The sequence below is a fragment of the Staurois parvus genome, unplaced genomic scaffold, assembly GCF_062004578.1.
Source record: "Staurois parvus isolate SC_StPar_1 unplaced genomic scaffold, SC_StPar_1.0 ptg001642l, whole genome shotgun sequence".
NCBI classification, from domain to species: Eukaryota; Metazoa; Chordata; class Amphibia; order Anura; family Ranidae; genus Staurois; species Staurois parvus.
The window spans coordinates 473,621-617,799 of NW_028319438.1; the positions used below are offsets into that span (position 1 = coordinate 473,621).

The 144,179-nt window shown below is 42.3% G+C and overlaps 1 protein-coding gene across 2 annotated transcripts; it reads left to right on the top strand.

Moving 5' to 3' along the window:
* The first annotated feature begins 416 nt into the window (after positions 1-416).
* Positions 417-110,062, top strand: LOC149434891 (NXPE family member 3-like). Of its 2 annotated transcripts, XM_089663229.1 has the most exons (7): positions 417-509; positions 32,583-32,723; positions 74,141-74,650; positions 80,396-80,616; positions 101,108-101,178; positions 105,962-106,177; positions 106,645-110,062. In XM_089663229.1, exons 2-7 carry the CDS (start codon positions 32,664-32,666, stop codon positions 107,175-107,177), a joined length of 1,611 nt encoding a protein of 536 aa, XP_089519355.1. In that variant the 5' UTR covers positions 417-509; positions 32,583-32,663; the 3' UTR covers positions 107,178-110,062. The 2 variants fall into 2 exon arrangements, with proteins under 2 accessions (XP_089519355.1, XP_089519356.1); XM_089663230.1 differs by lacking the exon at positions 32,583-32,723 and having other exon boundaries at positions 423-509.
* Positions 110,063-144,179: the final 34,117 nt, after the last annotated feature.

The following is a 144,179-nucleotide window of genomic DNA, read 5'->3' on the forward strand; positions in this document are numbered from 1 at the left end:
AATGAATGACGTTAAAAAAGAAAAGAAAAAAGAATACATTTAAATGAATGACGTTAAAACGAATGTAGCCAATCTTCCAAAATAACAAAAGAATAGCAGAACTTTCGAAAATATGAATCGATTCAGAAAAACGAATATATACTCTCCTTCCCGAAATAACAATTTGTTCCAAAAATGAATCGTTCTACGATAACAATGAAACGTAATGTTACTTAACAAACAAAGCTGAGAGGAACAAATGTTTCCGTTGGGCACATCTCTGATGGATTGCAACATAGCACCGGTCTCTGAACAACTGTCACTGACCCAGGTGGTGCTTAGAGGGGCACTCCATCTGTCAGTGTCGTGCAGCTACCAGCACTGTGCTGTGCAGGAAGAAGAGAAGGTGAACTCCCATCACTTCCACAAGTAAGTGACACAGTCAGCCCGCAGTGCACTGTTATCTGAGGGCCATGAGGTCTGACAAGTTCTCCTGCCTCTTGCTGTGTTGTCTGGCTTCTCTTGGAGGGGTGAGTACAGGACCATAACATTGTACAGCTGCTCTATGAGGATTACAAGTAAAACATTTTAGAACAGTTTGTTTTCTCCAACTAACTGGAACGTTGCCAGGTCCCTCGTAGGAACCCTTGCAGGCAAAACTGTTGCGTACGTTGCTAAAACTTCTAAAAAAAAAAAAAATAGAAGGATTTCCATGGCGGTTCCCACAGAGAAGAAAAATATATTTGAAATATATTTTAAAAATATTCTTCCCAACTATATTGACATATATTTGAAATGCTACAATTTTGGCCGTATTCCATCTATTTAAAAATGTATTTCATATATGTTAAAATTAATAATTTTTTTTAAAAAACACATTTCGACATGCAGTGTGTGTATGTGTATATATATGTATATATATATATATATATATATATATACACACACTGCATGTTGGAATGCGTTTTTATTACAAAATACATGAAACATATTTTTAAAAATTAATTTCAAATATACTGTATGTCTTTAAAAATACTAATCTACATTTTTGGAATGCATTTACAAATAAATATAAAAAAATATATGTTAAAATTACTTTTTTATATGTTAAAAAAAATCTGAAGCATATATTTAAAAAAAACATATTTTTAAAAATATTTTCATATATTTTGTAATATATGAAAAACACATTTAAAACATGCAGTATATATATATATATATATATATATATATATATATATATATATATAACATGTTGGAATGTGTTTTTATTACAAAATGTATGAAAAATATTTTTAAAAATACATTTCAAATATACTGTATGTCTTTAAAAATACTAATGTACATTTGTGAAATGCATTTACAAATATATTTTTATAAAAATTTTCAGATATCTTGTAATATATAAAAAACACATTTCAACATGCAGTGTATATATATATATATATATATATATATTATATATGTATATGTATATATATTATATATGTATATGTATATATATATATATATATATTTCATGCTGGAATGCGTTTTTATTACAAAATATATGAAAAATATTTCTAAAAATACATTTCAAATATACTGTATGTCTTTAAAAATACTAATGTACATTTGTGGAATGCATTTACAAATATATGTAAAAATATATGTTAAAATTACTTTTTTATATGTTAAAAAAATCTGAAGCATATATTTAAAAAATATATATTTTTAAAAATATTTTCATATATTTTGTAATATACAAAAAACACATTTCAGCATGCAGTGTGTGTGTGTGTGTATATATATATATATATATATATATATATATATATATATATATATATATATATATACACACACACACACAGGTGAAACTCGAAAAATTAGAATATCGTGCAAAAGTTCATTTATTTCAGTAATGCAACTTAAAAGGTGAAACTAATATATGAGATAGACTCATTACATGCAAAGCAAGATAGTTCAAGCCGTGATTTGTCATCATTGTGATGATTATGGCTTACAGCTCATGAAAACCCCAAATCCACAATCTCAGAAAATGATAATATTGTGAAAAGGTGCAATATTCTCGGCTCAAAGTGTCCCACTCTAATCAGATAATTAAGCCATAACACCTGCAAAGGGTTCCTGAGCCTTTAAATGGTCTCTCAGTCTGGTTCAGTAGGAATCACAATCATGGGAAAGACTGCTGACCTGACACCATCATTGACACCCTCCATAAGGAGGGAAAGACTCAAAAGGTAATTGCAAAAGAAGTTGGATGTTCCCAAAGTGCTGTATCAAAGCACATTAATAGAAAGTTATGTGGAAGGGAAAAGTGTGGAAGAAAAAGGTGCACAAGCAGCAGGGATGACCGCAGCCTGGGGAGGATTGTCAGGAAAAGGCCATTCAAAATTGTTGGGGACTTTCACAAGGAGTGGACTGAGGCTGGAGTCAGTGCATCAAGAGCCACCACACACAGATGGATCCTGGACATGGGCTTCAAATGTCGTATTCCTCTTGTCAAGCCGCTCCTGAACAACAAACAACGTCAGAAGTGTCTTACCTGGGCTAAAGAAAAACAGACTTGGTCTGTTGCTCAGTGCTCCAAAGTCCTCTTTTCTGATGAGAGCAACTTTTGCATCTCATTTGGAAACCAAGGACCCCAAGTATGGAGGAAGAATGGAGAGGCCCAAGGACCCCGAGTTTGCAGGAAGAATGGAGAGGCCCAAGGACCCGGAGTATGGAGGAAGAATGGAGAGGCACAAGGACCCCGAGTATGGAGGAAGAATGGAGAGGCCCAAGGACCCCGAGTATGGAGGAAGAATGGAGAGGCCCAAGGACCCCGAGTATGGAGGAAGAATGGAGAGGCACACACTGCAAGATGCTTGAAGTCCAGTGTGAAGTTTCCACAGTCTGTGTTGATTTGGGGAGCCATGTCATCTGCTGGTGTTGGTCCACTGTGCTTCATTAAGTCCAGGGTCAACGCAGCCATCTACCAGGAGATTTTGGAGCACTTCATGCTTCCTTCCGCAGACGAGCTTTATGGGGATGCTGACTTCATTTTCCAGCAGGACTTGGCACCTGCCCACACTGCCAAAAGCACCAAAACCTGGTTCAATGACCGTGGAATTACTGTGCTTGATTGGCCAGCAAACTCGCCTGACCTGAACCCCATAGAGAATCTATGGGGCATTGCCAAGAGAAAGATGAGAGACATGAGACCGAACAATGCAGAAGAGCTGAAGGCCGCTATTGAAGCATCCTGGTCTTCCATAACACCTCAGCAGTGCCACAGGCTGATAGCTTCCATGCCACTCCGCATTGAGGCAGTATTATTATTATACAGTATTTATATAGCACCAACAGTTTGCTCAGCGCTGTACATTATAATGGGAGACAGTGCACGAGATAGTACAGTAACAATACGATTCAATACATGAGGGGTTCGAGGGCCCTGCTCCTTGGAGCTTACAATCTAGGAGGGAGGGGATAGTGGTACAGGAGGAAATAGCTGTGGGGGATGGAGTGGTAGGAAGAGTGGAGGAGTTCAGTAATTAGCTGAGGGCGGGATAGGCTTCCCTGAAGAGATAGGTTTTCAGAGTGCGCCTAAAGGTGAGAAGAGTAGGTGATAGTCTGATGGGTTGGGGTAGGGAGTTCCAGAGGAAGTGGGAAGCCCTGGAGAAGTCCTGGAGATGGGCATGGGAGGAGGAGACCAGGGAACTAGAGAGTAGGAGGTCTTGTGAGGAGCGGAGAGTATGTTTTGGGTGGTATTTGGATACCAGATCGGTGATGTAGTTTGGGGCAGTGTTATGAACAGCTTTATAAGTCAATGTTAGCATTTTGAATTTTATCCGTTGGGCAATCGGGAGCCAGTAGAGGGATTGGCAGAGGGGGGTGGCGGATACAGAGCGGTTAGTAAGGTGGATGAGTCTGGCCTCAGTATTTCATGATAGACTGAAGCAGGGATATTCTGCGGTGGGGTAAGCCAATGAGGAGGGAGTTACAGTAGTCGAGGCGTGATATAATGAGGGAGTGAATGAGTTGCTTAGTGGTTTCCGAGGTTAGGAACGGTCGTATCTTGGAGATGTTGCAGAGGTGAAGTCTACATGAGTTTGTCAGCGAATGCTGCACAAAGGGCCCAAACCAAGTACTGAGTACATATGCATGCTTCTACTTTTCAGAGGTCCGATATTGTTCTATGTACAATCCTTGTTTTATTGATTGCATGGAATATTCTCATTTTCTGAGATTGTGGATTTGGGGTTTTCATGAGCTGTAAGCCATAATCATCACAATGATGACAAATCACGGCTTGAACTATCTTGCTTTGCATGTAATGAGTCTCATATATTAGTTTCACCTTTTAAGTTGCTGCACTGAAATAAATGAACTTTTGCACCATATTCTAATTTTTAGAGTTTCACCTGCATACTGCATTTTGAAATGCGTTTTTTATATATTTCAAAAAATATATGAAAAATATTTTTTTAAATATATTCTTCTGATTTTTTTTAACATATAAAAAGGTAATTTTAACAAATATTTTTACATATATTTGTAAATGCATTCCAAAAATGTAGATTTGTGTTTTTAAAGACATACAGTATATTTCAAATGTATTTTTTAAAAATATTTTTCATATACTTTGCAATAAAAATGCAATTCAACATGCAGTGTGTATGTGTTGCAAAATATATGAAAAATATAAAAAAAAAATACAAAATACAATATATATATATATATATATATTTTCCCCTCCCTCCTAGATTGTAAGCTCGAAAGAGCAGGGCCCTCGAGCCCCTCGTGTATTGTATTGTTACTGTCTTGTCTCATGTTTTGTCCCCCTCGCTATTGTACAGCGCTGAGCAAACCCTTTGGCGCTATATAAATACTGTATAATAATAATAATATATATATATATAATTTTTTTTTTTTTAAATATAATTATTTAAATATATTTTGAAATATATGGAATATGGCCAAAATTGTAGCATTTCAAATGTATGTCAATATATTTGGAAAGAATATTTTTAAAATTTGTTTCAAATATATTTTTTTACCATACCATAGATACATAATACAGCGTTCATTTGAATCTGCTGAAACCTTCAATAACATTTAGCTGAAAATGAAACCACCTGGATGATGAATTCAAAGAATCTAATAATAATTCTCAGATGTGAACAGTTCAACCTAAAATGCTACATTGCCTGGCTGCCGTGCTGAGCTTCTGTCATCACTACTCTCTTGGTACATGTGTGGTTTATTAGTTTTTTGGGGCATATTTTCTTGTGCCTTTTTTTATGTTTGTTTTTAAAGCATTTTGTGCTTTTGTTTTGACCAGTGGCATGTGTTGATTCTGCTAGGAGGAGGTGCTGTTGTCATACAGGAAAATGCAGGAAAAACGCATAAAAAATGCAGGTATATGTGTTTTTGGTGCAACTCCATTGAAGTCTATGGCCCCTTTCACACAGGCACTCCATATGTCCATTTTTCATCTGTCTGTTTAACCCCTCACCCTCCAGAGGATTTACCTGCCTTCCTGACCAGGCCATTTTTATTTGCGATACGGTGCTGCGTTACTTTAACTGACAATTGCGCGGTCATGCAACGTTGCACCCAAATGAAATTTACATCCTTTTTTTTCCCCACAAATTGAGCTTTCTTTCAGTGGTATTTGATCACCTGTGCGCTTTTTATTTTTTGCGCTATGTGCAAAAAAGGCTGACAATTTTGAGAAAGAAAACAATATTTTGGACTCTTTTTGTTATTAAACATGTCCAATAAAAAAAATGTGTGTCTCCGTGTCTTTGCTGAAAAAAAATAGCAATACGTGTAAATTAATTGGTTTACATGAAAGTTATAGCATCTACAAATGGCGGTATAGATACTGGGATTTTTTTTTCTACTAGTAATGGTGGTGATCAGCGACTTTTAATGGGACTGCGGCAGACATTCTGACACTGGGGGGGAACTGACTTGGTGTCACTGACATCCCCAGTGGCACCAATACAGTGATCAGTGCTAAAAAAACAGCACTGACGCTGTACTAATGGCACTGGGCAGGAAGGGGTTAATGTGAGGGGTGATCAAAGGGTTAACTGTGTGCTGGGAGTGTTTTACTAGGGATCAGGGGATGTGTGCTTCACTGTAAGCACACTAATCGGGATGGCTGTGCTGTGCAGTGTGCTCGAGCTGACAGGGAGGAAGACTGTTTGTAAACAAAACAGTCTACTTCCTCATCAGCGATTGTCGGTAATCACCAGGCGGGACCCAGTGATTGACATCTGCTGCCGGGAATGGCGGCGCGGGTAGGGCGCATGCGCGGCTTGCGTACGCCCCCTACCCAGAAATGCAAAATCACGTATATATAAATGATTTTGCACACCCGTGCCGCCGTGTAGCAATATATTTGCTATACTGCGGCGGGGAAGTGGTTAAGGATGAAAAACAGACACCTCTGTATTTCTATGGACTAGCGGATGTAAATGGATGATCATCTGTTTACATCCATTAATGTCCGCGTCTGTTAACATCCTTTTTTTTGGAACAGACTAAAAACGGATGTAAACAGACAAAAACGGATGTAAACTGATGAAAAATGGTTCTAAACGAACAAAAACGAATGTAAGCTGATGAAAAACGGATGTAAACTGATGAAAAATGGATCTAAACGGACAAAAATGGATGTAAACTGATGAAAAATGGATGTAAACGGATATTAATGGATGTAAACTGATGAAAAACGGATGTAAACTGATGAAAAATTGATGTAAACGGACAAAAACGGATGTAAACTGATGAAAAACAGATGTAAACTGATGAAAAACATATCTAAATGGATGTAAACTGATGAAAAACAGATGTAAACTGACATAAACTGATGTAAACTGATGAAAAATGGATCTAAACGGACAAAAACGGATGTAAACTGACGAAAACGGATGTAAACTGACGAAAAACAGATGTAAACTGATGAAAAACATATCTAAACAGATGTAAACTGATGAAAAACAGATGTAAACTGACATAAACTGATGTAAACTGATGAAAAATGGATCTAAACGGACAAAAACGGATGTAAACTGACGAAAACGGATGTAAACTTACGAAAAACAGATGTAAACTGATGAAAAACGTATCTAAACAGATGTAAACTGATGAAAAACAGATGTAAACTGACATAAACTGATGTAAACTGATGAAAAATGGATCTGAACGAACAAAAACGGATGTAAACTGATGAAAAACAGCTGTAAACAGACATAAATGGATGTAAACTGATGAAAAACGGATGTAAACTGACAAACGGATATAAACTGATGAAAAACAGATCTAAACGGACAAAAACAAATGTAAACTGATGAAAAACGGATGTAAACGGACAAACAGATGTAAAAAGATGAAAAATGGATGTAAACTGATGAAAAGAGGATGTAAACAGACATAAATGGATGTAAACTGATGAAAAATGGATGTAAACTGATGAAAAATTGATCTAAATAGATAAAAACGGATGTAAACTGACGAAAAACGGATGTACACTGATGAAAAACGGATCTAAACGGACAAAAACGAATGTAAACTGATGAAAAACGGATGTAAACGGACATAAACGGATGTAAACTGATAAAAAAATGGATGTAAACTGATGAAAAACAGATGTAAACAGACATAAACAGATGTAAATTGATTAAAAACAGATGTAAACTGATGAAAAATTGATCTAAATGGACAAAAATGGCCATAGAGGCCTTGTGTATATATATTGTATATAGTTTTTTTTTGTTTCCCCCCCCCCCCCCCAGGTTATGGACTTTATGTTGGGCCGTAGAGGCCATTATATTTATACGTGTTTGGTTTCTCTTCCAGGAGCTGGACTTTGAGTTTATGGGCATCAGGCTGTTTATTTTCTTTGTTTATTATTTCTCCCACAGGGGTTGTTGGTACTTTTTCAGTTTCTTCGTTTAGTTTTGTATTTATTTATTATATTTTTGTACTTTTATATATAAGTTAAGGATGGATATGTATGCTCATAATACATTTAAATAAAAATCTCCATCCTGCCTCGTATCAATGGTTCAGGCTGGTGGTGTCATGGTGTGGTGGATCCATCCTGCCTTGTGTCAATGGTTCAGACTGGTGGTGGTGGTGTCATGGTGTGGTGGAGCCGTCCTGCCTTGTATCAATGGTTCAGGCTGGTGGTGGTGGTGTCATGGTGTGGTGGATCCGTCCTGCCTCATATCAACGCTTCAGACTGGTGGTGGTGGTGTCATGGTGTGGTGAATCCGTTCTGCCTCGTATCAACGCTTCAGACTGGTGGTGGTGGTGTCATGGTGTGGTGGATCCGTCCTGCCTCGTATCAACGGTTCAGACTGGTGGTGGGGGTGTCATGGTGTGGTGGATCCGTCCTGCCTCGTATCAACGGTTCAGACTGGTGGTGGTGTCATGGTGTGGTGGATCTGTCCTGCCTTGTATCAACAATTCAGACTGGTGGTGGTGTCATGGTGTGGTGGATCCGTCCTGCCTCGTATCAACGGTTCAGACTGGTGGTGGGGGTGTCATGGTGCGGTGGATCGTCCTGCCTCGTATCAACGGTTCAGACTGGTGGTGGGGGTGTCTTGGTGTGGTGGATCTGTCCTGCCTTGTATCAACGGTTCAGACTGGTGGTGGTGTCATGGTGTGGTGGATCCGTCCTGCCTCGTATCAACGGTTCAGACTGGTGGTGGGGGTGTCATGGTGTGGTGGATCCGTCCTGCCTCGTATCAACGGTTCAGACTGGTGGTGGGGGTGTCATGGTGTGGTGGATCCGTCCTGCCTCGTATCAACGGTTCAGACTGGTGGTGGTGTCATGGTGTGGTGGATCTGTCCTGCCTTGTATCAACAATTCAGACTGGTGGTGGTGTCATGGTGTGGTGGATCCGTCCTGCCTCGTATCAACGGTTCAGACTGGTGGTGGGGGTGTCATGGTGCGGTGGATCGTCCTGCCTCGTATCAACGGTTCAGACTGGTGGTGGGGGTGTCTTGGTGTGGTGGATCTGTCCTGCCTTGTATCAACGGTTCAGACTGGTGGTGGTGTCATGGTGTGGTGGATCCGTCCTGCCTCGTATCAACGGTTCAGACTGGTGGTGGGGGTGTCATGGTGTGGTGGATCCGTCCTGCCTCGTATCAACGGTTCAGACTGGTGGTGGTGTCATGGTGTGGTGGATCTGTCCTGCCTTGTATCAACGGTTCAGACTGGTGGTGGTGTCATGGTGTGGTGGATCCATCCTGCCTCGTATCAACGGTTCAGACTGGTGGTGGGGGTGTCATGGTGCGGTGGATCGTCCTGCCTTGTATCAACGGTTCAGACTGGTGGTGGGGGTGTCTTGGTGTGGTGGATCCGTCCTGCCTCGTATCAACGGTTCAGACTGGTGGTGTCATGGTGCGGTGGATCCGTCCTGCCTTGTATCAACGGTTCAGACTGGTGGTGGTGGTGTCATGGTGTGGTGGATCTGTCCTGCCTTGTATCCATGGTTCAGGCTGGTAGTGGTGTCATGGTTTGGGGTATTTTCTTGGCACTAGCAAGGTGGACCTAATAAAGCGGACCTTGAGTATATATATACAGTGGGGATCGAAAGTTTGGGCACCCCCAGCTAAAAATTTGTATTAATGTGCATAAAGAAGCCAAGGAAAGATGGAAAAATCTCCAAAAGGCATCAAATTACAGATTAGACATTCTTATAATATGTCAACAAAAGTTAGATTTTATTTCCATCATTTACACTTTCAAAATAACAGAAAACAAAAAAATGGCGTCTGCAAAAGTTTGGGCACCCTGCAGAATTTATAGCATGCACTGCCCCCTTTGCCAAGCTGAGACCTGCCAGTGTCATGGATTGTTCTCAATCATCATCTGGGAAGACCAGGTGATGTCAATCTCAAAGGTTTTAAATGCCCAGACTCATCTGACCTTGCCCCAACAATCAGCACCATGGGTTCTTCTAAGCAGTTGTCTAGAAAACTGAAACTGAAAATAGTTGACGCTCACAAAGCTGGAGAAGGCTATAAGAAGATAGCAAAGCGTTTTCAGATGTCAATATCCTCTGTTTGGAATGTAATTAAGAAATGGCAGTCATCAGGAACAGTGGAAGTTAAAGCAAGATCTGGAAGACCAAGAAAAATATCAGACAGAACAGCTCGCAGGATTGTGAGAAAAACAATTCAAAACCCACGTTTGACTGCACGATCCCTCCAGAAAGATCTGGCAGACACTGGAGTTGTGGTACACTATTCCACTATAAAGAGATACTTGTACAAATATGGTCTTCATGGAAGAGTCATCAGAAGAAAACCTCTTCTACGTCCTCACCACAAAAATCATCGTTTGAACTTTGCAAATGAACATATAGACAAGCCTGATGCATTTTGGAAACAAGTTCTGTGGACCGATGAGGTTAAAATTGAACTTTTTGGCCGGAATGAGCAAACGTACGTTTGGAGAAGAAGGGGCACAGAATTTAATGAAAAGAACTGTGTCCAACTGTTAAGCATGGGGTTGGATCAATCATGCTTTGGGGTTGTGTTGCAGCCAGTGGCACAGGGAACATCTCACGAGTAGAAGGAAAAATGGATTCAATAAAATTTCAGCAAATTTTGGATGGTAACTTGATGCCATCTGTGAAAAAGCTGAAGTTAAAGAGAGGATGGCTTCTACAACTGGATAATGATCCTAAACACACCTCGAAATCCACGGGGGATTACATCAAGAGGCGTAAACTGAAGGTTTTGCCATGGTCTTCACAATCTCCTGACCTCAACATAATTGAAAATCTATGGATAGACTTTAAAAGAGCAGTGCGTGACAGACAGCCCAGAAATCTCAAAGAACTGGAAGACTTTTGTAAGGAAGAATGGGCAAAGATACCTCAAACAAGAATTGAAAGACTCTTGGCTGGCTCCAAAAAGCGTTTACAAGCTGTGATACTTGCCAAAGGGGGCAGTACAAGATATTAACTCTGCAGGGTGCCCAAACTTTTGCAGACGCCATTTTTTGGTTTTCTGTTATTTTGAAAGTGTAAATGATGGAAATAAAATCTAACTTTTGTTGACATATTATAAGAATGTCTAATCTGTAATTTGATGCCTTTTGGAGATTTTTCCATCTTTCCTTGGCTTCTTTATGCACATTAATACAAATTTTTAGCTGGGGTGCCCAAACTTTCGATCCCCACTGTATATATATATATATATATATATGGCAGTAGGGTGAGCTACAGGTTCCATTCTTCTTTTCATATACAAATCTGAGAAAGCCAAGGAATAGGACTTGTTCACACCACCAGTGGTAGCTCGTGAACATTTGCGAAATTGCACATTTTCCCAATCCACACAAAAATGAGCCGCCTTCTGCTGGTGTGCGCAGGTGCCATTAATTCTTCATGACACCCCCACGCATCTGTAAATGTACATGTGTTCATGGGTACCAAAATGCATGGTGCCGCAGTACCATATAGTTTGGTGTAGCACAATATTAACCCCTTGATGCCGAGCGCACGCAAATATGTGGCTTCTCTGCGTCTGGGCCTTGACGCCATATTTGCGTGCTGTTAGAACATACATATGTGCTGAGAGCGCACACCCTGCGCGCTCCCAGCACATATGTCCGTGACTCACTGAAAGGTCCCGATCTCCCCTTGTGATTGGGACCTTTTCTGATCATGTGAATCACGGCGGTCACATGACCCTAAAACCCCGCCCGCCATCTGGCGTCTGAATCTCTTAAAGGGCTGGGAGGCGCCGGAGCGAAGAGGTTAAAAATTGCACCTGCAGTACTTTTTGCGCGCTCCTGCACCTTTGGCACCATATTGGGATTGGCGGGAATGTCATAAATGCACCGTGCATGGGAATGCGCAAAAAAATACACAATCAGACGCACCTTTATCATGTGAACAAGCCTTAAAGTGTGAAAAAGGACAGGGATACCTGAAACTTGTTCCTGTACTAAGCTTTGCACCATTACCCTTTGGTACACAGCGGAACACCAATCATCGTACGGGACCTCTGTGTGAGGTCCTGATCATGTGATCCCTAATTGGCCAACCAGTGATCACATGAATTCAGTGCCCGCTGTGTCCTCCGGACACAGAGGAACACCAATCATTGTACGGGACCTCTATACAAGGTCCCGATCATGTGATCACTGATTGGCCAATCAGTGATCACGTGAAGACTAGTAAGCAAGATGTCACTTCTGACATCATTGCTTACTATGTGTGAAATCTGTGAATGATCACAGAGGTCACATGGTACAGGGCTATTCACAACAGCCTTGTACCATGTGACAAGCTGTGACCAATCACAGCTCACACAGTATTTCTCAATGGCTGCAGGAATGCAGCCAGAGAGAAGGAGAAATGATTGCTTTTACAGCCTTTATGGGTGTAAAAGCAATCAGTGTAAAAAAAAAAACATTTTCATCACCCCCCACAAGTAGTACAGTGTCACCATGGTGACACTGTACTGCTAGGGTGACAGTATGTTAAAAAAAACAAAAAAAAACATAAATAATAATATAAGAAAAAAAAATTTTTGGTTATAATCTAATTAGGGTTATATTTTTTTTTACTAAAAAGATAGCTGAATAAATTTTGGCCAAGATTTATGAAGAAAGATTATTTATTTGCAAAATTTTAAAAGAAAAACACTTTTTTTTCAAAATTTGTGGACTTTTTCATTTATATAGCAAAAAAAAAATTTTTTAATCCCACTGGTGAATAAATACCACCAAAATAAAGTTTTATCTGTCTCAAAAAAATGCTAAAACATTCATGTGGGTACAGTGTTGCATGACCGCGCAATTCTCATTCAAAGTGTGATAGCACTGAAAGCTGAAAACAAGAATGCAGCCAGAGAGAAGGAGAAATGATTGCTTTTACAGCCTTTATGGGTGTAAAGCAATCAGTGTAAAAAAAAAAAATCTTCATCACCCCCCACAAGTAGTACAGTGTTACCATGGTGTCACTGTACTGCTAGGGTGACAGTATGTTAAAAAAAAAAAAAAACATAAATAATAATGTAATGTAAAATGTTTTTTGAAAAATTATAATTTTTGGTTATAATCTAATTTGGGTTATATTTTGTTTTACTAAAAAGATAGCTGAATAAATTTTGGCCAAGATTTATGAAGAAAGATTATTTATTTGCAAAATTTTAAAAGAAAAACACTTTTTTTTCAAAATTTGTGGACTTTTTCATTTATATAGCAAAAAAAAAATTTTTTAATCCCACTGGTGAATAAATACCACCAAAATAAAGTTTTATCTGTCTCAAAAAAATGCTAAAACATTCATGTGGGTACAGTGTTGCATGACCGCGCAATTCTCATTCAAAGTGTGATAGCACTGAAAGCTGAAAACAAGAATGCAGCCAGAGAGAAGGAGAAATGATTGCTTTTACAGCCTTTATGGGTGTAAAGCAATCAGTGTAAAAAAAAAAAATCTTCATCACCCCCCACAAGTAGTACAGTGTTACCATGGTGTCACTGTACTGCTAGGGTGACAGTATGTTAAAAAAAAAAAAAAACATAAATAATAATGTAATGTAAAATGTTTTTTGAAAAATTATAATTTTTGGTTATAATCTAATTTGGGTTATATTTTGTTTTACTAAAAAGATAGCTGAATAAATTTTGGCCAAGATTTATGAAGAAAGATTATGTATTTGAAAAATGTTATAAGAAAAACCCTTGAAAATATTTGGACTTTTTCATTTATATAGCAAAAAAATAAAAATCCCAGCGTTGAATAAATACCACCAAAATAAAGTTGTATCTGTCTAAAAAAAATGTAAAAAATTCATATGGGTACAGTGTTGCATGACCGCGCAATTGTCATTCAAAGTGTGAGAACGCTGAAAGCTGAAAATTGGCCTGGGCAGGAAGGGGGTGAAAGTGTCCGGACTTGAAGCGGTTAAAAAACACCAAAAATCCAATAAAAATGATTGAAAGGAAATAACAGGAGAATTATTTGCATACATACATAAATTGAGGGCAGACATGCCTGGAGGTAGCACATTCTTCCTTAATGGCACACCTGAAGCCCACTGGGAAGTTGGGGAACCCGTGAAACTGCCTCCCCCTGTGAAAGCAAGAGTAACTTGGGGAACAAACTCGGGATCCCTCCTGTAATGACCCCGGAGGGATGCAGCTACTGAAACACAATCAGTGTTTGAATAGTTTCATTGAAGGGCAAAGGAGACTTTGAGAGTCTAATAGACCCCCAATGTTTCCATAAAGAGGACCTGTCACCTGCCCATGCTATCAAATAGGGAGCATGTTAGCCCCCCTGTGATAGCAATAAAGTAAAAATAAAGAAAATAAAAAGTGTTAAAAAAAAGAATTTTTAAAAATACATTTATAATAACTAAAAAGAAGTATAAAGCACCCCGTCACCCCCGCACCCATCCCCTATAAAAAGCGCAGCGGAGGGCGAGCACAAGTATGTAAACATCAACTGTGCCACACATGTAGGGTATCACCGAGAGGCAGCAATTATTCCAGGGCCAACTCTAAACTGATGACCTGTACAGGCTTCTAAGGTCAGGTTTACACCTATGCAGGTTGCGGTTGATTTGTTTTTCCGGTGCATTTTGCATTTGTGAACCCTCTTTTTTTATGCATTTTGCATTATTTTTTATGCTAATAGGAAAGTATGAGAGTTCTGTAAATGAAACGTGACTTTGATGCAACTTTGCACTCTCTGGGATTCAAGTAGCATCAAAGTCACATGGAAGTAGTGCAGGAACAAAGTCGCATGTTAAGGTTAGCGGTAATCGTTAGGGTTTGCATTCTAACCCTAACAATGACATCTAACTTTAACCCTTAACCCTAACCCTAACCCTATCTCTTAACCCTAACATTTAACCCCAACCCTTAACCCTAACCCTAACATTTAACCCTAACCCTAACCCCAACCCTTAACCCTAGCCCTTAACCCTATCCCTTAACCCTAGCATTTAACCCTAACATTTAACCCCAACCCTTAACCCTAGCCCTTAACCCTAACATTTAACCCCAATCCTTAACCCTAACCCCAACCCTTAACCCTAGCCCTTAACCCTAACCCTTAACCCTAGCCTATAAGCCTAACATTTAAATCTAGCCCTTAACCCTAACCCTAACATTTGACCCTAACCCTAGCTTTTAACCCTACCCCTAGCCCTTAACCCTAAGCCTTAACCCTAGCTCTTAACCCTAACCCTAGCCCTTGACCCTAACCCTTAGCCCTAACTCTAACATTTACCCTAGCCCTTAACCCTAACCCTTAACCCTAACTCTAACATTTAACCCTAACTCTTAACCCTAACATTTGACCCTAACCATAGCTTTTAACCCTAGCCCTTGACCCTAACCCTTAGCCCTAACTCTAACATTTACCCTAGCCCTTAACCCTAACCCTTAACCCTAACTCTAACATTTAACCCTAACTCTTAACCCTAACATTTAACCCTAGTCGTTACCCTAACCCTAGCACTTAACCCTAACCCTAGCCCTTAATCCTAACATTTAACCCTAACCCTTAACCCTAACACTAACATTTGACCCTAACCCTAGCTTTTAACCCTACCCCTAGCCCTTAACCCTAAGCCTTAACCCTAGCGCTTAACCCTAACCCTAGCCCTTGACCCTAACCCTTAGCCCTAACTCCAACATTTACCCTAGCCCTTAACCCTAACCCTAACCCTTAACCCTAACTCTAACATTTAACCCTAACTCTTAACCCTAACATTTGACCCTAACCCTAGCTTTTAACCCTAGCCCTTGACCCTAACCCTTAGCCCTAACTCTAACATTTACCCTAGCCCTTAACCCTAACCCTTAACCCTAGCCCTTAATCCTAACATTTAACCCTAACCCTTAACCCTAACACTAACATTTGACCCTAACCCTAGCTTTTAACCCTAGTCCTTAACCCTAACATTTAACCCTAACCCTAACATTTGACCCTAACCCCAACCCTTAACCCTAACCCTAGTCCTTAACCCTAACCCTAGCCTTTAACCCTATTCCCAACATGCTACTTTAAGCACATAAAGGTTCCTGCATGACTTTGATGCTACTTGAGTGCCAGAGAGTGTAAAGTCGCATCATAGTTGCACTACATGAACAGAATTGTCATACTTTCCTATTAGCCAAAAAATGCAACTTTGGACACATAAAGGATCTTGCACTACTTTGATGCGAATGTGATGCTACTTGACTGCCAGAGAGTGTAAAGTTGCATCAAAGTCGCACTACATGAACAGGACTGTCATACTTTCCTATTAGGAAAAAAAAATGCGACTTGGGACACATAAAGGCTCCTGCACTACTTTGATGCTACTTAAGTGCCAGAGAGTGTAAAGTTGCATCAAAGTCACATCAAAGTCGCACTATATGAACAGAATGCTTTCCTATTAGCAAAAAAATTAAATTGCATCAAAGATACATAAAAATCGACACTTGCATTTTTGGTGCAGGTCCATTGAAGTCTATTTCACGCAAAATACGTTAAAAAAAGTCCCTGGCCCCTTACAAAAAACGCACTGGCTGAAAACGCACAGATGTGAACTAGAAACCTTGTTAAATGGACGGTAGTGCATTTCTGCAAAACGCATAACCCTGAGGCTAGAGGTTCACCTATGGCCAATTATGGGCATATAACATAGAAAATAAAAGAATAAAATAAAAATAAAGGAACAGTATAGTATAGAAGAGTAAAACAGAATAGAATAGAAAAAAAACAATAATAAAATAGAAAAGAAAATAAAGGAAGATAATAGAAAAGAATAGAATAGAAAAAACAATAAAATAGAATAGAAAATAAAGTAACAGAATAGAAAAGAATACAATAAAAAAAACAATAAAAAAGATTAGAAAATAAAGTAACAGAATAGAAAAGAATAGAATAGAAAAAAAACAATAAAATAGAAAATAAAGTAACAGAATAGAAAAAAATAGAATAGAAAAAACAATAAATAGAATAGAAAATAAAGTAACAGAATAGAAAAGAATAGAATAGAAAAAACAATAAAATAGAATAGAAAATAAAGTAACAGAATAGAAAAGAATAGAATAGAAAAAAACAATAAAATAGAAAATAAATTAACAGAATAGAAAATAATAGAATAGAAAAAACAATAAAATAGAAAATAAATTAACAGAATAGAAAATAATAGAATAGAAAAAACAATAAAATAGAAAATAAAGTAACAGAATAGAAAAAAATAGAATAGAAAAAACAATAAAATAGAAAATAAAGTAACAGAATAGAAAAGAATAGAATAGAAAAAACAATAAAATAGAATAGAAAATAAAGTAACAGAATAGAAAAGAATAGAACAGAAAAAACAATAAATAGAATAGAAAATAAAGTAACAGAATAGAAAAGAATAGAATAGAAAAAACAATAAAGTAGAACAGAAAATAAAGTAACAGAATAGAAAAGAATAGAATAGAAAAAAACAATACAATAGAAAATAAATTAACAGAATAGAAAAGAATAGAATAGAAAAAACAATAAAATAGAAAATAAATTAACAGAATAGAAAATAATAGAATAGAAAAAACAATAAAATAGAAAATAAAGTAACAGAATAGAAAAAAATAGAATACAAAAAACAATAAAATAGAAAATAAAGTAAAAGAATAGAAAAAATAGAATAGAAAAAACAATAAAATAGAATAGAAAATAAAGTAAGAGAATAGAAAAGAATAGAATAGAAAAAACAATAAAATAGAATAGAAAATAAAGTAAGAGAATAGAAAAGAATAGAATAGAAAAAACAATAAAATAGAAAATAAAGTAAAAGAATAGAAAAAATAGAATAGAAAAAACAATAAAATAGAATAGAAAATAAAGTAAGAGAATAGAAAAGAATAGAATAGAAAAAACAATAAAATAGAACAGAAAATAAAGTAAGAGAATAGAAAAGAATAGAATAGAAAAAACAATAAAATAGAATAGAAAATAAAGTAAGAGAATAGAAAAGAATAGAATAGAAAAAACAATAAAATAGAATAGAAAATAAAGTAATAGAATAGAAAAAACAATAAAATAGAAAATAAACAAATAGAAAAAATAGAATAGAAAAAACAATAAAATAGAAAATAAACGAATAGAAAAGAATAGAATAGAAAAAACAATAAAATAGAATAGAAAATAAAGTAACAGAATAGAAAAGAATAGAATAGAAAAAAAATAAAATAGAATAGAAAATAAAGTAACAGAATAGAAAAGAATAGAATAGAAAAAACAATAAAATAGAAAATAAAGTAACAGAATAGAAAAAAATAGAATAGAAAAAACAATAAAATAGAATAGAAAATAAAGTAACAGAATAGAAAAGAATAGAATAGAAAAAAAAAATAAAATAGAATAGAAAATAAAGTAACAGAATAGAAAAGAATAGAATAGAAAAAACAATAAAATAGAAAATAAAGTAACAGAATAGAAAAAAATAGAATAGAAAAAACAATAAAATAGAGTAGAAAATAAAGTAACAGAATAGAAAAGAATAGAATAGAAAAAACAATAAAATAGAATAGAAAAAAAATAGAATACTGTATAACATAGTTACATAGTTGGTCTGGCTGAAAAAAGACAAAAGTCCATCTAGTTCAACCATAATAAATAAATAAATAAATAAAAAATGCCATTCCATGGGCATTCGCAATTTTAAGACTTGACATATTTGGTATTTACACAACCAAATTTTTTATATTTTACCTAAAAAATAAATTGGGTATAGTATTGTGTCTGTTTGCACTAAAATCCAGTGTAATTTTTCCGGAAATTACGCATTTGGTAAATAACTTGCCATTTTATTCTGCGGGATCTCTGCTTTCAGGAAATATATACTTTTCCGAGGGTTTACAGTCATTTCTAGCAAAAAAAAATGCATATTTTAAAATGTGTGCAAAAAACCCCCCAAACAAATAAAGAAAGAACCTTTCCGCGGTAGGCAAGTGGTTAAAGAGGTTAAAGATCGAAACTGCTGATAAAATATATTCCGAAGATTTGCTTCTGTCTGATCTGCTGATCGCGAGGCCATTTGTGACAACTCATCACTCTCTCTCTCTGATATATACTGTATTCAGTAGGCTGAGACATGGTTTTGGGAATCAGTTCATAAAAAGTACAAAAGGACGAAAAGATTTCTGAAGAAAGATTATTTATTTGAAACATTTTCTAAGAAAAACACTTTTTTCTAAATTTTTGGACTTTTTCATTTATATAGCAAAAAAAAAAAAAAAAAATCTCAGTGGTGAATAAATACCATCAAAATACAGTTTTATCTGTCTCAAAAAAATAAATAAACAAATAAATAAATAAAAAAAGTTACGGAACTGTAAAGAGCGCAGAGAAGGGCAATAAATCGGATTTGTGTAAAAATTGACTGAATTCAAATCATTCTCTGTTACGAAGTGGCATTTAAATCTGAACTCCGGGGAGATGCAACCAGGGGCGGACTGACCATTCGGAAACTCTGGCACTGCCCAAGGGCCCGGGGTGAGTAGGGGGCCCCATGAGATGCCCCTGGTACCTTTTTCTTAGGCTTTTTTGAGTTTGGGCAAGGACACAGGGGCCCCATGATCCCCTATTGCCCGGGGGCCCATGAGTTGTCAGTCCGCCCCTGGATGCAACTATAAAAATGAAAGCAGCTCTGCAGTCATTAACCCATCATTAGTGTCAAGTTTTTTTTAGGCGCTGCTGATGGTCGATTCCCAAGAAAGTTTATTTGATTTCTAATTTTAATTTACACGTGTTGGTTTTTTGGAGTCATTTAAAAAAAATTTTTTTGGACTTTCATTTGCACTTGAGACTTTAGTTTGATTATATTGATTTTATTTTTTGGGAAATTTTTTTCCTATTTTTGCACTTTTGTTTGCACTTTATAGTCTTTTTTGCACATTATTGGGTATTTTACACTTATATAAATTTTTTATATATATTTTTATTGTTATCAGTAATTCTGAATGTATAGCGCTGCACATTTTTGTTTATTAACCCATAATTAAATTTTTTTTTCTTAACTGTTTGCCCTCCAGCGGTCCCCCCCCCCCTTTCCTGACCAGGCCATTTTTTGCGATGCGGTGCTGCGTTACTTTACCTGACAATTACGCTGCACCCAAATTAAAGTTACGTCCTTTTTTCCCCACAAATGGAGATTTCTTTTGGTGGTATTTGATCTCCTCTGCGTTTTTATTTTTTGCGCTATAAACAAAAAAATACCGACAATATTGAAAAAAACCCAATACTTTTGACTTTTTGCTATAAATCACGTCCAGTAAAAAAATTTTAAATATCAAATTCCGTCTTAAATTTAGGCCAAAATGTATTCTGCTCCATGTCTTTGTTAATAAAAAATCCCAATATGTGTAAATTCATTGGTTTATGTGAAAGTTATAGCGTTTACAAATGGCGGTATAGATACTGGGATTTTTTATTTTTTTCTACTAGTAATGGCAGCGATCAGCGACATTCAGTGGGACTGTGGAGGATATTCTGACACTGGGGGGGAACTACCTTGGTGTCGCTGACATCCCCAGTGATACCAATGCAGTGATCAGTGCTAAAAAACAGCACTGACACTGTACTAATGGCAATGGGCAGGAAGGGGTTCATGTGAGGGGTGATCAAAGGGTTAACTGTGTGCTGGAAGTGTTTTACTAGGGGGTGGGGAGTGTGTGCTTCACTGTAAGCACACTGATCGGGATGGCTGAGCTGAGCAGTGTGCCCGAGTTGACAGGGAGGAACATTGTTTGTAAACAAAACAGTCGTCCTCCCCGTTGGTGATTGTCTATAGTCACTGGGCGCCAGCGGATAATCACTGGCCAATACATGTAAATGAATTGGTTTGAAAGTTATAGCGACTACAAATGGCGGTATATATACTGAGAATTCAAATTTTTTTTAATACTAGTAATGGTGGCAATCAGCGACTTATAGCAGGCATTCTGACACTGGAGGGAACTGAGTGACACCAATACAGTGATCAGTGCTAATAAAAAGCACTGACAGTGTTCTAATGGCACAGGGCAGGAAGGGGTTAACATCTGGGGAGATCAAAGGGTTACCTGTGTGCTGTGTGTGTTTTACTAGGGAGACATGCTGCTGTATAGAGAGATACAAAGCAGCATGTCCTTGCTGACAGGAGAGAGACCTGTGTTGTTTACACTCAGGTCTCTCCCATGTCAGCTTTACCCAACGATCAGCGAGTGCAGGCTGAGGACAATTGACATCCCTAGCCGCCAACAGCGGTGCGGGTAGGATGGTGCATGCGCGCGCGCAGACCTTACCCGGAAATGAAAATCATAGTTACATAGTTAGTCTGGCTTTAAAAACACAAAAGTCCATCCAGTTCAACCATAGAAAAAAAAAAAGTTATAATCCTACACCCACAGCTGATCCAGAGGAAGGCAAAAAAAAAAACCCAGCAAAGCATGATCCAATTTGCTCCTGCAGGGAAACAATTCCTTCCTGATCCCCCGAGAGGCAATTGGATATTCCCTGGATCAACTTTACCTATAAATGTTATATCCAGTTATATTCTGTGTATCTAAGAAGGAATCCAGGACTTTCCTACAGCAATCCACTGAGCTGGCCACAACCAACTCTTGAGGGAGTCTATTCCACATTTACAGCTCTCACTGTGAAGAAACCTTTCTGTGTTTGGAGATTAAATCTCTTTTCCTCCAGACGTAAAGCGTGCCCCCTTGTCCTCTGTGATGACCTCAGGGGGAATAACTACACCGAGTTCACTATATGAACCACTGATGTATTTATACATGGAGATCATATCCCCCCTTATGTATTATACATGGAGATCATATCCCCCCTTATGTATTATACATGGAGATCATATCCCCCCTTATGTATTATACATGGAGATCATATCCCCCCTTATGTATTATACATGGTGATCATATCCCCCTTATGTATTATACATGGAGGTCATATCCCCCCCTTATGTATTATACATGGAGATCATATCCCCCTTATGTATTATACATGGAGATCATATCCCCCCCTTATGTATTATACATGGAGATCATATCCCCCCTTATGTATTATACATGGAGATCATATCCCCCCCTATGTATTATACATGGAGATCATATCCCCCTTATGTATTATACATGGAGGTCATATCCCCCTTATGTATTATACATGGAGATCATATCCCCCTCCTTATGTATTATACATGGAGATCATATCCCCCCTTATGTATTATACATGGAGATCATATCCCCCCCTATGTATTATACATGGAGATCATATCCCCCCTTATGTATTATACATGGAGATCATATCCCCTCTTATGTATTATACATGGAGATCATATCCCCCCTTATGTATTATACATGGTGATCATATCCCCCCTTATGTATTATACATGGAGATCATATCCCCCTTAGGTATTATACATGGAGATCATATCCCCCCTTATGTATTATACATGGAGATCATATCCCCCCTTATGTATTATACATGGAGATCATATCCCCCCTTATGTATTATACATGGAGATCATATCCCCCCTTATGTATTATACATGGTGATCATATCCCCCTTATGTATTATACATGGAGATTATATCCCCCCTTATGTATTATACATGGAGATCATATCCCACCTTATGTATTATACATGGAGATCATATCCCCCCTTATGTATTATACATGGTGATCATATCCCCCTTATGTATTATACATGGAGATCATATCCCCCCTTATGTATTATACATGGTGATCATATCCCCCCTTATGTATTATACATGGTGATCATATCCCCCTTATGTATTATACATGGAGATCATATCCCCCCTTATGTATTATACATGGAGATCATATCCCCCCTTATGTATTATACATGGTGATCATATCCCCCCCTTATGTATTATACATGGAGATCATATCCCCCCTTATGTATTATACATGGTGATCATATCCCCCCTTATGTATTATACATGGAGATCATATCCCCCCTTATGTATTATACATGGAGATCATATCCCCCCCTTATGTATTATACATGGAGATCATATCCCCCCTTATGTATTATACATGGAGATCATATCCCCCTTATGTATTATACATGGTGATCATATCCCCCTTATGTATTATACATGGAGATCATATCCCCCCTTATGTATTATACATGGAGATCATATCCCCCCTTATGTATTATACATGGAGATCATATCCCCCCTTATGTATTATACATGGAGATCATATCCCCTCTTATGTATTATACATGGAGATCATATCCCCCCTTATGTATTATACATGGAGATCATATCCCCCCCTTATGTATTATACATGGAGATCATATCCCCCCTTATGTATTATACATGGAGATCATATCCCCCTTATGTATTATACATGGAGATCATATCCCCCCTTATGTATTATACATGGAGATCATATCCCCCCTTAATCTCCTCTTCTCAGGAGAGAATAAATTCAGTTCCTCTAATCTTTCCTCATAGCTGAGCTCCTCCATGCCTCTTATCAGTTTGGTTGCCCTTCTCTGTACTTTCTCCAGTTCCCCAATGTTCTTTTGTGAATTGGTGCCCAAAACTGAACTGCATATTCCAGATGAGGTCTTACTAATGATTTGTACCGAGGGGGGGGGGGAAGGGTGGGATGATATCTCTCTCTGGAGTCTATACCTCTTTTAATACAAGAGAGGATTTTGCTCGCTTTAGAACCTGCAGCTTGGCATTGCATGCCATTATTAAGCTTGTGATCTACCAGAACCGCCAGATCCTTCTCCACCATTGATTCCCCCAGATGTACCCCCCCTAGTATGTCTGATGCATGCATATATATATATATACATGATTTTGCGCAGCCCTGCTCTGCCTTGTAGCATTAGTTCTACTATAGGGTGGCAGGAAAGCGGTTAATGGAAGTCGTGTACGTACCTGAATTAGGCTTGGTATTACGTAGGCTCTGTGCAGCAGAACTCAGGCTGGGAGCAGCACAAGAAGCCAATCAGCCTGCAGTGTATAGCGGCGGGGGCGTGTACGCACCATGTTGCATTTAATAAGCCACCAACCCAATGCTCCTCCCTTGGGCAGTATTGGCAGGAGGTTCACCACTTACTTTGACATGTACTTGGCATGAATTTTCCCTTTCTTCCTAAAGTATTTTTGCTTGGCTTACTTCCACCCACTCCATCTAACACCTCCAAAAACGTAGCACGTCACGTTTGGACTGCGGCGTCGTGTTTAGTGGCCCTTCACTGGAAAAAAAAGAGAATCTCCCACCTCTATTGAGCTTTATGCCAGAATGAAGGATGTTGAACCTATGGAGTCCCTTACGGCACGCCTCACTGATGACCAGGACAGACACAGTGAGATCCCGGAGCTCAGACATTCCACATGACTTCCTTTTCATTTCCTTTTCCCCTTTTTTTTAGGAGGGTTTCTGGTTTCTCCCAGCTGGTGAAACATAACATCTGGGGAGTGGAAAATCCTATATCTCTTCCTCTGCTTTCTCTCTCTATCCTTCTCTTCTTCTTTTTCTTCTTCTTTTTGTTTATTATTGTCCATAGGACATGCATCTGGAGGGGGGGGGGGGGGGGGGCGCTCATATTGTCCAAATTACTGATGACCTGTAGAAAAGAGCTATTTGATCAAGACCCCTTTCACATGGACCTTCCATTTCTTCCATCAGTTCAGTCAAGAAAAAACGGATCAGTTCACGTCAGTCATTCATCAGTTCACGTCAGTCATTCATCAGTTCACGTCAGTCATTCATCAGTTCACGTCAGTCATTCATCAGTTCACGTCAGTCATTCATCAGTTCACATCGGTCATTCATCAGTTCACGTCGGTCATTCATCAGTTCACATCAGTCATTCATCAGTTCACGTCGGTCATTCATCAGTTCACATCAGTCATTCATCAGTTCACTTCGGTCATTCATCAGTTCACGTCAGTTTTCATCAGTTCATGTCAGTTATTCATCAGTTCACATTAGTCATTCATCAGTTCACATCAGTCATTCATCAGTTCATGTCAGTCATTCATCAGTTCCCATTAGTCATTCATCAGTTCATGTCAGTTATTCATCAGTTCACATTAGTCATTCATCAGTTCACGTCAGTCATTCATCAGTTCCCATTAGTCATTCATCAGTTCCCATTAGTCATTCATCAGTTCACGTCAGTCATTCATCAGTTCACGTCAGTCATTCATCAATTCACGTCGGTCATTCATCAATTCACGTCGGTCATTCATCAGTTCACGTCAGTTTTCATCAGTTTACGTAAGTCTTTCATCAGTTCACGTCAGTTTTCATCAGTTCACGTCAGTCATTCATCAGTTCACATTAGTCATTCATCAGTTCACGTCAGTCATTTATCAGTTCATGTCAGTCATTCATCAGTTCACATCAGTCATTCATCAGTTCACGTCAGTCATTCATCAGTTCATGTCAGTTATTCATCAGTTCACATTAGTCATTCATCAGTTCACATCAGTCATTCATCAGTTCATGTCAGTCATTCATCAGTTCCCATTAGTCATTCATCAGTTCATGTCAGTTATTCATCAGTTCACATTAGTCATTCATCAGTTCACGACAGTCATTCATCAGTTCCCATTAGTCATTCATCAGTTCCCATTAGTCATTCATCAGTTCACGTCAGTCATTCATCAGTTCACGTCAGTCATTCATCAATTCACGTCGGTCATTCATCAATTCACGTCGGTCATTCATCAGTTCACGTCAGTTTTCATCAGTTTACGTAAGTCTTTCATCAGTTCACGTCAGTTTTCATCAGCTCACATCAGTCTTTCATCAGTTCACGTCAGTCATTCATCAGTTCACATTAGTCATTCATCAGTTCACGTCAGTCATTTATCAGTTCATGTCAGTCATTCATCAGTTCACATCAGTCATTCATCAGTTCACGTCAGTCATTTATCAGTTCATGTCAGTCATTCATCAGTTCACATCAGTCATTTATCAGTTCACGTCAGTCATTTATCAGTTCATGTCAGTCATTCATCAGTTCACATCAGTCATTTATCAGTTCACGTCAGTCATTTATCAATTCACGTCAGTCATTCATTAGTTAACATCAGTTTTCATCAGTTTACGTCAGTCTTTCATCAGTTCACATCGGTCATTCATCAGTTCACGACAGTCATTTATCAGTTCACATCAGTCATTCATCAGTTCACGTCAGTCATTCATCAGTTCACATCAGCCATTCATCAGTTCACGACAGTCATTTATCAGTTCACGTCAGTCATTTATCAGTTCACGTCAGTCTTTCATCAGTTGATGTCAATATTTCATCAGTTCACATCACTTTTTCATCAGTTTACATCAGTTTTCATCCGTTTTTTTCATCCGTTTACATCTGTTTTCATCCGTTTTTATCTGTTTACATCCGTTTTTCAGCCGTTTTTGTCCATTTACATCTGTTTACATCCATTTTTGTCTGTTTGCATCCATTTGTCACCCATTCCATTTTTTTAACGGAAGAAAAATAGGGTTCTCTTCCATTAAAATAATGGATGTTAACGGATGCGGACATTAACGGAAATAAACAGATGATCATCCGTTTACATCCGCTATTGCATAGATATACATGGGTGTCCATTTTTCATCCGTAAACAGACAGATGACAAACAGACATATGGAAAACCTGTGTGAAAGGAGCCTAATTGTAACATCTCTGACCCAGGGTTGCCTCTTCTGTGCTAAATTTTCTCTATGTATGTTATTGATATCAGTTATTCATCAGTTTACATCTGTTTTTCATTAGTTTTCATGCATTTTTTCATCCGTTTTTTGTCCGTTTACATCCATTTTTTTCCATTTACATCGTTTTTTGTCAATTTACATCTGTTTTTGTCCATATACATAGTTTTTTGTCCATTTACATCTGTTTTTGTCCATTTACATCCGTTTTTTTGTCCATTTACATTCATTTTTGTCTATTTACCGCAGTTTTTGTGTCCATTTACATCCGTTTTTGTCCGTTTACATCCGTTTTTGTGTCCATTTACATCTGTTTTTGTCCATTTACATCCTTTTTTTGTCCGTTTACATTCATTTTTGTCTATTTACCGCAGTTTTTGTGTCCGTTTACATCCGTTTTTCATCCGTACCGTTTTTTCACCAGAAGAAAATAGGGATTTCTTCATTCAAAAAAAACGGATGTTAACGGATGCGGACGTTAACGGATGTAAACAGATGAACATCCTTTTACATTCGCTAGTCCATAGAAATACATGGGTGTCCATTTTTCATCCGTAAACAGACAGATGACAAACGGACATATGGAAAACCTGTGTGAAAGGAGCCTAATTGTAACATCTCTGACCCAGGGTTGCCTCTCCTGTGCTACATTTTCTCTATATATGTTATTGATGTGACTACTGTCCGTCAGACACGGTTTTATTTTTGTCCGCCTGTGTGCGGCCATTCTACCGCGAAATCTTGCTGTATTCTGTACAAGACGCTTCTTTTGAAAATTATTAAAAATTGTTAATTTTATAAAAAAAGTCCCCAATCCTTTCCAAAAACACATAGATGTGAACATGTCCCATAGGAAACCAAGTAAAAGCGACTGTGCAAAATACAGACAAAAATGCATAGCTGTGAACCAGGCCTCAGTGCTCTGGATAGAGACACGTACACACTATAGAGGGATATGCTTTGTTCATTTTTCATGTCCACTTTAATCCGGTGCTGATCTTTACTATTGAATTCTAATTTTATGATAAGGGTGTGATCAAATATGTAAACCACTGACGTATTAATTATTGTGGTACAATGTTGTGGTCACAAACTGAAGTGCTGTATGTATTAGGATTTATCAGCAACACCACTGCAGATTGTTGATCCAGGCTGGTATCTGATGGAAGTAATATTTTCCCTATTGGAGCACAGTGGACCATGCTTTATTGGGGTTTTTGCCTTCTTCTGGATCTGTTGCAGGTTTTATTATTCTAAGGATGCAGGATTTTAATAATTTTTTTAATCTATATATTCATTTATTTATGTTGTGGGTGAACACAATACACGTCTTTTTTTTTCAACTCGTTAGCGATGTAACTATTGTGTCATTGCTGATTTGTATTCAGCCGTTCACGGTCACCTTAGATTTAGTGTGCTCAGCCATTTAGGGTGAATTTACGAAGCATTTAAGGCATTTTCACAGGTGGCCTTGGGATGAGGGGGAGGACGGTAAAAACTGAGCAGTGGTTTTACTCCCCCCCGCCCCCCCCCACCTAAAAAAGAGAAGATGCAGCTGCTTAAGGCTGTAGCTGCGATAATTACGGCCATGGAAAATAATGATCTCCTTTAGGCACACCCTGAAAACCCACCTCTTCAGGGAAGCTTACCCCACCCCCTGCTAACTTGCCGATCTCCTCCACTCTTCCTACCACTCCATCCCCCACAGCTATCTCCTCCTGTACCACCATCCCCTCCCTCCTAGATTGTAAGCTCCAAAGAGCAGGGCCCTCGATCCCCTCATGTTTTGCATTGTATTGGTATTGTTCTGTCACATGTTCTGTCCCCCTTTGTAATGTACAGGGCTGAGCGAACCATTGGTGCTTTATAAATACTGTATAATAATAATAATAATAATATCTATGATATATATATATATATATATATATATAGATACAGGTGAAACTCGAAAAATTAGAATATCGTGCAAAAGTTCATTTATTTCAGTGCAGCAACTTAAAAGGTGAAACTAACATATGAGATAGACTGATTACATGCAAAGCAAGATAGTTCAAGCCGTGATTTGTCATCATTGTGATGATTATGGCTTACAGCTCATGAAAACCCCAAATCCACAATCTCAGAAAATGAGAATATTCCATGCAATCAATAAAACACGGATTGTACATAGAACAATATCGGACCTCTGAAAAGTAGAAGCATGCATATGTACTCAGTACTTGGTTTGGGCCCCTTGTGCAGCATTCGCTGACAAACTCATGTAGACTTCACCCCTGCAACATCTCCAAGATACGTCCGTTCCTAACCTCGGAAACCACTAAGCAACTCATTCACTCCCTCATTATATCACGCCTCGACTACTGTAACTCCCTCCTCATTGGCTTACCCCACCGCAGACTATCCCGCTTCAGTCTGTCATGAAATACTGAGGCCAGACTCATCCACCTTACTAACCGCACCGTATCTGCCACCCCCCTCTGCCAATCCCTCTACTGGCTCCCGATTGCCCAACGGATAAAATTCAAAATGCTAACATTGACTTATAAAGCTGTTCATAACACTGCCCCAAACTACATCACCGATCTGGTATCCAAATACCACCCAAAACATACTCTCCGCTCCTCACAAGACCTCCTACTCTCTAGTTCCCTGGTCTCCTCCCATGCCCATCTCCAGGACTTCTCCAGGGCTTCCCCCATCCTCTGGAACTCCCTACCCCAATCCATCAGACTATCACCTACTCTTCTCACCTTTAGGCGCACCCTGAAAACCTATCTCTTCAGGGAAGCCTATCCCGCCCTCAGCTAATTACTGAACTCCTCCACTTTTCCTACCACTCCATCCCCCACAGCTATTTCCTCCTGTACCACTATCCCCTCCCTCCTAGATTGTAAGCTCCAAGGAGCAGGGCCCTCGAACCCCTCGTGTATTGAATCGTATTGTTACTGTACTATCTCGTGTACTGTCTCCCATTATAATGTACAGCGCTGAGCAAACTGTTGGTGCTATATGAATCCTGTATAATAATAATACTGCCTCAATGCGGCGTGGCATGGAAGCTATCAGCCTGTGGCACTGCTGAGGTGTTATGGAAGACCAGGATGCTTCAATAGCGGCCTTCAGCTCTTCTGCATTGTTCGGTCTCATGTCTCTCATCTTTCTCTTGGCAATGCCCCATAGATTCTCTATGGGATTCAGGTCAGGCGAGTTTGCTGGCCAATCAAGCACAGTAATCCCACGGTCATTGAACCAGGTTTTGGTGCTTTTGGCAGTGTGGACAGGTGCCAAGTCCTGCTGGAAAATGAAGTCAGCATCCCCATAAAGATCGTCTGCAGAAGGAAGCATGAAGTGCTCCAAAATCTCCTGGTAGATGGCTGCGTTGACCCTGGACTTAATGAAGCACAGTGGGCCAACACCAGCAGATGACATGGCTCCCCAAATCAACACACTGTGGAAACTTCACACTGCACTTCAAGCATCTTGCAGTGTGTGCCTCTCCATTCTTCCTCCATATTCGGGGTCCTTGGGCCTCTCCATTCTTCCTCCATACTCAGGGTCCTTGGGCCTCTTTATTCTTCCTCCATACTCGGGGTCCTTGGGCCTCTCCATTCCTCCTCCATACTCCGGGTCCTTGGGCCTCTCCATTCTTCCTCCATACTCTGGGTCCTTGTGCCTCCATTTTTCCTCCATACTCGGGGTCCTTGGTTTCCAAATGAGATGCAAAAGTTACTCTCACCAGAAAAGAGGACTTTGGGCCACTGAGCACCAGACCAGGTCTGTTTTTCTTTAGCCCAGGTAAGACGCTTCTGACGTTGTTTGTTGTTCAGGAGCAGCTTGACAAGAGGAATACGACATTTGAAGCCCATGTCCACAGCCATGGACCAAACACTTGGCTTAGAGATGTAAAATTTCCAGAAATTTTTAAGCTGTGAGAAAAAAAAGTTTTTTAAAGTCTCATAATTATTTTATTGAGGTCTTCATGTTTGTAGTTTGAATACCATGTCATAAATATATATTTTTCTATTTTTCCTGGGGGGAAAAAGAAAAAAGGAAGAAAAAACATTTTTCCCACTTTTTCAGTTTTTTTTCCAGGCCTTCCCATCTCTACATTTGGCTCACAGTTTCAATGTGGTATTTGCATATTTAAAAATATTAGTGCAGCGCTGCACTAATATTTTTAATATTTTTACATTTCAATTAGGGACTGTTGCCAATACCCTGAGTGCTAGCTGCTCTTCCTAAACTTATATTTACATCATTTTATATAATTTTAGTGTTTTATAGTATTATTACTAGCACTCGCTTTTTTACACATTTTAAACGTCTAGGTATTTGCATATTAATTGCCCATTCGACTGTCAGAATAATGGGCATTTATTGTACTTTTCTATGATTGTGTTTTATAATACTGTTTATTACCTACGTACCTTTTTCTTGATGTATACTAAACCTCATGAAGTTGTGCTGTTTTTGCAGTCTATCCCTCTATCCCTCAATAAAAACGTTTGTGAACAAACAAAAAAAAAGAATAATGGGCGGAAGTATGGTCTTCTGTACAGGGGCGGACTGACAACTCATGGGGCCCCCGGGCAATAGGGTATCATGGGGCCCCTGTGTCCTTGCCCAAACTCAAAAAAGCCTATGAAAAAGGTACCAGGGGCATCTCATGGGGCCTCCTACTGACCCCGGGCCCTTGGGCAGTGCCCAAATGGTCAGTCCGACCCTGCTTTTGAATACCTAGCAGCCGCTGCTCTACTGCCCTCTGAAAAGTGATCCACAGCATAGGGGCGGCCATAGGTGTGAACAAGCCCTAAGATAGCTTTGCCATATGTTCACTTTCAATAGAGGAACAATTGCAAAGAACAAACTAAACTGTCCTCAAAATCCAACATACAAAAGTTTTTTTTGAGTCTTACAACGATGGGGACCTGGTGTCAATTACAATTTGCCACACAACTGCATGGAGTTTGCAAGCTTTCTCCATGTATTCCTGGGAGGAACAGGAGTGGTCAGGGGCGGACTGACCATTCGAGCACTAGTGCATTGCCCGAGGCCCCGGGGTCAGTAGGGGGCCCCATGAGATGGCCCTGGTACCTTTCATTGGCTTTTTCACAGGCATTTTTGGGTGTGGGCGAGGACACATGGGCCCCATGATCCCCTATTGCCCGAGGGCCCCATGAGTTGTCAGTCCGCCCCTGGGAGTGGTACAGTAAATATATAGATATTTACAATTAACAAAATCCTAAATACCTTTTTTTGTCATATAGCTGCCATCCCAGTCTTGCAAAAAATGAATGGCTAGCCATGGTCAGGGGTGGACTGACCATTTGGAAACCCGGACACAGCCCGGGGTCAGTAGGGGGCCCCATGAGAGGTCCCTGGAACCTTTTTCATAGGCTTTTTTGAGTTTGGTCAAGGACACAGGGGACCCATGATCCCCTATTGCCTGGGGGGCCCATGAGTTGTCTCCGCCCCTGGCCATGGTGCTTTACTTTTAAAGTGATTTGTTTTTCTGAAGATATCACTTCAACAACCAGCCTGGCGGATTCCCAACTCCACCCACTGTATCTTTTTATTGCCAGGCGACAAGTAGGACTTGAGAGGTCATGTGAAGGGAGGCTGCAGACCCTCCCAGATACACATGTGTGAGCTCAATGCATCAGGCTACAATGGATCTTATAAATGAGGGACCTTTTCTGCACCTATGCATTGGTAATATGCCAAATAACTAAATTTGTTGCTGGCCTTTGCTATCTAATTGCTGGCAATTCTAATTTTTATGGTAAGGGTGTTATCAAGCAAGTACATTGACGTATTTATTATTGGGTTGGATTGGCGTGATCACAGACTGACCTGTCGTATATCTACATCACAGATGTGAACGGTGAGTGTATACGCATGGAGAATCATAGTACGAGGCTCCAGAATTGGGCTGATGTCTCTCTGATCTGATCCAATGGGGTGCAGTGCAAGGCAGGTCTGGTTTCTGCTCTGCTGTCTGACTCTTTTCGGAGTGGTGAGTAATAAAGTGTCCTATAGAGTCCCTCCACCAAAATACGATGTTTTCATAAGATGTTTGGTAGGTTAAACATCTCCCTCAGTGGCAGATAGAGATGGCAGAAAATGGGGTGTGAAGGCACAGTTTTTTGAAGTCCTGTCAGTTTTCTGGGGTCACCTGGTATTTTGCTTCTCTGGTTCTGCCCATATCTCAGTTACATCCTCACAGAGTCTCTGCTCACTAAAACCCACTATCACAAAATCTCTGCTCTCCATAGCCATAGCCTCATCTCCAATACATCCTCTGCTCTCAATAATGACCTCCTTATCTCTGATATATCTTCACAGTCTGTGCTCTGTATAGTGACCTCCTCATCTCCAATACATCCTTACAGAGGGTCTGCTTTCAATAGTGGCCTCCATATCTCATATACATCTTTACAGTCTTTGCTCTCGATAGTGAGCTCTTCATCTCCAGTATATCCTCACAGAGTCTCTGCTCTCCGTAGTCAATCCTAACCAAATCTCTGCTCCCTATAGTGACCTCCTCACCTTCAATACATCTTCACAGAGGCTCTGACCTCAATAGTGACCTCATCATCCATGGTATGTCCTCACAGAGTCTTGGCTCTACATAGCCCACTGTCAGAAAGTCTCTGTGGTGACCTCCTCGACTCCAGTACATCCTCACAGAGGCTCTGCTCTCCATAGTCCATGCTAACCAAATTTCTGCTCCCTATAGTGACCTCTTCACCTTCAATACATCTTCACAGAGGCTCTGACCTCAATAGTGACCTCATCATCCCTGGTATGTCCTCACAGAATCTTGGCTCTACATAGCCAACTGTCAGAAAGTCTCTGTAGTGACCTCCTTCTCTCCAATACATTGTCACAGAGGATCTGCTCTCAATAGTGACCTCCTTATCTCTGTTACATCTTCACGTTCTCTGCTTTCTATAGTGAGATCCTCATCTCCAGTACATTCTCACAGACGCTCTGTACTCCATGGTCCATTCTCACCAAGTCTCTGCTCTCTAAAGTGACCTCCTCATCGCCAATACATTTTCAAAGAATCTGCTCTCTATAGTGCACTCTTAGAAAGTCTTTGCTGTCTATAGTGACCTCTTCATCTCCAATACGTCCTCACAGAGGCTCTGCTTTCAATAGTGACCTCCTTATCTCCAATACATCTTTACAGTCTTTTGCTCTGGATAGTGAGTTCTTCATCTCCAGTACATCCTCACAGAGTCTCTACTCTCCATAGTCCACTATTGCCAGAGATAATTAGAGCTCAGCTTGACTACAGCCCAGGAACACGACATTAAGATTAGGTATGCTACAGCTGAGGCCTAGTACACACAATGAGAAAATCGGACAAAAGTTACTGGTTTCAAAGCAATTGTCCAATAATCTGATTTTGAGGCTTCATGGCAGTTCATGCAAAATTGTCCCAAGGGACAAGCACAAAAATGTCTCTCCTTAGATAACAGAACGAACGATTTTCGTTTAATCTGTATGGTATTTGTCCATAAAAAATTAGGTGACCAAGACTGTGTAGGCTCAGAAACAAAAGAATACATTACAATACAATACATTACATCACTTCCGAAGTTGTATTCTGTCGTACGAGAATTTAACTTTAATAACCTCTTTGTTTTCCATATTAGACTAGCATTTACAAAAAACCTCCAGAAGATCATTTGTCCGATACTCCCATCATGTGTACGAGGCTAAAGGGTTCATACAAAAAAAGTTTAAAAATAAAGCTTCGGCATTAGAAACACTTAAAGAAGAACACCAGGATAGGCAAACAAATCACCCATTAGTACACTCCCCTACACAAAACACTAAACAGTTATAAAATGTTTGAAAATCCTCACCATTAAGGAGAAAAGTCTAACTGAATTTTAATGACCTCATCTCTGTAAAGGTAACAGCATCTGCTCTGCCAAGGAGGAGGTGTAACATCAGAAATGACATCATATCCCCTCTCTGCAGTAAAAGGAAACTACAGTTCCCATCAACCACAGGGAATTGTAGTGAATGTGGGCAGGTACACTGGGCCTGTATATGTTGAATGTGTCTGAGAGTCATTGTCCACCCACCACTGCAAGTGGGAGTGAATTATATCACTGCTTCCTGGAGAAAGAACTACAGAAGGGATGTGCCAAGATCAGTGATTGGGGGAGTAGGAGGCATAGCACCCACCAGTCTTACAAACAGGAAATCAAAGAGAATTAATGGTTTGATTTTAAAATGAATAGGCTATTTCAGAACAACTGCTGAGTGAACCAGATGATGGATGACATATTCAGAGAAGATAGGAAATCAGCAACAAGGACATGTAAATAAGTTTTTGCCCGGAGTTCTGCTTTAAGATCAGGGGTGTCCAACCTTTTGCCTTTCCTGGACCACACTTAAAGAAGAGGAATTGTAAAATACATTAACAATAAGGATAGCTGGTGAGCAGATATAGTTGGGCAGATCACAAGGGCAACATAAAACTAGTGTGATATTTGACAGGGTTTTACTTTTGATAAACTAACTCATCAATATCTGGTTGGATGGATGGAGTAGAAATTCTCAATTAATTCTCAGGGTGCTCATCATGTATTTTGGTTTGAACTTTGCCCTTTATGTGCTTCATCCTTGAAAATAGCTCACAAATTTAGGTGCTGTCAAAAACTGATGACATGAATAATGCGTGATTGTGAAGAGTGGGAGATTTTTATTTGGAAAGATAAAACCTATAAGTCTATTAACCCCCCTGGTGGTATTCTGGAGTGTAGCTCGGGTTAACTTTCAGTACCAGAGGCGGTAACCCCAAGCTACACTCGGGAATACCCTGCAGCTTTGTTCTTGGATCCCTCCAGCACTTACTTTGTCCTGCGCTCCCGCGATGTCCCCCCTGCAGTGTCCCCAGCCATCTCCTCCGGGCCGATGTCGGCATCCGTCTTCCAGGTTCCATTCCCTGCGAGCGTCGGGACGTACGGGGGACGGAACTGGCGGGAAATTCAAAAATGTAAAAATGTGACATTCACTCAATACACTAAAATCACATAGTATAACATTCCTGTATCAAACCATTTCACATACATTTTGTCCCGAGTGCTTTGTCCGGCGCTCCCTGCCTGCATTTTTACTGTTCTTTCTGCCTGGAAACTGAGAAACGTCCATGGCGTCCAAAAAGTGTCCCTTTAGGTCAAAAGCGGTTTTAGACCGGCTAGAGAACAGCGATAGTAAATCAGAACCACTTGCAGAATTGAGTGATAATGATTCGTGGGGGAAATTCCTCATCAGACACTGAAAATGATTCTGCGACTTTGCTCAGTGATGTGCGAACTTGGCGCTCTATTTCACATTTCAGTGTTTTTGGTTTGATTATAATATTGAATTAAATTTATTATTATTATATTAATATTTTTTATGATTATTTATTATATTATAATTTATGATTTCGTGTTTCAAATTTTATCATACCCGGGATGTTTACTAGACTCGGACAGATTTCAGTGAGTTATTCCTAAGAATTACAGCCTACAATAAAAAAACAACATATTTCCATTGAAAAAAATGTACCGTTTTGAGCACAGAAATACTGACATAATCAGATTGCCAGGGAGGTTAAAGAGACACTGTCAAATTTTTATTTTATTTATGTGTTTGCTAAGTGTAAATGCATTTTTACAAAAAATTCAAAATAAAATCAGCATTTCAACAAGTTTACGATTTTTTGTTGGGTCGCATTCATAGCCGTCCCGGGCCACATGGGCCACAGGTTGCACTCCCCTGCTGAAGATCAATGCTGGTTTAAATCAAACTGTATCTGTACCCAAACCAGAGGCGGACTGACAACTCATGGGGCCCCTGGGCAATAGGGGATCATGGGGCCCCTGTGTCCTTGCCCAAATTCAAAAAAGCCTATTAAAAAGGTACCAGGGGCATCTTACGGGGCCCCCTACTGACCCCGGGCCCTCGGGCAGTGCCTGAGTTTCCAAATGGTCAGTCCACCCCTGACCCAAACAATTAATTTACAATGTTGCAGATGTTGCTGCAATATCAAATGCTTCCTGATTTGCATTAAATCATAGTTGGTGATCCTACCAGAAACAAATCCCTACTTGCACTTTCTACGGTGACATAAGGAACTTGCCTTTGCTAGGGTGACAATATCTATTCAACAGCAGAAATGTAACTTTCAGCCACTTCTGGAGCCCAGACACCCACTGGAAATTCAGCCAAAGGGTGTACAAGATGTGTACAGTACAGGAACGAACCACATGAAGGGGAATTGGGAGTTGGTGGGTATTTAGGATGAACTGTCACCTAACCATGAGAAAAGCATCATGAAAAAGCAGGTTTATCAGTTACTTCAGGAAGGAAGAAAGGGCAATCAAACAGTTGTAATAATAGCAAATGAGGGGACAACAAATCCACTGAATATTTACAGTTGTCCCAAACTCCCACAGTGTGGGCTAAAACCAGATTAAGAAGTATGGGCCGTGGATGGGTATTATTATAATACAGGATTTATATGGCGTCAACAGTTTGCTCAGCACTTTACAATATAACGGGAGACAATACAGCAACAATACAGTTCAATACAAGAGGGATAGGAGGGCCCTGATCCTTGGAGCTTACAATCTAGGAGGGAGGGGCTAGTGGTACAAAAGGTAATAACTGTGGGGGATGGACTTGTAGGAGGAGTAGATGATTCCATTATTAGCTGAGGGCAGGATAGGCTTCCCTAAAGAGAGAGGTTTTCAGAGAACGCCTAAAAGTGTAGTAGGCGATAGTCTGATAAATTGGGGTAGAGAGTTCCAGAGGATGGGGGAAGCTCTGGAGAAGTCCTGGAGATGAGCATGGGAGGAGGAGACAAGGGAGCTAGAGAGCAGGAGGTCGTGGGAGGAGTGGAAAGTACGGTTTGGGTGATATTGAAGACAAGATCGGTGATGTAATTTGGGGCAGAGTTATATATGGATTTATATGTTATTGTTAATGTTTTGAATTTTATCTGTTGCGCAATGGGTAGCCATAGTATCTGTCATAGCCCAGAGTGGTAAGTCCTTACCTGAAAAATATTGGGTCAGGGGTGTTATTTGAGTCGCAAGCAGGGGCGGACTGACCATTTGGAAACTTGGGCACTGCCCGAGGACCCGGGGTCAGTAGGGGGCCCCATGAGATGCCCCTGGTACCTTTTTCATAGGCTTTTTTGAGTTTGGGCAAGGACACAGAGGCCCCATGATCCCCTATTGCCCGGGGGCCCCATGAGTTGTCAGTCCGCCCCTGGTCGCAAGATAATAATTTTGAATGTGTGGGACCCCGAGGCCGCACAAATTTTGCGGAGGTAAAGTAGGTGACGGACTAAGCATGGGCCACAGAGGCCCAAATCAAATTCAGGATATTCTGTTGCATGATACATAGTATGTGGGAGAGTATTGAATGGGAAGGGTACGGAAGGGGTAGAGCAACTTTGGCAGACACTGTAAGTCATCTTGATGGAGTGAGCTCGGCAAACCATGAAAGAGACATATGACTCCACAAGTATAACAGACTTTGTTGATTTTGAAGCAGGGGTGGAATATCGTCTCGATAAAGAGTGTCATAGGTAGGAGTAATAGAGATGCCCAAGAAGGGAAACGCAGTAGCCCACTGAAATGGGAACTGGGCTTGGACCTGCATCTGGATTGCAGAGTGAAGGGTCGCATTTAGTGCGTAGTGCATTTTGGTTTGGGTGGATTGATGTGTAGACCAGAAAGTATAGCAAACAGCGAAAGGAGCGCCATCAGGTTCAGGAGGGAGGTGACTGGTGACATGAGATATAACAGGATATCATCCACAAACAATGCTGCTTTGTGATGGATGTCAGCCAACTCCAGACCTCTTATGTTAGTATGGTTGTGAATATGGATGTCAAGAGATTTGAGTGCAAGTATGAAGAGGACTGGTGATAGTGTGCAACCCTGCCATGTTTCCCCCCCCCCCCGTATGGGAAACAAGGAGGACACAACCCCATAGTACCTAACCATTACCAAAAGAGAGCTGTAGAGAACTGAGATCCACTGATAAAAGTCTTCCCCCAACCCCCATTTCTGGAAAACCAGACGCAAGTATGACCAGCACAGAGTATCAAATGCTTTGCTCATATCTAGTGAGAGAAACATGAGGTCCTGTGAAAGTTGACGTACATACAGTAATGATAGAGTAAGATAATATGTCATCTGAGGATCAAGACAGGTATTAGCTGATTCAGACGGGTGGCCAAAGTCTTTGGCAATATTTTGATGTCCACGTCGAGCAGAGAGATGGGGCAACAGTCTGACCATGTTTGGCCATCTTTTCCATGATCTGGGATCATCACTATGTGTATTTTCAGCATTTCGGCTGTAACTTAGCCCTCTTTTCTGAACTTTTTGTAGATTAGTGCCATGAAACTTTGTGCTTATGTGTTTTTAGATCTTTAATAGTTAACTCTTAACTTCCTCCTCTGTGATGTCTGCTCCCAGTATTGTTCTCTGGTCATCATTAGCCCTTGTGAGTGGGGTCTCATTCAGGAAGGCTGTCGATGTCTTGCGTGCTCCTGCGAACAGCTTGGCAAGATGGCACTGGAACTTGCCCATGATATATTTGGGGTTAGAAGTGTGTACATGTCGTCGAGTTTTTAAACTATACAAGTGCTGCCTGGGAGCAAACAAGCAAAGTCTATTGGCAAGGGTAGCTGGACACTCCCCTGTGGCGAAGAATAGGGCAAGGTGCGGAAAGGGAAAGAGAAAGAGAAAAAAAGGGGGGGGGGGTAGGATTAAGCGAAGAGTGAGAGGGGTAGAGAGAAAAAGAAGAGAGAAAAGGCTGGAATGATGGGATTAATGTGTCAGGGTAAACAGGGCACTTTAGTAGTTTCAGGTACCAGCCATAGCCTCTCTAGAAGATGAGGAGACCACAAGTACAGAAATCAAGGTGGGGTCCCATAGGGGCTTTAACAACTATATACGATCACCTAGAAGGGGTCTCCACACATGTCTACTGTAAGTAATGGCCATGGGAACAGGAAAAAAGGAAGGAGGGGAAAAGGGGATATTGCAACATATTTGAGGTTCAAAAGCTATAGATAAAGGGATTTCCGTGTGTTTCCAGCCTGATTCACCAAGGGCAGTGGAGAGGGGTTAAGGGGGTCAGGGAGGAGAACCAGGATAGGGTCAGATGAGGATGCCAGTAAAAAACTAAGCATTTAATATCAGCAGACCGTATAGTAGGTACCTGGAAAGGTTGGAATGATGGCATTAATGTGTCAGGGTAAACAGGGCACTTTAGTAGTTTCAGATACCAGGCATAGCCTCTCCAGAAGATGAGGAGACCACAAGTACAGCAATAAAGATGGGGTCCCATAGGGGCTTTAACAACTATATACGATCACCTAGAAGGGGTCTCCACACAGGTGTACTGTAAGTAATGGCCATGGGAACAGGAAAAAGGGAAGGAGGGGAAAAGGGAATATTGCAACAAGCTCGAAAGAGTAACGCCCTCGAACCCCTCATGTTTTGTCTTGTTACTGTATTGTCTCATGTACTATCCCCCACTATAATGTACAGCGCTAAGCAAACCTTTTGGCACTATATAAATAATGTATAATAATAATATTTGAGGTTCAAAAGCTAGAGATAAAGAGATTTCCGCATGTTCCCAGCCTGATTCACCAAGGACAGGGGAGGGGGGTTCAGAGAGGAGAACCAGGATAGAGTCAGATGAGGATGCCAGTAAAAAACTAAGCATTTAATATCAGCAGACCATATAGTGGGTACCTAGAAAGGCCGGAATGATGGCATTAATGTGTCAGGGTAAACAGGGCACTTTAGTAGTTTCAGGTACCATCATCTAGCCTCTCCAGAAGATAAGACCACAAGTACAGAAATCAAGGTGGGGTCCCATAGGGTCTTTAACAACTATATACGATCACCTAGAAGGGGTCTCCACACAGGTGTACTGTAAGTAATGGCCATGGGAACAGGAAAAAGGGGAAAATGGAATATTGCAACATATTTGAGGTTCAAAAGCTAGAGATAAAGGGATTTCCGCGTGTTCCCAGCCTCATTCACCAAGGACAGGGGAGGGGGGTTCAGGGAGGAGAACCAAGATAGGGTCAGATGAGGATGCCAGTATAAAACTGAGCATTTAATATCAGCAGACCATATAGTGGGTACCTGGAAAGGCTGGAATGATGGGATTAATGTGTCAGGGTAAACAGGGCCCTTTAGTAGTTTCAGGTACCATCATCTAGCCTCTCCAGAAGATGAGGAGACCACAAGTACGGAAATCAAGGTGGGGTCCCATAGGGGCTTTAACAACTATATACGATCACCTAGAAGGGGTCTCCACACAGGTGTACTGTAAGTAATGGCCATGGGAACAGGAAAAAGGGGAAAATGGAATATTGCAACATATTTGAGGTTCAAAAGCTAGAGATAAAGGGATTTCCGCGTGTTCCCAGCCTCATTCACCAAGGACAGGGGAGGGGGGTTCAGGGAGGAGAACCAAGATAGGGTCAGATGAGGATGCCAGTATAAAACTGAGCATTTAATATCAGCAGACCATATAGTGGGTACCTGGAAAGGCTGGAATGATGGGATTAATGTGTCAGGGTAAACAGGGCCCTTTAGTAGTTTCAGGTACCATCATCTAGCCTCTCCAGAAGATGAGGAGACCACAAGTACGGAAATCAAGATGGGGTCCCATAGGGGCTTTAACAACTATATACGATCACCTAGAAGGGGTCTCCACACAGGTGTACTGTAAGTAATGGCCATGGGAACAGGAAAAAGGGAAGGAGGGAGGAAGAAAGGGAAGAAGAGAAGGAAAGGGAAGGAACAGGGAAAGTGAGAAGGGTAGGAAAAGTGGAAATTAACCTCCTTTCTTTTATCATTTCTTTCATCACAGGGGTTGATTTACTAAAGGTGAATAAGCTGTTCACTTTGCAAGGGAAGTTGCACTTGGCAAGAGAATTTTCCCCAGAATTTAATGAATATGGTGAAATGTAACTTAGCAAAGCATATCCAATCACGTGCAAAGAAGAAAAAAAATTTTTTTTTTGCTTTCACATGATTGGATGATGGAAGTCAGCAGACTGTCACCACATTCACTAAGCTCTGAGAAAAATTCCCATGCAAAGTGCAAATTCCTTTGCAAAGTGGACTGTCTGTTTGCCTGTTGTACATCAACCCCCTAGTCTCTGGTCGATAAACCATTTACATTTTGCACCCCATTAGTGAATTTGTGAGGTTGATTTACTACAAGCAAATAGTCTGTTCACTTTGCAAGGGAATTTTCCCTAGAGCTTAGTGAATGTGGTGCATATTCACGTCACAAAGCATATCCAATCACATACAAGGAGAATAAAAAAACTGTTTGCTTGCTCATGATTGGATGATGGAAATAAATAAAGCTTCATCTCATTCATCAGGCGCTGGAGAAAATTGCCTTGAAAAGTGCAACTTCCCTTCTAAAATAAAGAATATTACCGACAGACTTTTCTATGCCGAAGTTTTCCAGGCATTAGTTAATCGCCAGGATAAGTGCATAAATGTAGCAGGGGAGTATGTCGAAAAAATAAATGCGGTTTCCACTCCTTGAAGTTTGTTCCCAGTTTGACTTGAACGCCCCTCGGATTTATTAAAATTCTTACCCCAGCGCTTGCAGTTTACAGCTTTCAATGCTGCCCTCTCGCTACTGCTTCCCTGAACTTCCTGTCTGCCCAGCTTATATTTTCACACAATACTGTTACTTGCTTTCGCTACATATGGCCCTTTCTCCTGCGCTCTTGAGACACTGACTTGTGCTAAAATGTACATTTCCATCCATTTTAGTCATGTGCTGACATTATTATTTCAGGTACTTATATAGCGCCATCAATTTACACAGCACTTTACATATATATATTGTACATTCACATCAGTCCCTAACCCTCAAGGGGCGTACAATCTAAGGTCCCTAACTCACATTCATACATACACATACTAGGGACAATTTAGACAGGAGCCAATTCACCTACCAGCATGTCTTTGGAGTGTGGGAGGAAACCCATGCAGGCACAGGGAGAACATGCAAACTCCAGGCAGGTGGTGCTGTGGCTGAGATTCAAACTGATGATCCTAGTACTGCCAAGCAGAAGAGCTAACCATTTAGCCACTGTGCTGACATACATTTTAGTGCGTGTTAAAGCATACTGGATTTTCACAGGATATCCTGTGAATTACATTGACATCCGCTGTGTTGCACTAAAATAGATACATGTTGCATTTTAGGGCAACGCAGATCAACACAGCATTATGGTGTGAATAGGACACATTAGAAATGATTGTTTTTCAGATGTCCTTCTGTTGATCTGTTTTACCGCTGCCCTAAAACTCAAATCAATACACTGGTGTGAATTGGCCCTCAAGCAAGATGGAGGCTCAAGCCTCCCACAGATGTAAATTTATTACAGCTTGGCATTACTTGCTCATATCATAGACTAGATTTTTTTTTTTTACAGGCAACCAAACGTTGATCTATGCTATATAACTTAGAACATACTTGATTAAATCCACTGACAGAGCTCATGTCAATATAAGTGCCCCGTCCAGTTGGCTGGCGTAGCAATCTCCAATTAGGAGGGTTCTATACCCAGCACAGAAAGCAAGGTTCACTAAGTACAGAGGTTGCCCCCCTCTTTCTGGACCTTATGTCTGCAGACAATGGATTCCTTATATGTTATCTTCCAACTCTACAACATCCTGTAGCCTCCCTGGTGGTCTGATTATGTCCGTATTTCTGTGCTCAAAGCGGTACATTTTTTTGCATGGAAATATGTATTTTTCTATTGTAGGCCTGTAATTTTTAGGAATAACTCACTGAAATCTGTCCAAACAAGAGTCTAGTAAACATCCCGGGTATGATAAAATTTGAAAACACAAAATCATAAATTATAATTTAATAAATAATCATAAAAAATAATAATATAATAATAAATTTAATTCAATAATATAATCAAACCAAAAACACTGAAATGTGAAATATAGCGCCAAGTTCGCACATCGCTGAGCTCAGTCGCAGAATCGTTTTCAGTGTCTGATGAGGAATTTCCCCCACGAATCATTATCACTCAATTCTGCAAGTGGTTCTGATTTACTATCGCTGTTCTCTAGCCGGTCTAAAACCGCTTTTGACCTAAAGGGACGCTTTTTGGACGCCATGGACGTTTCTCAGTTTCCAGGCAGAAAGAACAGACAAAATGCAGGCAGGGCGCAGGACAAAGCACTCGGGACAAAATGTATGTGAAATGGTTTGATACAGGAATGTTATACTATGTGATTTTAGTGGTTTTAGTGAATGTTACTTTTACAACTTTCAAATTTCCCGCCGGTTCCATCCCCCGTACGTCCCGACGTCGCAGGGAACGGAACCCAGAAGACAGATTCCGGCATCGGCCGGAGGAGATGGCCGGGGAGACTGCAGGAGGGACATCGCAGGAGCGCAGGACAAGGTAAGTGCCGAAGGGATCCCGGAGCAACGCTGCAGTGTATTCCCGAGTGTAGCTCAGGGTCACCGCTTCTGGTACTGAAAGTTAACCCTGAGCTACACTCGGGAATACCGCCAGGGGGGTTAAAGACACACTGTACATTTCCAAAACGATCACAGTATACAATAGAATGGAAAAGAGAGCTAGATCCCACACTTTCTATGGAAGATTGGGAAAAGTCCTTTATCTTGACATATAAGATGTTCATAGCAACCTTCATCCAAGATGGCACCACCTGCCCAGAGTTTGCATGTTCTCCCTGTGCCTGAGTGGGTTTCCTCTGGGTACTCCGGTTTCCTCCCACGCTACAAAGACATGCTGGTAGGCAGGGGCGGACTGACAACTCATGGGGCCCCCGGGCAATAGGAGATCATGGGGCCCCTGAGTCCTTGCCCAAACTCAAAAAAACCTATGAAAAAGGTACCAGGGGCATCTCATGGGGCCCCCTACTGACCCCGGGCCCTCGGGCAGTGCCCGAGTTTCCAAATGGTCAGTCCTGCTGGTAGGTTAATTGGATTCTGTCTAAATTGGCCCTAGTATGTGTATGTATGAATGTAATCCTTGAGGGTTAGGAACTGAAGTGAACGTACAATATATATATATTGTATGTAAAATGCTGAGTAAATTGACGACGCTATATAAGTACCTGTAATAATAATATATATATGTACATACATACTCACACAGAAGCACACACTCCATACCCCTTTCACATGAGCGGCCTGATCGGGTACGCCTGTCCATTTTTCAAGCGGACCCAATCGGATGCTCCATTGCTCCCTATGGAGTGGCGAGTGTAAGCGGAAATATGTCCGTTTTTACACCAATCTGCATCTGATCTGATCCTGTCCGCTAAAAACAGATGGATGGGGATTCAGTCGGATTGGATGACAGTCGGGTGGAAACAGATAGGCGGTCAGTTTCCATCCAACAGCCCATAGAGGATGGCGGGCTACGTCCATGTCCGCTCTGCATAAGAGGAGTGGACAGGGACCTGTCATGCGTTTGCTCAGTGGGGATCAGTGGATCCGCTGACAGGTCTGCCCCGTGTGAAAGGAGCCTTATAAATAAATGTAAACAAACATTGGTATGTATTAGCCCCCATGCACACGGGGTGTTTTCATAACGCTGGTAATGTTAGCTGTGTAAAGTCACATTAAAAACCGGAGTTTTTCAGCTTTTTTTAGTGTTTTTGCACTAGTGTTTAGCCGCAGTTTCCCGCGTTTGCATTTTTAGTGTTTTGTTTTATTTTTTTTTACTAAAAAAATCCAAAAATCATATTTTATCATGTTTTTCAGCATTAGACCGTTTTTACAGCTAAAAAACTCTCCTCTAGAAACCCACTAGCAGGGGTGGACTGACAACTCATGGAGCCCCCGGGCAATAGGGGATCATGGGGCCCCGGTGTCCTTGCCCACACTCAAAGCACATCCAAAAAAGCCTATAAAAGGTACCAGGGGCATTTCATGGGGCCCCCTACTGACCCTGGGCCCTCAGGCAGTGCCCAAGTGCTCGAATGGTCAGTCCGCTCCTGCCCACTAGTCCTGGGTTTTTTTTCCAGCCAAAAAAACGTTGATTCCAGTCTATGTGTGCACGGACACATAGGATAACATGCTGGGGGGTTTACTAACTGTAGAAAAAAAAAACGTAAAAAAAGTCAAAAGCCAAAAACAGCCGCTGTAAAAACATCCAGTGTGCATGAGGACTTAAAACATTTTTTAAATTAGACAAACACTTAAACACAAACAAACACTTTTTAACTTCTAATTAACCCCTTAGTGACTGAGGGTAAAACAAATGTTAATGCCTGAACACAATTTTGCAACTTTGACATGTGTTAGTAAAACTGTACATATCATCACAACTACTTTGTGCATCCAGGTGGATTATACTGTGTTTTTTTTTTCAAGACAAATTGGGCTTCCTTTTGGTGGTAAATGGTAACAAATATCGTCTAAAAAAAACTGGCCAAAAATAGTAAATTAAAAAATTAGCTGTAAATTTGTTGTTATTACCAGACCGTATCATCATAAAACAACCTAAAATAAATTCTTCTGCTCCTGACAGTCATAGCGATACCACATATGTAAAATAAATGAATCCACCTCTATTTGTGAATCCCCACCAGAAAGTCACACTTTCTCCCTAGAGAGTAGAAATATAATAATACAACCTTTCTGTAATCCTACCCGTGAATATACTTAACCTAATAATTCCAAATTAAATAGTTCCAAATTAAATCCCTTCAGATGAAGTGATGAAACGTGTTAGGGACGTGACGTCGAGACGCACGGTAACCGGAAGTGCCGTCGTGGCCATTTTGATTGCTGGAAAAACGTGGTTTCTATGCCCATTCTTTGCAGGGCTTGTTCTGTGCTACTCAGAGAACTGAAAGTTGCTAACCCCAATGATGATGGAGGATGGACTCCTGAAGTGAAAGAATTTGAAAGCAATACGGTTACCAGAGATATCGGCTAAGCCTATGAATACTCCCAGAGGGTAATGGTATTTAGTATCACTACTTTGATTGTTCACGGAGTGTTCACTGTATGAATTGTAGTGGTCACTGAGTGTACACTGAATTATTGAAGTGCTCACTTAAAGAAGCATTCACCTTAAGATTTGATTTTGTTTACTATAATTACTATATTTAAATATAATTTTTTTTTTTTTATTTTGCTGTTTGTTTGTAATATCACCATTAATCACAATTTGAGTGGTTTGGAATTTGCACAGATTTGATTTTGCACTTTATAAGAGTATTTGAATGTTTGGAAGATAATGCACTATATAGTATTTCTTTTTTTCGAGTTATCACGAGGATTATTTTAGGATTGGAATCCTTCCTACTGGATTTATTTTGGATATATTTTTGACTTGAATTTTTGGACTTTAAATGGACACTTGATTGACTATTGATTTTTGTATGGATTGATTTATCTATTTAATTTGGAATTATTTGGTTAAGTATATTCACGGGTAGGATTACAGAAAGGTTGTATTATTATATGATACCACATATGTGTACAGTATTTATTGTTTTTATCCGTAGTAGGGCCCAGAAACAATGATGCATATTTTGCTTTTTTTATCCTACCTAAAACACACTGACACTGATACTAATTTAAATAATGCTTTTTTCTTTTTTTTTTAAAAACCTATCCAAAATCTACTGACCCTGACCTTTGTTCCTGACCTTGAAGTTTGACCCTTACCTTGACCCTAACACTAACTGTGGCACTGACCTAGATCAAGTCTTGATCTAGCTATTTTTTTTCTTTCTTTTTTTTTTTTTACACACTTTTGTTTGTTTACATCTTTCTCTCCATTCAGTGTTTCATTCTCTCCATTCAAAAGAGAAAGAAAACACATAGGCACAGTGACTAATCATTATATTAGCCATTCAGAGGCTATCACAGCGATCAGGCAACCAGCAACCGGAATTCCCGGGTCCCAGTTGTTAGTATGAGACCCGGGGATCTCGGTTTGCTCCCAGCACAAACAAGGGAAAGGTAATACAAATGTGCAGGTGGTGATTAGGTTGTGTCCAGGCCAGGGGCGGACTGACAACTCATGGAGCCCCCGGGCAATAGGGGATCATGGGGCCCCTGTGTCCTTGCCCAAACTCAAAAAAGCCTATGAAAAAGGTACCAGGGGCATCTCATGGAGCCCCCTACTGACCCCGGGCCCTCAGGCAGTGCCCGGGTTTCCAAATGGTCAGTCAGCCCCTGGCCCAGGCACATATGGCACACCCCGTGCACACGCCTATGATACTGTTGTCCATCTAGATTAAATAAAATATTCCTCTCCCACTCTATCCTGAGCTAAAGATGTGGAGAAATTGTGGTAATTACTCATATGTGTTGGTCCTGTCAACCCATAAAGGTCTTCCTCAGTTTTCCTCATATGTAAGCAGGTGTTGACTTACAAATGTTAGCTGAGGTTGCTCTCCTAGCAATTATGTCCAGGTCCTTTGCTGTGGAAAATCAGGAGATCCCCATTTTTTTTTCTATCAGCAGCCTGGGCATTAATACCAAAGCATTAGAGGTCAGCAATATGATCCTCCAATAAATAGGCGTCATAACTCCACCACCTAATCTGGATAGAAGGGTTTCCTGTTCGCCTCTGAGATAGACTCCAAAGAAAGAAGAAAGAAGGAACATCTTCCTCAGTTTTCCTCATATGTAAGCAGGTGTTGACTTATAAATGTTAGTTGAGGTTGCTCTCCTAGCAATTATTTCCAGGTCCTTCACTGGGACAAATCAGGAGATTGTCATTTTTTTTCTATCAGCAGCCTGGGCATTAATACCAAAGCATTAGAGGTCAGCAGCTATATGATCCTCCAGTAAATAGGCATCAGAACTCCACCACCTAATGTGGATGGAAGGGTTTCCTGTTCACCTTTGGGTTAGACTCCAAAGAAAGAAGAAACAATGAACATCTTCCTCAGTTTTCGTCATATGTAAGCAGGTGTTGACTTACAAATGTTAGCTGAGGTTGCTCTCCTAGCAATTATTTCCAGGTCCTTCACTGGGACAAATCAGGAGATTGTCATTTTTTTTCTACCAGCAGCCTGGACATTAATACCAAAGCATTAGAGGTCAGCAATATGATCCTCCAGTAAATAGGCATCAGAACTCCACCACCTAATGTGGATGGAAGGGTTTCCTGTTCACCTCTGGCATAGACTCCAAAGATAGAAGAAACATGGAAAATCTTCCTCAGTTTTCCTCGTATGTAAGCAGGTGTTGACTTACAAAAGTTAGCTGAGATTGCTCTCCTAGCAATTATTTCCAGGTCCTTCACTGTGGCAAATCAGGAGATTGTCATTTTCTCTTCTATCAGAAGCCTTGACATTAATACCAAAGCATTAGGGGTCAGCAGCTTTATGATCCTCCAGTAATTAGGCATCAGAACTCCACCACCTAATGTGGATGGAAGGGTTTCCTGTTCACCTCCGGGATAGACTCCAAAGAAAGAAAAAACAAGGAACATCTTCCTCAGTTTTCCTCGTATGTAGGCAGGTGTTGACTTACAAAGGTTAGCTGAGGTTGCTCTCCTAGCAACTATGTCCAGGTCCTTCACTGTGGCAAATCAGGAGATTGTCATTTTTTTTTCTATCAGCAGCCTGGGCATTAATACCAAAGCATTAGAGGTCAGCAGCTATATGATCCTCCAGTAAATAGGCATCAGAACTCCACCACCTAATGTGGATGGAAGGGTTTCCTGTTCACCTTTGGGATAGACCAGGGGCGGACTGACCATTTGGAAACTCGGGCACTGCCCGAGGGCCCGGGGTCAGTAGGGGGCCCCATGAGATGCCCCTGGTACCTTTTTCATAGGCTTTTTTGAGTTTGAGCAAGAACACAGGGGCCCCATGATCCCATATTGCCCGGGGGCCCCATGAGTTGTCAGTCCGCCCCTGGGATAGACTCCAAAGAAAGAAGAAACAAGGAACATCTTCCTCAGTTTTCCTCGTATGTAAGCAGGTGTTGACTTACAAAAGTTAGCTGAGGTTGCTCTCCAGGCAACTATTTCCAGGTCCTTCACTGTGGCAAATCAGGAGATCAGGAGATCATCAAGGAACATCTGGATTGATTTTGTGCACTTTGATGAATTGCACTTCCAACTCTTATAAAAACTTTACTACAAATTTTTCCAACTTGCATTTGACCACTAATTTGGTTGTGTCTCCCTAACTGGATCTCCTGCTTGTTTCCTAATTTATGTTCCCTCCTCCCTTTTCCCCTCATATCCACAATGTAAGGAGTTGACCTTTACCTTTTTCTGTCCCACTTTGACTTGGAGATCCTGAACTCACGCTTTATCAAACAAAACTACGGTCCACCATTGCCCTTCCTTTAATATAGCTAAAGAGAAACCAAAGGATTCATGTTCTTGTTACTTCAGTATCTTAAAAGGGTTACATATTTGGGAAGAAGGATGAGGGATCCTGCTTTTATCATTTTATTTCATTAAGATCTCTATGCCTTGTAATGTTACTTCAATAAAAAAAAAGTGACAGGCCCAGGGGCGGACTGACCATTTGGAAACTCGGGCACTGCCCGAGGGCCCGGGGTCAGTAGGGGGCCCCATGAGATGCCCCTGGTACCTTTTTCATAGGCTTTTTTGAGTTTGGGCAAGGACACAGGGGCCCCATGATCCCCTATTGCCCGGGGGCCCCATGAGTTGTCAGTCCGCCCCTGGACAGGCCTAATTCAAGCTAATGTGAATGTGTTTTACAGAGGACTAGGCTATGCTTGCCCCATGCAAAGAGAAGGGCGTAGGTCTGTTTTCCATTAGTGCCTCCTAATAACATAAATGAATCATGTATTTAATATGAACATCCCAGATGTATTTCTTTAGTTTTCCAGAAGTTTAGCTTCAACAGATACGTTTCTTAAAATGAGTGACTTATTAAGTCGTAATTCCAGTGTAATTCTGTTTTAATTACCTCCCTTCCAGTATAATAAAGAAAAAAAAAATTGGCATAGTCCTCCTTGGTCCAACGTTTCAGTTAATCTTGGTTGAATAATGCCATTTGTTCATCACACGACTAGACCAAAGAAAGCTTAAAAAGAAGTGCAAAGAAAGAGAATTACAAAATAACTTCTAGGGGGGGGTTATAGGGGGTGCTACTTTTTGGCATGCAGTAGATTTGGAAGCTAGAATTGTTAGGCGTAAAGGGAAAGTATGAGTGTTTAAAGTGTAACTAGATACAATGCTTTTTAGATTTGAATAGAGCAGTGAGGGGGTTGAAAGCTCTGTCAGGTTTTCATAACTGTCTGGGAAATTCACACTCTTTATTTGTCCTGATCACCTGTGTCACCAGGAATTAAAGTGTTACTAAACCCACAGCAGTACAATCAGTCTGTAGATGCAGTAAAGCATGCTTGTTATACTCACTGTGGAACCTAAGGGGTTAATCCTTTGCATTGTGTAAAAATGAAGTTTGATCCTGACTTTTCTGATCCTCCTCTTCTTCCAGTGTCCCCTCTTATCTCCTGATATCTTCTGATAAGGCATATCGTGTGGAGTTACTCTGTACATGCTCAGTTTGGTGTGTATTGCTAGAGAGGATTTTTTTTTCTTGGGAGAGTGCATGTGATTAACACAGGGCTAATCAGCACCAGACAGCAGAATGAAAACTCCCCCTACAAGCTTTAACCAGTGCTCTGCTGGACTCTGATAGAAGTCACAAGACTACTCTAACTGCTGATGAGAAAAGGTATTTAGCAGTTTATATTTACTAAAATATTTGCATTTCCATGTTCTGAATAATGTGGGAGACCGGATACAGTGAATGCAGGGTCTGGGGAGACCAGATATAGTGAATGCAGGGTCCGGGGAGAGCGGATATAGTGAATGCGGGGTCTGGGGAGACCAGATATAGTGAATGCAGGGTCCGGGGAGACCGGATATAGTGAATGCAGGGTCCTGGGGAGACCAGATATAGTGAATGCAGGGTCCGGGGAGACCAGATATAGTGAATGCAGGGTCCGGGGAGACCGGATATAGTGAATGCAGGGTCCTGGGGAGACCAGATATAGTGAATGCAGGGTCCGGGGAGACCAGATATAGTGAATGCAGGGTCCGGGGAGACCAGATATAGTGAATGCAGGGTCCTGGGGAGAGCAGATATAGTGAATGCAGGGTCCGGGGAGACCGGATATAGTGAATGCAGGGTCCGGGGAGACCGGATATAGTGAATGCAGGGTCCGGGGAGACCGGATATAGTGAATGCAGGGTCCTGGGGAGACCAGATATAGTGAATGCAGGGTCCGGGGAGAGCGGATATAGTGAATGCAGGGTCCGGGGAGATCGGGTATAGTGAATGCAGGGTCCGGGGAGACCAGATATAGTGAATGCAGGGTCCTGGGAGACTGGATATAGTGAATGCAGGGTCCGGGGAGACCGGATATAGTGAATGCAGGGTCCGGGGAGACTGGATATAGTGAATGCAGGGTCCGGGGAGACCAGATATAGTGAATGCGGGATCCAGGGAGACCAGATATAGTGAATGCAGGGTCCGGGGAGACCAGATATAGTGAATGCAGAGTCCGGGGAGAGCGGATATAGTGAATGCAGAGTCCGGGGAGAGCGGATATAGTGAATGCAGGGTCCGGGGAGAGCGGATATAGTGAATGCAGGGTCCGGGGAGACCGGATATAATGAATGCAGGGTCCGAGGAGACCGGATATAGTGAATGCAGGGTCCGGGGAGACTGGATATAGTGAATGCAGGGTTCGGGGAGACCGGATATAGTGAATGCAGGGTCCGGGGAGAGCAGATATAGTGAATGCAGGGTCCGGGGAGAGCGGATATAGTGAATGCAGGGTCCGGGGTTTAGTGACACTTTAAAGTGAGGGAAAATCCCAAATCCTGAGTTGTCACCAGAACAGGAATAGTAGGAAATCTTCCAAAAAAAACCAGAAGTGCTTAAGTGGGGATTTTCCTCACATTTGTGAAGTTTAACCCCTTGGCGCCGATGCCTTCCGGCCCTTTAAGGGTTTCAGAAGCCGGTAGGCAGGGCGGGGTTTTAGGGTCATGTGACACGGCAGTCACATGATCGAAAGAGGAGATTGGGACCTTTCCGTGAGCACCGCACATGTGTGCTGGGAGCGCGCAGAGCGTGCTCTCTCAGCACATATGTTTTTCTTAATTGCATGCAAATGTGCAGCCGCTCAGCGTCAAGGCCCAGATGCCGGGAGGCTGCACATTTGCGTGCGACCAGCGCAAAGAGGTTAAAGGAAAGGCAGCGGTCCCTACGTTACTCTTTCCTAAAAGAAATTTTTTTTTTTGCCATATATATACTTAATGGGTTTGATTTTTTTTTTTACTTTTATACATTTTAAAATCATAATTTATTTAATATATTTATGTTACTGTTTCATGAAATCTTTATTTTACTTCTATTCATGTACTACAGGGCGCATTCTAGATGCCGGTGTCACTAAAGCTGGCTACAAGCTAGTAGAATTTGTTAAAAAAATTTTGTTTAAAGAACTTTCGGCCAATTTTCTAATCATTAGCGAGGTCAAATCAACGTTAATTTTTAACCATAGTACATATTCGAAGAAGCAGGATGGAAAATGTTTCTCAAACAAACAAATTGCTAACAATGTATGTGGTTTGGGAAATTACATTCATTGCAAAATGTTAAAAGCAGTTGAATTTGGCAGCACAGTGGCTAAGTGGTTACCACCCAGCAGCACTAGGGTCATCAGTTCAAATGCCAACCACAGTACTACCTGCCCAGAGTTTGCCGCTGCTAAGGTGTCCGGATACAAGCTTATTCTAATAAAGGTCAGCGGGACAACCCAAAATGTATCATGTTTTGGGGTCCAAGAGTTCCCCCCTCATCAAGGCTAGAAAAACGTCTCCATATCAATCTAATATTCCCTCCTCTGGATACCAATAGCCAATAGTAATGGAAGATTAACAAATAATATCAGGTAACATTGAATAGATACTCAATATACAAGAACCTCAGACAAATGTGAGAACATTGTAGCGCCCTCCTAGGTAGCTAGGGAAAGCTGACTCTAATGGTCCTAATGGCCCTACCAAATTGCTTTACATTTGTTATTGCCTCCCAACTATTTGGAAACTCGGGCTGTGCCCGAGGGCCCGGGGTCAGTAGGGAGCCCCATGAGATGCCCCTGGTACCTTTTTCATAGGCTTTTTTGAGTTTGGGCAAGGACACAGGGGCCCCATGATCTCCTATTGCACATTGGTTGTGGCCTGATACATCTAATAGGGACTTTTTTTCCCTAGAAGCACTGCAATCCCTCCTATTTAGGGGCCCTAAAGCCTCATTTGATTTGACCCAAACAATGCTTACTAACCTTAAAGCCTGGGAGGTGAGATTGAGTTTCGAATCTCGCTCACCACATATGGTATCTCCCCATACCCCTTTGTGACTTAATTCCAACTGTTATAACCGCCTGGCAGAGTCTCTAGCAGCCCACTGCACGGACGCCCTCAGGGTGCGGGGTCTAAGTCCCAGCCTGCTGTTCACCAGGGCCCCTGATGGTGGGGATGGACTTGGTGCAGACTGGAACCAGGTCGCGACCCCCGAGTGCGTCCTGCGGTGGTAGAGAGTACTGACAGGGGAGTGCAGGAACGGAATCTAATTTGGAAGAGGCAGACAGATACACTGGTCTGATCCGAGCCGGATGGATGGATTGTCGGGTACGGTATGCGTGGTCAGACAGGCCGGGTCGGTATTATGCGGGCAGCAAGGTACAATAGGAGCGAGCTAAGAATGGTCAGGTCACAAGCCAGGTTCAGCAGGATGCGGGCAAATACAGTACCAGGGAACAGACGGAGAGTAGTCAGGCAAGCCAGGGGTTAAGCAGGAGAAGAGCAGGATCAGGAACAAGCAGAGGTCGGCAACGGAGTATACAGCAACACAGGAACAGGATACAAGATACAAGACCAAATGGCAACTTGACATACCTGTTCCTATGTTTAAATAGCCCGCCTCCCGCTGTCATTGGTGCCAGGCGCGCGTCCGCGATCCCGAGTGCACATGCGCGAACCCCGCCGCTGCCATGTGCGCCCAGGTCCTACGGCCCGCCGGGTAGTGAGTGTTGGTGTTCTGCGCTTGCGCCGCCTGACGCGATGCCGCAGAACACCCGGATCCTGACACCAACCTACCTAATTTTTACACACTTCTGGACCCTCATGACTGGACCAAATATAGTATCAAAATGATTTCTCAAATAGTGAGTCAAGGCCAATTGCTTCCATTTCCCACCATTTGCACTAATTATAATATTCTGACCACCCATTACTTTGAAAACTGGCAACTGTCTCATGCCTTTGGTAGCCATTTCTCTCGCTCACCTATATTCCTTTCCTCCTTGGATCTAGAACGTGTCCTCCGATCTGACTGTTCGACTACCCTATACAACCATTTGTGTATGATTACCCATACGAACATGCCCTCTCTCTGACAGAGGTGGCTTGCTGACATTTCAGATGGTGATGATTGGTCTGACATTTGAGACTTTTCTTTTAAGCAATTGATCTTTGAGAGAAAGGCTCATCCAGTTTAAAATAGTCCACAGGGCTTAATGCACCCCATACCGAGTCAATAACATGGACCCAAACGCCTTCTAAAGTTGTTGAAGGTGCTCTCATTCTCCTGGAAATTTCATCCATATCTTCTAGTCCTGCCCTGCCCTGCCATTGCACACTTCTGGGAGTCGGTCCTTCAAGTCATCCATTCAATCTCTGGTTTGGTTATTCCCTCTTCTCCACGAGTTTGTGTACCGGGCCTTGTGGAAGAATTGGCCCCAACAATAGTGGAACACACTCTGTCTTCTCCTAATCTACGCTCTGAAATCTATCACTCTTGCCTGGAAAAAGCCTGCCCCGCCCACAGTGGTATATTGGAAACTAGTTGACACCACTCTCCTTATATAAGGACATCTACTGAAAATTTTGATAAAGTATTGTCATAATGGCATAACCACTTGTACTGCAGATGGATGGCCCATGCAGGCAAAGCAGCATACTAATACATCACTGCCCACCTCTGGGTTTAGAGCGCCCCACCGCCGACACCTGTTGTGATTGTACACAGCGGGAGTCTGTTAGCAAGTCCTAGCCAATGATTCATGGCTGGTACTTGCTGATCAGTTGTGTCCAATCACAACCCAGAGCCCTATGTTGACAATCAACACAGGGCTCTGTACAGAGGGAACAATATCTCCGTTTCTTATTCCTGCAAAGCGTCAGATAGTGCCAGATTGCCTTCCACACTATCACAGTCCCATTTTAGGTCTCTGATCACCACCATTAGTAGTATTACTATATATATATATATATATATATATATATTCCTAGATTGTAAGCTCCAAGGAACAGGGCTCTCCTATCCCTTTTGTATTGAACTGTATTGTTGCTGTATTGTCTCCATTTATATTGTAAAGCGCTGAGCAAACTATTGGCACTATATAAATCCTGTATTATAATAATAATAATATACAGGTGAAACTCGAAAAATTAGAATATTGTGCAAAAGTTCATTTATTTCAGTAATGCAATTTAAAAGGTGAAACTAATATATGAGATAGACTCATTACATGCAAAGCAAGATAGTTCAAGCTGTGATTTGTCATCATTGTGATGATTATGGCTTACAGCTCATGAAAACCCCAAATCCACAATCTCAGAAAATTAGAATATTGTGAAAAGGTGGAATATTCTCGGCTCAAAGTGTCCCACTCTAATCAGCTAATTAAGCCATAACACCTGCAAAGGGTTCCTGAGCCTTTAAATGGTCTCTCAGTCTGGTTCAGTAGGAACCACAATCATGGGAAGACTGCTGACCTGACAGTTGTGCAGAAAACCATCATTGACACCCTCCATAAGGAGGGAAAGCCTCAAAAGGTAATTGTAAAAGAAGTTGGATGTTCCCAAAGTGCTGTATCAAAGCACATTAATAGAAAGTTATGTGGAAGGGAAAAGTGTGGAAGAAAAAGGTGCACAAGCAGCAGGGATGACCGCAGCCTGGAGAGGATTGTCAGGAAAAGGCCATTCAAAAGTGTTGGGGACTTTCACAAGGAGTGGACTGAGGCTGGAGTCAGTGCATCAAGAGCCACCACACACAGACGGATCCTGGACATGATCCTGGCTTCAAATGTCGTATTCCTCTTGTCAAGCCGCTCCTGAACAACAAACAATGTCAGAAGCGTCTTACCTGGGCTAAAGAAAAACAGACCTGGTCTGTTGCTCAGTGGTCCAAAGTCCTCTTTTCTGATGAGAGCAACTTTTGCATCTCATTTGGAAACCAAGGACCCCGAGTATGGAGGAAGAATGGAGAGGCACAATGACCCAGAGTATAGAGGAAGAATGGAGAGGCCCAAGGACCCCGAGTATGGAGGAAGAATGGAGAGGCCCAAGGACCCCGAGTATGGAGGAAGAATGGAGAGGCACAAGGACCCCGAGTATGGAGGAAGAATGGAGAGGTCCAAGGACCCCGAGTATGGAGGAAGAATGGAGAGGCACACACTGCAAGATGCTTGAAGTCCAGAGTGAAGTTTCCACAGTCTGTGTTGATTTGGGGAGCCATGTCATCTGCTGGTGTTAGTCCTCTGTGCTTCATTAAGTCCAGGGTCAACGCAGCCGTCTACCAGGAGATTTTGGAGCACTTCATGCTTCCTTCCGCAGACGAGCTTTATGGGGATGCTGACTTCATTTTCCAGCTGTATGCATACAGACTACACCCAAAAGCATGAGGTTTTGAGCTGTGATTACTGCAGATACATGTGAGTACACATTTTATTTGTTCTTTGCCTTATTCATTGGAAATCAACTTATTACGCTATGGAAGCATGTGCTTTATGTTCCAAATGAGATATTGGCGCTGTACTGTATCTGACCCTATCTGGAGAGGAGCCATTATCTGGGTGCTGACCTGTTGAGGGAAATTTGTTTGCGTTGGAAGCAGATCAGTGGAGTGGCTGCAGACTTGAAGGATCTGAGTGAGGGATCCCTATAGCGCTTTGACCCGCAAGGGTCGAAGTGTTAAGGTGAGAGGCTTATCTAGCCGGTGGTCGGATTGTCAGCTGTTATATCCACTGTCACACAATCAGCACGAGTGTCATCGTTTATGTGAAAGTGTTATGATCCATGGTTATTAGCAGGGGCGGACTGACCATTTGGAAACTAGGGCACTGCTTGAGGGCCCGGGGTCAGTAGGGGGCCCCATGAGATGCCCCTGGTACCTTTTTAATTGCCTTTTTTGAGTTTAGGCAAGGACACAGGGGCCCCATGATCCCCTATTGCCCGGGGGCCCCATGAGTTGTCAGTCCGCCCCTGGTTATTGGACTTTTGAGCACAGACCAGACGTTATTATTTGGTCCATTATTGAGTGTGATTGCACCATTTTTTTGTTCACTTGTATACACATTGATTACGTTTATGTTTCACTAACTTGGGGGTTTTCATATTTTTATACATATGAGTGTATATATATTTATTTATTATTTCTATACATGTGTTTTTCAAGAGATATTTATTTGTTTGATGGTTTATTGGGAATTGATCGCATGTATACGCATTAATTGTGGATACACATATGTATGACCTTTCACCATCACTGTCTGTTTTGCTTACTTTTATCACACGGATTTGTTGTATTGCATTCAGTTGTTTTTGCATGATTCCACTTATTGTTGTTGGCACTGAGGGAGCTATTTTTCACTGACTTCCACATAGTGTTTCACTGTATTTTTTGTGGACGTATACACTTTTTCATGTTTTAGGTTTTTATGTATTTATTTAGAGATCATTGGTATATGATTTAATGTCAGCAGCTTCTCTGGGATAGATAGTGTTAGGTTAATTGGAGTGCAGGAGGTTCACACCATTATATCTCATATATTAGTTTCACCTTTTAAGTTGCATTATTGAAATAAATGAACTTTTGCACGATATTCTAATTTTTTTAGTTTCACCTGTATATATATATATACCATAGTTTGTAGACACTATCACTTTCATGCAAACCAATCAATAAACACTTATTGGGTTGTTTTTTTTTTTACCAAAGACATGTAGCAGAATACATTTATTTTTTACTGAATATGTTTTGTAGCAGAAAGAAAAAAATATTGTTTTTTTTCCAAAATATTTGGTCTTTTTTCATTTATATAATGAAAAAATTAAAAGCCCAGTGATGATCAAATACCACCAAAAGAAAGCACTATCTGTGTGAAGAAAACAAATCAGTTTGGGTGCAGTGTTGCTTGACCATGCAATTACCAGCTAAAAAAGTGCAGTGCTAAATAGCTAAAAAATATATATTTTTTTCAAAATATTCGGTCTTTTTTCATATATATAATAAAAAATTAAAAACCCAGTGGTGATCTAATACCACAAAAAGAAAACTCTATTTGTGTGAAGAATAAAAATCAGTTTGGGTACAGTGTTGCATGACCATGCAATTACCAGTTAAAAAAGCGCACTGCTAAATAGCAAAAAATTTTTTTTTTTTCAAAATATTCAATGTTTTTTCATTTATATAATAAAAAATAAAAAGCCCAGTGATGATAAAATAACACCAAAAGAAAGCTCTATTTGTGTGAAGAAAAAAAAATCAGTTTGGGTACAGTGTTGCATGACCATGCAATTACCAGCTAAAAAAGTGCAGTGCTAAATAGCTAAAAAATATGTTTTTTTTTCAAAATATTCAGTCTTTTTTCATTTATATAATAAAAAATTAAAAACCCAGTGATGATAAATAACACCAAAAGAAAGCTCTATTTGTGTGAAGGAAAAAAAAATCAGTTTGTGTACAGTGTTGCATGACCATGCAATTACCAGTTAAAAAAGCGCACTGCTAAATAGCAAAAATGTTTTATTTTTTTTCTCAAAATATTCAATGTTTTTTCATTAATATAATAAAAAATAAAAAGCCCAGTGATGATAAAATAACACCAAAAGAAAGCTCTATTTGTGTGAAGAAAAAAAAAATCAGTTTGGGTACAGTGTTGCATGACCATGCAATTACCAGCTAAAAAAGTGCAGTGCTAAATAGCTAAACAATATGTTTTTTTTTCAAAATATTCGGTCTTTTTTCATTTATATAATAAAAAATTAAAAACCCAGTGGTGATCTAATACCACCAAAAGAAAAAGTTCTGTTTGTGTGAAGAAAAAAAATCAGTTTGGGTACAGTGTTGCATGACCATGCAATTACCAGCTAAAAAAGTGCAGTGCTAAATAGCTAAAAAATATTTTTTTTTTCAAAATATTCAATCTTTTTTCATTTATATAATAAAAAATTATAAACCCAGTTATGATAAATAACACTAAAAGAAAGCTCTATTTGTGTGAAGGAAAAAAAAAATCAGTTTGTGTACAGTGTTGCATGACCATGCAATTACCAGTTAAAAAAGCGCACTGCTAAATAGCAAACATTTTTTATTTTTTTTTCAAAATATTCTATGTTTTTTCATTTATATAATAAAAAATAAAAAGCCCAGTGATGATAAAATAACACCAAAAGAAAGCTCTATTTGTGTGAAGAAAAAAAAAATCAGTTTGGGTACAGTGTTGCATGACCATGCAATTACCGGCTAAAAAAGTGCAGTGCTAAATAGCTAAAAAATATGTTTTTTTTTCAAAATATTCGGTCTTTTTTCATTTATATAATAAAAAATTCAAAACCCAGTGGTGATCTAATACCACCAAAAGAAAGCTCTGTTTGTGTGAAGAAAAAAAATCAGTTTGGGTACAGTGTTGCATGACCATGCAATTACCAGTTAAAAAAGCGCACTGCTAAACAGCACAAAAAAGTTATATATATTTTTTTAAATATTCAATCTTTTTTCATTTATATAATAAAAAATAAAAAGCCCAGTAGTGATCAAATACCACCAAAAGAAAGCTAATTTTGTGTGAAGAAAAAAAAAATCAGTTTGGGTACAGTGTTGCATGAACATGCAATTACCAGTTAAAAAAGCTCAGTGATAAAAAGCAAAATAATTTTTTTTTCACAATATTAGGTCTTTTTTCATTAATATAATAAAAAATAAAAAGCCCAGTAGTGAGAAAATACCGCCAAAAGAAAGCTCTATTTGTGTGAAAAAAAAAAAAAATCAGTTTGGGTACAGTGTTGCATGGCCATGCAATTACCAGTTACCACTTCATGTTTGGACACTTTCACCCCCTTCCTGCCCAGGCCAATTTACAGCTTTCAGTGCTATCACACTTTGAATGACAATTGCGCGGTCATGCAACACTGTACCCATATGAATTTTTTAGCAATTTTTTGAGATAGATAAAACTTTATTTTGGTGGTATTTATTCACCGCTGGGATTTTTATTTTTTTTTCTATAAATAATCTTTCTTCATAAATCTTGGCCAACATATATTCAATTATCTTTTTAGTAAAAAAAAAAATAACCCAAATTAGTTTATAACCAAAAATTATAATTTAAAACATTTTTTTTTTACATTTTTATTTTATTTTCTTATATTATTGGCCTGGTCATGAAGGGGATAAAACTAGGATTGCCACCTCATCCCTTTAAACCTGAGCACATATTAATGACACAGGTTCTGCGGCTAATTTATTGCAGATCAGGCACTAAGTGAGTTTAACGACCACCTTGACCACTTGCCGTCCGCCTGCTGTTTTTAAACGGCAGGGTGATGGCACTCCAGGGGCGGGTTGCCATTCATAACGGCAATGGTGTTATTTTAATGGTGTTATTTTAATGGTTTTAGGTCTGTGTGTATTGTCTCATACTGAGGTGATGGTAAACCAGGGCGACTGCCCATATGTCATATTTATAAGTGTAATAAAGCATAATTTTTGGAAATTTTTCTGAGTGTCACATTCTGTTCATAATGTAGCCGCTTTTCTGTGAATCTCTTTTCACAAATCCTCCTTTTTGCATGCCATTCATAACGGCACCCGCTATTTCTAGTTGTGCGCGCTCCCTGGGAGTGCACAGCACCGCGATCCGGTGCCCGCTGTGTCCTCCAGACACAGTGAAACACCGATCGTCGGATGGGACCTCTGTACGAGGTCCGGATCATGTGATCACTGATTGGCCAATCAGTGATCACATGCAAAGTAGTGTGGAAGATGTCACTTGTGACATCATTGCTTACTACGTGTGAAATCTGTGAATGATCACAGAGATCACATGGTACAGGGCTATTCACAACAGCCTTGTACCATGTGACAAGCTGTAACCAATCACAGCTCTCACAGTATTTCTCAATGGCTGCAAGAATGTAGACAGAGAGTGATTGTTATAAACGGCAGGGCGGCGGCACTCCAGGGGCGGGTTTCCATTCATAAACGGCACCCGCTATTTCTAGTTGTGTGCGCTCCCTGGGAGTGCACAGCACCGCGATCCGGTGCCCACTGTGTCCTCTGGACACAGTGAAACACCGATCGTCGGACGGGACCTCTGTACGAGGTCCCGATCATGTGATCACTGATTGGCCAATCAGTTATCACATGCAAAGTAGTACGCAAGATGTCACTTGTGACATCATTGCTTACTACGTGTGAAATCTGTGAATGATCACAGAGGTCACATGGTACAGGGCTATTCACAACAGCCTTGTACCATGTGACAAGCTATGACCAATCACAGCTCTCACAGTATTTCTCAATGGCTGCAAGAATGCAGACAGAAAGTGATTGCTTTTACAGCCTTTATGGGTGTAAAAGCAATCACTGTAAAAAAAAAATAAAAATCTTCATCACCCCCCACAAGTAGTACAGTGTCACCATGGTGACACTGTACTGCTAGGGTGACAGTATGTAAAAAAAAAAACATAAATAATATTATAAAAAAATAAAGTATAAATGTAAAAAGAATGTTTAAAAATTATAATTTTTGGTTATAAACTAATTTAGCGTATTTTTTTTTTTTTACTGAAAAGATAACGGAATAAATTTTGGCCAAGATTTATGATGAAATATTATTTATTTGCAAAATTTTATAAGAAAAACACTTTTTTAAAAATTTTTGGACGTTTTCATTTACATAGCAAAAAAAATAAAAATCCCAGCGGTGAATAAATACCACCAAAATAAAGCTTTATCTGTCTAAAATTCATTTGGGTACAGTGTTGCATGACCGCGCAATTGTCATCCAAAGTGTGATAGCGCTGAAAGCTGAAAATTGCCCTGGACAGGAAGGGGGTGAAAGTGTCCGGACTGGAAGTGGTTAATCAGCCCCAGAACCTGTGTCATTAATATGTGTTCGGTTTTAAAGGGATGAGGTGGCAACCCCTAGGTAAAACCATCCAGCGCCGAAGTGGTTAATAACGATTCTACAGCTCTGATGTCAGACGCTTCCTGAACAGTGCTTTCTGTTTCCTTCAGATCCAGCATTCATTAGTGACTGTGGGAGAAGTTTCAGATTTTGTGACCTCTAGAGTACTGCAGAGAGTCGGTCATGCGTGTCTATATTTTGGGTACCGAATGAGCCGCACACACATACTGTTTGTTTTAGTTTTATATGTTCGTTTTTTTGTTTTGGTTTTTACTTGTTTTGTTGACTTTTTGTATTTTGAACGGTGGAGCCAACCCCTGCGTGGGCCGTGTTATGTTACCTAAAACTTCAATAAACGGTATTAAAAATTAAAAAAAAAAAACCCACAGCCACTCCATGCGATGTACGTTTTAGTACACCCTGTTTGAAGGAGGCCTTAGGCCCCATGTAAACGGGACACTTCTGAACGATGGAAACTGACTGCTGGAAAACGTAGGTTAAAAAATGTCTGTTTAGCCGCGTGTGCATAACGCGTTTATGCGTGTTTTCGTTTACAAGCGTTTTTTTAAAGAGAAGCACAGGAGAACCTCCCAAATGCCCAGAATGCACTGAAAAGTGGTAAATTATTAACTATTTCAGACTGTTTTAGAGAAATACAGAGAGTAGAAGCAGAGACAGCAGTATGTGTTGAGATTAGCTTAGGTGTGAGTTGCTCATTAACATTTCTTCTGTTTCCAAGGGTGGGAAAGGTGTCTGGTGGAGGGAGTCATTAAGGTCACCTGGCAGGGGGTCTTCATGAGGAATTTGAGGTGTGAACGGTCATTAACATATCTTTTGTTTCAAAGGATGGGAGAGGTCTGAAGTGTGAATTGGTCATTAACATATCTTTTGTTTCCAAGGGTGGGAGAGGTCTGAGGTGTGAATTGGTCATTACAATGTGTGACAAGCTTGGTAGGAACATCCTGTGTTCAGTGTTTTGTTCATCTGAGCACCTTGAAAACGCTTTGCATGCATTTTTCATGATGAAAAAAGGCTCTGGACAGCATTGGGAACTGGAAGAGTTAAAAAAAAAATGCAAACGCTTATAAACGTGATTTGCCGCATTTACAAGCGTTTGGGCTCATGTACACTGCAGCTGATAAACTCACGTTTAGGAGCTGTTCAGCGTTTTTTTCAGCAGCCCCTGAACTCTCCCTAATGTTTTCCTATGTTTTCCTATGTGTACACATCGTCGTTTACAGCCGTTTACAGACAGTTGAGTTTACAGTTGTTTCTTTGAACGCACCAAACTTGCGCTCAGCAGTCTATTTTATCAGCGTTTCAAACGCAAAACGCTTGTAAACGCTGCTAAACGTGGCAAATTGCGTTTATAAGCATTTGGGTTTTACATTTTTTTTAGCTCTTCCAGCTCCCAAAGCTGTCCAGAGCCTTTTTTCATCATGAAAAATGCATGCAAAGCATTTTCAAGGTGCTCAGATGGACAAAACACTGAACACAGGATGTTCCTACCAAGCTTGTCACACATTGTAATGACTAATTCACACCTCAGACCTCTCCCACCCTTGGAAACAAAAGAAATGTTAATGACCATTCACACCTCAAATTCCTCATGAAGACCCCCTGCCAGGTGGCCTCAATGACTCCCTCCACCAGACACCTTTCCCACCCTTGGAAACAAAAGAAATGTTAATGAGCAACTCACACCTAAGCTAATCTCAACACATACTGCTGTCTCTGCTTCTACTCTCTGTATTTCTCTGAAACAGTCTGAAATAGTTCGTAATTTACCACTTTTTAAAGTGCATTCTGGGCATTTGGGAGGTTCTCCTGTGCTTATCTTTAAAAAACGCTTCTAAACGCGAATGCACATAAACACGTTATGCAAACGCCGCTAAACAGATGCTTTTTAACCTACGTTTTCCAGCAGTCAGTTTCCATCGTTCAGAAGTGGCCTGTGTACATGGGGCTCATGGCGTTTGAAACGCTGATAAAATCTACTCCTGAACGCAAGTTTTCTGTGTTCAAAAAAGCGACTGTAAACTCAACTGCCTGTAAACGACTGTAAACGATGATGTGTACATGGACACATAGGAAAACATTAGGGAGAGTTCAGGGGCTGCTGAGAAAAACGCTGAACAGATACTAAACGTGAGTTTATCAGCTGCAGTGTACATGAGACCTTAGATGTTTGCTTAAAGTTCAGCTTGTGTTTACACTTTCCCATCCTGGCAATCCTGCTGAAAAATTGATAAAACCTTAAATGTGCAAATATAATTTACTTTTGTTCCAGATAAGGAAGCTGGACTTAGAACATTTTATGACATCAGTGCTTATTTTTCTATTGCTTCTGGACCTCTAAGCTCACGTGGCATGTCTGCTTTTCCTGTTTTAATTGTCATGATCCATAAAAATGAGTGGACTATTGTCTGGTGCTTTTGCAGGATTTCCTCTTGTTGAGCTTAACCCCTTCCAGTCCGGACACTTTCCCCCCCTTCCAGTCCGGACACTTTCCCCCCCTTCCAGTCCGGACACTTTCCCCCCCATCCAGTCCGGACACTTTCACCCCCTTCCAGTCCAGACACTTTCCCCCCCTTCCAGTCCGGACACTTTCCCCCCCTTCCAGTCCGGACACTTTCCCCCCCTTCCAGTCCGGACACTTTCACCCCCTTCCAGTCCAGACACTTTCACCCCCTCCAGTCCGGACACTTTCCCCCCCCTTCCTGTCCAGGCCAATTTTCAGCTTTCAGCGCTGTCACACTTTGAATGACAATTGCGCGGTCATGCAACACTGTACCCATATGAGTTTTGTAGCATTTTTTTTAGATAGCTAAAACTTTATTTTGGTGGTATTTATTCACCACTGGGATTTTTATTTTTGCTATATAAATGTAGAAGTCCAAACATTTTGAAAAAAAAGTGTTTTTCTTATAAAATTTTGCAAATGCATAATCTTTTTTCATAAATCTTGGCTAAAATGTATTCAGCTATCTTTTTAGTAAAAAAAAATAACCCACATTAGTTAATACCCAAAAATTATAATTGTTTTTAAAATTTTAATTTTTTTTATGTTGTTATTTATGTTTTTATTTTTATTTTTTTAACATACTGTCACCCTAGCAGTGTTTTCTGCGTTCTGTGGGGGGTGATGAAGATTTTTTTTTTAATATATACTGATTGCTTTTACACCCATAAAGGCTGTAAAATCAATCATTTCTCCTTCTCTCTGGCTGCATTCTTGCAGCCATTGAGAAATACTGTGTGAGCTGTGATTGGTCACAGCTTGTCACATGGCACAAGGCTCTTGTGAATAGCCCTGTACCATGCGATCTCTGTGATCATTCACAGATTTCACACGTAGTAAGCAATTATGTCAGCAAGTGACATCTTGTGTACTACTCTTCATGTGACCACTGATTAGCCAATCAGTGATCACATGATCAGGACCTCACACAGAGGTCCTGTACAGCAATTGGTTTTCCGCTGTGTCCTCCGGGCACAGTGGGCACTGGATCGCAGTGCTGTACGCTCCCAGGGATTCCAGAGGGGCTGGTCTGCAGAGTCTCTCAGTGCTGACCACAATTTGACCCCTCTGGCTATTACACCCGAGCTGCTAACCAGTTCCTGACTAACCATTAGGGTCTAGCTCCTCCTAGCTGCACTAAGAGGGCGCTTCATATAAAAGGTGAAATAACAGCACTTGCTCTTTAATCTGGTAACCAATCCTGGAAAGTAAAATTCAAAGAAAGCAAGGAAACTCCATGATGCTCTCAGTAAACAAAACCAACTTTTATTAAAACACCATCAATTGCACTTACATATTACTTATTCATAAGAGAAGTCGCTGAAAAGAGATGTGAGCGCTGTTCAAAGTACAGCTTAATGTAGATTCAGTTGGCAGATGCTACTTTCTCCATTCTCTCACAAAGCTGCAGCTTCTCACCACCAAGGCAGAGGTTCCTTCTCACAACAGTGTACTCCTTACTCCGCCCTACGTGTTGCGTCATATTTACTTCATCAGATTGTATTGAACAAAGAGAGACCTCTTGGTGGACTTTATAGGCACTACAACAATGATCAGTAAAAGTATTGCTTTATTGGACATACATAGACGTACAATAATACATACAATGAACAAAAGCCGCTACAGAGTGTATGTATACACTCATATATAATCCACCCGGATATGGCGGTCATCACTTCCTGAACGCGCCGCTGGGTGAAACGTACGTCGAAGCATCACAACATCATTTCTGGGTCCGGGAATGTCCAGGCTTAGTGAGAACGGGGTGTGGAATGCTTGTCGGCCATCTTAGATGCACACAGGCTGCAAATACTGGTGCCGGTTTTCAGGCACCATACCATGTGAGTGCAAGATTGTTTGATCTTTTAGATTTTCTTACTTGTTTAATAAATACTGCACTTAGAAGGTATTTCACTTGTCTGGTTTATCTGAGTGGTCCGGCACTATTCCTGAGGAAGGATAACCCATACCGAACATCATATAACACAGTGGCTAAATGGTTATGTCAGGAATGGACTTGCCAATAATGGTGGGACTCACCTGCCTTGTGGGCTGCAGTACCAGGGCTGGCCAGCGGGTGCTCTCAGCAATCAGAGACTCAACCCTGCAAGTCAGCCAAACACCTGAGGCTGATTGCAGGTGTATTTAAGGGATGGCCAGACCTGCAGTCTGTGCCTTGGTGTGTGTTTTTCCATGGGCCCCTGTATCTTGTTACCTGCATTCCTGTTCCTGTTCCTGTCTGACTGATTTGTTGCCGACCCTGCCTGATCCGGACCTCTGCTGACTTCTCCTGTTTGATCCCTGGCTTATGACCCCGACCATTCTCTGCCTGACCCCCTGTACCTACCTGCCCGTTAGTTGCTGTACCCGGCTCGTGACCTGACTACTCTCTGCCTGCTCCTCCTGTTCCTACGTGCCCGATTGTTATTGACCCGGCCTGCCTGACTACGCTTGCATTGTATGTATTGTTATCTGTGGGTGGTTTGGTTTGGTTCGTTTGCACTGTGTTATGTTTTAGTATTGCACTGCGTTTATGTATTGTTAGTATTAATAAATTATATTGTTTATAACATATCTGAAGCCTGCGTTTCCCTGCGTCAGTTCACATACCTCTGGTCATACCTGGAGCCCTGACAGGTTAGCACTTCCACCTGGCAGTGCTAGTGTCATTGGTTTGAATCCCAGCCACGGCACCACCTGCCTGGAGTTTGCATGTTCTCCCTGTGCCTGTGTGGGTTTCTTACCACACTCCAAAAACATGCTGAGAGGCAAATTGTCTCCTGTCTAAATTGGCCCTGGTATGTGAGTTAGGGACCTTAGATTGTACGCCCCTTGAGGGTTAGGGACTGATGTGAATGTACAACATATATGTAAAGTGCGGCATAAATTGACGGCGCTATATAAGTACCTGAAATAAATAAATGTAAATACTGGAGGCATGTTGGGACTCCTTAGCATCTGGCCATAAGCGGAGAGCTGCTGCTGGGGAGATATCTCTTGAGAGGATGGTCTTCTATATGACCAAAAAGGGGTCAAAAGTTCTGGTGAGTGAGCAATCTTTACTTTCTCCTGCTGGCACGTGGTGAGGATTCAAGTCACTCTCTCCCTTTTTTCGGTTCGGGTCACAGTTCTAAGAAGTCGAAAGGACTGTCACTTTACTTGTGGACTTCTATCTATTTGTATATTTGCTTTGATATATGTATAGATTATGGGAATATAGTTTATACATTAATATTGGTGTTCCAGCGTGGTTTCCAACACAGCCACAGCAGCGGGACGCTGGTTGAGAAACGATATGAATCAGGAGACCTGGCTTCCTCCACAGCCTTGGCCAGCAGATATCCATCCACCCTCCCCTTCTGCCTCCGGGATTCCACCAGGACGACGTCTACTCTTGAAACACATTTATTTATTTCAGGTACTTATAAAGCGCCATCACTTTACGTAGCGCTTTACTGTACATTCACATCAGTCCCTAATCCTCAAGGGGCGTACAATCTAAGGTCCCTAACTCACATTCATACATACACATACTAGGGCCAATGTAGACAGGATCCAATTCACCTACCAGCATGTCTTTGGAGTGTGGGAGGAAACCTGAGCACCCGGAGAAAACCCACGCAGTCACTAACCCTCAAGGGGCGTACAATCTAAGGTTCCTAACTTACATTCATACACATACTAGGGTCAATGTAGACAGGAGCCAATTAACCTACCAGCATGTCTTTGGAGTGAGGGAGGAAACCAAAGCACCCGGAGAAAACCCACGCAGTCACAGGGAGAACATGCAAACTCCAGGCAGGTGGCATTGGTTGGGATTCAAACCAATGACGCTAGTACTGCCAGGTGGAAATGCTAACCATTTAGATACTGTGCTGCCCATGCCTTTGACCCAATTTCATCTAGTGAGTTACCCAATCATTTGTGCTATTAAAACATCTGTCAATACTGCACTTAGTCTGGCGCCCCTCTCGTCTTTTCTCTAGTTTATACATTAAGATACTCTCTCAAATTTAATGGTGTTATTATAGGGGCATGTTGTGATACTAGTCCTCCACTAATTGCACATTTTCACCTATTTGTATCCATTTCTATTTTATGTAGCGCCTACCTACTTATACCACACATTGAAACAAATGAAGGAGGACATGGTTCAGTCAAAAAAGTTAAAGGAATATTTGAATTACTAAATAAGGCTTGGGCGTCCCAGTGGTAACTCTATTTGAGACTTGCCTAGACTGTTATACAGAAACCAGTCAAAAAAGTCAAATCCAGACACTGCAATGTGGACAGATTCAGCTTTATTTTTAACCCCCCTGGCGGTATTCCCGAGTGTAGTTCGGGGTAAAGTTTCAGCACCACAAGCGGTAACCCCGAGCTACACTCGGGAATACACTGCAGCGTTGCTCCGGGATCTCTTCTCCACTTACCTTGTCCTGCGCTCCCGTGATGTCCCTCCTGCAGTGTCCCCGGCAATGTCCTCCGGCGGATGCCAGCATCCGTCTTCTGGGTTCCGTTCCCTGCGACGTCGGGACGTACGGGGGACAGAACCGGTGGGAAATTAAAAAATCTGAAAAAGTGACATTCACTCAATACACTAAAATCACATAGTATAACATTCCTGTTTCAACCCATTTCACATACATTTTGTCCCGAGTGCTTTGTCCGGCGCCCTGTCTGCATTTTTACTGTTCTTTCTGCCTGGAAACTGAGAAACGTCCATGGCGTCCAAAAAGCGTCCCTTTAGGTCAAAAGCGGTTTTAGACCGGCTAGAGAACAGCGATAGTAAATCAGAACCACTTGCAGAATTGAGTGATAATGATTTGTGGGGGAAATTCCTCATCAGACACTAAAAACGAATCTGCGACTTTGCTCAGTGATGTGCGAACTTGGCGCTATATTTCACATTTCAGTGTTTTTGGTTTGATTACATTATTGAATTAAATTAATTATTATTGTATTATTATTTTGTATGATTATTTATTATATTATAATTTATAATTTTGTTTTTCAAATTTTATCATACCCGGGATGTTTACTAGACTCTTGTTCGGACAGATTTCAGTGAGTTATTCCTAAGAATTACAGGCCTACAATAAAAAAACGACATATTTCCATGCAAAAAAATTTACCACTTTGAGCACAGAAATATGGACATAATCAGACCGCTAGGGAGGTTAAGAAAGATTCAGGTAGTAATGCTGCTAATATGTCAAATATACATTTATTGATTTTTTTGTGTATATACAACCAGACTAAAGAATTTTATCACATTAATCACGCATGGTCTATTCGTTTTTGGTCAAATTTATTTTGTGCTATTTGCTTCACATTTTATTATTTATTTAGCGCCACTACAATACTATATGAGTTGTGTGTTTATTTTATTTCACTTACTATACTAGTAATGTTGGTGATGAGCGACTTATAGTGTGACTGTAATAGTATGGCAGGCAATCTGGCACTAACTGCTGACACTGGCTGAGAGGGACACTAACTGACACTGAAATTGCTAGTGCAGTGGTTCTCAACCTGTGGGTCGCGACCCCTTTGGGGGTCGAAAGACCCTTTCACAGGGGTTACCTAAGACCATCAGAAAACACATATTTCTGTGGTGTAAAGAGCAGCTACTGTGTTGAAAGCAGCTACTGTGTTGAAAGCAGCTACAGTGTTGAAAGCAGCTACAGTGTTGAAAGCAGCTACTGTGTTGAAAGCAGCTACTGTGTTGAAAGCAGCTACAGTGTTGAAAGCAGCTACTGTGTTGAAAGCAGCTACTGTGTAGAAAGCAGCAATATTGGAGGTAAAACGACACTTCATGAATTATAATTACTGGGTAAATAATTTTATGGTTGGGGGTCACCACAACATGAGGAACTGTATTAAAGGGTCGCGGCATTAGGAAGGTTGAGAACCACTGTGCTAGTGACACTAATACAGTGATCAGTGATAATACTGTACACTGTACTAATCAACACAGAGCCAGCCAATCAGAAGCTGAACATCATGAGCTACTGTACCTGTTCCAGATGTCACCTGGTAGCTGCACAGTAATGTTTTGGACCTAAAAGATATTTCTGAAGTTTTTATAAATTGAACAGCTTTCTTGCTATGGCCATGGTTAACCGAATGTGGGCTAGGCGTGGTACACATTCCCATAAAAAGCTTCATTAAAGTACGCAGCATTTGTAGTACGCCGTCCTTCTGTTGCTCTTCCCCCTTTGTATTTGCTGGCAATCCATTTTTACAGCCTGGAGTAGCTTTGTGAACACAGCAGCTGTAATAGCTGCTGCTGATGTAAAAAAAGTTACTGTCTCACACATTGTTTTTTACACATTGTTCAGACATGGGATAGAAAGATACAAAGGAATATTGTTACATTATTCAATCTGTTTCATTCATCTGCAGATCAAAAGGGATGAGCTGCTGATTTTTTATCACTTCTGCTTTTGTAATCATTAATATTTAAACTTTTTTTTTTCGTTTATATTTATTTTGTTAATTTTTGTATAGTGTCTCATTAAAAATAGAGCAAAATTGAATAAAAACACCTTATTATTGTTTGTTAATAACTTTGCAATTCAATCTACCAGAATCATATTTTTTGTGTCATTTTAAGCTAGACAAATTGTAAAAAATAAATTATACTTTTTTCTGCAGTAAGATTTTTTTTTTAACTTACACAAATCGAAGTGTAAAAAAACTTTTTTCTAGTTGTGTTATTTTTTTTTTGTCTATGGATTGCATAAAAAATAATTTTTGCAAGACATCATCACCTAAAAAAATCCTGGAAATAGATATATGTATTATTTAGTTGCTTTAACCCCTTGGTGCCGGCGCGTCCTTTAAGGGTTTCAGAAGACGGGAAGCAGGGCGGGGTTTTAGGGTCATGTGACTGCCGTGATTCACCGTCATGGCAGTCACATGATCAGGAAAGGTCCCAATCAAAAGAGGAGATCGGGACCTTTCCATGAGTACAAGACATGTGTACTGGGAGCGTAAAGGGTGCGCGCTGTCAGCACATATGTTTTTCTTAATTGCACACAAATGTGAGGCCACTCGGCGTCTAGGCCCAGACGCCGGGAGGCCGCCTATTTGTGTGTGGCTGGTGTGAAGAGGTTAACCTGTTGGTGACAACAGTACGCAAATATGCAGCCTCTTGGTGGCTGGGCCTTGATGCCTTGAGGCTGCGTATTTACATATCCAAAGTAAAAACACTTGTCAATAGCGTTCCCGGCACATTTATCAGAGCCGCACGGAAAGGACCCAATTGATCAGGACCTTTCCAATCATATGACGACTGTGACAGTTGGGAGGCGCCGGAGCCAAGGGTTTAAGCAATGCAAACATTACTGGCAATTAAACAGGCTTATAGCAGAAATGTAAAAATGACTTTAGCCCATAGAGAGTATACAGCTGTGAGTGTTGAACTAGCAAATATAATGAAGGGAATTTATCAAATCTGGAGCAGCTGTACATGGCAACCAGTCAGCTTCTAGCTTTCATTTTCCAATCATAACTGAACAAGCTGAGCATAGAAGCTGATTCTGTCTGTGGTCCCCTCTAGTGCGCTACTAGGATAGTGTAGTATGCTATAGGCAAAATCATTGTTTATGACTCATGGTCGTTGTGTGAGCCATGTGATTATGGTCGGGTTATTGCAGGTCAGCTGCATGACTCAACAGGTTGTGGCTCTATTGCCTACTCCTGACTCTGGAGGACCATAGAATTTTCCGGAAGTCAGCAAGAAGGAAGGGTTGGAGGCCTAATCTGCATATTCATGGGGCGTCTGGCCAATCCCAGGTTTGGAGGCCCTGATGGACTGGCCTATAAATATAGGAGAATAATCCTGATGGGGGAGTCGGGTACTAGATGGAGTGCTGAGGTAACTGTTGGTGCCTAGAAGGGGTTCCCTAGTCCTGGGGGGAAGCGGCCTCTAGGCTGTGCTAGGGCTAGCTCAGGAAGATACATTCTGTGGAGTGGCATGGATGGGATAAAGGGATGGGAGCAGGGAGGACAGTGTGAGTACAGCAGCACACATTGGGACCTATAGGGGGAAAGAGTGCTACATGTAGCAAGCTTTCTAAGGACAGCACTGGGCTCAATCCTTGATCCTTGACCCGGGAGAACTTCCGAGAAGCCAGGAGGGTGGAGGCTTTCAGGCTGTGGAGCTGGGAGCAGCTCTTTAAGGGGAGAGAGGATGTCTCTGCATATAGCTACATGTAGCAAAGTGATTTTTGAGGTGCTGCTAGTTCCTTGCAAATAAAGGGCAGCTTCTACTGATCCGCAACAACTGACAGCTCTCAGGAAAATAACAGTTCTGGATTTGCTTTTGTACATAGGATGGAAGTGTCTTCCATTGATTCAAGCCAAACTGAGCATCCCATAACCCTATTTCCCTATCTAAGTTGAATTTCCCGAATAAAACAACAAAACCAAGCCCATGAACTGGTCAGTCTATGGATGCAAGTCTGCGTGAGAAATACCTGTTGCCTGGCTGTGCACAGGGAATCTTAGGGGTACCCACAACTCAGCAGCCAACCATGTTTTCTCCAGTTTTGATAAATGTGTCTTGCTGTAAGTATTCATAAAGTAATTATTGATATTTATAGTTTACTTTCAGATTCCTAAGAACTGATTTTTTGATGAACTACAAACCACCATCCCCCAAGAAGCATACACGTCCTACAGATGCTCCTCAGATCACACCTATGGCTAGTATTAGCTCAAAGTTCACAGATTTTCTCAAACTGATTGACTGGCCATCACCACCATCACCAGTAAAACACTTCAATTTTGCAACTGACCCACAGAAATGTAGCTACCATCTTCTGAATCCTCAAGGCACTTACAAGGTTGGAGACACTTTGAAGGTTAAAATCACAGCTCGGGATCACAATGGTCATCTAAAGGCATATGGTGGAGATTTTTTCCAGGTCAAGCTGCATTCTCCTGAACTAAAGGCTGGAGTTACTGGCCAAGTAAGGGACTATGGCAATGGTAGCTACTTGGCTACCTTCCTTCTGCCATGGACAGGGATGGTACAAGTTCACATCCGGCTCATTCACTCCAGTGAAGCTGTGGATATTCTGAAGAAGAAGAGGGAAAGCTATCCAGAAAAAGTGAGTAAGTAGAAATATAGAGGATAATGTTTGTTTGTAGTGAAGGGTGTTCCTTTTTTGAGATATACTATACAACCCAATATTTGTGGGCACCTGACCATACCTACTAAATAGCCAACTGCATACATTGGCGTGTACTGTTAATATTACAGCATACAAAGACATTTTAGACATTTGTATCTCCAACCCTCATGGTACCAGTTTGGGGAAGACCCTGCTCTGTTCAAGCATGGCTGTGCCCCTCTTCACAAAGGCAGCTCCATAAAGACATGGTTTGATGAGTTTGGTGTGGAGGAGTGTGAGTGGCCTGCACAAATCCCTAACCTGAACCTATTGAAAATATTTGGGATGAATTGAAACGTTGTCTGTGATTCAGGTCTTCTCCAACATTATTACCTAATCTCACAAATGTTCTTTTGGCTGAATGGGCACAAATTGACACACACCATAATCCTGTAGAAAGTCTTTTCAGAAGAGTGATGGCTATTATAGCTGCAAAAAGTAGGCCAGTTCCAAATTAATGCCCCTAGTTTTGGACGGGGAATATCCAACAAGCTAATATAGGTATGATAGCCAGGTGTCCGCCAACTTTTGCCATATAGTGTAAAAACAATGCTGATGTTTAGAGGGATTGTCTGTGACACTGATTGTAAACTGAATCATCCTGGTCATCCAACCAGGTAAAAGCAGCTTCCAGCTTCTAGGGTACTCAGAGAGGCTTAGACTAGTTTGGTGGGATGGAGTTCCATTCTTGGAAAACCTTTCCTTGCCATTTGTTTAGGAGTTTGGAGCTGTATTCTGCCATAGACGTAGGCTGGTTTTACCTCCCCATTGGCCACCCTAAGAGAATGACATTTAATTTGCGAAAGCACTGTATATTGTAAGCATCAAGGGCGGACTGACAACTCGCGGGGCCACCGGGCAATAGGGGATCATGGGGCCCCTGTGTCCTTGCCCAAACTCAAAAAAGCCTATGGAAAAGGTACCAGGGGCATCTCATGGGGCCCCCTACTGACCCCAGGCCCTCGGGCAGTGCCCAAATTTCCAAATAGTCAGTCCACCCCTGGTAAGCATGCATTCGTTCCACCAAAGGATAGATTAAATTTCCTGATGATGACACAGAAGCACAGCTGAGCAAAAGAGGAAAATCATTGTTGTTACCCAAAAACATGGCTTTCCAAGGGCAAAATGTGTCAGACAAATTATATTATTTTCTTTCTATGTAACAAATGTTTTGGATCAATGTGGTGCTGTGAACACAGCCTTTCCAATGAGGACAACATTAGAAAGTATTATTTTTGAGAAAGAAATGAATGCTTGGAACAGACTTTCAGCAGAAGTCAGTCGACAATAAATTAATTTACACATACTTGGGATAAACATAGATCTATAGTCGGGCAAAAAAAATGTATACAAATGTGCTTTCTGTCAAACAATTTTAAATATATTTTCCTGTAACTCTGCCAGTTAATCTGATGAAATGAGATAGGGTCAATGGCAGTTCCTTAACCATCGTGCCTTACATTCTGACCTCTACCTAGATTGGGACTTGCTGGACTCTCCTAGGATTCGAGTAAAATGATATACCAGATTATTATGAAAAGGGAGTGACTTGTTTCAAGTAGTATGAATGTCTTTGTCTTTTTTTATACGTATGTTTTGACAATTTCACTACAACACATTAAATTATTCCTTGCCAAAAAATCCAGAAGCACCTTTTACTTATGTTTTGGGCACAGCCTCCAGGTCCCTCTGCACCAGACGTTTGGGGGAGTGAGCACTTGCAACTCCATTCATAGTAATCTGATCCCCCCAAGGGGCTACATGTCCAATATTTCACAGTGCAATTATGCATGTTTGACCCTTGCATGCTGCTTTCTTTGGTAAGCGGTGTGTCCATATATCTCCAGTTGTCTGTGTCTGTCAGTGCAGGCAGAGTACTTACATCACCCTGTAGGTTTCTTCCTGGAAACGTGCATGAAAGGGTGGCTCCAGGAAGATACTGCCACCAAGGAGCCACCCTTACAATGGAGACTTATGGCAACAATTGGGGATCAGGGTGAAAACAAAGGATAGAGCACCAAAAACACTGGAAGAAGCAACAGACATGGTAAATAGAGATTAATCTGGGCATCCTCTGAATTCATCTCTAGCCAAACTCCAAACTTGTGGCTTTTGTGACTCCAATAAGCTGTGGGTCAGGTCATTTCCCCCTCATAGCTGGCGTCTTAGTTTACCTGAGCTAGAGGTTGGGAATGACGCAGCTTGAAGCTTATTGCAGTTGTAGCACAGTAAAAAAACCCATAAACATGAAACATGAAAAACCGTGGAAAAATGTGGCAAAACTCTGCTAAACGCTAATGCAAAAACGCTAAAAAATGCTGAAAAACTCACATTTTTAACGTGACTTTACACAGCTGACGTTACAAGCATTATTAAAACGCCCCGTGTGCATGGAGCCTTAAGGTATAACTAAAGGCAAAACTATTATTTTTTTTTTTAGTTTCTGGAGTGGAGAGGGATTAGAACATTGCAGGCTTTTATTGCTCTATTTGCCCACAGTAAGGAGATTCACCCTCTTTATTTATTCTGTTTACTACTATAATCGACACCAAAAGTGAAAGAAAATCCCAAATTATGGGTTGACCCAGAACAGGAATAGTGGGGAAATCTTCCTTTGCTCTATCCTAAATGAAAAAACAGTTTTGCCTTCAGTTCTGCTTTACCACATAACAGGCGATAACAGGTTGAGTTTAGCCATGGGTGTACAATCCAGGTTGATAGCCAGGTTGCAAGCTATAGTTTGGGGGTATTCCTACAGTTGACGTGGTCCTCCCTACTCCTGTGATAGACTTTGTAGTGGTGGGTTGCAGGGTTGCTGACAGGGAGGTACCATCTGTACTCCTGTCAGGGGCCCGAGCAAATGGGGGTCCAGAAAGCAGGGGGAACCAGGTGCACAGGAAAGGGAGGATGATCAGTGCGGCAGAGGGGGGAGAATATAGGAATGGTGCTCTGTGTGTCTATCCTTCCAACAGCTGGAAATAGAAGGGGAGAAGCTGGCAGGAAGTAAAAGGGGAGAAGCCGGAAGGAAGTAGAAAGGTTAGAAACAGGCAGGGAGTAGAAAGGTTAGAAGCAGGCAGGGAGTAGAAGGGGAGAAGCCAGCAGGGAGTAGAAGGGGAGAAGCCAGCAGGGAGTAGAAGAGGAGAAGCCAACAGGGAGTAGAAGGGGAGAAGCCAGCAGGGAGTAGATGGGGAGAAGCTGGCAGGGAGTAGATGGGGAGAAGCCGGAAGGAAGTAGAAGGGGAGAAGCCGGAAGGGAGTAGAAGGGGAGAAGCCAACAGGGAGTAGAAGGGGAGAAGCTGGCAGGGAGTAGAAGGGGAGAAGCCGGAAGGAAGTAGAAAGGTTAGAAGCAGGCAGGGAGTAGAAGGGGAGAAGCCAGCAGGGACTAGAAGGGGAGAAGCCAGCAGGGAGTAGAAGGGGAGAAGCCAACAGGGAGTAGAAGGGGAGAATCCGGCAAGGAGTAGATGGGGAGAAGCCGTCAGGGAGTAGATGGGGAGAAGCCGGAAGGAATTAGAAGGGGAGAAGCCGGAAGGAAGTAGAAGGGGAGAAGCCGGAAGGGAGTAGAAGGGGAGAAGCCATCAGGGAGTAGAAGGAGAGAAGCTGTGGAAGTAGAAGCCGGCAGGAAGTAGAAGGGGAGAATCCGGTAGGGAGTAGAAGGGGAGAAGCCGTCAGGGAGTAGAAGAGGATAAGCCGGCAGGAAGTAGAAGGGGAGAAGCCGGCAGGAAGTAGAAGGACAGAAGCCGGCAGGGAGAAGAAGGGCAGAAGCCGGCAGGGAGAAGAAGGGGAGAAGCCGGCAGGAAGTAGAAGGGGAGAAGCCAGCAGGGAGTAGAAGGGGAGAAGCCAGCAGGGAGTAGAAGGAGAGAAGCCGGCAGGGAGTAGAAGGAGAGAAGCCGTGGAAATAGAAGCTGGCAGGAAGTAGAAGGGGAGAAGCCATCAGGGAGTAGAAGGGGAGAAGCCATCAGGGAGTAGAAGGGGAGAAGCCGGAAGGAAGTAGAAGGGGAGAAGCTGTCAGGGAGTAGAAGGAGAGAAGCCGTGGAAATAGAAGCTGGCAGGAAGTAGAAGGGGAGAATCCGGCAGGGAGTAGAAGAGGAGAAGCCATCAGGGAGTAGAAGTGGAGAAGCTGGCAGGAAGTAGAAGGGGCTTTCATCTGCTGGAAGTTTTAAACACACAGAGCACAATTCCTGTATTCTTCCCCCTCTGCCGCACCGATCACCCTCCCTGTCCTGCCCACATCTGGTTCTGCCTGTGTGCCCAGGCCCCCTCAGCAAACGAGGCACAAGGAGGAGAAACCACACAAGCCCTCAGTGCTGTATAAAAGGTTGAAAAGCTTTATTAAAACTTCAATAGTTTTTGATGGTTGTCATACACTTAGCTGGGTGGAAAAAGAAACAGTCTCCGGGATCTTCTATTCACAGCTGAAGAAGAGGAAGTCCTGTGCTCAGAATCCTATGGTGATTTCAGCTTGAGTGGAGCTCGGAGCAGAGGATCCCAGTGGCCGTTTCTTATTCTATCCAGCAGAGTGTATGACAGCAGTCCAGAGGCTGTCCGCTGATCCTCTCCTCAGCAGACAGATACCCTGCTGAGCAGGCAGATCTGCTGGCAGAGTCCGCCATTGTGAAAGGAGCTTTATACAGCACTATAGGCTTGCATGGTCTCTCCTCCCCCCTCCTTGTGTTTGATATAGATGGAGCCTCCTCTCCATATCTGGATCAGCAGCATACCTTCTCACGCTAGTTATCAATGTTTAGCAAATAAGCTTTGAGCTTCAGCATTTCTGATTTATATAGAACTTGGAGATTTCGTCTTTATCTATATACCACTGACTGTGATCTTTCCTATTGGAGTGAGTGCTACATATTGGGTGTCTTTTGGAGCTTTGTTGCTGTTTAATTTTATTTTTATGAATGAACAGGAGTCTTTGTCTCCTGTTCATTCATCTGTAGTGCAGATGAGGCTACAAAGAAGAAACTGAAGAATCTGTGTCCTCAATTCCTTTCTCTATCTTAAGGTGGGATGGCAGGGGTCTGTTTCGACCCCTGATTTTCACTCAAGCCTCCCCCCGCAAAAGAGAAGCAAGAGAAGAAAAATTAAGGGCTTGTTCACACGGGTTCTCTGACCCATACAGTGTGAATGAGCGATTTGCTGGAGCCGCCTGTTACTGTATGCTCACATGATGCTTTGGCTACCATGAAGCAGTTCTCTTACATGGCATGAACAGATCTGAATCCACTGGGGAGCAAAGCCTAACAAAACTCCTGATCAAGCCTCCTGGCAAAGGAGAGAGGGGGAACCTACAAGTGTAACACAGCTAGTGGGATCAGGTTGGGCAGTGCGCTCCTTTCATGAACTAGTTTATCTGGGTTGCCATCATGTAGGATGGATTCCCATAGTTTAGACTATAGGCCACTGGCTTGGATATCACACCTGGATCTCTATAAGCAGATGTCTCACCACCTGCCATCTTTGGTGGGACACCTACATGTCTCTGGCTGACCCTAAGCTGACCTAAGCATCTGTGTGAACCAGGTCTTCCTATTCATTAGATTTTAGGTCTAACAAAATCAAAATGTAGGCCAGAAGCCTAGAAACCATTTAAACCTTCCAGCGTAAACACATCTATAAAAATCTGTTATTAAAAAAACTATTTTAATGGGGTTTTTATCAGTATTATTTCTGTGTCTGGCAGGTCTTTTTCCATGGCTTTTTTCATTTCAATGGGAGCAGTGAGGTGGTGGAATGTAACCTTAAGGTGACAAGAAAGGATGTATGCAGATATAAGGACCCCCTTAGCGGAGACACCTGGGAGTGCGTAAAACCTCAGCGGCTGCCGTGCAATGCCTGGGTCTATCACTCTATGGGTGGATACCGAACGGTGACAAACAAAACGGAGAACTTATTCCTGAGTGGGTGAGTAGGAAATGTGATTTATAAGGTAGCACAAGTTATTGGCTGAACTCTACTCAGAAACCATTCCATTCCTTAGAGTAGAACTGAAAGCAAAACATTTTTTGTTCATTTCAGATAGAGTAAGGGAGGCTTAATACCCCTGTCATGTTTTTTTTTTTCATTCCCATTGGGCAGATTTCATTCACATCCTGTTCCATACCCAACACAAAAAGTGAGAAGCCCCTTAAAAGAGGGGAAATCTCTGGTTGTCACCAGGGTCATTAGAACTAGAGTCCTCCTTGTAAGATTTCCCTTCTATTCCTGTTCTGGTGAAAACCCCACATTTGGGATTTACTTACACTTTTTGTGATAGCAGTAAACAGGAAAATACAGAGTATGAATCTCCTTACAAATGTGTGAAAGCCAATGTCTAAATACATGTGATATTAAAGGTTTCTTTTCTTTTTTTTTTAAATAACAAACATGTTATAATTGCCTACTCTGTGCAATGGTTTTGCACAGAGCAGCCTTCTCTGGCTGATCTTCTTCTAGGGTCCCCTGCCAGCGATCCTGGTTCTTCCCCCTTGACCAGTGCCCCCAATAGCAAGCTGCTTGCTATAGGGACACTGTTGCGTTCTCATTCTCAAGTCCCACTCTATGTGTCCATAAGACACATAGAGCCGCCGCTTGGCCCTGCCATCCTCCTCAGTGGCTCACTGGCTCACTGGCTGTTATTGACAGCAGTGGGAGTCAATGGCTCCACTGCTGCATCTCAGCCAATGAGGAGAGAAAGACCCCGGACAGCCAAGGCTGCCATGCACAATGTTGAATCGAGAGGGGGCTCAGGTGAGTATTGGGGGGCTGTGGGGGGAGCAGCACACAGGTTTTTTACCTCCATGCATAGAATGTATGAAGGTAAAAATCCTTCAGCCTTTAAAACCACTTTAAGGTGGTTTGAGAATTATGGTTATGCAGAAAACAGGGTCCTAAAGCTTTTTCTTTATTTTAATTGGGGGTTCTAATGTATATTAATAAGAAATAATAAAAACTATTTTATGTTTGTGTGTAGTAAGTATGCAAACACTGCTACTGCATAGATTTAAAGCTGGTCATAAATCAATGGCCATAATTAGACAACTCATGGGGCAATAGGGGATCATGGGGCCCCTGTGTCCTTGCCCAAACTCAAAAAAGCCTATGAAAAATGCACCAGGGGCATCTCATGGGGCCCCCTATTGACCCTGGGCCCTCGGGCAGTGCCCGAGTTTCCAAATGGTCAGTCTGCCCCTGGACAGAGCTCATGTCAATATAAGTGCCCCGTCCAGTTGGCTGGCTTAGCAATCTCCAATTAGGAGGGTTCTATACCCAGCACAGAAAGCAAGGTTCACCAAGTAGAAAGGTTGGCCCCCTCTTTTTGGCCCTTATGTCTGCAGCAGGGGCGGACTGACAACTCATGCTGCCCCCGGGCAATAGGGGATCATGGGGCTCCTGTGACCTTGCCCAAACTCAAAAAAGCCTATGAAAAAGGTACCAGGGGCATCTCATGGGGCCCCCTATTGACCCTGGGCCCTCTGGCAGTGCCCGAGTTTCCAGATGGTCAGTCCGCCCCTGTACGGGGCTTAACAGATTCTTTTTACTGGAAATTTTGCAAATGTTTTTTTCCTAACAGCCGCTCAAGCTACTCATACCGAAAGTATAACCCGTGGCAGGGGTGATGAGGTCATGAATCTTCCTGACATGTCTTAAAGAAGGGTTTCAGATAACCCTTGGCATACTCCCATGGTCTACAAGCCAACTTTGCTACAAAACCGGAACTTTTGGTTTGCATGTGTTGTGATGCGTGTCCAAACTGTTCAGCTGTCGTGCGATTCTACACAATATATGTGTACCATATGTGTAGTTTGCTAGAAGTGTATAAGAATGTGTAGCAGTGTGCAGAGGGTTAACTGGCAATACTAGGCGTTAATGTGCTCACACCCATCTAACACCATCTTTCTTATATTTCTGTGAGCTCTTTCAATTTAGTAACAGATTTTTTTTTTTAGTTCCATTTTTAGAAACTTTAGAGTTGTTTCCGTTTTGTGAAAAAACAAGCTACAGCATTGGCAGTAAATCATTGTTGAATTCCGGAATATGTTAGGTCCATATCACACCAGGCATCCTGTTGCTGGCTGAAAAGGTCTCACTGGTCAGTGGTGTATTTAGGTTTCATGGCGCCCTAGGCAACACAAAAATTGGCACCCCCCCCTTGGAGAAATCCTGACACTGACAAACACCCCCCTCTCCCATGATAAGATCCCAGGGGCGGACTGATCATTCAAGCACTCGGGCACTGCACGAGGGCCCAGGGTCAGCAGGGGGCCCCATGAGATGCCCCTGGTACCTTTCAGAGGCTTTTTTGGGTGTGGTTTGAGTGTGTGCAAGGACACAAGGGGCCCCATGATCCCCTATTGCCCAGGGGCCCCATGAGTTGTCAGTCCGCCCCTGTAAGATCCTGACTGACCAACAACACCCCCCCCCCCCACCCGAGAGAGCCTTCTACTACCACCGCACCCCATGCACTGGCAACCCCACCCCAGCGAGAGAGAAGACACTCACCTTCACAGCTCCGGACATCCCCGGGAACAAGAGTCAGGGTCTGCATAGACCAGTGGTTCTCAACCTTCCTAATGCCGCGGCCCTTTAATACAGTTCCTCATGTTGTGGTGACCCCCCAACCATAAAATTATTTTTGTTGCTACTTCATAACTGTAATTTTGCTATTATTATGAATCGTAATGTAAATATCTGATATGCAGGATGTATTTTCATTGTTACAAATTGAACATAATTAAAGCATAGTGATTAATCACAAAAACAATTATAATTATAATTCATGAAGTGTCGTTTTACCTCCAATACTGCTGCTTTCAACCAGGGGCGGACTGAACATTTGGGCACTCGGGCACTACCCAAGGGCCCAGGGTCAGTTCCCCATGAGATGCTCCTAGTACCTTTCATAGGCTTTTATGGGTGTGGTTTGAGTGTGGGTGAGGACACAGAGGCCCCCATGACCCCCTATTGCCTGGGGGCCCCATGAGATGCCCCTGCTACCTTTCATAGGCTTTTTTCATAGGCTTTTTTGGGTGTGGTTTGAGTGTGGGTGAGGACACAGGGGCCCCATGGTCCCCTATTGCCCGGGGGCCCCATGAGTTGTCAGTCCACCCCTGCTTTCAACACAGTAGCTGCTTTCTACACAGTAGCTGCTCTTTACACATGTGTGACTGGTCCACATAAGTACATTATGGTGCCAATCCTGTCACATACATCTATATTTGTACGGGGTGTATGTGATGGGGTTGGCGCGATGATGTCATCACGCCGGGTACTCGTATGTGAGTGTATCTGCATGTGGGCGGACCCGCCTGGAGACGGATAGAGGAGCGGTGAGTCGGTTCCTAAGACCATCTGAAATATGTGTTTTCCGATGGTCTTAGGCGACCCCTGTGAAAGGGTCGTTCGACCCCCAAAGGGGTCGCGACCCACAGGATGAAAACCGCTGGCATAGACCACCAAGCAGCCCGCAGCCTCTCTCAGATCTCACCTAGTCCCCATGCTGCGTGTGTTCTTTCTTCCATCCCTTCTTTTGGGGGGCAGCGCTGCCCCCCTGAAAAAATGCCGCCCTAGGCAAATGCCTTGTTTGGCTTGTGGTAAATACGCCACTGTCGCCAGCAAAAGAGCTGGGGACATAGTGACACAACTGGACACAACTGGATTATATATATAAAAATATAATAAGGCATCCACCAGAAGCAATGTAGTGCAGCAAAATTCTCAGGCCTCATTCACATGGGCATACCGATCCACACTGTGGTGATCCATGCAGGGGCATGCAGGCTGCCTGTTGAAATCAATGACAGCCGACTGGTTGCACGAATTTCCAAGAGCATCCCCAGGTGAACATATGTTCTGGTCTGTGCATTGGACCCGCACATACAGTAAGTGCACTATGGGATGCACGAGGAGGTCCATGCAGCTGGTCACCTGTCATTGATTTCAACAGGCTGCCTGCATGTCCCTACATGCAGCACCTATGCATTCCAGGTGGCTGAAGCTGGCCCTTCACACGGGCATACCAATATGTACAACTCTGTGCAGGGCAGTCTTCAGCCACCTCGAATGCATAGATGTTCTGTACAGGGGCAAGTAGGCAGCCTGTTGAAATCAACAAGAGCCGGCCGGCAGAACGGATCTCCAAGTGCAGCCCAAAGTGGATATCTGTGCGGAACCAATGTATGGATCAGAACGCAGCATTCTGATTTGTGCATTGGACCTGCTCAGATGTGCACTATGGGATGCCCATAGAGGTCCAAGCAGATCCGTGCAGCTGGTCACCTGTCATTGATTTCAACACTGTGCCTGCACGCCCCTTCATAGAACACCTATGCATTCCAGGTGGCTGAAGACAGCCCTTCACAAATAAAAGAGCATGTACATTCGTTCTGTACAGCAAAAAAGGCGAACATTTATCAAAATCGAAAAACAAAGCCGTACTCCAGGGAAATCCCACTGGTGAGTTTATTGTGTATAGCTGGCTATCGACACAGTCCCCCGCCCTTAGGCCACTTACCCCTGACATATTTTGCCCCTCCTATGAACCTCTATGGTTAAGCCTGAAACATCTGTAGCACTACCACCTCGGAGGTGGAAGAGATTTGGGTCCCCCTATAGTCCTGCATAGCCAGGCAGCATGCATTTCGTTCACTCAGACTTGCACCAGGAGACAGTAACCAGTCCTTGAGCTTTGTTTTGAAGTTTTATTAAGGGGTTTAGAACTTGGATGGGGTAAGGGGTGTATGGGATGCCCAAGGGAAATGGCAACTGAGAACTCCTTAGCAACTGTGTATCAGTCTTTACAGAAAAGGTTTCTCTTCTGGGGAGCTAGCCAGCATCTCCTGTAATACCATCCTAGACCCCAGATGACCCCAGATGGTGATGATCAGGACATTAGAATGAGGTATGGCGGTGATCAGGACACTGGTATGGCAGTAGCTAGGACACTGTTATGGGGTAGTGCAGTGATCAGGATGCTGGTATAGATTATGGCCGTGATCAAAACACTGGCGTGGGGTATGGCAGTGATCAGAACGTTGATATGGGGTATGGTGGTGGTCAGCATGCTGGTATGGGGTATGGCGGTGATCAGGACGATGGTATGGCATATGGGGTGATCAGGACGCTGGTATGGGGTATGGTGGTGATCAGGATGTTGGAATGGGGTATGGCGGTGATCAGGACGATGGTATGGCATATGGGGTGATCAGGACGCTGGTATGGGGTATGGCGGTGCTCAGGATGCTGGTATGGTGTATGGAGGTGATCAGGATGCTATTATGGTGTACGGAGGTGATCAGGGTGCTGATATGGTGTATGGCTGTGATTAGGGCACTGGTATGGTGTATGGCGGTGATCAGGTTGCTGGTATGGTGTATGGAGGTGATCAGGGCGCTGGTATGGTGTATGGAGGTGATCAGGGTGCTGATATGGTGTATGGAGGTGATCAGGACTCTGGTATGATGTATGGCTGTGATCAGGATGCTGGTATGGTTTGGAGGTGATCAGGATACTGGTATGGTGTATGTCGGTGATCAGGGTGCTGGTATGATGTATGGCGGTGATCAGGGTGCTGGTATGGGGTATGACGGTGATCAGGATGCTGGTATGGGGTATGGCGATGATCCAGGGTCCTGATATGGGGTATGGAGGTGATCAGGATGCTGGTATGGGGTATGGAGGTGATCAGGGAGCTGGTATGGGGTATGGAGGTGATCAGGGTGCTGGTATGGGGTATGGAGGTGATCAGGGTGCTGGTATTGGGTATGGAGGTGATCAGGGTGCTGGTATGGTGTATGGAGGTGATCAGCATGTTGGTATGGCGGTGATCAGGATGCTGGTATGGTGTATGGCGGTGATCAGGATCCTGGTATGGTGTATGGCGGTGATCAGGATGCTGGTATGGTGTATGGCGGTGATCAGGATCCTGGTATGGTGTATGGCGGTGATCAGGACTCTGGTATGGTGTATGAAGGTGATCAGGGCGCTGGTATGGTGTATGAAGGTGATCAGGGTGCTGGTATGGTGTATGAAGGTGATCAGGATGCTGGTATGGTGTATGAAGGTGATCAGGATGCTGGTATGGTGTATGGCGAGGATCAGGATGCTGGTATGGGGTATGGTGGTGATCAGGATACTGGTATGGGGTATGGTGCTGATCAGGATACTGGTATGGGGTATGGCGGTGATCAGGATGCTGGTATGGGGTATGAAGGTGATCAGGATGCTGGTATGTTGTATGAAGGTGATCAGGGTGCTGGTATGGTGTATGGAGGTGATCAGGGTGCTGGTATGGTGTATGGAGGTGATCAGGGTGCTGGTATGGTGTATGGAGGTGATCAGGGTGCTGGTATGGTGTATGAAGGTGATCAGGGTGCTGGTATGGTGTATGGAGGTGATCAGGGTGCTGGTATGGGGTATGGTGGTGATCAGGGTGCTGGTATGGGGTATGGTGGTGATCAGGGTGCTGGTATGGGGTATGAAGGTGATAAGGGTGCTGGTATGGTGTATGAAGGTGATCAGGATGCTAGTATGGTGTATGGCGAGGATCAGGGTGCTGGTATGGTGTATGGAGGTGATCAGGATGCTGGTATGGTGTATGGCGGTGATCAGGATGCTGGTATGGTGTATGAAGGTGATCAGGATGCTGGTATGGTGTATGAAGGTGATCAGGATGCTGGTATGGGGTATGGAGGTGATCAGGGTGCTGGTATGGTGTATGAAGGTGATCAGGATGCTGGTATGGTGTATGGAGGTGATCAGGGTGCTGATATGGTGTATGGAGGTGATCAGGACTCTGGTATGATGTATGGCTGTGATCAGGATGCTGGTATGGTTTGGAGGTGATCAGGATACTGGTATGGTGTATGTCGGTGATCAGGGTGCTGGTATGATGTATGGCGGTGATCAGGGTGCTGGTATGGGGTATGACGGTGATCAGGATGCTGGTATGGGGTATGGCGATGATCCAGGGTCCTGATATGGGGTATGGAGGTGATCAGGATGCTGGTATGGGGTATGGAGGTGATCAGGGAGCTGGTATGGGGTATGGAGGTGATCAGGGTGCTGGTATGGGGTATGGAGGTGATCAGGGTGCTGGTATTGGGTATGGAGGTGATCAGGGTGCTGGTATGGTGTATGGAGGTGATCAGCATGTTGGTATGGCGGTGATCAGGATGCTGGTATGGTGTATGGCGGTGATCAGGATCCTGGTATGGTGTATGGCGGTGATCAGGATGCTGGTATGGTGTATGGCGGTGATCAGGATCCTGGTATGGTGTATGGCGGTGATCAGGACTCTGGTATGGTGTATGAAGGTGATCAGGGCGCTGGTATGGTGTATGAAGGTGATCAGGGTGCTGGTATGGTGTATGAAGGTGATCAGGATGCTGGTATGGTGTATGAAGGTGATCAGGATGCTGGTATGGTGTATGGCGAGGATCAGGATGCTGGTATGGGGTATGGTGGTGATCAGGATACTGGTATGGGGTATGGTGCTGATCAGGATACTGGTATGGGGTATGGCGGTGATCAGGATGCTGGTATGGGGTATGAAGGTGATCAGGATGCTGGTATGTTGTATGAAGGTGATCAGGGTGCTGGTATGGTGTATGGAGGTGATCAGGGTGCTGGTATGGTGTATGGAGGTGATCAGGGTGCTGGTATGGTGTATGGAGGTGATCAGGGTGCTGGTATGGTGTATGAAGGTGATCAGGGTGCTGGTATGGTGTATGGAGGTGATCAGGGTGCTGGTATGGGGTATGGTGGTGATCAGGGTGCTGGTATGGGGTATGGTGGTGATCAGGGTGCTGGTATGGGGTATGAAGGTGATAAGGGTGCTGGTATGGTGTATGAAGGTGATCAGGATGCTAGTATGGTGTATGGCGAGGATCAGGGTGCTGGTATGGTGTATGGAGGTGATCAGGATGCTGGTATGGTGTATGGTGGTGATCAGGATGCTGGTATGGTGTATGAAGGTGATCAGGATGCTGGTATGGTGTATGAAGGTGATCAGGATGCTGGTATGGGGTATGGAGGTGATCAGGGTGCTGGTATGGTGTATGAAGGTGATCAGGATGCTGGTATGGTGTATGGAGGTGATCAGGATGCTGGTATGGTGTATGGAGGTGATCAGGATGCTGGTATGGTGTATGGCGGTGATCAGGATGCTGGTATGGTGTATGGAGGTGATCAGGATGCTGGTATGGGGTATGAAGGTGATCAGGATGCTGGTATGGTGTATGAAGGTGATAAGGGTGCTGGTATGGTGTATGGCGGTGATCAGGATACTGGTATGGTGTATGGAGGTGATCATCTAGAAACTTCTCCAACCTCCTAGAGCCAGGGGGAGGTACCAGAGGACAGAGCTGTAGAGCGTTCCAGCCTGACCTGAAGTAAACCCTCTGACTCAAGCCCAGGCTTCTAGCAAGTCTCTGTCTATTCTCACAAACTGTGTACACTAGAGGATGCTACATGGTGTATGGGATGTAAGCCTGCCCAGCCCTCCTCCTCCCTCCATACTGTCTCTGGTGGATATTAACCCCTCACCTCCCTTATCCTGCTTCACCTCTAAACATAAACCCCTTCATTTTCATCCCACCACTGAATGTGACCAGTACATTAGCCCCTTCACTTCATCTTCCCTTTGTATAATCTACATATTTATTCGATTTAATGCATCATTCTAGAGCTCTGTGTTTACTAGTATGTTTCTTTATTCCCAGTAAATGGTGATAAAAAATTAGATCATTTTGGGGTCTCTGCTTTCCAAATGGGGGCCATTGTGGGGGTTTTCTGTCCTAGTATTTTTATTTTAATAGGAAGTAAGGGAAAGAGGCTTTTTTTTCAAACCGTTTGGCTATTTTTCTTTTTTTATTGTAAAACATAAAAAACTCAGCTGTTAATAAATACAACCAAAAGAACGCCCTAACTATCTCAAAAAATGATATAAAATTAATTGCATGACAGAGTAATTGTCAGCCAAACTATAACAGCACTGAAACCTGAAAAATGGCCTGGTAATTATGGAGTATTACTGGTACTCCGGTGAGTAATAAGAACAGTCTCCAATATCCCAGCATTCTGATTGGACATTGAAACTGCAGCAGCAGACTAATGAGGTCACCCCTCTGCTTGATCTGCTTGCTCACCTTACCAGCATGTTGACATGCAGACTCTGGATTAGCTCTCTCTCTTTCCTCTCCCTCTCCCAGTCTGAGTGCGGTTGTATAGGGGATTACAATAGACTAATATTCAAGTCATATATTGATGTATTATTGAATACTGAGCGACATCCTTTTGTGTATTTTGTATCTGCCTGGACTTTAAACTAAAGTAAGAAACATGTGCAAGAATGTATTTAGTACCCCTACTGTGACATATGAAACATACAATATGCAAAGTGACATTTCAGTAAATGTAGCTATTAATATCCAAATATACCCAGAAGAGGAAGCAAAGGCCTTTTCCCATGAGTTTCATTATGGTAAATAAAGTCCTGTAGGTAGGCTGTATATAGTACAATGTCATACTTCCCCACAGTCCCGGATTCCATGGGACTGTTCCAGGATTTTAATAAAATTCTGGTGTCCCACCACCAGCCAAATGCTGGAACACTCATTCCTGCACATGATTTCAGCTTCTCTGATGCTCCGTCAAGGGGAGTGATCTCCTGCCTGATATGAGCAATCCAGTTCCAACACAGGTTGAAAGCAGCTCAGGAGCATTCATAGGCAGGGGCGGACTGACCATTTGGAAACTCGGGCACTGCCTGAGGGTCCGGGGTCAGTAGGGGGCCCCATGAGATGCCCCTGGTACCTTTTTCATAGGCTTTTTTGAGTTTGGGCAAGGACACAGGGGCCCAATGATCTCCTATTGCCCGGGGGCAGTCCGCCCCTGCTCAGGAGCATTCATAGGCAGGGGCGGACTGACAACTCATGGGGCCCCCGGGCAATAGGGGATCATGGGGCCCCTGTGTCCTTGCCCAAACTCAAAAAAGCCTATGAAAAAGGTACCAGGGGCATCTCATGGGGCCCCCTACTGACCCCGGGCAGTGCCCGAGTTTGCAAATGGTCAGTCCGCCCCTGTTAATAGGTAATTATTTAATAGAGAGGCTGCAAAAAGTTCATTGAAGACATGACCAGACCCAACCTTCCAACACACAGCTTGTGATTGACAACCTCAGCTCTGTTCCAGTGCGCTGTGGGAAGTGGGGAATATCCATTCCCTCCAATCAGCTCTCAGAACTCACACCACTGAGCTCTGCGGTGTGTAATTTCAGCTTCTGGTCCCCTTTTTTCTGAAATCTCAGATAAGCATTATAAATTCAGCACTTTGAATGGTTTTAGAGAAGAGAATACTGCGGATAAACAGGTACAACTTATGTAGGAGGACTTGTTTCATCTCTGTGTATCACCTGAGGCCAGTCACTTTACTGGGTTTACAATCACTTTAACTGTGGCTTGCCAAGGCACTTTTCACTCAGATTGTTGGCTGTGAAGCAGCATAGGCAGTTTTTAGTACAGTAGCATAAAGAAACAACCATAAAGAAAGGCTGTGAAGTAATGGTTTTGGATACACCCAAGCAGAGTAGTTAAAGGTACAAAAATGTCTTTATTATAAATCTCCCAATGAGGTGAAACCTTGCAAGGTGAAAAAAACACGCACCACACATATTAAAAGAATCAGCAATCCGGACTGCGATATCCACAGGCTGTTGTAGAGTACCAATCACCATGAATATACTCTATTCATTACAAAGTAATCTTTACCCTGAAATATAATCACAACGTTTTTATTCTGTAATGATGGCTTTACAGCATCATTTCTGACCTTTTTTGATATGCATTCACACAGATATGGGTTTGAATGATTTTTGTTCCCTTGGACAATGTTTATGGTCCTCAATGATTCCTATTTATAGGTTGATAGGAACTGTTATCATTCAGATGCCTACTAATTTCTTCATCTATTATAGTCATTTTATATGATGTTGACCTATTATCTTTTGATTCAGCACCAAGTTAATTATTGAATTACGTTGTGATTATATTTCAGGGTAAATACCGTATTTTTCGCTCCATAAGACGCACTTTTTTCCCCGCAAAAAAGGGGGGAAAATGTCAGTGCGTCTTATGGAGCGAATATAAAGCGGCCGGTCTGGTATTTTTGCGGCCACCATGTCAGAATACCGGGCCTGTTGTCTCCTGCAGGGCCTTACCTGTTCCTCGCTCCAGCGCTGCACAGTCTTCCCGCGCTGGCTTCTGTGACAGCCGGGTGCCCACTGCGCATGCGCTGCGCTGCGCTTTGTGAATGATCCGGTGTCTTCTGGGACACATGCGCAGTGGGCACCCGGCTGTCACAGAAGCCGGCCCGGGAAGAAGAGGGAAGGCAACTCCGAGGAAGTGGGAGCGGGTACCTGTCAAATTCAGGTACCCGCTCCCCCTCCCTCCCCAAAGGTCAGCAGTCTCTGATCATTCCCTTCACTGTCTGCAGTCTCTGGTCATTCCCTGCACTGTCTGCAGTCTCTGGTCATTCCCTGCACTGTCTGCAGTCTCTGGTCATACCCTGCACTGTCTGCAGTCTCTACTATGTCCGCAGTCTCTTGGTCATCCCCTGTACTATGTCTGCAGTCTCTGGTCATCCCCTGTACTATGTCTGCAGTCTCTGGTCATCTCCTGCACTGTGTCCGCAGTCTCTGGTCATCCCCTGCACTGTGTCCGCAGTCTCTGGTCATCCCCTGTACTGTGTCCGCAGTCTCTGGTCATCTCCTGTACTATGTCCGCAGTCTCTGGTCATCTCCTGTACTGTGTCCGCAGTCTCTGGTCATCCCCTGTACTGTGTCCGCAGTCTCTGGTCATCTCCTGTACTGTCTGCACTCTCTGGTCATCTCCTGTACTGTGTCCGCAGTCTCTGGTCATCTCCTGTACTATGTCCGCAGTCTCTGGTCATCTCCTGTACTGTGTCCGCAGTCTCTGTTCATCTCCTGTACTGTGTCCGCAGTCTCTGGTCATCTCCTGTACTGTGTCCGCAGTCTCTGGTCATCCCCTGTACTGTGTCCGCAGTCTCTGGTCATCTCCTGTACTGTCTGCAGTCTCTGGTCATCTCCTGTACTGTGTCCGCAGTCTCTGGTCATCTCCTGTACTGTGTCCGCAGTCTCTGGTCATCCGCTGTACTATGTCCGCAGTCTCTTGGTCATCCCCTGTACTTTGTCCGCAGTCTCTGGTCATCTCCTGTACTATGTCCGCAGTCTCTGGTCATCTCCTGTACTGTGTCCGCAGTCTCTGGTCATCTCCTGTACTATGTCTGCAGTCCCTGGTCATCTCCTGTACTGTGTCCGCAGTCTCTGGTCATCTCCTGTACTGTGTCCGCAGTCTCTGGTCATCCCCTGTACTGTGTCCGCAGTCTCTGGTCATCTCCTGTACTGTGTCCGCAGTCTCTGGTCATCTCCTGTACTGTGTCCGCAGTCTCTGGTCATCTCCTGTACTGTGTCCGCAGTCTCTGGTCATCTCCTGTACTGTGTCTGCAGTCCATTGGTTCAGAATATTTTTTTTTCTTGTTTTTCACCTCTAAAACCTAGGTGCGTCTTATGGAGCGAAAAATATGGTAATTACTTTGTAATGAATAGAGTATATTCATGGTGATTGGTACTCTACAATAGCCTGTGGATATCGCAGTCCGGATTGCTGATTCTTTTAATATTTGTGGTGCGTGTTTTTTTCACCTTGCAAGGTTTCACCTTATTGTGAGATTTAAAATAAAGAAATTTTTGTACCTTGAACTACTCTGCTTGGGTGTATCCAAAACCGTTACTTCACAGCCTTTCCTTATGCTATAGTTTTTTTCAGTTATAACCCACATCTCTATATATTGATGAGTCCGAGAGAAACTACATAAGGGTGACCCACCTATTCACTGTGGCATTTTTTAGTATTTCAGTCTTTAGTACAGTCCCCGCACTCTAGGGTGCTAGAGGTATAACCCTGGATTTTGAACAGTCTTTTCAGGCCCACATTCAATCCGTGCCCAAATCATACCACCTCAACCTTCACAACATCTCCATAGTACGCCCATTTTTAACCAATGATGCCACAAAGCTTAAAAAATTATTTTGAACAAATGGTGTAGCGATGTAAGTACTAAAGTACCATATTATCAAATCATAATATTAAAGTGAAAGATGATTAATAAACCTTGTGTATCTTTATTACCTTAATTAAAGGTGAAATACATTCCAAAGTAAATATTAAATCAAAGTGACCAATTATAAAACCGTGACATATATAAATAAATACAAAAAGTCCCAAGAAGTGAAGAAATTAGTCCCAACAAGTGAAAAAAATAATAATAATAACACAAAAAATATAGAATGTAAAAATCCAGATTTTTCAACTTTTATATTCCCACTTTTTGTTGCGTACTCACATTTATGGTGCCAATTATATCCATCACCTTCTAGTGTGTGCGCTCACCTCAAAAATTCGACCCTCAAGGAGTCAAAGAGCAATCAATATCGCCGGATGATCCCTGGTTGGATGGACACAGGAACAGCTCCCACCAAAATCAAATAAACGATCAAACGCATCTTTAAAGGGTCTTCAAATGGCTCAAAAAGAGGTCAAAGATAGAACTTCCATAGTGTAGTAATTAGATATTTATTTAAAAAATTCAAAAACAGAAAAATGGCTACTCATATAAAAACAAGGGTCACAGGCCCAGTAGGTATGTACTGTGTAACCCACAGTCAGGTGTACATACAAGGCGTTCCAAGGTGGCGATTACCGTCCAAACGTAATCACCACACTCTATTCCTACGCGTTACGTCACGCTAACATGTGACTTCTTCAGAGCTGGTGACCATGGACACCTTTTATAGTAAGTTTGCACCTGAATCGGATCATTAGGTGGAGCACAGCGATCATTTTCCCATGGATTTTTAAAACTGCATGATAACAATCTCAGATTATTGCAATATTTGGACAGACTCTGACCCTATGGTCATACTGCATATATAACCCTTAATTTACATATATGTGGATGAATATGAATACATCTGATTGAAAAGAACCACATTAATACATAGATTATAGCGGCCATTTTCCCATAGATTATACACATATGTTGAAGCTTCTAATCCACTCCCTGGTTATCTCTCGCCTAGGGGTGGACTGACCATTTGGAAACTCGGGCACTGCTCGAGGGCCGGGGGTCAGTAGGGGGCCCCATGAGATGCATATATTAAGATAGTTATTTAAGAGGTTGTTAAATAAATTAGCGTGTCACCCAATGTATGGTCTCCATTCAGTAGCCAAAAAAAGGCATACAAAAAAGGAGGGTTGTGAAAAGAGATTCACAGAAAAGCGGCTACATAATGAACAGAACGTGACACTCAGGAAATAATTTCCAAAAATTATGCTTTATTACACAAATATAAATATGACATATGGGCATTCGCCCTGGTTTACCATCACCTCAGTATGAAACAATACATACAGACCTAAAACCATTTAAAATGACACCAGAACCGGTCTAAATGTATGTGCAACAGGGAAAATGGCTACATGAGTCTAGTGTCCCTGTAGCACAAACACACAGGTGAACACTTCCCTAGGGAGGTGTATCCAAAAATTATGCCATGGGCATACCATAATAGAGGATATAAGGAATAAAGCAGTAACCATAATGGCAAATCCTTATCAAGGAATCCAAAAATTATGCTGTAAATGTGTATATCACATGTATGCAATAGAGCAAGCACAATATGCGTCAAAAAGGAGAGTAGCAGGCCTCAGGCCTGTATGAAGGAAGACATAAATGTCAAATATATTATACAATACATTCCTGTGCCGGCACAAGTGGTTGGGGCCCATTCATCTGTAATGTAGATAGCTGTTTCCTAGAGCTCTTGGATGGGAATATGCCCCATTTATTTCCAGGGTGGAGGAAAAGATGCACACAGCAGCACTCTGCTTAAAATGGTTTCTTCACCACTGCATGTGGACTACACACCACTTTTTTTAGGAAAAAACAAGACACATCCCACAGACTCTTCTGCCTGTTGAAATATATATGGTGGTATATCTTGTTTCCTATACAAGGCACCATGATGTCCCCATCCTGTAGTGAAACAAACAATATGTGGGAAGTCACTGACAGAGCTAACACTCTATGGAAGATATATAGGTCATATAGTTCACAGAGGACCATATATCTAATGTCCTGTAACGATCCACTCACCACCTGTGCTATGGATAACAGGAATGAAAGAGAAGTCCTTCATGGGTACTGCCATACAGGGCCAAGGCGGCCAAGGAACCACCGCTGACATCCACCGACATACCGCGGGTTCCAGCCCCTTCTCGGCGCTTGTGCTGCTTAAGCTTGCCTCATGGCTTGTGAAGATGGCTTCCTCCTTATGGGTCAGCGTGCGTTCCACCTAGTGCGCATGACCGGAAGTGACGTATCTGACGTATGACGTCATACGTCAGATACGTCACTTCCGGTCATGCGCACTAGGTGGAACGCACGCTGACCCATAAGGAGGAAGCCATCTTCACAAGCCATGAGGCAAGCTTAAGCAGCACAAGCGCCGAGAAGGGGCTGGAACCCGCGGTATGTCGGTGGATGTCAGCGGTGGTTCCTTGGCCGCCTTGGCCCTGTATGGCAGTACCCATGAAGGACTTCTCTTTCATTCCTGTTATCCATAGCACAGGTGGTGAGTGGATCGTTACAGGACATTAGATATATGGTCCTCTGTGAACTATATGACCTATATATCTTCCATAGAGTGTTAGCTCTGTCAGTGACTTCCCACATATTGTTTGTTTCACTACAGGATGGGGACATCATGGTGCCTTGTATAGGAAACAAGATATACCACCATATATATTTCAACAGGCAGAAGAGTCTGTGGGATGTGTCTTGTTTTTTCCTAAAAAAAGTGGTGTATAGTCCACATGCAGTGGTGAAGAAACCATTTTAAGCAGAGTGCTGCTGTGTGCATCTTTTCCTCCACCCTGGAAATAAATGGGGCATATTCCCATCCAAGAGCTCTAGGAAACAGCTATCTACATTACAGATGAATGGGCCCCAACCACTTGTGCCGGCACAGGAATGTATTGTATAATATATTTGACATTTATGTCTTCCTTCATACAGGCCTGAGGCCTGCTACTCTCCTTTTTGACGCATATTGTGCTTGCTCTATTGCATACATGTGATATACACATTTACAGCATAATTTTTGGATTCCTTGATAAGGATTTGCCATTATGGTTACTGCTTTATTCCTTATATCCTCTATTATGGTATGCCCATGGCATAATTTTTGGATACACCTCCCTAGGGAAGTGTTCACCTGTGTGTTTGTGCTACAGGGACACTAGACTCATGTAGCCATTTTCCCTGTTGCACATACATTTAGACCGGTTCTGGTGTCATTTTAAATGGTTTTAGGTCTGTATGTATTGTTTCATACTGAGGTGATGGTAAACCAGGGCGAATGCCCATATGTCATATTTATATTTGTGTAATAAAGCATAATTTTTGGAAATTATTTCCTGAGTGTCACGTTCTGTTCATTATGTAGCCGCTTTTCTGTGAATCTCTTTTCACAACCCTCCTTTTTTGTAGGCCCCATGAGATGCCCCTGATACCTTTTTCATAGGCTTTTTTGAGTTTGGGCAAGGATACAGGGTCCCCATGATCCCCTATTGCCCGGGGGCCCAATGAGTTGTCATTCCGCCCCTGCTCTTGCCCCAACTAGTGCAACTCCCTCCTCATTGGATTACCTTTACATAGGCTATCCTCCCTCCAGTCCATCATGAATGGTGCTCCCAGACTCATACACCTTACCAACCATTCCGTGTCTGCTACCCCTCTCTGCCAATCCCTCCTCTGGCGTCCGCTCACCTAACTAATAAAATTCAAAGTAGTAACAACAACCTACAAAGCCATCCACAACTCAGCTACATCACTACCCTGGTCTCAAAATATCAACTAAACTGCTCTCTTTGGTCCTCCCAAGTCCTCCTGCTCTCTAGTTCCGTTTCACCTTCTCCCATGCTTGCCTCCAGGACTTCTCCCAAGCTTCTCCCATCCTATGGAACTCCCTACCCCAATCTGTCTATCTCCTAATCTGCCTATCTTTAGATGATCCCTGAAAACCCTTCTCTTTAAAGAAGCCTTTCCTGCTTCAAACTAGTACACTGCGTTTTTTACTTTCTCCATCAGCTCATCCCCCCACAGCTATTACCTTTTGTATCACTTGACCCTCCCTCTTAGATTGTAAGCTCTGATGTGCCGGGCCCTCTGATTCCTCTTGTACCAAATTGTATTGTAACTGTAATGACTGCCTTCAGTTTGTAAAGTGCTGCGCAAACTGTTGGTGCTATATAAATCCTGTATAGTAATAATAATACAAAGAAGAATTATGGGGAGAGTCAAATTTTAATAGCTTGACATCAGAAGAGCAAAGAGTTGAAAAGTGGTATACAGGGAGGAAAAGACTAACAGAAGCATATGCTGTGTGTGTTATACTCTGGTATCAGAGGGGTATTTAACCTCTTCACGCCGGCCGCACACAAATGTGCGGCCTCCCGATGTCTGGACCTAGACTTCGAGCGGCCGCACATTTGCGTTCAAGGATAAAAAAACATATGTGCTGAGAGCGCGTGCCCTGCGCGCTCCCAGCACACATGTCCGGTACTCACGGAAAGGTCCCGGTCTTCTCTTTCGATCGGGACCTTTCCCAATCATGTGACCGCCGTGACGACGCGTCACAGCGGTCACATGATCCCACATAAACCCCGCCCATCCCGCCTCCCGGCTTCTGAAACTCTTAAAGGGCCGGGAGTCGCGGGCGTGAGGGGAGTAAGAGAAGAAAAGTTAAAGTAAAATTTCAATCTCTCAATAAACATGGACTATTTGTAATTCTTATGCTGCTAGCACTAGTAAAGTATTATATATATACTTGTTTAAAACTTTTTTTTTGCATATCTTCAGTTTCTTCCTGTTTTCCATGCCTAGGCAAATGACATCATACAGTCATAGCCAAAAATATTGGCACCCCTAAAATTCTGTCAGATAATGCACCACTTCGCCCAGAAAATTGTTTCAATTACAAATGTTTAGGTATTCTCATGTTTAATTGGTATGACACAGGAAAGTGAAGAAATAGGAATCCAAATCTGACACATTTCACGCAAAACTCCAAAAATGGATGGACAAAAAATATTGGCACCCTCATTTTGATATTTGGTAGCACACCTTTTGGAAAAAATAACTGAAATCAGTGGCTTCCTGTAACCATCAATGAGTTTCTTACACCTCTCTGCTGGAAGTTTGGACCTCTCCTCTTTCACTAACTGCTCCAGGGATCTCAGATTGGAACGGTTCCTTTTCCCAACTGCTGTTATGAGATCTCTCCACAGGTGCTCTATGGGATTGAGATCTGGACTCATTGCTGGCCAGTTCAGTACTCTCCACCGCTTTGTCTGAAACCATTTCTGGGGTTTGTTTGACGTGTGCTTTGGATCATTGTCCTGCTGGAAGACCCATGACCTCTGACAGAGACCCAACATTCTGACACTGGGTCCTACATTGCACTCCAGATTTCTTTGGTAGTCTTCATATTTACACGGTCAAGACATCCAGTCCCTGAGGCAGCAAACAACCCCAAAACATCAGTGAACCTCCACCATGTTTAACTGTAGGGACTGGATTCTTTTCTTTAAAGGTCTCATTTCTTTTTATGAAAACAGTAGAATGATGGGTTTAAAAAAAGCCATATTTTTGTTTCGTCTGTTCACAGCACATTCTCCCAAAAGGATTTTGGTTTCCTCAGGTAAGTTTTGGCAAACTCTAGTCTGGCTTTTTTTTATGTTTCTGTGTCAGCAGTGGGGTCCTCCTGGGTCTCCTACCATAACGTCCCTTTTCATTCACATGGTGACATATAGTGCGGCTGACACAGATGTACCCTGTGCCTGAAGGTCAGCATTGAATTTGTCTGGAAGTTGATCGACATTCGAACAATCCTTTGTTGCAATTTTTGATCAATCTTTCTCTTTCGTCCACGTCCAGTGAGATTAGCCACGGTGACATGGGCTGTACAATTCTTGACAATGGACACAATGCACACTGGACACAGGAACAATAGGATCTCTGGAGGTGGACTTGTAACCTTGAGATTGTCTATGCTTTTCCACAATTTGTGTTCTCAAATCCTTAGACAATTCTTAGCTGCTCTTCCTCTTCTCCATGCTCCATGTGGCACACAGAGACACACAACAGAAAGCTTGAGTCAATTTTTCACCATTTTAACTGGTTGACGGTGTGATTTCTATATTACCAGTGCCTGTTATTTGATACAGGTGAGTTTAATTACAAAATTACAGGAGCATCACAAACCTGGAATGCAATTATTTCTTACAATTTTGAGACTGTGCTAATAAATTTTGTCCAGTCTATTTTTGACCATTGTGGATGGAATGTGTCAGATCTGGCTTTTTGTGCTTCTCCACTTTTTTTGTGTCATACCTATACAAACAAAAGAAATAAACATGAAATTGCCTAATCATTTGTAATTGCAACAATTTTCTGGGTGAAGTGGTGCATTATCTGACAGAAATGCAGGGGTGCCAATATTTTTGGCCATGGCTGTACATCCCAAAAGTCTTCAGGAAGGGAGGGGAGGGGTTCTCAGCTCAGCCTATGCCTGAGCTAAGGGCAGATGGATTCCAGGAAGTAAAGGATACATGAATCATCTGCCCTTACTCAAGATGGCCACTGCCAGAAATGCCAGGGAGTGTTTTTCAAAATTATTTCTCAGCAAAATAAATCATGGAGACATTGATTAATGGGGGAGTTTGCTTTGAATATTAAAAATGAACTAAACAGCATTTTTTGTTTGTGTTGTTCAGATGCAGTGCAGTTTCACTTTAACAAAGCACTGTCAGGAAATCCTCGGGTTGTACAGAAAGAGGTAGGGATAGTGCAGGCATAGAAAGGTTGTAGATGGGTATGGATATCAGAAGGGGTAACTGGGCACCAATACAGAGGTATTGGAGGGGAATGGGTAAGAAAACGGTTATTGGAACAGTTTTAGAGAGCTAGTGGGTGTATGGATTATGGGTAAGGAGGGGTGAATAGGCCAAGTGTTGAGGTAATGGGGGGTATGGGTACGGTCAGCCATTATTTTTTCTGCTGTCCAACATTATAAAGGGCACTATGATACATACTGCTGACTGCTGCACAATACTGTATGCTTTGTCTTGTACATAACAAATTGTTTACCATTGTTATTATACATGTGATAAATGGTCATGGTATGGGGTTATTTTATTATAGTTCTCATTTTAGCTTGTTATGTAACTGGGGCTCTGCTTTAATTCCATAAGTTTAATTAACTTTTGCCATCTACCAGCTCTGTGACTAACCAGGTTATTCCGGGGTCCATCCCTCCAATCAATGTGACATCAGATAACAGTACACTGGGTAAGCTTTTTATTGTACTAACATGGAGTTACAGTATATTTATAAAAAAGGGTTACACTAATGTATAAGAAAACAACAATCAGACACCAAACACAGCTATTTTACAAAGTACAGACAGCTGATAGGACACATTACCCATCTTAAGACAAACATACTTCAGATTAATATCATATTTATTAGCTATCAAATGGTAATTTCATTTTGCTCAATAATCTGTTGACAGTTGAAGTGTGAAACATTGCCTTCTGGAAATATAGATGTAGTTAGCAAAGTAGTCATTAGGGGCGTGTCTTCTGAGCATCATTAATTACTCTCCAGCCCCTTCAGCACATTCCTCGAACCCTTTGATTGGTTGTGTTGTGTCTGTAAAGTCCCTCTTCAGGAACCAATAAAAGTATGAATTTGCAACTATGGAGCTCTCTCTTACCATAGGAACTATGAAAGACAACTAAGAGTAATTTATGAGAGCTGGTAAATCCAATATATATGGTTTGGACCACTCTCCATGTAACCAAAGACTAGGCAAACCTTGCTTTACTTAATGTTCACTTTTAATCTTTTTTCACTTTTACTGTTGCTTATTGTCTGGTTTGTAATATCTTTTCTTTAAATAATATCTTGCACTTTTTTCTTCTCACTAAAATGATATTTTAAAATTGTTAAGCTGAAAATATAATTGCTGTAATCAGAAATTACAGAAAATTTGCCTCTGTGTGGACTACCACAGTGCATTCATGTCTGGGTGTGGCAGCGAGTGATGGAGATATTTTTCCTAAACTGTCAGAATTGCAACAGCAGATGCTGTAAATGTAGCATGTTCCTTTTAAAACATGTGATGTTAGCTACCGTGTGTGAGGGTTAACTGCCCCACTGATGTTCGGTCTCAGTTTGCTGGTGCTTCGATTTTTTTTCCATGAACCAGTAACATCTCTGCAGCTTAGAAATATCAGGTTCCCGCCTCTGCCAGAGCAGAAAACGCTGTGTAGCAGAACAAATAAGCTATCTTACATGTATTTGTATTTTATTTGCACATTTAGCAGTTTTCCTGGAGCTCAGCTTTAAAGTAAACTTGTTGCTCCATGATTCCCAGGATACATACAACTTACAGATACAGCTGCACAATTAATAGCTTCACTCAGCTCTTGAAGACTTGTCTGGTACCAGGGGCGGGCTGACCATTCGAGCACTCGGGCACTGCCCGAGGGCCCGGGCTCAGTAGGGGGCCCCATAAAATGCCTCTGGTACCTTTTATAGGCTTTTTTGGGTGTGTTTTGAGTGTGGGCAAGGACACAGGGGCCCCATGATCCCCAATTGCCCGGGGGCCCCATGAGTTGTCAGTCCACCCCTGTCTGTTACCCATTACTTGCCTCATCACAAAGTATTTTCACTCTACATTTTAAATCTATCATCTGCTATAGTACAGTGAAAAAGATTGGCAGCTCATGCAACTTTTTTCCATTCTTTATCCTTCTGGTGTTGGCAGGGGCGGACTGACCATTTGGAAACTTGGGCACTACCCGAGGACCCCATGAGATGCCCCTGGTACCTTCAGTAGGGGGCCCCATGAGATGCACCTGGTACCTTTTTCATAGGCTTTTTTGAGTTTGGGCAAGGACACAGGGGCCCCATGATTATCTATTGCCCAGGGGCCCCATGAGTTGTCAGTCCGCCCCTGGGTGTTGGTGATATCAATGCACACTGTGAGCTCATTTTTCTGTTCTATGTAATGTGTTGTGTGTCCATGTATGCTATTCTGCACTTTACTGTTGGCTGCTGATCATTTCCTCTTATCTTCTCAATACTAATGGCTTCATGAAAGAAATATCTGTTATTCATGGGGTAAATCTTTAAACAGATGCCAAGCTTACCTAAACTATGTAGGCTCTTGTACCGCCGGACCCACATTATCAATTTCTTTTAATAATATAATTTTCAAATGTTCACAAATACTTTTTTTTTAACAGTCCTTCTTCAGGTTTAGCAATTTATGACTGACTTACCTTTCAAACAGAACCCTCGAACACAGAGCTGTCACCGCTCCCATCGCTTCCATCTTTGCCCACGCTTCCTATTGGGTTCACATTCTATGGCTGTATGAATGACCGGGCCACGATGACGTCACTCCTGTGCATGTGCACAAGAGTCACCATTGTGGCACAATGATGTGTACAGTTACAGCACACTATAATATAAAATGCAGCAATAGAAAATGATGAACAACAATAATAGTAAATTGTAAGAAGTGGGCGCTTATACAGCACTACAAAGTGGTATAATGGTGAGTCGTCACATGGTGACGTATCTAACAGATAAAGTCAATAAATATAAAGTGACTGTAGTGCATATTATGGTATAAATGCAAATGAAGTCCAAATATAATAGTGATCTGTGCTGGTGATCTCTCTGGCGAGGGCCAGTAATATGAATGCACTCACCAGAAGTGCAAAAGGTATGCGCATGTATATGTATATCCACCAGTGGTCATCTGGGTCAGGGCGAGGACAGCGGGGTCATATGGCACACCATAGGTACACAAGACAACACCAATCCCTCACAGGATACTCTCTTCTCCCAGGGACAGCTCCAAGCAAGTGTCAGACCACCAGATCAGAAGCATCAATAGTTGGGGAAATCTCCACCTTAGGGGCTCATATACAACAAGCCAGAGACAGATAGGTACTGATAGTGTAGTATTTTATTGAAAATCCAGCAAAGTAGGGAAATGAAAAGCACTCACATGTGATAAAGCATATATCAAATGGCCGGGGGCCTTCCTTGCAGCCGTCTGCGGCGTGACGTCACTCTGGTAGGCTCCTCCCTGACGTGTTTCGTGCACCAGCACGGTATCAAAGGGATCTACAGCACACTCATCAAGCCATAAAAGCAAAGTGTACTATGCATGCGCCAGCAACGTCTAGGCTGGAGCCGATGTGAATATCTACTAAATGGCACAAGTTTATGCCTTTTCCATGGTACCTACAGGTAGGAGTTACTATATTCTTACCTATAGGGCAGATTTTAAAATGAGAGTTTAATAGCACTTAAACTGTATTTGGAGGGGGTTGTGTGACCACTGTGAGGTAATTATCATCTATCATACATTCAGTAAATTTGACTTTCCTTGGTGTCATACTCCTGTAGTCCCTCATACATCTGTACATCTGTTACTTTTGCTAACACTTAGATAGATATAAGCCGGCAACTCGGTGAACTCAAAAGTTGAAAATCTTTACTGGCTACACAAATACATTCAGTAATACAGCATTGTTTTACTGAATGTGCTTGTATAGCTAACAGGGTGGATTTGATTTAAATCAAACTGATTTAAATCACGATTTAAATCACGATTTAAATCACGATTTAAATCACTAGTCAGTAAGGCTTGATATAAATCCTAGTTTTCTACATAAAGACTAATTCTTGCTGGTATAACTTTAATATGCAAGTAGATGAAGATTTTTAGAATAACAACTTTTCATATTAGTTTTTTATCCCCAGTTTAATAGGTTAATCATTCATATTTGGAAAACTTTTCTGTTGTACTTAGGAAGGAGAAAAATAATCATTACCTTAATAATAACAATTTAAATAGATTTATTCATCTGAAACAATAACATTCCAGCATATGTGATTTGCTTAAACAAACATCCATGTTTGTTAACTAATTTGGCTAAACAAAATATATATATTTTAAGAAACTTAGACTGTCAGCCCCTTCCTCCTCACACTTAGTTTCACTTTCTTCTTGTGCAGATCTATTCCACTCCAAACAATCAGAAAAATATTGTTTCTATTCTATTCACTGAACTTCTTGAAACTTCGCACTGAAGGGGTTGATTCTGTATTCATAGGTTTGTAGAAGTTAGGATGAAGGTCTTTTTCTTAACTCTGTTCATGTTATAACATTTTTGCTGTGAAGAAGAGGCATGTGATCTCCGCTGAGTCAGATTCAGTTTTGAGAACTGCAAAAGTAAACCAAGTATCTGTGATAATATCTTGTAGGCAGAGAAACTGCCCAATAATCTTACAAAAAGCTCTGGAAGAGCATGACATTGTGAATGGATTCATGGAATTTATTTACCAAAAAAAATTAAACATATACAGCCTTATTCTACATAATTAAAAAACTAATCTTTATTTCATGATGGAATAACCTTTGGATGGTAATATATTTTCCTCAAAAAGCATTTTATTTAAAAAAATCCGATTTAAATAAAAAAAATCTGATTTAAATCAAAAAAATCAGATTTTTTTAAAAAAATCATTGATTTTTATCCACCCTGATAGCTAATAAGGATTTTCAATATTTGAGTCCACCGAGTTGCCAGATTATATCTATCTACATTCAAAGTATTGAGGGGCTGCACAACCCAGCCATGAAAATCGTTTTTCAGCCTTGGATAGCATAACCAGCAGTAAAGCTTGGATATAGTATTCAGTGATTTTTGCTAACACTTCCAAATTTTTTCCTCTTTCCTATTTTTACATTTTAATAAAAATAGTGGTATTCTAAAGGCACTTCGATTTCCTTCTGCTTAATAAGTGTGTGATTATGATTTGAGCGTTTATCAGTGAGTCAAATGACACATAGATTTCCATTGTTTCCCCGCTAACTTCCCCCAGAAGAGACTCAGTGGCTGATCTTCCCTCACCAAGTACGAAATAGCTTGTGCAGCAATTTTACATGGCATATAAAGTTTTCATTGAAAGGTGACTTCAATTTTAAAGCAACAAAACATCTGATAAGTGTTTGCAAGGCTCACCTGGTTATACTATTTTGCAGATCTTACTTCCAATCTCACAGTCTGTAGGCCTGGCCAGGAACCTGCAAAGCCATCTGGGTTCTACTATAAGGATGTTTGGACATCCCTGGCATGTTCGGCAAGACATTTTCCCAGACCATATGATGCATTAGCCTGCCTTAAAGAGAAAGACATCCACATGTTCGGGGACTCTACACTGCGCCAGTGGTTTGAATACCTGGAGAAGTTTATCCCAAGTAAGAACTTGGCTTGATTTTCTGGTGAATAACATGTATGAAGGTATGAGTACCCCTTTTAGGAAGACCACTCCCATGGGTGGGTTTTATGAGTGGGGCTAGCTTAGTCTTTTGAAATCTAGATCCTGAGACAGAAGGTGATGGGAAAAGGCTGCCCTTTGTATAATTGTTTTTTGCCTAGTGATTGGCTCCTCAGGCACAAACACTGCATAATGGGAGGAGGTCACATGCTTCACCATACCCAGAAGTATGGGGTATTTCACAGACATTTCTGTTGAAACGTCGGAATGGGAGCTTTAATAGAGACTCTGCAATATTTTCACATTGTTAAAAGCTAGTTCTTACATATTTCTAAAATTATATTAAAATAAAGATTTTAAAGTATCCACTCTAAAAATGTGAAGGATAAAGTTTTTACTTTCTAATTCCAGAATGGTTAAGTAATGATATCATTTTTTTTCACTAAGGTCTCAAGAGGATAGATCTACATGTCAACTATCAGTCAGGACCTTTGTTAGCAGTGGATCCTACTATGGGTCTTGTTGTGCGATGGAGAGGCCATGGGTTGCCCTTGAGGACTGGCAAGACAATGATCTCTGACCTACACTATGAGGTGGCCCATTTGGCTGGGATTGGTGGAGGACCTCAGACTGTTGTGGTAATAACTCTGTGGGCCCATTTCACTACCTTCCCTGTGAGTGTCTATTTGGATAGGTTGGAGAGAGTCCGTCAAGCCATCGCATCTTTGCTTTTCCGTAGCCCCAAGACCAAAGTGATTATCAAATCGGCAAACACTGGATATAAATCATTATATGGCAGTGACTGGTTATCTCTTCAGTTGGACATTTTACTGAGAGAGGCCTTCAAAGGAATGGCAGTTACTATCATTGATGCCTGGGAGATGACGTCGTGTCACTACCTTCCTGATAACATTCACCCAGGTCTGCCGGTCATCAGGAATGAGGTGGACCTTTTATTGTCTTATATATGTCCGACATAATGGACCCAACTTATGGACAATTGAGCAAGAGATGTAAACTCAAGGGAAGAAACCAAATGACATACTGCATATGCAATTTTTGTGATTTTGATACAAACTTTTAAAGAGGATGTGGACATTATCATAAGCACTGGTTTTTAATGCATTGTAGACCTGTCCAGCAGCTGGAAATTTCTTATGTATATCCTCAGGTGATGAGTACTTGGTTTTAGATGTCCTAAATCCAGTTTTGTAATGTTCAAGCTTCATAAATTTAAAAAAAAATCCTTTACCCTCAATAAGTATGCCAAAACCTCCTTTAGGCTGCATTCACACAAAAGGTCCAATCAGGGCCACCTGTCAGTTTATCAGCTGGACCTGATTGGATGCTCCATTCAACCCTATGGACTGTCGGGCGTAAACGCCTACCACCAATCTGATCTGGTTTTCTAAAAAAAACCCCAAAAAGGATTACCCCTGGCTACCCATACAGCAGAGAGGGCTCGGTCCGTGTTCACTCTGGATAAACTGTCATCCGCTTGCTCTGCTTAAATTGGAGCCTGCCCCATGTGAAAGGGGCCTTATATGTGCCTCACACGCTCCCCCTCCCAGACACTGCAGCTCATAGTGGCAGGGTTTCAGCAACAGAGGCAATGCTGTCCAGTGACAGGACTACCTGTGGCCAGCTGCTGAATTATACAATAGGTAGTTAAAGAGAATATCTCCAAAGTGAAGGAAATGGCCTCTTAGATAATGTTCCCATTTAATGATTTCCCCCTTTACCTCTTCTGGTGCTGTCTCAAGTGTTTGGATTTTTCCTCAGTTTCTGTCTTGGTGACAATGGTCACCAAAACAAAAAAAAGGGAAATCTCCCCAGTCGTGACACAACCAGCAATGGGAACCAGCAAGAGGTTCTAATCCCCCCACCACTCTAAAATGTAAACACAATAGTTTGGGCTTTAGATACTCTGTAAAATGTATGTAAACCAAAAATGTAATACACTATATTGCCAAACGTATTGGGCCAGTCCTCCAAATCATGTGATTCAGGTGTTCCAATCACGGCCACAGGTGTATCAAATCAAGGACCTAGGCATGCAGACTGCTTCTACAAACATTTGTGAAAGAATGGGTCGCTCTCAGGAGCTCAGTGAATTCAAGCGTGGTCCCGTCATAGGTTGCCACCTGTGAAATAAGTCCATCCGTGACATTTCCATGTTACTAAATATTCCACACTCAACTGTTAATAGTATTATAACAAAGTGGAAGCAACTGGGAGCAACAGCAATTCATGACAGCCACAATGTTGTAGGCCACGGCTAATGACAAAGAAGGGTCAGTGTAAGCTCAAGTGCACAGTGCGCAGAAGTCGCCAACTGTCTGCAGGATCAATAGCTAAAGACCTCCAAACTTCATGTGGCCTTCAGATTAGCACAACAACAGTGTGTAGAGAGATTCATGGAATGGGTTTCCATGGCCAAGCAGCTGCATCCAAGCCTTACATCACAAGTGCAATGCAAAGCGTTGGATGCCGTGGTGTAAAGCACACCGCCACTGGGCTCTAGAGCAGTGGACATGTGTTCTCTGGAGTGACAAATCACACTTCACTGTCTGACAATCCAATGGATGTGTCTGGGTTTGGTGGGTGCCAGGAGAACAATACTTGCTTGACTGCATTGTGCCAAGTGTAAAATTTAGTGGAGGGGGGATTATGATGTGTTCCATACCAAGACATTTTGGACAATTTCATACTCCCAACTTTGTGGGAACAGTTTGGGGATGGCCCCTTCCTGTTTCAACATGACTGCACACCAGTGCTCAAAGCAAGGTCCATAAAGACATGGATGAGTGAGTTTGGGGTAGAGGAACTTGATTGGCCTGCACAGAGTCCTGACCTCAACCTGACAGAACACCTTTTGGGATAAATTAGAGCAGAGACTGTGAGCCAGGCCTCCTCCCCCGACATCAGTGCCTGACCTCACAAATGCGCTTCTGGAAGAATGGTCCAACCTTTCCATAGACACCCTCCTAAACCTTGTGGACGGCCTTCCCAGATGAGTTGAAGCTGTTATAGCTGCAAAGGGCGGGGCCAACTCTATATTGAACCCTACGGACTAAGACCGGGATGCCATTAAAGTTCATGTGCGTGTAAAGGCAGGCGTCACAATACTTTTGGCAATATAGTGTATATTGCAGTTTACCAGTCCTTGGTGTAGCGGTTGCATTTGTACTCTTATTTCAAGCTTCTTTTGCTTTATTTTCACCGGTTAATCTGCAAATAACAACCTTCCTGTCTCTGGGTGGCTACGTCACTCTACCACTGTATCCAAAGATGGAGCCATGGCTGTCAACGTAGGCTGCTCTCTTTGTGTGGACCTCATATTGTACATGTCCATATCTGTTCATCTTGATCGCATGGTGTGCAGGGCAATTGGTAGTTTACAGAAGATAGCTGGGAAGCTCATAGCAAGAGACAAGGACATGGCATTTCTGGTAAGATCAACAGATTGTTTTCTGTATTTGCTGGAAATAGTCTAAAATAGAAATAAACCAATGCAGCCTCCACATCTAAATATTGTAAACTGCACTATATTATAATTTTGTTCTTAGGTTTAGTCATCCTTTAATTTTCAAAATTCCTCCTGGTTCTTGGATGTCATTGTGCACATAAGGTACAGAAAACCTCTACTGTTGGTTTAGAATTGACAGAACCTTGTTTTTTTGTATGCTCCTGTTGGGATCATATACTATTAAATGCTGAAGATCATTTAATTTTTTGTAGAATAGAGCCTGGTATCCAGGCAGTGCTTGTCTCTTAGCCTTGGTTGAAGGCTTGTTTGCGATGTATATTATGGAAACATATTTTGATTTAAATGTGATTTATTAAAATACTTATTTTTCTCTAATTGTTTGACAGGCGCCCACGGCATGTGATTATGTTGGTATGTTAATTTATGTGGGGTGGGGCGGGGTGGGATTCCTTATTTTTTAGGGGTTTTAAAATGCTCCTATTGTTGCCCCCTGGAGCCTGTGAAAGAGAACCTGACTGCCAACAAGAGGTGTCAACATTGTGCAGGCAGTGATGTGGAAACCTGAAGAAGGACCCCAGGAATTGAACAGAAGAAGAGAGGAGGGTAACGTGACTATGAATTCAGTTACGTAAAATGGCTGTTTGGGTAGTTTTGTTTTTTCCAATCACAACTGCTAGTTAGAGGGGGGTTGCTAATACCCTAGAGTCAGGCTTTAGGCGATAAATCACAGAGATTTTACAGCTTCTGACCTGTTACCTAGGCAATGTCCATCCTGTTACCTAGGCAATGTCCAGCCTGTTACCTAGGCAATGTCCGACCTGTTACCTAGGCAATGTCCGACCTGTTACCTAGGCAATGTCCGACCTGTTACCTAGGCAATGTCCAACCTGTTACCTAGGCAATGTCCTACCTGTTACCTAGGCAATGTCCATCCTGTTGCCTAGGCAATGCCCGACCTGTTACCTTGGCAATGTTCAGCCTGTTACCTAGGCAATGTCCAACCTGTTACCTAGGTAACAGGACGGACATTGCCTAGGTAAATGTCTGTCCTGCTACCTAGGCAATGTCCATCCTGTTACCTAGGCAATGTCAGTCCTGTGCCTAGGTAACAAGACGAAAAATGCCTATGTAAATGTCTGTCCTGTTACCTAGGCAATGTCTGACCTGTTACCTAGGCAATGTCCAACCTGTTACCTAGGCAATGTCCATCCTGTTACCTAGGCAATGTCCATCCTGTTGCCTAGGCGATGTCCGACCTGTTACCTAGGCAATGCTTGACATGTTACCTAGGCAATGTCCAGCCTGGTACCTAGGCAATGTACAGCCTGTTACCTAGAAAATGTCCGACCTGTTACCTAGGCAATGTCCATCCTGTTGCCAAGGCATTGTCTGACCTGTTACCTAGGCAATGCCCGACCTGTTACCTAGGCAATGTCCAGCCTGTTACCTAGGCAATGTCCAACCTGTTACCTAGGCAATGTCCAGCCTGTTACCTAGGCAATGTCCAACCTGTTACCTAGGCAATGTCCAACCTGTTACCTAGGCAATGTCCATCCTGTTGCCTAGGCAATGCCTGACCTGTTGCCTAGGCAATGCCCGACCTGTTGCCTAGGCAATTTCCAGCCTGTTACTTAGGCAATGTCCATCCTGTTACCTAGGCAATGTCAGTCCTGTGCCTAGGTAACAAGACGGACAATGCCTAGGTAAATGTCTGTCCTGTTACCTAGGCAATTCCTGACCTGTTTACCTAGGCAATGTCCAACCTGTGACCTAGTTAATGTCCATCCTGTTACCTAGGCAATGTCCAACCTGTTACCTAGTTAATGTCCATCCTGTTACCTAGGCAATGTCCGACCTGTTACCTAGGCAATGTTCAACCTGTTACCTAGGCAATGTCCATCCTGTTGCCTAGGCGATATCTGACCTGTTACCTAGGCAATGCCTGACATGTTACCTAGGCAATGTCCAGCCTGTTACCTATGCAATGTCCAGCCTGTTACCTAGAAAATGTCTGACCTGTTACCTAGGCAATGTCCATCCTGTTGCCAAGGCATTGTCTGACCTGTTACCTAGGCAATGCCTGACCTGTTACCTAGGCAATGTCCAGCCTGTTACCTAGGCAATGTCCATCCTGTTACCTAGGCAATGTCCGTCCTGTTACCTAGGAAATGTCCATCCTGTTACTAGCAATGTCCGACCTGCTACCTAGTCAATATCCATCCTGTTGCCTAGGCAATGTCCGACCTGTTACCTGGACAATGTCCGACCTGTTACCTAGGCAATGTCAGACCTGTTACCTAAGCAGTGTCTGACATGTTACCTAGGCAATGCCCATCCTGTTGCCTAGGCAATGTCTGACCTGTTAACTAGGGAATGCCCCACCTGTTACCTAGGCAATGTCCAACCTGGTACCTAGGCAATGTCCTAACTGTTACCTAGGCAATGTCCATCCTGTTGCCTAGGCAATATCCATCCTGTTTCCTAGGCAATGTCCTACCTGTTACCTAGGTAATGTCCATCCTGCTGTTAAACCAAATAGACCGCGCTCTTTGGCTCCTATGAATGTGAAAATAAAAAAGTGTATAAAAAAGTGTCCTACTCCCACATACATTATGTGTAAAAAATGAATATAAATAACAAACATTTAAATCTTATAAATAAAATATAGTGACACAAATAAAGTATGTAAAGGAATATTTTAACATAACTTAATATGTAACAAATGTCCATAAACAGTGTTCAAAATACAGTGTTCTGTTCCCAAAATCCATAGCCAGGTTGTGAAAAATAACGAAAACACCCAGGAAACAAGTGCTCTTCCTCCCCTCCCAAATGAGAACGCACTCACCTAAAATATATGACCTCTTTTTTCAAAGGTCAAATGTGCATATGGTATCAGATACACCAAACACTTGAGGAATATGATGGCTTCATATCCCAGCAACACTCTGCATAAAACTCCCTCACAGAGAAAAAGAGATAGAGGAACTTCTCATAGTGTAGTAAATCCCTTTTATTTAAAAAAAAATGCTTTAAAATTTCACTTACATGAGTTCAAGAATTTTAGGCATATACAAATCTATTTGTAAACCAAAAGAATGCTTATTTCACACCACCTGCGCTCCACTGACCGGAAGTGACGTATCACGGAGGTCCCGCCCAAAGCATTTCGTCAGCAATGTCTGATGTCATCAGGGGTCAGGCCCCTGATTACGTCAGATGTTGCTGACGAAACACATCAATGTCGAACCAGTTACCTAGGCAATGTTTGACTTGGGTCTTCAAGAGTCTCTGCATCCCCCCAGAGGAGATGCAAGTATTCCCATTTTCTAAATTTCTCCAGCTTCCCCCTATGGGAAAGCTACATAGCATTGAATTAAATTTACAGGTGCATCCCAATAAATTAGAATATCATCAACAAGTTAATTTATTTCAGACTTCCCCCCAGCCCGCACACCACCCCCCATTGACTTCTCCATCACGTCCAACAAGGCCACCATCAAACCCGCCCCGCAGGCCAGAGTACTTGGTGTCATTCTGGACTCCAACCTATCCTTTCAGCCCCAAGTCCAATCATTAACAAACTCATGCAGACTCCACCTCCGCAACATCGCCAAAATACACCCCTTCCTAACCCCAGAAACCACTAAACAACTCATCCACTCCCTCATCATATCACAAATCGATTACTGCAACTCCCTCCTCACTGGCCTGCCTCGCCACAGGCTATCCCCGCTTCAGTCGATCCTGAATACGGCTTCCAGACTCATTCACCTTACCAACCGCTCCATTTCCACCACCCCCCTCTGCCAATCCCTCCACTGGCTTCCAATTGCGCAACGGATCAAATTCAAAATCCTAACACTGACGTACAAAGCTGTCCACCATACTGCCCCGAACTACATCACTGACCTAATATCCAAGTACCACCCAACATGTACTCTCCGCTCCTCACAAGACCTCCTTCTCTCTAGTTCCATGGTCTCCTCCTCCCATGCCCGCCTCCAGGACTTCTCCAGGATGTCACCCATCCTCTGAAACTCCCTGCCCCAACCCATCAGACTATCACCTGCTCTCCTCTCCTTTAGGCGCACCCTGAAAACCCACCTCTTCAGGGAAGCCTACCCCACCCCCTGCTAACTTGCCGACCTCCTCCACTCTTCCTACCACTCCATCCCCCACAGCTATCTCCTCCTGTGCCACCATCCCCTCCCTCCTAGATTGTAAGCTCCAAGGAGCAGGGCCCTCAATCCCCTCATGTTTTGCATTGTATTGGTATTGTTCTGTCACATGTTCTGTCCCCCTTTGTAATGTACAGCGCTGAGCGAACTATCGGCGCTTTATGAATACTGTATAATAATAATAATAATTTCAGTAATTCAATTTGAAAAGTGAAACTCATATATTTCATAGATTCATTACACACAGAGTGATATATTTCGAGCCTTTCTTTCTTTTAATTTTGATGATTATGGCCAAATTCAGTATCTCGGAAAATTAGAATATTGTGAAAAAGTTGAATATTGTAGACTTATGGTGTCCCACTCTAATCAACTAATGAACTCAAAACACCTGTAAAGGTTTCCTGAGCCTTTAAATGGTCTCTCAGTCTGGTTCAGTAGGTTACACAATCATGGGGAAGACTGCTGACTTGACAGTTGTCCAGAAGACAGTCATTGACACCCTCCACAAGGAGGGTAAGTCACAAAAGGTCATTGTTAAAGAAGCTGGCTGTTCACAGAGTGCTGTATCCAAGCATATTAATGGAAAGTTGAGTGAAAGGAAAAAGTGTGGTAGAAAAGGTGCACAAGCAACAGGGAAAACCGCAGCCTTGAAAGGATTGCGAAGCAAAGGCCATTCAAGAATTTGGGGTAGATTCACAAGGAGTGGACTACAACTGGTGTCAGTGCCTCAAGAGCCACCACACACAGATTTATCCTGGACATGGGCTGCAACTGTCTCATTCCTTGTGTGAAGTCACTCCTGAACCACAGACAACGTCAGAAGCGTCTTACCTGGGCTAAGAAGAAAAAAGGACTGGGCTGTTGCTCAATGGTCCGAAGTGATCTTTTCAGATGAAAGTAAATATTGCATTTCTTTTGGAAATCAAGGCCCCAGAGTCTAGAGGAAGTGTGGAGAGGCACAGAATCCAAGTTGCACGAGGTCCAGTGTGAAGTTTCCACAGTCAGTGATGATTTAGGAAGCCATGTCATCTGCTGGTGTTGGTCCAATGTGTTTTATGAAGTCCAAAGTCATCTCAGCCTTCTTCCAGGAAGTTGTAGAGCACTTCATGCTTCCCTCTGCTAACCAGGTTTATGGAGATGCTGATTTAATTTTTCAGCAGGACTTAGCACCTGCCCACACTGCCCACAATACCTGGTTCAATGACTGTGGAATTACTGTGCTTGATTGACCAGCAAACTCGCCTGACCTGAATCCCATAGAGAATCTGATGAGTATTGTCAAGAGGAAGATGAGAGACACCAAACCCAACAATACAGACGAGCTGAAGGCCACTATCAAAGCAACCTGGGCTTCCATAAGGCATCAGCAGTGCCACAGGCTGATCACCTCCATGCCACGCCGCATTGATGTAATAATTTATGCAAAAGGAGCCCCAACCAAGTATTGAGTGCATACTACACTGTACAAGGACATACTTTTCAGTAAGCCAACATTTCTGTATTAAAAATCCCTTTTTTTATTGGTGTCATGTAATATTCCACTTTTCTGAGATACTGAATTTTGGGGTTTCACTATCTTTAAGCCATAATCATCAAAATAAAAAAAAAAGAACTGCTTGGAATATATCATTCTGTGTGTAATGAATCTATATAACATATTAGTTTCACTTTGTGAATTGAATTACTGAAATACATTTTTTTTTTGATGATATTCTAATTTATTGAGATGTACCTGTATTTATCTTTTTATTTCCTGCACTGCAGAACATATTTCCTTGTGAAAAGCAGCTAGCCAGCACTGATATACAGCAACCTATTATTTCAAATGAACAATACATTAACATTTATGGTGCTTGTTCCACCCTAGTGCATGTAAACAGCTCTAATATAGCAAATATTAAGCAATCTTTACCCTCACTCAGGGGACAATTCACTAAGGGTTATATAATGACTGAAAAAATGCGGTAAAATAACGCATGCGATACATTTTTTTGCAAATGTGCAATTCACTAAGAATTTTGCGGTAAATAACTCTTGCCGTAAAACATCTGTATTGCGGTAATTACTGCATATTTTCACGTGGTAGCTGGTTGTTAAAGAAGCCAACCGCGGCGTCCTTAACAGTGACTCATCAGCTGTCAGTGGCTGAATATAAACTAACCATGCCAGCAATTACAAATGATGGAAATAAAAGTGTGGGGCTCCCCCCCCCCCATCCATACCTGCCCCCCCATCCATACCAGGCCCTTTGGGTCTGGTATGGATTTTAAGGAAAACCCCACACCAAAATAAATAAAAAAAGGTCCTTAGGTCAGGTATGGATTTTGGGGGAACCCCACAACAAAATGAAAAAAGAAAATGGCATGCGGGTCCCCTCACAAACCTAAGGGATTTTTTGGATCTGATAAGGATTGGGGTGGGGACCCCACACCATTTAAAAAAAATGTTGGCGTGGGGTTCCCATTAATATCCATACCAGACCCCTAGGGGTTGGGGGGACCCTCTTGCTGCATCTGAAAAAATACCGCATGTGATACCTCTAGCAAAACTCTGGTGATAAATATCACAACTTTTTGTTACTTTCTGTTGTGTTCGTGAATTGGACCTAACAGCTTACCGTAGGTTTTTTTTGCAGTATTTACACATTTTAAAATTTGCGTTAACCTCCCTGGCGGTATAATTATTTCAGATTTTTGGTGCTGAAAGCGGTACCATTTTTTTGCATGGAAATATGTATTTTTTTTATTGTAGGCTGTAATTTTTAGGAAAAACTCACTGAAATCTGTCCGAACAAGAGTCTAGTAAACATCCCGGGTATGATACAATTTGAAACACAAAATCATAAATTATAATTTAATAAATAATCATAAAAATAATATAAAAATAATAAAAAATTTAATTCAATAATATAATCAAACCAAAAACACTGAAATGTGAAATATAGCGCCAAGTTTGCACATTGCTGAGCTCAGTCGCAAAATTGTTTTCAGTGTCTGATGACGAATTTCCCCCACGAATCATTATCACTCAATTCTGCAAGTGGTTCTGATTTACTATCGCTGTTCTCTAGCTGATCTAAACCCGCTTTTGACCTAAAGGGACACTTTTTGGACGCCAAGGACATTTCTCAGTTTCCAGGCAGAAAGAACAGACAAAATGCAGGCAGGGCACAGGACAAAGCACTCGGGACAAAATGTATGTGAAATTGGTTGAGACAGCAATGTTTTACTATGTAAAATGTAAAAAAAAAAAAAAAGACATTTTTTAAAATTTTTAAATTTCCCGCCGCCGGCGGCGGCGCCCGTACGTCCCGACGTCACAGGGACAGGACACAGAAGCCGGATGCCGGCATCGGCCGGAGGAGATGGCCGGGGACGCTGCAGGGGACACATCGTGGGAGCGCAGGGTAAGGTAAGTGAAGAACACATGCCGGAGCAGTGCCACATGGTATTCCCGAGTGTAGCTCGGGGTTACCGCTCTTGGTACTGAAATGTTACCCCGAGCTACACTCGGGAATACCGCCAGGGAGGTTAAATACCACAGAATCGTTATTTTTTTTTTGTGACTTGGACATTTTGTTTCCACATCCCCCCTTATGTATTATACATGTTGGTCATATCCCCCTTATGTATTATACATGGAGATCATAACCCCCCCTTATGTATTATACATGGAGATCATATCTCCCCTTATGTATTATACATGGAGATCATATCCCCCCTTATGTATTATACATGGAGATCATATCCCCCCTTATGTATTATACATGGAGATCATATCCCCCCTTATGTATTATAAATGGTGATCATATCCCCCTTATGTATTATACATGGAGATCATATCCCCCCTTATGTATTATACATGTTGGTCATATCCCCCTTATGTATTATACATAGAGATCATATCCCCCCTTATGTATTATACATGGAGATCATATCCCCCTTATGTATTATACATGGTGATCATATCCCCCTTATGTATTATACATGGAGATCATATCCCCCTTATGTATTATACATGGAGATCATATCCCCCCTTATGTATTATACATGGAGATCATATCCCCCCCTTATGTATTATACATGATGATCATATCCCCCCTTATGTATTATACATGGAGATCATATCCCCCTTATGTATTATACATGGAGATCATATCCCCCCTTATGTATTATACATGGAGATCATATCCCCCCTTATGTATTATACATGGAGATCATATCCCCCCTTATGTATTATACATGGAGATCATATCCCCCCTTATGTATTATACATGGAGATCATATCCCCCTTATGTATTTTACATGGAGATCATATCCCCCCTTATGTATTATACATGGAGATCGTATCCCCCCTTATGTATTATACATGGAGATCGTATCCCCCCTTATGTATAATACATGGTGATCATATCCCTCTTATGTATTATACATGGAGATCATATCCCCCCTTATGTATTATACATGGTGATCATATCCCCCCTTATGTATTATACATGGAGATCATATCCCCCTTATGTATTCTACATGGAGATCATATCCCCCCTTATGTATTATACATGGAGATCATATCCCCCTTATGTATTATACATGGAGATCATATCCCCCTTATGTATTATACATGGAGATCATATCCCCCCTTATGTATTATACATGGAGATCATATCCCCCCCTTATGTATTATACATGGAGATCATATCCCCCTTATGTATTATACATGGAGATCATATCCCCTCTTATGTATAATACATGGAGATCATATCCCCCCTTATGTATTATACATGGAGATCATATCCCCCCTTATGTATTATACATGGAGATCATATCCCCCCTTATGTATTATACATGGTGATCATATCCCCCTTATGTATTATACATGGAGATCATATCCCCCCTTATGTATTATACATGGTGATCATATCCCCCCCTTATGTATTATACATGGAGATCATATCCCCCTTATGTATTATACATGGAGATCATATCCCCTCTTATGTATTATACATGGAGATCATATCCCCCCTTATGTATTATACATGGAGATCATATCCCGCCTTATGTATTATACATGGAGATCATATCCCCCCTTATGTATTATACATGGTGATCATATCCCCCTTATGTATTATACATGGTGATCATATCCCCCCCTTATGTATTATACATGGAGATCATATCCCCCTTATGTATTATACATGGAGATCATATCCCCCTTATGTATTATACATGGAGATCATATCCCCCCTTATGTATTATACATGGAGATCATATCCCCCTCTTATGTATTATACATGGAGATCATATCCCCCTCTTATGTATTATACATGGAGATCATATCCCCCCTTATGTATTATACATGGAGATCATATCCCCCCTTATGTATTATACATAGAGATCATATCCCCCCTTATGTATTATACATGGAGATCATATCCCCCCTTATGTATTATACATGGAGATCATATCCCCCCCTTATGTATTATACATGATGATCATATCCCCCCTTATGTATTATACATGGAGATCATATCCCCCTTATGTATTATACATGGAGATCATATCCCCCCTTATGTATTATACATGGAGATCATATCCCCCCTTATGTATTATACATGGAGATCATATCCCCCCTTATGTATTATACATGGAGATCATATCCCCCTTATGTATTTTACATGGAGATCATATCCCCCCTTATGTATTATACATGGAGATCATATCCCCCCTTATGTATTATACATGGAGATCATATCCCCCCTTATGTATAATACATGGTGATCATATCCCTCTTATGTATTATACATGGAGATCATATCCCCCCTTATGTATTATACATGGTGATCATATCCCCCCTTATGTATTATACATGGAGATCATATCCCCCTTATGTATTCTACATGGAGATCATATCCCCCTTATGTATTATATATGGTGATCATATCCCCCCTTATGTATTATACATGGAGATCATATCCCCCTTATGTATTATACATGGAGATCATATCCCCCTTATGTATTATACATGGAGATCATATCCCCCCTTATGTATTATACATGGAGATCATATCCCCCCCTTATGTATTATACATGGAGATCATATCCCCCTTATGTATTATACATGGAGATCATATCCCCTCTTATGTATTATACATGGAGATCATATCCCCCCTTATGTATTATACATGGAGATCATATCCCCCCTTATGTATTATACATGGAGATCATATCCCCCCTTATGTATTATACATGGTGATCATATCCCCCTTATGTATTATACATGGAGATCATATCCCCCCTTATGTATTATACATGGTGATCATATCCCCCCCTTATGTATTATACATGGAGATCATATCCCCCTTATGTATTATACATGGAGATCATATCCCCTCTTATGTATTATACATGGAGATCATATCCCCCCTTATGTATTATACATGGAGATCATATCCCCCCTTATGTATTATACATGGAGATCATATCCCCCCTTATGTATTATACATGGTGATCATATCCCCCTTATGTATTATACATGGTGATCATATCCCCCCCTTATGTATTATACATGGAGATCATATCCCCCTTATGTATTATACATGGAGATCATATCCCCCTTATGTATTATACATGGAGATCATATCCCCCCTTATGTATTATACATGGAGATCATATCCCCCCTTATGTATTTTACATGGAGATCATATCACCCCTTATGTATTATACATGGAGATCATATCCCCCATTATGTATTATACATGGAGATCATATCCCCCCCTTATATATTATACATGGAGATCATATCCCCCTTATGTATTATACATGGAGATCATATCCCCCTCTTATGTATTATACATGAAGATCATATCCCCCTCTTATGTATTATACATGGAGATCATATCCCCCCTTATGTATTATACATGGAGATCATATCCCCCCTTATGTATTATACATAGAGATCATATCCCCCCTTATGTATTATACATGGAGATCATATCCCCCCTTATGTATTATACATGTTGATCATATCCCCCCTTATGTATTATACATGGAGATCATATCCCCCTTATGTATTATACATGGAGATCATATCCCCCCCTTATGTATTATACATGGTGATCATATCCCCCTTATGTATTATACATGGAGATCATATCCCCCCCTTATGTATTATACATGGTGATCATATCCCCCCTTATGTATTATACATGGTGATCATATCCCCCCTTATGTATTATACATGGTGATCATATCCCCCCTTATGTATTATACATGGTGATCATATCCCCCCTTATGTATTATACATGGAGATCATATCCCCCCTAATGTATTATACATGGAGATCATATCCCTCCTTATGTATTATACATGGAGATCATATCCCCCCCTTATGTATTATACATGGAGATCATGTCCCCCCTTATGTATTATACATGGTGATCATATCCCCCCTTAATCTCCTCTTCTCAGTAAAGAATAAATTAATTTCCTCTAATCTTTCCTCATAGCTGAGCTCCTCCATGCCTCTTATCAGTTTGGTTGCCTTTCTCTGTACTTTCTCCAGTTCCCCAATGTTCTTTTTGTGAATTTGTGCCCAAAACTGATCTGCATATTTCAGATGAGGTGTTACTAATGATTTGTACCGGGGAATATGATATCTCTCTCTCTGGAGTCTATACCTCTTTTAATACAAGAGAGGATTTTGCTCGCTTTAGAACCTGCAGCTTGGCATTGCATGCCATTATTAAGCTTGTGACCTTCCAGAACCCCCAGATCCTTCTCCACCATTGATTCCCCCAGATCCTTCTCCACCATTGATTCCCCCAGATCCTTCTCCACCATTGATTCCCCCAGATCCTTCTCCACCATTGATTCCCCCAGATCCTTCTCCACCATTGATTCCCCCAGTTGTACTCACAACTTAATGTGATCCAGTTATCCACACTGTGAAAAGTTTCTACTATTTCTCTAATTCTGTTGCTCGTTCAGCAGAGCTCTTCCACAAGGGCCTCCTTACCTTCAAACCAGGACACGGGATTATTTGCAGGTCCAACACACACTTGTATAAGCCACAATCAATGCTTTCCCCTCTGGGTACTTCCTCTCCCTCGGTCACAGGTGTAAGTTATATAGAGGTTCAATTTAGGGTGGAGTAAATATTTAAACAATGATACACGTTGTAAGATTGAATTCACATAAGACACTGAGTGAGGATTTGAATGTTTAAATATTTGATATATTAGAGTTGCGTATGTGCACTAGGGTAGTACTAGCGCTGCGCATTTTACTATTTTATACATGGAGCTTCCCACCTACATGATGCGCCATGCACCAACCTACAATCATGTCTGTCTGGCTATGCAGAAGCTCCCCACTACTACACTTTCTATTATATGTTCTCCTGGGGTGTCCCAACTAACAGGGGAAGGACTACCAAATCACCCAGACTGTTTCTTAGATCTCGTTCCCATGGGTGTACTATGGTGTGCAAGGACTGTGTTTTTCCGTATGGTTCATATTCTGTAAATCCCTGTGCAGGCAGGCCCATTCACATTAGTTGGGATGCAACAGCTTCACCTATACAGCCACTGCTCCAAATTTGACAGGAAGGATGTGTATGGGTCCCCAAAGTCACAAGGTCTGCATTCGGGGCCATGCACCTGCCTGTGCAGCCGCTGCATCCTAATTGATATGAATGAGACTTCCTGCACGGGGAGGGGATACAGGGAACACCTGTGCACCCCTGTGTGGTCAAATACGCTATAGTGCGCCCTTGTGAACAAGGCCTAAAGCCAATTCTCACATATTGAAGGTGGTGACATCTATCTATTTTTGGTATTTATAGAGTGCTGTCAATTTATGCAGTGTTTTATATGTATATTGTACATGACTAGTGCACAAGAGATAGCCTAATCCAGACCCACTACACCACCATTTCATCCTTCCATACCAACCTCCTTTATGAATTATATTAAATAAAAACATAACACCAATTGGAGTAAAAATGGCCAACACGACCTTTTATTAACACTTCAACTTCAAATACACGAAAACATTCCTTAAAACAGAAACACATATTCAGAGTTGTTGGTCTTCGAAAGCACCAAAACCGAACTGAAATGCGCCTGCGGAAAACATATTACACTAGGCCTCCAGCCGCAATGCACCGGCTCGGAGACAACCATACCATGCACAGTGCAGAACCACCACCTTCCAGTTAAACCTCGGTAACTGGAATGCCCCCGGGCACACCATACCACCGATGGGTCCCACACCATTATTTGTACCTTCCAAAATAAGTACTGCTTCCAAAGACCAACAACCGCACACGAACCGAAATAACCCCCCCGGGAGTGACACAATAACCCACGAAAAAACAGGGAGGGCGGGAGGGAAGCTCTCTTCTTCTCACGTCCACCTCACCGACTGACGACCCTCCCCAAACCCCCCACCCCAAGGTGTAGCAGACCCCACCTACACCCCCAGCTACCAATCAGGTCCTATCCATCCCTACAACCCCACCTAGTGCTATCTTAACCCTTTCCTGTCCTCCTTAACCACTCTAGGCCTAGTCATGCCTGCCCTGCGCTATTTCTTTTTTTTTTTTACGCTACGGGCATTTCTTTCACATCAGTCTCTATTCTCAAGGAGCTCACAGTCTAAGGTCCATAACTCTCATTCATACAAACACATACTAGGGCCATTTCAGACAGGAGCCAATTAACCTACCAACAAGTCTTTGGAGTGTTGGAGGAAACTGGAGTAACTGGAGGAAACACATGCAAGCCCAAGGAGGACATGCACACTCCAAGCCGGTAGTGCCATGGTTGGGATTTGAACCGATGACCAGGTGCTGACTATTACACTGCTGTTATTCCCCATTACAATATGTGCCTATAACAAATGAAACAGAAATGAAAAAATTTAGCGATCTTACCCCATGGAATATATTAGTGGACTAACCCTAGGACGCTATTTAGGGGCATAAGCCCAGAATTCTGCAAGACCCAAAAACATATGCCCCCGAATCTTGCGGTCTTAAATGAGCAAACAGCCAAAGGAAGATTTTCAATATTAACCCCCCTGGTGGTATTCCCGAGTGTAGCTCGGGGTAAACTTTCAGTACCAGAAGCGGTAACCCCGAGCTACACTCGGGAATACACTGCAGCATTTCTCAGGGATCCCTCCAGTACTTACCTTGTCCTGCGCTCCCGCGATGTCCCTCCTGCAGTGTCCCCGGCCATCTCCTCTGGCCGATGCCGGAATCCATCTTCTGGGTTCCGTTCCCTGCAAGTGTCAAGACGTACGGGGGACAAAACTGGCGGGAAATTTAAAAATGTTAAACAGTGACATTCACTAATACACTAAAATCACATAGTATAACATTCCTGTATCAAACCATTTCACATACATTTTGTCCCGAGTGCTTTGTCCGGCGCCCTGCCTGCATTTTTACTGTTATTTCTGCCTGGAAACTGAGAAACGTCCATGGCGTCCAAAAAGTGTCCTTTTAGGTCAAAAGCGGTTTTAGACCGGCTAGAGAACAGCGATAGTAAATCAGAACCACTTGCAGAATTGAGTGATAATGATTCGTGGGGGAAATTCATCATCAGACACTGAAATGCGATTCTGCGACTTTGCTCAGCAATGTGCGAACTTGGCGCTATATTTCAAATTTCAGTGTTTTTGGTTTGATTATATTATTGAATTAAATGTATTATTATTATATTATTATTTTTTATGATTATTTATTAAATTGTAATTTATGATTTTGTGTTTCAAATTTTATCCTCCCCGGGATGTTTACTAGACTCTTGTTCAGACAGATTTCAGTGAGTTATTCCTAAGAATTACAGGCCTACAATAAAAAAACGACATATTTCCATGCAAAAAAATGTACCGCTTTGAGCACAGAAATACTGAAATAATCATTCCGCTAGGGAGGTTAAGGCATAAGATATGCCTATAATGTATTTTTTCTAGTCAACAAAATAAACAATCTGACATTCCGTTTAGGCAATTACATACAAGTATCACGACTTTCCTACATTTCTATGGCGCAACTATGTGCAGTAACTACTAATTCCTATACAACAAAAGCTACTTAAAGATTTGTTAATACTTTTCCAAAGGAACCAGTATAGCCGAAATACATGGCAAAAAGAACATAGCTACTCATAATAGTGGGGATCAGGGGCGGACTGACCATTTCAAAACTCGGGCACTGCCCGAGGGCCCGGGGTCAGTAGGGGGCCCCATGAGATGCCCCTGGTACCTTTTTCATAGGCTTTTTTGAGTTTAGGCAAGGATACAGGGGCCCCATGATCCCCTATTGCCCAGGGGCCCCATGAGATGTCAGTCCACCCCTGGTGGGGATCATGGTAGCTTCTCACCCTCTCCAGAGGGGGGGGGGGGGGCCCTTTTATGACACTGCGCATGGCATCTTCCATACTGGGCCTTGTGAGTACTATGCAGTTTGTATAAACATGCTGCCCATAGTAAAATTCTTGCTAGCAGGAATCAAATCATTTAAGGTACAGGTTTCCTTTGCTCAGGGTGCGTTGCATTCAGAGAACGCTTAGAAATTCCCAGACAGATCTTTTATATAATCCATTCTATTCTTTCCTAATCCGGTCTAACAGTTCTTAAAGCGGAGTTCCACCCACTCTGTAAAAAAATAAAAGTCAGCAGCTACAAAAAGTGTAGCTGCTGACTTTTAAAAAACAGCCACTTACCTGTCCCTCCGTCCTGCGGTGTGTCCCCCGCCATAGCCTGTTTCACTGGCTGTCCTGTATTCCAGGCGCTGGCATCTTCAGTATGGGCTCCCGGCTGTGACAGCTTGTGGCTTGTGGCCCACTGCGCATGCGTGAGTAGCGTTGTGCTTCCTGAATGACCCCATTGTCTTCTGGGACCTGTCACGTGTCCCACAAGACTTTGGGGAGGGAGGGTAGGAGGACAACTTCCGCTTCCGATCACCTAGGCGATCGCAGCGGAAGTGGGAGTGGGTACCTGTCAAATTCGGGTACCCGTTCCACCCCCCGCTCCCCAAAGGTGCCAATCCTTAATGGGAAGCGGGGGACCAATCTTTAAAGGGGAACTTCCCCTTTTGGGTGGAACTCCGCTTTAAGTGAGATTAGGATATTTTTAGTTATACTTCAGAGCTACATACGGTGGTATAGAAAGGAATCACCCTCTTTAAAAGAATCACGTTGTTGCTTTGCAGTCTGAAATGAAGACAGACACAGTTTTTGTTTTATCCAGCTATATTTACTTAGTGCAACCTATAACATCTAAGTGAAAGATATAACACTGACATGTCAGAAAAAAAATTCACGGAGTTGGAAAAAGGGCCACCCCTTTGTGTCAGTATTTTGTTGAACCACCTTTTGCTTTTATTCCAGCCTTTAGTCTGCTGATATATGTCTCTACTAACTGTTCACATCTAGACTTTGCAATATTTTCTCACTCTTCTTTGCAGAACTGCTCAAGTTCAGTTAAATTTGATGGAGATGGTCTGTGGACTGCAGTCATTCCATAGATTTTCAATGTGGTTTAAACCTGAGCTCTGACTAGGCCATGCAAGGACATTCATCTATTTCTCCTCCAACCACTGTGCTCATTTGTGCTGTGTGCTTTGGGTCATTGTGTTGTTGAAAGGTAAACCTTCTTCTCATTGGCAACTTTCTGGCAGGGGGCAGCAGATTTTCCTCAATAATCTGATGATATTTTGCCCCATCCATTTTTCCTTCTATCCTGACAAGTGCTCCAGTCCCTACTGCAGAGAAACCCCCATAACATGATATTCCCACCTCCATGCTTTACTGTAGGAATGGTGGTTTTTGGATGGTGAGTTGTATTGGATTTCTGCCAGACATATTGTTTAGTGTTGAGGCCAAATAATTAAATTTTAGCCTTATCTGACCAGAACACCTTTTTCCATGCGGCCTCAGAATCTTCAAGGTGCATTTTAGCAAAGCTCAGTGGTGACTGCATGTGGCTTTTCTTGAGGAGCGGCTTTTTTCCTGCAACCCTCCCATACAATCACATTTGTGGATAATATTGTTGTCACATGCACACAACGACCACTCTTTGTCATAAAATCCTGCAACTGCTTCAAAGTTGCTGTAGGCCTCTTGGTAGCCTCTCTGACCAGTTTCCTCCTGGCTCTTTCATCCAGTTTGGAGCGATGTCCTGATCCATAGAGGGTCTATGTTACACCAAATACCTTCAACTTCTTAATAATAGACTTCACTGTGCTTTTAGGCATTGATAAAGCCTTTGAAATTTTTTAGGATCCATCTCCTGATTTGTGCCTGTCCACAACTTTATCCTGGAGATCTTTTGACAGTGCATTGCCACCCATAGATGATTATTTGCTTCAGTTGCACTATCAAGGACTGAAATGCTCCAGTAAAGCAGCTCTTTCAAAATGACAACAGCTGATCACATTTGAAAGTCAAATGGCTGTGTATGCCATTGAGAAGGTGATTAGCTACACCTGATTGAGTTTACAAGTCATTTTTAGGAGGGGGTGATCCTTTTTCTCGCTCAGTGATTCTTTTTTAATTTTTTAGATGTTGGTGCTACAGTATATCCTTCACTGGAATGTTATAAGAGTAGATACAGCTGGGTAAAACAAAACTATGTCTGTCTTCATTTCAGAATGCAAAGCAACAACATGTGATTATTTTAAAGGGAGGTGATTCCTTTTTCTATACCCACTGTACACTTTAGAAAGCACTGGAGGTGGAACAAACCAAGTAATTGCCTTCCTTTTACATCTGGGCAAATATGAATTTGCAGTTCTTCTCACTTGGATTAGTCCCCATCCCTGAACAACTAACCTTTCAAGGGGCGCTTCACGAGTGCCAAATCCTTCCACTTGGTTAACATTGCCCTCTGTTCCTTCTGTGACTTTTCTGTGACTGCTTTCTCCTCAGAGCTCACAATAAGGTTCCTGGAACCTTCCTGAGATGGCAAAGCCAACACCTTCTCGGCTTATCCATCTTCTTCGTCCAAGTGGAGATGGTTGACCCCAGCCATCATGAGCAATGGATACTGGTGTTTACAAGGTATAACCTTGCTTATAGTCCCTCTTGGTGCTCAGAACATCTGCCATCTGGTTACAGACATGCTGTTGGCCAAGCTCCAGGACAATGTAGAGATCAGAAACTGCTAGAAATGGTCAGGGCCTGAGAGCCTCGGTTATCTATCTCAACCCTTGCCTGAGATTGGCAGACATTCCACAGCCCTCCCAATTTTTGCAAGGGAGGGCAGAGAACTAACCAATTGAGGCACCCTCCTGTAACTTCAACAGGTCCCTCTGGTCAAAGGTATGTTAGAACTATAGCAATTGGCACTGGTGGCAGCGATGGATATGCACAAGCAGGGCACACCTGCTACAGCAGTCCTTCTGCCCTGATAGCATAAATGTACAGTCCAAAGTCCAACACACAAGTTGTTGTAGGGGGGAGGTTGCTTTCCTTAGTCACTATTGTGTCACACATGCCACAGATACAAGAGGGTTCTCTTTCTTTTTCTCAATAAATGTCCTGTCCAAGGGGAGTGGTTGCTTATGGACTAGGGACCAGAGATGGACCATGAGTTAGAGACTATGAGGTTTGTGGTGTGCATAGAACAATTCCTTGCCAAACTGTGGAATTGAGAGGGAAAAAGAAAGGTTTGGGACCTTGTGAAGACACTACAAGGAGGCAGAAAAGAACTGATTTAATAAAAAATAGATTACAGGGCTAAGGATATTGTTTAGTGTCACTTTAAGCAATTAATACAACTTTTTAAAATCTTCCCTTTCCATCTGTACGATGACAGATCCATCAACCCCACCCTCCCATTCCATATCCCCTCCCCCTTTCTCTACTCCTTATCCTAAGTGGATTGCTTTAAAAAAAAGTCGTGGATTATTTCTTAGATACACAGAATATAACTGGATATAACATTTATAGGTAAAGTTGATCCAGGGAATATCCGATTGCCTCTCGGGGGATCAGGCAGGAATGTTTTCCCCTGCAGGAGTAAATTTGACCATGCTTTGCTGGGGGTTTTTTTTGCCTTCCTCTGGATCAACTGTGGGTGTAGGATTATTATTATTATTTTTTTTTAATGGTTGAACAGGATGGACTTTTGTCTTTTTTCAGCCAGACTAACTTTGTAACTATGTAATCTTGCTCACTTTCTCACTTTTATATACCTTGTGTTTGTAGCACCCTCCTTATTAGGTTGCTAGGCTATGGGCAAGTCTAGATCTTTTTAGTTCATTTGTAATCAGTGGGGCAGTTGTTGATTGCTTTTGACTCAGGGACAGGCTTCTGGAACTCAGAGGGTTGAGTAAGGCAAATCTCAGCCTGAATATTTATTTTTCTCCAGCCAATCCCTGGGGTATTGTGCCCAGAAGGTGGCTGGAGAGGCAGATAAATAGTCTGAGATTTAGAGCTGCAGGGTTCTTCTCTCTGTTGGAAGGAATCCAGCCATCTTGGTGGGGGTGGCTACCCCCATCTGCAGTAGCTATCTTGATTCCAGCTATTATTCACCAAGGTTCCAGCTGTAGATAGCTGCTGAGACTAATCCTGAGGATCCCTTTTCCTGCAGCTAGCCAAGGGAAACCTCACCTGGGAACCTGGTTTGGAAAGCTCATTGAAGAGTGCCTGGTGAAAGTTAGAAAGGTGTCCGGCTGTCTTGTGGATTGTGAGTACTAACCTCTCCCTCACAGTAGTACTACTGTCTAAGATAGCTTCTAACTCAAAGGACTTTGTCTCTACACCCACATTTGTTCTAGCATAGAGTCTTCCCAGAGAAGTTTAGTGAAGCAAAGTATCCCATATCATCAATTTCCCTTCCCAAGTTCTTCAGCAGTAAAATCCAAAAAAAGAAAACCTTAGATTGATTATTGAGCCAGAAAGAGCGAAATATTGCTGTGTGGTTGGCTGCTTCTGTGCTGATTCTGGGAAATAATCAGTTAGGATACAGCGGCTCCTTTCGGGGTAGTGCTACATGTTGTTTCTATGTTTTTCTCCAAAATTTCTGAGGTTATCTTAAAGTGTAAGTAAACCATACCAATGAACTACTAGTTTTTCCTCCCTTTTAGTATATTTAAAGGTGAACTCCAGATATGACCTTTTTATATAGTTACATTGATCCAGCTCTTGGCATGCATTACTCATACCCAATGGAGCACTGGGGAAGCCGAAAATCACTGTGCGCTACTTCAGTCTGTGTCCTACTCAGGTTCTGTGTGAGCGGCATTTGCTCTGCACACCAAGCACAGTGTGTTTCATTGCTTAGCATTGCCACCAATTATTATTATTATACAGGATTTCTATATATTATTATTATACAGGATTTATATAGCGCCAACAGTTTGCTCAGCGCTTTACAATATAACGTTAGACAATACAGTAACAATACAGTTCAATACAAGAGGGATAGGAGGGCCCTGATCCTTGGAGCTTACAATCTAGGAGAATACCTTATTTTTTAAATGAATACCAGGTGCTTTCTGATTAGACTTTCTATGAATGGTGGCCATGCCATGCAAATGACCCCCCCATGTTCTGTATACAGAGGGGAAGCTACTTGGCACAGGACTCAAGCAGTGCTATCATTGTAGTAGCACCAAATACTACTACAGTGATTTCCAGTTTCCCCTGTGGTCCATCAGTTATGAGACATGGGTACGTACACTGTAAAGCTGGACCAATATATAAGTAAAGAATCCATAAAATTCCTGTAGTTCAGCTTTAATATGCCATTAAAAGTGTTTTACAAAAATGGTAACCGATTGCACATAGGACACTGACTCATTCTGACCAAAAGTAAGCCAGGTAATGTAAGATGATGTCAGCTCTGCTCTCCACTCTCAGACATGTTTTGCCCCAAAATGGTATATCATCCCACTCACATCTGTATGCAATGTATCCAGGAATAAGAATGCTTCAAGGACATTTCACAGAATTCTTCAAACAGAATCTGGTGTAAAGCCAACTACGTGAGCTTCTGGAATTAGATTTTCCCACCATTCCTGGCAGTGCCTGGTTCCTCTACGTCAAAGGGTCTAACGCAGGCCTAATCACCTTATCCAAGATCAGGATTACAATTCTTGGCAGTTAGATTTTTAGAAATAATTTTAAAGTCACCTCACACCAAAATAACACCAAGGAAAAATGGATATCATTATCTCCTAAAAAAAAAAAAAAAAAAAAGCAGAGTGAGGGCTCATTCTCATTGTAGCAAAGCATGCTAAAATGCACACGTTAATGTGTATTGCCACAACACAGTGCACCTGCTCTTTATGCAGTGTGTTAGGGGGTCATTCATTGTGAACGGCACCCCAACACATAGAGTAGAGTCAAATGCACAATGTGCTTCAGCGCACCACAACAAATATACTATACGATGAGTTGTGGAGCTCTGTGTGTTGAAAAAATGGAAATTTACGTTTTATTATCCATTGTGGTGCATTTTCTGTCCATTCATATTGAATGGGATACCACAACGCAACACACGTCAACACATGCTATAACACATGCATTAACACAGCACAACAGAACATTTAAGTGTGAATAGATCCTGAGGAAAATTTAGAATCTATCTCACCATGATGGTGATTTCCTATCACCAGGGCTATCTTAATGCATGGGCACCCCTGGGCACTGACCAGGGGCCCCAGGTGCATGGAGGCCCCATGATAATCCTGCATTAAATTATACTTGATAGCTGTGTCCCGAATTTGCTGGGACAGTCACGTTTTTTTACTAAGCTGTCCCTGGATGGCCCTGGCAGCATCCCAGAACTTTTACTGTGTCCTCCTGATCTCAGTATTGTGCCTTCCTGACTCCCCCTGTATTGTGTCCTTCTTCCTCCCCATACTGTGCCCTTTGTGTTGATTAGTCTTTGGTTTATGGCATGTTTCCTTATTGTTTAAAATCAATTTGATTGAAAGTGCTAATAAAATGGAAAAATTCCTATCAAATACTTACTGCAATTTTCCTTTCCTGATGGACTCCACAGCAGCATACATATGGGTTAGCTCTGCTCTCTCCTCTCCTATAGGACCCCACTCTCATAAATCTTTGCTCCTCGCCGGGGGCCGTGTTCCATAACTAACCTACACATGGCATTGGGAGGGTAATCCTGCTGCCATGGAGTCCATCAGGAAAGGAAAATTATGGTAAGTATTTTATAGGACATTTTCAGTTTTCCTGACAGACTCCATGGCAGCATATGTATGGGAAATAACTAGCCATACACACACACACGGATGGGGAGTTACTCAAACAAAGACTTTAATGTGCCCCATCAAACGACAGGACTTTCAAACCAAAAATAACAGAGGATAAGGAAGCAGGCTCTACACAGTGATGAACCATAAAAGTGTTGATTGAAGACCATGAGGCCGCTCTGCAGATCATCTCAAAGGTGAAAAGCCACCCAGGACGTTGAGTTGGTTGAGTTTGCAGTCACCGCCTCCGGAGGCGCCAAGCCCTTAGCTCTGTAGACCATTTGGATGGCCTGGACAACACAGGCGGCGATTGACCTCTTCCCATGGAAATGGATGAAAAGATGGTCTTGCAAGTACAGTTTTAAGGTCTCACCTACCCAGGGGGTGAACATCATTGTCTTCAGAGGCTCTATACGTTGGCAGGACAATCTGCTGGTTTTCGTGGAAGACAGAGGTCACTTTAGGATTAGAACCTAGCATAGGGGTCAGGACCACTTGATCCAGGAAGAATGTCAAAAAGAGTTCTTTGCAGCCAAGGTTCCCGATTTCAAAGACTCTTTTTGCCAATGTAACTGCCACCAGAAAGGCCGCCTTGATGAAGAGCTCCCTAACTATAGGTGAACCAGCTGATTCTGGGACGATTCCAGAGAAGAAGTTGACGACAAGTGCGAGGTCCCATTTGGGGAACCTCAGTTTTCTCTGGGGCCTGAACCTTACTGCCCCCTTGAAAATATTCTGGACAAGAGAGTGGTCGGCCCATGATACTCCTGTGAAGGCCAAGATGGCTGACACTTGAACCCTGAGGGTTCTGACCAACAGGGGCAGATCCAGGCCTGACTGTAGGAATTCCAGGACATCCTGGACCCTTGGATTACTATAAGATCAGCCCATGGCTGAGATATAGTCCACAAACAGGCCAGACTCTTCCATAGATCTTGTTGGTACTCAGTCTTCTGGCATTCATCAGGGTAGGAATGACTTCAACTGGATAGCCTAAGGCTTCCAACCTCCCCCTCTCAAGAAGCAGACCATTAGATGAAGCCAGGCTGGGCAAGGGTGAAGAATGGCCTCCTGTGACAGCAGGTCTGGCTTGAGAGGGAGAGGAACCGGATCTCAAAAGCTGAGCTGCGCCAGTAAGGGAAACCTTGATCTGCTTGGACAGTACGGAACAGGGGCGGACTGACAACTCATGGGGCCCCCCGGCAATAATGGATCATGGGGCCCCTGTGTCCTTGCCCAAACTCAAAAAAGCCTATGAAAAAGGTACCAGGGGCATCTTATGGAGCCCCCTACTGACCCGGGCCCTCGGGCAGTGCCTGAGTTTCCAAATGGTCAGTCCGCCCCTGGTACGGAATTTCAGCCACTACCTCCACTACTTCTGCTCTGAGCCTCCAAAGAAACCTGAAGATGACAGGACTTGGGGAAATGTATAGGCTGTGTGAAACCCCCACTGATCAATCAGAGCATCCATCCCAAAGGCTTGGGGCAGCGATTCCTGGAATAGTACATCTCCAGTTTGCTGTTGCACGGGTAGGTAAAACAGGTTGAATTCTGGGCTGATCCCGAGGATCAGTATCTACTTGAAGATTGGCGAGAAACCACTCAATGTGGTCTAATTGAACCCTGGATAGGAAGTCTGCTTGCAAGTTCTGGGCTCCGGGAATGTATACTGCTGATATATTGGACAGGTTTCTCAGAGCCCAGGTCATGATTGGCTCTATCTCCAGCAAGAGGGACAGGCTGTGGGCAAGGTAAGACTTGCACACACTAGGTCCATAGGAGGAGGAAGAAAAAAAGGGACATGGCCACTGGCGAACAGCAAAGATTTATGGGATATATGTTTTATTTACTGGCATCCATTTGGTATAATGCCTCCATTTCTAGTGGTGTGAACAGATAGTTTCGCTTGTAACTTCTCTCTCATTTTCTGAGAATAGTTTCCATTTCACTGTAAAGTTGTGGCCAATCAGGTAAGCTGAGCCAGTCTTAAGACCCAGGGATAGTAGCCCAAGTTTCCGCTTGAGATTGTTGGATCTTGCAGGGAATCTGTGAGATTGGACCTCAAAGGGAATTGAGATGTTTTGGGAACCTCTGGGGAAAAATTGCCTAGGCAGGCATTATTGTGAATTCACAGGAGTCCTCGTTTACTTTTGCCATATTAGAAGTATAAGTGCTTATTTGCTGTATATTAAGAAACTGTTAAGTAGTAATTTTTGTTACAGTATAGCATGGCTGGATCTAGGGGGTGCTGGGGTGGGCTATGCCCCCCCCAGATTTTAGTTGTGCCCCCCCCAAAGCCAACCTTAACCTGCCACTATATTGCCATTATACTACTCTAACCTGCCACCATACTGCCCTGTGCGTTGTGTGGGAGAAGGAGCTGTGCCCCTGTCTTTTGCCCTGCCAGCATTGACCCCTGTCCTCTCCCCTGTTGACCTCTGACCCTCTGCCCCCCGACATTTTTTACTGAACCCCCACATCGGACAGGCTAGATACAACCCTGCAGTATAGGTTTATTACAAGGTCCGTACTTTTAAGTGTTAAACATTTTTAAACTTCTGCGTAACGTGTTCAGTGATATTGCTAAAAAAAAAAAAAAAAAAAAAGACAATAAATCCTGAATTATCTTGGTTAACTTGTAAGGAATGTGTGATAATGATATTGTTATATGATACAGTATCTGAAAGCAGCGGGTTTTCACTGGCTCAAATATGTGTCTGGTTACACTCCAGAGCACAGTAACGTGAATCTCCACTCTTTAGCCCCCACCATCTGCTCCGACAAGTTATACAAAAGTATATTCAGCTTTGCCTAAAAGAGAGGATGATTTTTTTTTTCTCCTCAGACCTTCAAGGGCAGATAGACCATCACAATCTCCCTTAGTTCAGGCAGAAAAATACAGAGTCCTGATAGTACTGAAAGGGAGAAGGGAGGGGCAGGGGCAGGGGCGTATCTACCGCGAGGCAAACCAGGCGTTTGCCTAGGTCAGCAATTTTTAGGGGGGCGGCACCGCCCCCCTGGAAGAAGGGACCTTTTGAGCAGCGGCGGACAGCAGGAAGATCGATGTGGGGGAGGGCAGTTGCAGAGTGACGATCGTGTACCTCTCCCTCCAGCAGCTGATGAGCCAGGACCAGGGGACAGCCTGGAGCAGGGAGAGAAGCAATGAAAGAGCATGGAGGAGGTGAGCTGTGTTGTCTTCTGTGGGCTCTCCCTCCTGTCATCCATCCAGCAGATTACACTGACAGATCGTATGGGACTGCACACACCTCACCCCCCCCTTTCCTGCTGCATGGAGATAAGCAGCCCTTGGAGAGGGGGGATGGAGGGGTGGGTGGGTGTGTTTGTGTGGTCCCATATGATGTGTGGAAGAGGGGGGGGGAGAAAGAAAGGGAAGAGAGAGAGGGAGAAGGAGAGAGAGGGAAAAGAGAGGGAGAGGGAAGAGAGAGAGAGAGGGAAGAGAGAGAAGCAAGAGAGGTGGGAGAGAGGGGGGAGGGAAGAGAGAGAGAGAGAGGGAAGAGAGAGAAGCAAGAGAGGGAAGAGAGAGGGGGAAGGGGGGAGAGGGAGAGAGAGGGAGAGAGGGGGAAGAGAGAGGGAAGAGAGAGATAGGGGGAGAGGGAGGAAGAGAGAAAGAAAAAGAGGGAGAAAGAGATAGGGTGAGAGAGAGGGGGGGAAGATAGAGGGGGAGAGGGGGGAAGAGGGGAGAGAGAGAGGGACTAAGAGAGAAAGAGGGATGAAGAGAGAGAGAAAGAAAAAGAGGGAGGAAGAGAGGAAGAGAGGGAGAGGGGGGAGAAAGAGAGAGGGGGGAGAAAAAGGGAAAGAGGCAGGGGGAGAAGAGAGAGGGAGAGAGAGGGGGAAGAGAGGGGGGGGAGAGAGAAGGTGGGAGAGAAAGAGGGGGAGAAAGAGAGAGAGAGAGAGAGAGAGAGAGAGAGAGAAAGATAAAGGGAAGAGAGAACAGAAAGAAAGGGAGAGAGAGAGAACCATATATACATACATACACTTATTGAACTCTCTCGCTCTCTCATTGGGAGGGAGGAGGGTGGGGCGCAAAATTTTTGTGTTGCCTAGGGCAGCACAAAATCTAAATACACTACTGGGGAGGGGTAGAGAGGGGGAGGAGGAGAAGAGAGCCATACAAAGCATACAGTGCTTATAACAAGCCATGAAATTAATAATTGACAGAATTTTGGGATATGACATGGACTCAGGTTTGACTGGACAAAAGTGTCTACAATATATGTTCTAGTTGCTCCTCGAACGCCAGCAGCCACCCATGTATGGCTGAAGGAAGACACTTAGAGAAAGGTGTGGGAGTAGGTGACAGCCGAGATGGAGAGAATAGGGGAGAGTAGGAAATTGTTAGCAACTGCTGTTGCTTGTAAGCAAGGAACATAAGAGACAGTGACAGAGTATGTGAAAAGATTTAGAAAGGTTTGGAAGGAAGAAGCTGGGATGGATATGGCTAGTGCAGAAATGTGCACTATACAGGTGAAACTCGAAAAATTAGAATATGGTGCAAAAGTTCATTTATTTCAGTGCAGCAACTTAAAAGGTGAAACTAATATATGAGATAGACTCATTACATGCAAAGCAAGATAGTTCAAGCCGTGATTTGTCATCATTGTGATGATTATGGCTTACAGCTCATGAAAACCCCAAATCCACAATCTCAGAAAATGAGAATATTCCATGCAATCAATAAAACACGGATTGTACATAGAACAATATCGGACCTCTGAAAAGTAGAAGCATGCATATGTACTCAGTACTTGGTTTGGGCCCCTTTTGCAGCAATTACTGCCTCAATGCAGCGTGGCATGGAAGCTATCAGCCTGTGGCACTGCTGAGGTGTTATGGAAGACCAGGATGCTTCAATAGCGGCCTTCAGCTCTTCTGCATTGTTCGGCCATTGTTTCCTTCTGGAAAATGAAGTCAGCATCCCCATAAAGCTTATCTGAAGAAGGAAGCATGAAGTGCTCCAAAATCTCCTGGTAGGCGGCTGCGTTGACCCTGGACTTAATGAAGCACAGAGGACCAACACCAGCAGATGACATGGCTCCCCAATTCAACACAGACCGTGGAAACTTCACACTGGACTTCAAGCATCTTGCAGTGTGTGCCTCTCCATTCTTCCTCCATACTCGGGGTCCTTGGGCCTCTCCATTCTTCCTCCATACTCGGGGTCCTTGTGCCTCTCCATTCTTCCTCCATACTCTGGGTCCTTGAGCCTCTCCATTCTTCCTCCATACTCGGGGTCCTTGGGCCTCTCCATTCATCCTCCATACTTGGGGTCCTTGGTTTCCAAATAAGATGCAAAAGTTGCTCTCATCAGAAAAGAGGACTTTGGACCACTGAGCAACAGACCAGGTCTGTTTTTCTTTAGCCCAAGTAAGACGCTTCTGACGTTGTTTGTTGTTCAGGAACTGCTTGACAAGAGGAATACGACATTTGAAGCCATGTCCAGGATCCGTCTGTGTGTGGTGGCTCTTGATGCACTGACTCCAGCCTCAGTCCACTCCTTGTGAAAGTCCCCAACACTTTAGAATGGCCTTTTCCTGACAATCCTCTCCAGGCTGCGGTCATCCCTGCTGCTTGTGCACCTTTTTCTTCCACACTTTTCCCTTCCTCAAAACTTTCTAGTAATGTGCTTTGATACAGCACTTTGGGAACATCCAACTTCTTTTGCAATTACCTTTTGAGGCTTTCCTTCCTTATGGAGGGTGTCAATGATGGTTTTCTGCACAACTGTCAGGTCAGCAGTCTTTCCCATGATTGTGATTCCTACTGAACCAGACTGAGAGACCATTTAAAGGCTCAGGAACCCTTTGCAGGTGTTCTGGCTTAATTAGCTGATTAGAGTGGGACAATTTGAGCCGAGAATATTGCACCTTTTCACAATATTCAAATTTTCTGAGATTGTGGATTTGGGGTTTTCATGAGCTGTAAGCCATAATCATCACAATTAAGACAAATCACGGCTTGAACTATCTTGCTTTGCATGTAATGAGTCTATCTCATATATTAGTTTCACCTTTTAAGTTGCATTACCGAAATAAATTAACTTTTGCACGATATTCTAATTTTTTGAGTTTCACCTGTATATTTCCAGTCCTTGACGGCAGGATAAAGACCTGAAATTTCAGACTGGACAGAGATGGATGCAGGTATGTTTGTACAGCAAGTGATGGAGAAAGACACCTCTGGATGTTTTGAGGTCTCCAAATCTACCAACAAAGCACATTTTCAGGGGTTACAACATAGTTATAATCCTAGAGAAAGAGGTAGCAGCAGAAAGGGGGGACAAGAGTAGAATGTGAACCTTCAGTTGGTATCACTGTGCAATGTGCCAAAACCTGGGAAACAGCCCCTTTGAGTATTTCAGACTCTCACAGGAAAGGTTCCATAGTGAAACATTCTTTCAAAATCATATCAGGATGCCCTGTGAAGTTGCTAGGCAGAAATCTGTTGAGAAAATTCAAGGCCACAGTCAGAGTAAGTGAGAAGGGAGGGGTGCATATGGAGTCATCTCACTGTTTTGTGAATATGGAAGATTTAGACAAAGTTAAGTCTGGGTCAACAGTAAGCTAGATGATGTAGGGTATATTCTCCATACATTTTACAAGGCCAGACTCAAACCTGGAGTTGGTCTAGTATACCAAAACAAGTATCCTTTGTCACAAGAAAAGATTGATGGTTCTTACTGTTTGGTGCAATATCTCAGGGCCATTAACATTCTCATTATTCCAATTGTACCCATTGTCCCAGATGTGCCCTCATTGATTACCTCCATTCCACAAGATATACAGTATTATATTGTGATTGATTTAAGCAAAGTTTTTATTATTCTGTCCAAATTGGTGAAGAGACAGAGCTACTACTAAGTTTTACTCTGGCCAACAAACAATTAACCTAGGCCAGATTGCCCTAAGGCTACGTGAATTCTCCGGCTGTATATTCCATGGCCCTCTGAGAATCCTTAAAGGGTTGGCACTCCACCATGGTTCCACATTGCTCAAGTGTGTGTATGACTTATTACTTTGTTCACGCAACAAGGAGGCTTGTAGGCAGGACAGTATATCACTTTTAAATTTTCTGGGTACAGGGGGACACAAGGTGCCAAGACATAAGGTACAATATTATAAAATTTCAGTGGATTATTTGGGTTTCACTCTGTCACAAGGCACCGGAATGGTGACTCAGTCCAGGATCCAAGTTATTATGGGTCTGCCCCGCCTGAAAACTAAAAAGGAAATGTTCTCCTTCCTTGGTATGGTCAATTAGTGTCTCCAATGGATACCTAATTAAGTGGGACCACGTATCCACCAATGCCTACCAAATCTTGAGGTCCTCACTAGTTTCCTCTCCTGCTCTGGGTTTTGATGTTGATTTTCATGTGTATGCTTGTGATAATTATAAAACCATGATGACTGTGGTCACTCAGGATCATGGCGGACACATGAGGCCAGTAGCCTATTTTTAAAAAGTAGTGCCAAGTCCGGTACAGGGAATGCCGGCATGTCTGAGAACCCTGGCCGTCTGTGCCATGGCGGTAGAGGACTCAGTAAGTGTGACTCTGGGACATAAAACCATCCTTTACACTGCCCATCATGTACTGCATGTCCTTATGAACCTCACTACGCAGCACATGACAGCACAAAGGGCAAATGGTTATGAAGTAATTTTGACATCAACTGCTAATTTGGAAGTGAAATTTGCAGGTTCTAACTCAGGTCCCTTAGCTATGTTAAATTGTTTGCTAGGGAAAAAGGGTGAAACTGATAATCCACCCAAGGAACATGACTGTGTTCATGTAATACATGAGGACACCACTCCCAGAATAGACATGCAAAAAAAAGGATTAACATTAGATGCAAATGATCTATCGCCAAAGGGAGGTATACAGAACTCCCATGTCACAGTACACTATTCTCTTTTTGCAAAGGAATTCATCCCTCAATGAGGATGTCTGGTAAGTATAGACTTGGACATAGGACCAACATTCACTTCAAAAGTTACACAAGAGGTAGCCAAACTGATGAGCATTGACTGGAAGTTCCACATACCCTACCATCCACAGAGTTCTGCTCAGGTAGAATGGGCAAATAGGACCCTGAAAAAAACTAAGGAAGGCAACAGGTGGGACATTTAAGGGATGGGAGTTGTACCTGCCAGCTGTTCTGGCTGAGATGAGGATGACATCTAATAAAGTCACCAAATTTTCCTTTTTGAAATTTTTATGGGCAAGCCATTCCGCACCCCTTGGACAAGAGGTCCTTTGGTAGTTATGCCAGGTGATTTAGAATTAATCCAGGAAAGACATGTCCAGTAATTGATTACGGTGTCGAAAGGTGTATATGGTGACGTCTCTCTCTCGGTTCTTCTTTTCCACAGATAATCTAACCCAGTGGTTCTTAACCTGGGTTCGATCGAACCCCAGGGGTTCGGTGAGTCAGTCTCGCGGGTTCGGCGGAGGTGAAGACCTACACCCGACTCATATGATTTGTGCAGTAAATATTCATTATTATGTTTTTGTTTTTGTGTGAAAATCATGTTTTAATGGTTTTGTTCTTTGTTCTTAACGGTTTTGTTCATTTTGTGCACCTATGTATAAATATATACCTAAATATATACCTATGTTTTGAATTTTAAAAATCATATTTTATTTTTCCAATTAAGAAGGGTTCGGTGAATGCGCATATGAAACTGGTGGGGTTCAGTACCTCCAACAAGGTTAAGAACCACTGATCTAACCCATCCGTAGATGCCAGGAGATCAGGTAGGGGTTAAGGACTTTCACAGACATAAGACTGCAGATCCGCCATACGGGGAATCCACCATAGTCACTGCTTTGATGAGAACCACAGTTCTGACTGCTGATTCCAACGTCTGGATACATGTTTCTAGAGTAAAGAGGAGCAACAGATGGAACAAGGAAAGAAGACAGACCTATAAACACCCTCCAGATTTCAGGATGCTGCTTCATCCGGAGACATCCTGGAAGAATTTTCTTTTGATTGGGTTGGCTCTCAGTGATAACTTTGTCAGTGGCTTACTGGGCTAGCTACTGCTACTATCGCCCAGAAGAATGGCCACAATAGTAAGACTGTCAATGACACTGAACTAATAAAAAAGAGCAGAAAAGATCATTGACTGAAAATATGTCACTACTGAAATTTAAGTATAGGTATGCCAAGTTCTCGGGAATCGAGAGTTGTTGGGTTTGCAGTATGCTCCACCCTGAAACCGCGAACATTCTTTTGTATGCTGCACCAAAAAAAAAAGTCTTATCAATGTTTATTGGTAATTTGAGTATCATGCATTAAGCTTTCAGAGATTTAGCTTGCACACTTTGGTGTCTGAATCTTCATTTCTCCCAGACCTGAGGGTGAAAATAACGAGGATAGGGGCTACAGACATAGGCTGATTCCTATCAGTCTGTCAGGAAATATATGTTTCATTCTATCAGCTATTTATACTTGGATTCTTAAGAGTAGATGCGTAAATTGGGGCAAGATGGTAGGGGACCCTTTGCCCAGGGGCCCGTGATGCCATTAAGATGGCCCTGCTCATCAATTCCTGTCTAAATGATGGGTGTCACACACAACAGGAAGTGGGGGGATATCTGCTCAAAGTGGACAAAAACAGCAATTCATATCTGACCAAAGTTCCGACCCCTCACCACAATCGATTGTCTGAACATACCTGGGTTTGGTTTGTGGAAGGTTCAATGAACTGTACTGAAGTTCTGAATATTAATCTGAACCCCATAGAAATCACTGGGAGACACATCTTTAAAATCAGTTCTGGTCAGGGATGGACTGAGAATTTGAAAACTCGGGCACTGCCCGAGGGCCCGGGGTCAGTAGGGGGCCCCATGAGAGGCCCCTGGTACCTTTTTCATAGGCTTTTTTTGAGTTTGGGCAAGGACACAGGGGCCCCATGATCCCCTATTGCCCGGGGGCCCCATGAGTTGTCAGTCCGCCCCTGGTTCTGGTCATTTTCAAGACTAATAGGCAAAGGATTATTTTACAAATGACATGTGGGCTGGGCACTGCTCTGCTGAACATGACAAAATAAAAAAAATTTAAAAATTCCATTTGACAGGTAACAGTGATTTGCATTAACCTCTTGCCGTCAGCCTGCTGTTTATAAACGGCACGGTGGTGGCAGTCCAGGGGCGGGTTGCCGTTCATAAACGGCACCCGCCTTTTCTAGCTGTGCGCGCTCCCTGGGAGCGCGCACCACCGCGATCCGGTGCCCGCTGTGTCCCCCGGACACAGTGAAACACCGATCGTCGGACGGGACCTCTGTACGAGGTCCCGATCATGTGATCACTGATTGGCCAATCAGTGATCACATGCAAAGTAGTAAGCAAGATGTCACTTGTGACATCATTGCTTACTACGTGTGAAATCTGTGAATGATCACAGAGGTCACATGGTACAAAGCTATTCACAACCTTTACCATGTGACAAGCTGTGACCAATCACAGCTCACTCAGTACTTCTCAATGAGTGCAAGAATGCAGACAGAGAGAAAGAGAAATGATTGCTTTTACATCCTATATGGGTGTAAAAGCAATCAGTGTAAAAAAAAATAAAAATCTTCATCACCCCCCACAAGTAGTAGTGTCACCATGGTGACACTGTACTGCTAGGGTGACAGTATGTAAAAAAAAAAAATAATAAAAAATAATAATATAAAAAAATAAAATAAAAATGTAAAAAGAAAATGTTTAAAAATTATAATTTTTGGTTATAAACGAATTTGGATTTTTTTTTTTACTAAAAAAATAACGAAATACATTTTGGCCAAGATTTATGATGAAATATTATTTATTTGCAAAATTTTATTTAAAAAAACACCTTTTTTCAAAATTTTTGGACTTTTTCATTTACATAGTAAAAAAACAAAAAATCCCAGCGGTGAATAAATACCACCAAAATAAAGCTTTATCTGTCCCAAACAAATGGTAAAAAATTCATATGGGTACAGTGTTGCATGACCGCACAATTGTCATTCAAAGTGTGATAGCGCTGAAAGCTGAAAATTGCCCTGGACAGGAAGGGGGTGAAAGTGTCCGGACAGGAAGGGGGTGAAAGTGTCCGGACAGGAAGTGGTTAAAAATGTAAAATTCCTTTAAGTAACATGCTTGGGGGATGCTCTGAACCTGCCTGTGTAGTGGTGCAAAACTGCTATTTGCAAAGAAAAAAGAAATGCTGTGCATTTGGTTCTGTTTGTAAACAGTCAGAGATCACCTTTATCTACATCAGACCATTATCTTGGATAAGGGTTTGATATAAATGCTAATGGGGGACCCTATTAATACCCCAGATATATCATCCAACACCTTGCAGATCTTTGTGAATCTTGACTAACGATGCCCTCCAACCCATTGAAAGAAAAAACATATTGACTGCCGACACGATCTGTTCTAAATGATTGCTTGCCGCAAATGACAGCTCCTTAGACAACAAAGGGGAGGGTTATCCCAGGTCTTATCATTGACCAAATATGGGCATGTTGGTTCATGTAGGGGGCTTCTAGATTCTGATAAAACCCCCACCCAACCAAAAGTCCAGAGTTGTTGGGTAGAGGCCCTTGTCCTCATCAACATGGGGACAAGGTACATTGCCAGGTGGGTCTCCTCACCATTGTTTTCTTTTTTTTTTCCTCCATAAAGAAAACATAATTTTAAACAAATGCTTCTAAATGGAGAAAATCATACATACTGTCATCCCTCTATCCACCTAAAATCAATGCCAGATATTTATCCTTGTTAAAGTGTTGCTAAACCCCAGGACCCTGCATTCACTATATCTGGACTCCCCGGACCCTGCATTCACTATATCCTCTCTCCCCGGACCCTGCATTCACTATATCCGGTCTCCCCGGACCCTGCATTCACTATATCTGGTCTCCTCGGACCCTGCATTCACTATATCTGGACTCCCCGGACCCTGCATTCACTATATCCTCTCTCTCCCCGGACCCTGCATTCACTATATCCTCTCTCCCCGGACCCTGAATTCACTATATCTGGTCTCCCCGGACCCTGCATTCACTATATCCGGTCTCCC

Bases quoted from the DNA above. Each gene is read 5' to 3' on its own strand.
- LOC149434891 (XM_089663229.1), top strand. From the start codon at position 32,664: ATGGGGTGCAGTGCAAGGCAGGTCTGGTTTCTGCTCTGCTGTCTGACT. The intron at 32,724-74,140 runs GTGAGTAATAAA...TGATATTTATAG, and splicing joins GTCTGACTCTTTTCGGAGTG to TTTACTTTCAGATTCCTAAG. The intron at 80,617-101,107 runs GTGAGTAGGAAA...GCCATCTACCAG, and splicing joins GAGAACTTATTCCTGAGTGG to CTCTGTGACTAACCAGGTTA.